At 35.1% G+C, this 144,179-nt stretch overlaps 9 protein-coding genes, 2 long non-coding RNA genes and 9 pseudogenes across 13 annotated transcripts in view; 9 read left to right on the top strand and 11 right to left on the bottom strand.

Moving 5' to 3' along the window:
* The first annotated feature begins 14,448 nt into the window (after positions 1 to 14,448).
* Positions 14,449 to 16,892, top strand: LOC120213058 (annotated as a pseudogene).
* A 933-nt stretch (positions 16,893 to 17,825) lies between these two features.
* On the top strand, positions 17,826 to 19,918 carry LOC120213149 (annotated as a pseudogene).
* Positions 19,919 to 20,144: 226 nt separating this feature from the next.
* On the bottom strand, positions 20,145 to 21,150 carry LOC120175283 (probable rRNA-processing protein EBP2 homolog). The gene is made up of 2 exons (XM_039182218.1): positions 21,065 to 21,150; positions 20,145 to 20,935 (listed from the first exon to the last, which is right to left on the bottom strand). Exon 2 carries the CDS (start codon positions 20,922 to 20,924, stop codon positions 20,145 to 20,147), a length of 780 nt encoding a protein of 259 aa, XP_039038149.1. The 5' UTR covers positions 20,925 to 20,935; positions 21,065 to 21,150.
* A 3,190-nt stretch (positions 21,151 to 24,340) lies between these two features.
* On the bottom strand, positions 24,341 to 25,386 carry LOC120116331. The gene is made up of 3 exons (XR_005515577.1): positions 25,034 to 25,386; positions 24,820 to 24,911; positions 24,341 to 24,397 (listed from the first exon to the last, which is right to left on the bottom strand). It is a non-coding gene; the product is annotated as an uncharacterized LOC120116331 (long non-coding RNA).
* A 2,990-nt stretch (positions 25,387 to 28,376) lies between these two features.
* On the bottom strand, positions 28,377 to 30,886 carry LOC120213239 (annotated as a pseudogene).
* Positions 30,887 to 33,139: 2,253 nt separating this feature from the next.
* LOC120176256 lies at positions 33,140 to 41,171 on the top strand (annotated as a pseudogene).
* A 609-nt stretch (positions 41,172 to 41,780) lies between these two features.
* Positions 41,781 to 42,739, top strand: LOC120177232 (annotated as a pseudogene).
* A 9,085-nt stretch (positions 42,740 to 51,824) lies between these two features.
* On the top strand, positions 51,825 to 54,290 carry LOC120213592. 2 transcript variants are annotated; one of them, XM_039211714.1, is made up of 4 exons: positions 51,825 to 52,169; positions 52,255 to 52,376; positions 53,492 to 53,677; positions 54,089 to 54,290. In XM_039211714.1, exons 1-4 carry the CDS (start codon positions 51,945 to 51,947, stop codon positions 54,198 to 54,200), a joined length of 645 nt encoding a protein of 214 aa, XP_039067645.1. In that variant the 5' UTR covers positions 51,825 to 51,944; the 3' UTR covers positions 54,201 to 54,290. The 2 variants fall into 2 exon arrangements, with proteins under 2 accessions (XP_039067645.1, XP_039067686.1); XM_039211755.1 differs by having other exon boundaries at positions 51,826 to 52,169; positions 53,510 to 53,677.
* A 2,413-nt stretch (positions 54,291 to 56,703) lies between these two features.
* On the top strand, positions 56,704 to 57,190 carry LOC120213763 (oleosin-like). Its single transcript, XM_039211854.1, has one exon. It carries the CDS (start codon positions 56,722 to 56,724, stop codon positions 57,187 to 57,189), a length of 468 nt encoding a protein of 155 aa, XP_039067785.1. The 5' UTR covers positions 56,704 to 56,721; the 3' UTR covers position 57,190.
* A 9,159-nt stretch (positions 57,191 to 66,349) lies between these two features.
* On the bottom strand, positions 66,350 to 67,928 carry LOC120213501 (transcription factor DICHOTOMA-like). The gene is made up of 2 exons (XM_039211639.1): positions 66,706 to 67,928; positions 66,350 to 66,616 (listed from the first exon to the last, which is right to left on the bottom strand). Exons 1-2 carry the CDS (start codon positions 67,693 to 67,695, stop codon positions 66,551 to 66,553), a joined length of 1,056 nt encoding a protein of 351 aa, XP_039067570.1. The 5' UTR covers positions 67,696 to 67,928; the 3' UTR covers positions 66,350 to 66,550.
* An 882-nt stretch (positions 67,929 to 68,810) lies between these two features.
* LOC120213322 (histone deacetylase 15-like) lies at positions 68,811 to 79,728 on the bottom strand. Of its 2 annotated transcripts, none has more exons than XM_039211535.1 (18): positions 79,614 to 79,728; positions 78,665 to 78,931; positions 78,372 to 78,551; positions 78,104 to 78,218; positions 76,688 to 76,764; positions 73,320 to 73,395; positions 73,151 to 73,215; positions 72,914 to 72,969; positions 72,510 to 72,633; positions 72,267 to 72,392; positions 72,091 to 72,141; positions 71,680 to 71,748; positions 71,171 to 71,279; positions 70,356 to 70,435; positions 69,758 to 69,840; positions 69,629 to 69,674; positions 69,181 to 69,352; positions 68,811 to 69,032 (listed from the first exon to the last, which is right to left on the bottom strand). In XM_039211535.1, the coding sequence occupies exons 2-18, from the start codon at positions 78,866 to 78,868 to the stop codon at positions 68,923 to 68,925; spliced, it is 1,743 nt and encodes a 580-aa protein (XP_039067466.1). In that variant the 5' UTR covers positions 78,869 to 78,931; positions 79,614 to 79,728; the 3' UTR covers positions 68,811 to 68,922. The 2 variants fall into 2 exon arrangements, with proteins under 2 accessions (XP_039067466.1, XP_039067508.1); XM_039211577.1 differs by lacking the exon at positions 79,614 to 79,728 and adding an exon at positions 79,408 to 79,535.
* A 3,433-nt stretch (positions 79,729 to 83,161) lies between these two features.
* LOC120116966 lies at positions 83,162 to 84,072 on the bottom strand. The gene is made up of 5 exons (XR_005515611.1): positions 84,037 to 84,072; positions 83,847 to 83,944; positions 83,658 to 83,744; positions 83,391 to 83,563; positions 83,162 to 83,191 (listed from the first exon to the last, which is right to left on the bottom strand). It is a non-coding gene; the product is annotated as an uncharacterized LOC120116966 (long non-coding RNA).
* A 3,458-nt stretch (positions 84,073 to 87,530) lies between these two features.
* LOC120214029 lies at positions 87,531 to 93,168 on the bottom strand (annotated as a pseudogene).
* A 924-nt stretch (positions 93,169 to 94,092) lies between these two features.
* LOC120214134 lies at positions 94,093 to 96,949 on the bottom strand (annotated as a pseudogene).
* Positions 96,950 to 110,359: 13,410 nt separating this feature from the next.
* Positions 110,360 to 115,152, bottom strand: LOC120214330 (annotated as a pseudogene).
* A 5,880-nt stretch (positions 115,153 to 121,032) lies between these two features.
* Positions 121,033 to 127,067, bottom strand: LOC120214231 (annotated as a pseudogene).
* A 3,194-nt stretch (positions 127,068 to 130,261) lies between these two features.
* LOC120214426 (transcription factor MYB62-like) lies at positions 130,262 to 131,600 on the top strand. Its single transcript, XM_039212349.1, has 3 exons — positions 130,262 to 130,541; positions 130,689 to 130,818; positions 130,913 to 131,600. The coding sequence occupies exons 1-3, from the start codon at positions 130,388 to 130,390 to the stop codon at positions 131,487 to 131,489; spliced, it is 861 nt and encodes a 286-aa protein (XP_039068280.1). The 5' UTR covers positions 130,262 to 130,387; the 3' UTR covers positions 131,490 to 131,600.
* Positions 131,601 to 139,836: 8,236 nt separating this feature from the next.
* Positions 139,837 to 140,196, top strand: LOC120178229. The gene has a single exon (XM_039184386.1). The coding sequence runs from the start codon at positions 139,837 to 139,839 to the stop codon at positions 140,194 to 140,196; it is 360 nt and encodes a 119-aa protein (XP_039040317.1).
* Positions 140,197 to 140,389: 193 nt separating this feature from the next.
* On the bottom strand, positions 140,390 to 142,759 carry LOC120117604 (protein ENDOSPERM DEFECTIVE 1-like). The gene is made up of 6 exons (XM_039138096.1): positions 141,750 to 142,759; positions 141,526 to 141,645; positions 141,225 to 141,341; positions 141,042 to 141,131; positions 140,693 to 140,800; positions 140,390 to 140,596 (listed from the first exon to the last, which is right to left on the bottom strand). The coding sequence occupies exons 1-6, from the start codon at positions 142,719 to 142,721 to the stop codon at positions 140,531 to 140,533; spliced, it is 1,473 nt and encodes a 490-aa protein (XP_038994027.1). The 5' UTR covers positions 142,722 to 142,759; the 3' UTR covers positions 140,390 to 140,530.
* Positions 142,760 to 143,241: 482 nt separating this feature from the next.
* The window catches only part of LOC120214521 (AP-3 complex subunit delta-like), a 3,146-nt gene continuing 2,208 nt past the window's right edge, over positions 143,242 to 144,179 (top strand). The window contains exon 1 of the mRNA XM_039212431.1: positions 143,242 to 144,179. This exon is cut by the window's right edge and continues 2,208 nt beyond it. Within this exon, the coding sequence (XP_039068362.1) occupies positions 143,382 to 144,179 (798 nt within the window). The 5' untranslated portion in view covers positions 143,242 to 143,381.

Below are 144,179 nucleotides of genomic sequence, written 5' to 3' on the forward strand. Positions count from 1 at the left end.
CCCAGCGGAGTCGCCAAGCTGTCGCAACCGTCTTTCGGTTGGGCCCCGGAATTGGGCTTCGACTTAGGAAAATGGATTGGAGTTGCCACCGATCATTTATTTAAAAATAAATGGGTTGATCGGATACCCTATTTCTTACCTGATCTGCGTCTTACCAGAAATATGTCGGGCTCGGGAGTCGGTTACGGTCAAGGAAGGATTAGCACCCTTGAACCGCCCTTTCGGTACTACGTAATTTCCAGTTGTCTTAATTAAGAAAAATAACAAGTTAAATTAAAAGGTAAAGTTTCGACCCCAATTACTTACCCTTTATTGATTTGAAAATATCCTTAAAAAATCGAGAAATGTGTTAGATAAACAAGGTAAATAAAACAAATAAGGTAAAAGGGAAAAATAAAATAAATAAAATAAATAAATAAGATAAAGGAAAAAAATAGTAAAGTAATAATTATATATATATTTGAAAAAGGAAAAAAAAATATATATATATATATATATATACATCAAAGTATTAAAAAATAGAAAAGTTACCCTCTCACTTCACCGAAAGTGAGGGGCTTTAGTCAGAAATAAGACAAAAAAAATGGGTCCTCTAGGTTAGTAATATATAATATAATGTTTAATAATAATAATGATAAAGACACAAGATTTTTTTAAAAAATAATATAATAATAATAAATAAAAAAAACGAAAATAATATATATATATATATAAAGTTATAAGATATATTACGTAAATAAAAAAATAATCAAATAAAAATAATTAAGAATATATATATATTAATAATAGGTATATAAATCAACCATTAAAAGTATAAAAAATATATGACTAGATAAAGATAATTACAATATATATAGTAATAATAGACTTATAAGTAGAATATTAAAGAAATATATATATATATATATATATATATATACATATAATAATAATAACATAAATAATAAAAATAAATGAATAAAATATCCATATAATAAATAAAGGGACTAATATAGATTTTTAAAAAGCTCTTCCCCTCCTTTAACCGAAAATCAAACCGGTTTTTCAAAATAAGCCTCGGGGTAGATCTAGGTTCGAAACTTCGAAACCCTACCCATTTTGGTCATCGGCGCAACCCACGTTTTGGGTTATTCGAACCAAATCTCAAGAAAAATAACGTGCACATGCAAAAGAAAGAAAAAAGAAAATGCTACCTTTTATTTCCTTTTCGAATCCTTTACAATAGCTTTGCCTTTGTATCTTCCCGTGCTTTCCTCTATGTTTTGTGTGTAAATCGTATGTTCAAATGGTGAGTTACAATGGCTATTTATAGTGCTTGTAGATCCTATCTTTAGGAATTTAAATAATAGTAGAACTCTATCCTATTTTTTGAATCCTAACAAAGTTTGAATTCTAGTAGGACGAAAATGTGGTTTGACAGTTGGCTCGATCAGGTGCAGCCACGCGGTCCGGCAGTGGCTCAACATGGAATCATGAATATAAAAAAAGGCCTAAGATGCTCACCAAATCAGAACTAGCCAAGTCTATGCGTGATGCTTAAAGTTCCATTTATGGTGCGAAGTTGATGCCATTATCATCCATATGGAAGAAGCGTGGGTAATGATTAATCCACTTTCTTTTCAATGATTTATTATATCCACTCTTTTACCTATATTTCCAACCCCACATCCACGTATCACTTCTCTACCCTTATGGCCACACAAACCTTATTAGGGGAATAATTGAATTGAGCGTGTGTTGATCTATTGGTAAATCGTTTATATAATATTTGTTTATTAAGTTAAATAAATGAGTATGATGAAAATTTTATGTTTATTTAATAATCAAATAAACACAAATAAATATGTGTTTTGTTTATTTATATTCATGAATAAATTTGTTTGAAAACTCGTTTATAAGCATGTTTACTCGATTCTATGTAACATCCTTTTATTTTAAATATTGGTAAAAGTATGGACTAAATTGAACATAAATTTTAGAGTTCAAACTGTGAAGCATAAGGAGCTTAAGAACTAGTAACGTAATTTCATCATTTTTCTTTGGTTTGCAAATAAAATGGTAAAAAGAGAGTGTTAGTTGCCGAGGAGACTCGAACCATATAAATGGACATATTTGCGAATGCCAAACTAACCAAACACGAACACCTTAAAAAATAAACAAACGAACACGAATCGAACTTGAATAATTTCAAAATAAACAAACGAACATGAATCAAATATGAATACCATTAAAATAAACAAACGAACTCAACCATATTCGTTCAACTCGAATTCATAATCTTGGACACCACAAACGGGTAACAATGAGGATAACCATAAAACCCTAGGAGCATGTATATTGCATAGTTGTTCTCAAATAATTTTAACATAGACAGAAAGAGATTGAAAGGGAAATGTCCCAACTCTCCCATAGCATTGAATTCTTCCTATATTTTGTACTGCAGTTCTAAATGCATATAGCCAAACTCAAAGTTGATATTTTTGAAAACTTCGATCCCTTTCACCGACATCAAGTTTTGGACATATGATGTGACAAAATCAGCGACTGTTTCTTACGACTTTTGGAAAATGTTGTTTTGCTTTGCTTCAAAGGAATTAGCTTTGATTTGAACAAAATGCATGCATCTAATGCAGGTGGTCTGCCTGCGATTTCTAGCTAAAAACAGGCAAAAGGAACCGATATTAAAGCTGAATGGACGAGTGTGCAGCTTGTTGGTGAGTGGGTCTAACTCTAAATGGACTCATTGATCAATGTGGAGGAGCAGTGTTCCACTTTTTGCTGAACATTTCCTAAAGAATAAACGGTCCCATAACCAAACACTTTTATAAACATCTGTTGACAATAATACGATGCTCTCTCTATCTCACTGCCCTTTGTTTTCTGCTTTGCCCTTAATGGAAGAACTATGTGATGCCACCATCATTGTACATACGTACATGAGACGAAGGCCCATCTATCTAGGGATGGAGCCACAATTAAACATCGAGAGATCAAATTCTAAATTTTCAAAAATGCAAAAAATTATTAATTATTTAATCTCAAAATTTAAGTGTCAGACTCGATTTATTTAATATATAAATTTATAAAAACCTTTACCATTGTAACCCCTAGACCCGGCCTATGCGTTTCGATTAAGTCTAGTGGATCACATTATGATTATTAAAGACATTTTTCGAAACCGTTATTTCATCAATATAAAATCACATTATAAATAACATGAAATTATAAACAAATTATACTATCAAAATCCAACTCGTAAATATAGTACCAATAAATAATAATTTAATTTAAAACATGTCTTCAAATTCAATATCACAATAAACCGAGCAGTATTAGCAAAAGAGTTATCATTATAAAATCCGATATTTTAAAATAAGATCCATGTCACCAAAATAAAGTCAACTTGCCAGATAAAAACATTACAATTTGATTTACTTCAAGAGATATGTTGATCCTCCAAGTGCTCGAACCAAGGTATCTAACCAACAGTATCTGAAAGGGGAAAACATTTTCAAAAGGTGAGCTAGGCTCAGTGTGTCCCAACATTTCCATAAAATCACAATAGGTACAAATCATAGTCCAGTAATCTCACAAATTCGTAAAAGAGTTTAACATTTTGAAAATCATAGTTTAAACCCTTTTCTGGTACACCATCAGTAGTTCCCAAAAGTATTTTCCATATAGCTTACTTTATGCACATAGCAAAAAGAAAGCCGACTTAAGGATAGGCTATGAAGCTTGTATCCTTAAGCCCAAGTCAATAAGTCCATATAGCTTACCCTAAGCACACAGCAAAGGAAAGCCGACCTAATGAAACATCTTGGGGCCCTCAAGAGTCACATTAGGCCCAGTTAGCTTGATCAGAGCTATTCCATCGTAATTCAATTCCAAAATTCAATTGCACAGTGACATAAATTCCATAAATCCAAAAACATGGTAATCATATACCATTTCAAAACAAAAATTAGATAGCAGCCATATTCCATAAATTGTCACATTAAATTGGTGCATCCATAAAACAATAACCAATGAATTCGGTGTACCACATATTAAAACCAATAAAACAGTTCAATAATAAGTAGGGAACACACCTCGACAATAGGTTCAAATAGCAAATTTACTGATTGCTGGTTTCACCACGCTCTGCTACAATTTTCGAACGGGTGAATACTGGCACACGTGGTTTAACTGATCTAGAAGAGCTGGGTCGAGCTGTCGAACGATCCGGAGAGTCTCTTGTACCTTCAAACAATAATAATCTATCAGTCTCAAATCCTATTTAATTGTTCAAAGCTAGTCTTCTTAAGTATATAAGCATTTTTCGAGTTTGACTAACAATTTGGGGTATTTCGAGTCTGAATTTGGCCAAACAGATTGCGGAAACGGAATCAGGACATTGAAAAATATAAAGTATGACTTTTCGGAAATTCAGATTCTTGGTCAAAGTCAAAGTCAACCACTTTGACCGTCGATTTGGAGACCTTTGGGTTTGAATTTGGCAAAACGAACTGCGGAAATGGATTTGGCACGTCGAAAACTATCAGGATAGGTATACTCGGAAAAGATTTACGGTCGTTTAAAGGTCGGTCAAAGCCATTTTAAGTTTTAGTCAAAGAAAGTCAACGGTCACGGTCAACGGTCAACGGTCAACGGTCAACGGTCGGGTCGGGTCAACGGTCGGGTCAGGTCAACAGTCGGGTCGGGTCAACCCGGTTCAGACCGGTCAAACCGGTTTTCCAGTAGCTCACTCTCCCTGCGGCGGCGCGTGAACAGTGCCACGGTGTCGGAAAATTCCCGAAAAAATTTCTAAAAATTATTTTGAGCGATTTCGAGATACTTACAATGATCGGTTCAAATTTTTTAACGGCGGAGAGCTCGTATTTCAACTCGGCCGAATCTTTGACTGCTCCACCTCCTCACGCGCCGCCGTCGACGGCGAACAAGGTTGACACCGGCGGACTCGCAACGACACAAGGAACACGATGGTGTAGGAGGTGTCGTAAACGGAACAACGATCGGCGGTGAATTTAAGTTTTTCCCGGCGATAGAGCTAAAAAAAACGACGATGCTTTGACTGAAAATTTCCGACGTTTGGCAGCGTTTCACTTCAATTAATTTGAAGGGTTTGTTCCTCGCTTGATGATGAACACAACGGTGTTTTCAAAACGACGATCGGAATTCGGACGGTGCCGGAATCGTGGTCGGAAAAGGCGTTGGGGGAAGATAATTTGGGAGCATTTGGTTTCTGTTTTCAGAAACCAAATGCACGCATATAACACCCACATCTACCTAATTATTTTGGTTAAATTCAGGGCTTAGTCCTTGAATTTTTTTTGACTCTAAAACAAGCTCCAAATTTTAAAATCTTTCAATTTAGTCCCCAATTTTAGCCAATTTTTACAATTAACCTCAAATTTCAATTAACTATTATTTTGTAAAAATTTGGGTTGTTACAATTCTCCCCCTCTACAAGAAATTTTGTCCTCGAAATTTACCTTATAAGAATAGTTGAGGAAACTGAGCTTCCATTGACTCCAATGTCTCCCAAGTAGCTTCTGAGGGGCCTCGATTACTCCATTGAACTTTGACTATTGGAATACGCCTATTCCGAAGAACTCGCTCATCTCTTTCTAAGATATGGATGGGTTCCTCCTCATATGACAAATCAGGTCTCAGCTCTACATTCTCAACCTGAATGATGTGATTTGGATCTGGACGGTATCGCCTCAACATTGATACATGAAAGACATCATGAATACGACTGAGCTCAGAGGGCAACTCAAGCTGGTATGCAACAGGTCCTACCTTCTTCAAGATACGAAATGGTCCAATAAATCTTGGACTTATTTTACCCTTACGCCCGAATCTCAATACTTTCTTCCAGGGTGAAACTTTTAAAAAGACCTGATCTCCAGCCTCAAACTGTATATCTTTCATTCTCTGATCTGCATAAGACTTCTGCCTATCAAATGCCTCTTTCAAACGGTCACGTATCAATCTGACTGTGTCCTCCGTCTCTCGCACTAACTCAGGTCCCAACGTTTTCCTATCACGCAACTCAGTCCAACAGATTGGAGTGCGACATTTACGCCCATAGAGTGCTTCATAGGGTGCCATACGAATGCTGGTCTGATAACTGTTATTGTAAGCAAATTCAGCCAAAGGCAAAAATTTCTCCCAGCTACCATGAAAATCGATTACGCAACCCCGCAACATATCCTCAAGTATCTGAATCACTCTCTCAGATTGACCATCAGTTTGTGGGTGAAAGGATGTGCTATAATCCAATCTTGTTCCCAAAGCCGTATGTAGCGCCTTCCAAAATCTCGAAGTAAATCTCGGATCTCGATCAGAAATAATAGACAATGGAACACCATGCAATCTGACAATCTCTGAAATATACAATCTTGCCAGCTTGTCCAAAGTATAATTTACTCGCACAGGAATGAAGTGAGCTGACTTTGTAAGTCTGTCAACAATCACCCAAACTGAATCTTTTTTCGAAGGAGTCATAGGCAAGCTAGTAACAAAATCCATAGTAATACGCTCCCATTTCCATTCAGGAATCTTAATAGGCTGTAACAAACCTGATGGATGTTGATGTTCTGCCTTAACTTGTTGAAAAGTCAAACACCTCGCTACAAAATTTGAGATGTCCTTCTTCATGCCGATCCAATGATATCTCTCTCTCAAATTCCGATACATCTTATCTCCACCGGGGTGCATAGCATATGGACTACTATGAGCCTCAGTAAGGATAGTCTGTCTCAACTCAGCATCATCAGGCACACAATACCGACCTTTGAAGCATAGAACTTTATCCCGGTCAAGGGCGTAATCTGAGCTTGTCCCCTGCTCTACTTGCTCAAAGATGGGAAGCAAGGAGCTATCAAAGGGCTGCTTAGCCTTGATCTCATCAACCAAGGTTGGCTTAACTTGCAATTCTGCTAACAAAGTGCCATCATCATATAAATTCATCCTGGCCATTAAAGATCTCAACTCCGATACCGTCTTTCGACTCAAAGCATCCGCTACAATGTTAGCTTTACCAGGGTGATAATCAATCACACAATCATAATCCTTCAGAAGCTCTAGCCAGCGCCGTTGTCTCAAATTAAGCTCCTTCTGGGTCAGGAGATACTTTAAGCTCTTATGATCCGTGAAAATATAACACTTCTCTCCATAAAGATAGTGTCTCCAAATCTTCAAGGTAAAAATCACTGCTGCTAACTCCAAATCGTGAGTATGATAATTACACTCATGAGGTCGCAGCTGACGGGATGCATAAGCCACCACTTTACCTTCCTGCATTAAAACACAGCCAAGTCCTGAGTGTGAAGCATCACTATACACTGTAAAATCCTTCCCGGACTCTGGTTGAATCAACACTGGTGCTTGAGTCAAAACCGCCTTTAATTTCTCAAAGCTCTCCTGTTATGTCTCGCCCCAGTCAAACGGCACATTCTTCCTTAACAACTTTGTCAAAGGAGAAGCAATGATCGAGAAGACCTCAACAAAACGTCGATAATAACCAGCCAAGCCCAAGAAACTGCGGATCTCAGATACGTTCTTAGGTCGTTTCCAATTCATAATAGCCTCTATCTTGCTGGGATCGACCTGAACACCTCGCGCAGAAATAATATGCCCCAGAAACGACACTTCTTGAAGCCAAAATTCACACTTGCTTAGTTTGGCATATAGACGATGCTCTCTCAAAGTCCGCAGAACGATCTTCAAATGCTCGTCATGCTCTGCCTCAGTACGAGAATAGATCAGAATATCGTCAATGAAGACCACCACAAATTGATCCAAATATGGTCGGAACACCCGATTCATCAAATCCATGAAAGCTGCAGGAGCGTTCGTTAAACCAAAAGGCATCACTAAGAATTCATAATGACCATATCTAGTGCGAATAGCCGTTTTTACAATATCTGATCCTTTAACTTTCAATTGATAATACCCCGAACGAAGATCAATCTTAGAGAATACAGTAGCTCCTCGCAATTGATCAAATAAATCATCAATCCTGGGTAGTGGGTATTTATTCTTGACTGTCATCTTGTTCAATTTCCGATAGTCAATACATAAATCTTAGCGACCCATCCTTCTTTTTCACGAACAGAACTGGAGCTCCCCATGGTGAAGTACTATGTCGGATAAATCCTCGATCGAATAATTCTTGCAATTGGACTTTCAACTCTTTAAGTTCCCTTGGAGCCATACGATAAGGTGCCATAGAAATAGGTGACGATCCCGGATAAGTCTCAATCTCGAACTCTACCTCTCTATCAGGAGGTAACCCAGGCAACTCCGGAAAAACATCAGGAAACTCGCTAACTGTACGAATCTCCTCGATCGTGGACAATGCACCCTTGGTGTTCAAAATACAAGCAATGAATGTCTCATATCCCTTCCGGATCATACGATCAATTTCCATCGCTGAAACTATATTGGAGAGATAACCACGCCGTTCACCAATTAACACAACAGTCTGACCAACTGAAGTCTTCAGAGTAGCCCGCTTGTATTTGCAATCCAGCTTTACCTTGTGTTTATTCAACCAATCCATTCCAAGAATTAGATCGAACTCCTCTAAAGGAAGCTCCATAAGATCAGTGAGAAAAATTTCTCCCTGAACCTCGAGAGGACAACGCCGGAATACTTTATTCACTAATACCGCTTGTCCTACTGGACTTGTAACTGTAACAGTATTTTTAGTGTTCTCGATCGGAATCTGAAGGTTTCGAGATACTAAGCTCGATACATAGGAGTGAGTGGAACCATTGTCCAATAATGCAAAGTATGGGGTAGAATAAATAGTAAATGTACCTGCAATAACCTCAGGCTCATCTATGTCATCACGACGTCTAGTTGCATAAACCAAAGCTGGCTGTCTAGCCTCAGAAGCTGTTGGCCCTCTATTTTGCTGAGGTCGGGCTCTACTGTCTGTCCTGGACGCTGATCCTCGAGTCTTTCCTTGACTACGATCTCTAATTGGGGTCTGTATTGTAGTCTGCGAACGCACAGGAGTTTGGGTAGTGGTCTGCTCAAACGAAACTAACTGAGGACAATCCCTCCGATAATGACCACTAGATCCACACTGATAGCAAAGACCCATCTTCTTACGACACTCTCCTGAGTGCTGTTTACCACAATACTCACAAAGGGGCCCATTATAATACGACGAGAAACCGCCTCGACTGACAGCTAAATGTGAGGATGTTGCAGGCCTGAAACGTGTATTGCTTCTCTGAGGGGCTGAAGTACGAGTCCTCTTTCCGGACTGTGCTGATGACTCCATCGGGCCTGAAAATTTCTTAGATCGATCTTGATCAACACGCTCTCTACCAGAAGCTAAAACCTCCACCTCTTCCGCATCTTTGGCTCTGCCCACCAGCACATCAAATATCTCATCCTGATGGGTTACAACTTGCCTACGCAGCTCGTATCTGAGTCCAAGGGCAAATTTACGACATCGATCTCTCTCCGTAGGTACCATACTGAATCCATACTTCAGTAATTTCAGGAACTCGATCTCATACTCTGAAACAGTCATGTCACCCTGAACCAAGTCCTGAAACTGCTGTCGTCTCTAGACTAAGTAGCGCTCACCCAAGAATCGGCTCCGAAAGCGCTCCTTGAAGAAATCCCATGTCAAACGATCAGTAGAAACACTACTGGTCACTGACTCCCACCAAGTGTAGGCATTACCATCTAACATTGCTACAGCACCCAGATATCTCTTAGTTGAGTCCAAACCCAACTGATCCATGCGTCTTTCTGTATCCTGTAGCCAATCTTCTGCTTCAGTAGGAATTCCTCCAAGCTGTCCTCCAAAAGTCCTGACCCCATTAGCAATTAGAGTCTGCGAAATAGGAACCTCAGATACAACACCAGCAGCTCTGACTGCTCCCTGTATCAACTGTAGAAACTGTCTACCAAAATTCTCATCCAAAGCAACTCCGGTAGATTCTGACTCAATATCGGTCGCTCCTATGATCGGTGTAGTCATGCCAATACCATCGGTAGGAGGCGAATTCGTTGGGGTCGTAGGAGCAGGATCACCTATCGGAGGTGGGGGATCTACTCGTATCTCATCAATCGGATTTGCAAATCTAGCTACTCGACCTCGTCCACGACTAGTCCACGACCACGTCTAGCACTCATTTTGGTAGATCTCGAGATTACTACAGAAGATAAACTTAAGGTTAGATAAGCACTTGGAGTCTCGAACATAGTTAAAATCTTAATAACTTTGTGACATGGCCTTAGTAACTCGTTTTGTAAAATATTTCAAAATTGTATTTTCAATGTGGACTCATACACAGTCCGAGGTTTAAAAACCAAAAGCTCTGATACCAATAAATGTAACCCCCTAGACCCGGCCTATGCGTTTCGACTAAGTCTAGTGGATCACATTATGATTATTAAAGAAATTTTTCGAAACCGTTATTCCATCAATATAAAATCACATTATAAATAACATGAAATTATAAACAAATTATACCATCAAAATCCAACTCGTAAATATAGTACCAATAAATAATAATTTAATTTAAAACATGTCTTCAAATTCAATATCACAATAAACCGAGCAGTATTAGCAAAAGAGTTATCATTATAAAATCCGATATTTTAAAATAAGATCCATGTCACCAAAATAAAGTCAACTTGCCAGATAAAAACATTACAATTTGATTTACTTCAAGAGATATGTTGATCCTCCAAGTGCTCGAACCAAGGTATCTAACCAACAGTATCTGAAAGGGGAAAACATTTTCAAAAGGTGAGCTAGGCTCAGTGTGTCCCAACATTTCCATAAAATCACAATAGGTACAAATCATAGTCCAGTAATCTCACAAATTCGTAAAAGAGTTTAACTTTTTGAAAATCATAGTTTAAACCCTTTTCTGGTACACCATCAGTAGTTCCCAAAAGTATTTTCCATATAGCTTACTTTATGCACATAGCAAAAAGAAAGCCGACTTAAGGATAGGCTATGAAGCTTGTATCCTTAAGCCCAAGTCAATAAGTCCATATAGCTTACCCTAAGCACACAGCAAAGGAAAGCCGACCTAATGAAACATCTTGGGGCCCTCAAGAGTCACATTAGGCCCAGTTAGCTTGATCAGAGCTATTCCATCGTAATTCAATTCCAAAATTCAATTGCACCGTGACATAAATTCTATAAATCCAAAAACATGGTAATCATATACCATTTCAAAACAAAAATTAGATAGCAGCCATATTCCATAAATTGTCACATTAAATTGGTGCATCCATAAAACAATAACCAATGAATTCGGTGTACCACATATTAAAACCAATAAAACAGTTCAATAATAAGTAGGGAACACACCTCGACAATAGGTTCAAATAGCAAATTTACTGATTGCTGGTTTCACCACGCTCTGTTACAATTTTCGAACGGGTGAATACTGGCACACGTGGTTTAACTGATCTAGAAGAGCTGGGTCGAGCTGTCGAACGATCCGGAGAGTCTCTTGTACCTTCAAACAATAATAATCTATCAGTCCCAAATCCTATTTAATTGTTCAAAGCTAGTCTTCTTAAGTATATAAGCATTTTTCGAGTTTGACTATCAATTTGGGGTATTTCGAGTCTGAATTTGGCCAAACAGATTGCGGAAACGGAATCAGGACATCGAAAAATATAAAGTATGACTTTTCAGAAATTCAGATTCTTGGTCAAAGTCAAAGTCAACCACTTTGACCGTCGATTTGGAGACCTTCGGGTTTGAATTTGGCGAAACGAACTGCGGAAATGGATTTGGCACGTCAAAAACTATCAGGATAGGTATACTCGGAAAAGATTTACGGTCGTTTAAGGGTCGGTCAAAGCCATTTTAAGTTTTAGTCAAAGAAAGGCAACGGTCACGGTCAACGGTCAACGGTCGGGTCGGGTCAATAGTCGGGTCGGGTCAACCCGGTTCAGACCGGTCAAACCGGTTCGAACCGGTCAAACCGGTTCAAAACTGGTCAAACCGGTTTTCCAGCAGCTCACTCTCCCTGCGGCGGCGCGTGCGGCGCGTGAACAGTGCCACGGTGTCGGAAAATTCCCGGAAAAATTTCTAAAAATTATTTTGAGCGATTTTGAGATACTTACAACGATCGGTTCAAATTTTTGAACGGCGGAGAGCTCGTATTTCAACTCGGCCGAATCTTTGACTGCTCCACCTCCTCACGCGCCGCCGTCGACGGCGAACAAGGTTGACACCGGCGGACTCGCAACGACACAAGGAACACGATGGTGTAGGAGGTGTCGTAAACAGAACAACGATCGGCGGTGAATTTAAGTTTTTCCCGGCGATAGAGCTAAAAAAAACGACGATGCTTTGACTGAAAATTCCCGACGTTTGGCAGCGTTTCACTTCAATTAATTTGAAGGGTTTGTTCCTCGCTTGATGATGAACACAACTGTGTTTTCAAAACGACGATCGGAATTCGGACGGCGCCAGAATCGTAGTCGGAAAAGGCGTTGGGGGAAGATAATTTGGGAGCATTTGGTTTCTGTTTTCAGAAACCAAATGCACGCATATAACACCCACATCTACCTAATTATTTTGGTTAAATTCAGGGCTTAGTCCTTGAATTTTCTTTGACTCTAAAACAAGCTCCAAATTTTAAAATCTTTCAATTTAGTCCCCAATTTTAGCCAATTTTTACAATTAACCTCAAATTTCAATTAACTATTATTTTGTAAAAATTTAGGTTGTTACAACCATTAAACCAAAAATTTAAGGGCACGGGACCCCTCACTATTTCTTTAGTTCCTCGCTAAAGGAGTATCCGTTACTTGCATGCATTATAGTGGACAAGTTAGCGTCGAGTAGAGGTGCACAAAAAATTCAAATATCTGATTTTGTGTAAAAAATAACAGAAACCGAAATTGGAAAAAATTGGTTTTTTTAAACCGAATCTGATATTTTAAAACCGGATAGTATAACCGATTTGGGAAAAAAATTGGGTAACCGATTTTTTTACAGGATTAAAAACCAGTTTTTTAAGAAACCGGTTACACCATCCAGTCGATTTTTTAACTAGGTGAAAAAATCGGATTGATTTTTATCCGATCTGAATCGGATTTAAATCCGACTTTGTGCATCCGTAGCGTCGAGTAACATCGATTCTCCTAGGGAGCCTTCAAATTTGAGTGCACATGTTTGAGGTCTTTTACGACCACATTACCAAATTACTATCTATGATGATGTGGCATTAATGCTTGAATTTTTATTGTCAAATGATTAAGAATTTGTAATATATATATATATATATTTTTATAATTACCTTAGACAGATAAAAAAAATATTACAAATGTTATATAATTTATTTTTATATAATTATAAAAAATTGAATTTTATATATAACATGATAATTTCAAAAATCATTATGATATAAGTAGCAGTAATGTAATACTATACATACGATACAATTAACTACATCTCGAGATTCAAATACTTACTATAGTTATCATAATAATCGTGGGATGCGATGAATGAAAAGTGTTCCAATTTCACAATTATTTCAGATTCTCTCAAGGCCGGACCCCATTTAAATGATTACGTTACCAGACAAATTTGTCCCATCTTCATGATCATGTCCAAAATAACACCCTGTTTTCTTTGTAATTACTTTGCTTGGTCAAATAACAGGATCCAAATACTTCACAAATTCAATTATTGTGGTGATGAGATTAATTTCAGCCCAACAAGCAACTGCTGAAGCTTATATAACCCAGTGATGAGCGTGGTCAGAGAAGGAATGAGAAAAGCCCAACAAGCACAGGTAATTATACTGATTCATTAAGAAAATTATTTGATACATAGACCCTCTAAAATCTAATTTATATCTTTTCGTTTATTTTAATTTTAGATATTAAATTCAAAATAATTAAATATTAAACTTTAAATCTTAAATGAGACGTGGCGTTCAAATAAGTACAAAAAAAATTCCTATTCTCTCTACTGTCATTATAAAATTTGTTAACTCTTAATCACGAGAAGTTTTAACATTCTATTAATAACATTACATAGTTCTTAAATGTAATTAAATAATCATAGTGCTTAATGTAAGTTAAATGTTCTCTCTCAAATCTTATTTGTGGAGTAATAATTATTTAACTATTATAGGTAAAGTCAAGGTGGGGGGCAGAAATTATATTTAGGGACTAGAGTTAAATTATTAAAATTGTATTATAAACTTAAACATCTATTATTGGAGAATTTTCGTAATAATTATTCACTAAAAAATCGCATCATAAATGTTTTGAATTAAATCAGACAAAATTTGAATTACCATCTTTAATATTATTAATTTTATAAATATAAAAATATTTAACCTATCAAAGCCTCAAATAATAGTATTTATATATCAAATATATTACGTGCATGGCACTGCGTTTATATTCATCAAAATTGAATTACCATCTTTATAGGAATTTACTTAATAAGGAAACCATGACATTGGCTTCCCCGAGAGGCTCTGCTAAAATGGCTGCAGTCCCGCGGGGACTTGCTTCCGTCGCAACCTCAATTCTGACACTAGCAATGCTCTTGATTTTTGCTTATTGGCTTTTAGTTCCGTATCCAGTCGGTTCCACTGTCCGAGGGTATTTTTATGTTGTTGATAGGAAAATATTTTGCCTGCATCTACTTCCATTAATCAAAGTGCTGATAAGAATGTAGATTACAGTTATAACAATTCATCGTCTGGGTCAAACTTAGAACTGCCCGGAATGAGTTCAAATCATTCTTCTGTTGTTGATAGTGATGAAAATGCTCTAGCATCCCTCAGATCTTCTGTTGATAAAGATTCACTGCCATCTGACACTATTGTAGAACCATCTTCTAGTGGCGAAGATTGGTCTGATTCTAAACATAATGAGATGCTGGAGAAACCTGTAGAGCTTCCAAAACTGTCGTCTAGAGCAACAGAAAAGGTGGTGGACACTTCCAGTTTTGCGTCTAGCAACACATCTGAGAGCAATTCTGTTGGTTCGGGTATTATTCCTTTTACACTTCTTTTGAATTAACATCCAGTTTTAGTTCGACTTTACCTGTGGATGCCTTACGCATTTGCTTGTTAATTATATTTCTCACAATGCTTGTGCTTGATCTCTAAAACGGTAGCTTGCTGTTATAGGGTCTATTTATCAAGAAGAGTACCAAATTTGTTCAAGCCTCATGTCTTGCATTGTTTTAGTCCCCCATATTATAGTATAAGTTTCTTCAAGCACAAGGAAATTCTGATTTTCATTTTGATTGGTTACTCTGTAGGCTGTGACCTATACAATGGGAAGTGGTTCTACGATCCACAGGGAGCATCATATACCAACAACTCATGCCCTGTCATAACACAGATGCAGAATTGCCAAGGTAATGGGAGGCCTGACAAGGAATATGAGAATTGGCGTTGGAAACCCTCTAAATGTGACCTCCCCAGAGTTGATGCCAAGAAGTTTCTGGAGTTGATGAGAGGAAAAACACTTGCTTTCATCGGTGATTCTGTTGCCCGAAATCAGATGGAATCAATGCTGTGTCTTCTCTGGAAGGCAAGTATCTACATTCTTAAAGTCCCAGTTATTTCTCAAGACAAAATTGTCCCACTTTAAAATCTGTGATTGTTGAAACTTTTCACCGTAATTTTTCTATTTCAGAGCCTGCAGTTTGTAGCTCTTGTGATTTTGAATATCATTACCATCAGCAAATATTTTAGTAATTGCACTCGGTACCTTAAAGTGTGCGAAACTAGGTTTTATTTGTATTCATCTTTCTCTTAGGATAGATTGATCTTTTTTATTTCCATTTTTGGAATGTTTTCTCATGGAAAACATTATGCTGTAATTTTAGGTTGAAGTTCCGAAAAACCGAGGAAACCGAAGGATGCAACGATGGTATTTCAGGTCGACATCTGTTATGATTGTCCGGATATGGTCCTCTTGGCTTGTCCAAGAAACTACTGAAAAAAATCGACTTTGCTCCAGAGGGTGTTACCAAGCTACATCTTGATGCTCCTGATAATAAATTCATGGAATTCATTCCAAATATTGATGTAATTGTCATTTCTTCTGGCCACTGGTTTTCCAAACAATCTGTCTATGTCTTGAACAATGAGATTGTGGGAGGACAATTATGGTGGCCAGATCAATCGCGTCCTATGAAGGTCAACAATGTCGAAGCATTTGGAATATCTGTTGAGACGATTCTATCTGCAATTCTTACACAACCTAATTACACCGGCCTGACTATCATGCGTACCTTTTGTCCAGATCATTACGAGGGTGGGGCTTGGAATTCAGGTGGATCGTGTACCGGAAAGGAAAACCCTCTTGCACCTGGCGAAATGGTGGAGAATGGTTTTACAAATATAATGCACGAAAAACAGGTGTCGGGTTTCAAACATGCCGTTAAGAAGGCAACAAATAAGTCCAAGTTGAGGTTCATGGACATTACCCAAATCTTCGGGTATCGTCACAATGGGCATCCTGGCCCGTATAGGAGCCCAGATCCAAATAAGATGACTAAACGCGGTCCAGACGGAAGGCCTCCTCCACAAGATTGCTTGCACTGGTGCATGCCTGGTCCTGTTGATACCTGGAATGACTCGTGCTCGAAATTATAAGAAGAGAATTCGAAGGCGATCAGAACTCGTCATCGTAAATTGGGATAGTATGTGTTTGAATCCGAAAAGTCCCATAAGATTGTGCCTCTGTAACAGAAAATAGTAATGTATTCAGTTCAGTGAGATGTATGAAATGAGTGGAAGGACAACTAGTCCTTCTGTTTATACCTTTGCATGTATTCTTTTTGCCCTTAGAGAAGAGAGTTTGGGATAGAAATTAACTGTTATAACATATTGTAATATTGACAGTTATTTTGGATCTATGTATCAGTGACGAATAAATTATCATTTTCGTTTTTGTTATCTAATTCATCTAATTGTAGTTGGTAAAGGGCATGGATAGCTCTTTAAAATTCATAATAATTTTTTTATTATTATTTAAACTAATACACTGGATTAATAAATAAAATATAGAAAAAATTGATAATCATTTTACATTTGGATATTTTCAAAATATAAAAGTACATAAAAATATATTTGAATAATATTATTTTAACTAAATTGTTAAATAATGTTTTTTAAATTAATGCCAAAAAAATTCACTTTTATTAAATTTCCAAGACGGACGTGAACCATTTTCTTAACCAATTTGAATTTTGTAATTAAATTAATACTAATTATTAATTAATTCACAATATTAAATTATTTCTCTATTTTTTTCAAAATTTCTACTTTATTTATTAATTTATCTTCTCCTTTCCTGCAAAACCCTAAATTCTTGTTCGCTGAACAAATTCTTACCTCATGCCAAAAAGTTTACATTTTTCTTCTCTGCAATTGTTGATGTTTTTTGTTGAATTTTTTGAGCATTTTGAAGCTTGTTTATTATCAGAAATGTTGAAGATTTAGCCCGAAACATTGTGCTTGTAGGAAAAAGTAAGCTCAATTTATGCTCATAAATTGGGTTCTTTTGATCTTTGAGTTTCTAATCTAAGTTTTTATCTTCTTCTTCTTATTATTTTTAACAGTTGTTTTTTCTATTTTTTGTTCCTTGCACTGTTATTGAGCTCAAGTTTTGTTCTCTTTTTGATGCCCCCTTCAAAATTAGCTCTATTGAACCATCTGATCACTCAAATTTTAAAAATAGCTTCAATCTTCAATTGCAGGTTGTAGGGGTTTTAGGGATTCAACCAGTTGGGTTTTTCTGTTCTCTATCTCTCTCTCTCTCTAACTGTAACATTTATGGGTGACAAATAGGGACTTATGCCTGGGGTCACGATGGAAGGAGATGAAGGTCCCAGGGGCTACAACGTGGCACCCCTAAGGGAAAACCCCACCCCATATGTGGGGCCTACGGTCTCACCTCCTCCGGCGTCGGAGATGAAGAAAAAAAGGGGCAGACCAAGAAAGCATGCACCCGGTGGATCTTTGGCGATCACTTTGTCACCGATGCCAATATCGTCTTCGGTTCCTTTGGCGGGAGAGTTTCCAGCGTGGAAACAAGGGAGAGGACGACCGGTTGACTCGGTAAAAAAGTCACATAAGTTTGAGCTTGAAAGCAGCGCAGGTACCTCGAGTCTTGATTGCAATGAATTGAATGGAAAATTTTATGAGCTTTGAATTTATTATGTTATCAATTTATAGGTAGTGAGAAAAGCTAGAAGAAAGTCCATGAGGTTTGAAGAGAGGTAGAATTCATTGATTTGGTTGAAACAGGAGTGGGACCGGTTTAACTGATTCTAGTCCATAAATGGAATCAATCAGACGAGTTTAGGAGGATATGTCTCTTGTCCGGAGTACTATATATACTCTGCCTTTTCCTCAGTAAAACATGGCAGCAAAATGCCAGAATGATGATCAAGGTGCCAATGTCACCTTGCTGTAGAATATTTTAGATTTCTAATAGGAATTTCCAATGTCGGGAAAGATATTGTATTTTTGGGGTGTCTAGTGTCGTTTTAATTTCGGGATTTTGTCTCAAGAGTGTCTCGATTTGAGGAGAGCATGGTTTATAGATCGTGTCCAACTTACAATAGCTTTGCTCAAGTATTAGGGCACTGCATGTGGTTCAACTCGCTTGGTTTGCTGATTCATTTATGTTACTGAGTTGAATTCTTTCTACAGGTGACAAAATCGCATATTTCGCTGGGGCGAATTTCACACCTCAAATAATCACTGTTAATGCTGGTGAGGTATGCCCTAGTAATAATATCGAGTTATTTATTTTCTATATTTGATTTCGAAATTTTAAACAGAACTAACTTCAATATATGTGATATATATTCTCTTTGTCGATGATATTGTTCGGGGTGATTGATAATAATACTTCTGTTATTACTGCTATAGGATGTTACGAAGAAGGTAATGTCTTTCTCTCAGCAAGGAGCTCACGCTATCTGCATCCTTTCTGCAAACGGAACTATTTCGAACGTTAGCCTCCATCAACCTTCTTCATCCGGTGGCACTCTGACATACGAGGTGTGTCCATTCTCCTCTAGCTCTTCCATTTTGCCTCGTTCTTGTTGAGTAATGATCTAGCTTTCTTATTTTCTTGTCCAGGGACGTTTTGAGATTCTTTCCTTGTCTGGTTCATTTATACCTACTAGCAACGGTGTAACGAAGAGTAGATCTGGTGGGATGAGTATTTCTTTGGCAGGTCCAGATGGTCGTGTTCTGGGAGGGGGACTTGCTGGTCTGTTGGTGGCTGCCGGTCCCGTGCAGGTGATTAAATAGTTAAAAACTTCTAATTAGATGATTACACAGTTAAAAACTTCTAATTAGACAAATTATGCTCGAGATTTTGCTTGACAAGTTGGACAATACTAGGACATGTTCAAGGTTTACTATATCCGTCTAATACCTTCTTTATTGATTGTATTTTGAGTGAACAGGTTGTTGTCGGCAGTTTTCTACCAGGTCACCAGTAGGAACAGAACCACAAGAAATAGATAACCGAACCTGCGACATCGATTATGAGCCTTACCACTTTACTGACAACATCTGCAAAGATTTAAGGTGTCCTATGGTGGAGTCATGCCAATTTTCACTTCCCCATTCAATGGATGCAGTTCAGGTACTTCAAACCCTATCCAGGGCTATACAAGTTCGGCCATTGGCAGTAAGTCAACTTCAACTGGAGATGAATCAGAAGGACATAGTCTATCACAGTGAGGTTTCCAGTTTAAGTGACATGTGTGCTCGAAGATGATTGATCAATCATTGTTTGATTTTATTCGGACACAAATAGTTTACGCCGTTCATAACCTATATAATCTCTCTATCTTCTTACCAAGGGCAAACCGGAAAGTAAGTTTAGATGATGAAGGTTTCAACCTCTAGTAGTATTGTCTTGGTAAGGTTTAGGTAGGATTTCTAAACATTACCGGACCCACATCCGGGTCGTAACCGGTTTTCTTTGTGGTGTATGGTTTATTCTAAGTATGCTTTATGAATCAACTAAAATTTCAAAATCATTGTCGACTAGCCGGAGCAATGCCAACGACCTGCGTTAATTAAGTAGTTGATCTCGTATCTTAGTTTACATCATATCAAATCCCAGTATCAAGATAGCAAGTTTTCTGCAACGCCACCATTGTTGAATGCTCGAAGATCGTTCGTTGTTTCCAAAGTGTTCTGTTTCTTCAAACCTTTCCTTCCTCCGAGCCCGAACTTAGAATTCCGGAACTCCATGTTTTTCTTATTCTTAGTATTACCCTTGCCACTACCTTGTTTTGCCTTCCCTCCCGAACGATCGCCTGGAGACACCCCAGGCCGTTTCTTGCTCGACCTCTCAAATGCTTTACCTTCTCTGAAACCCAAATCCGGCATACTATCTTTGCCATCTTTGAAGCCGCTCTGCTGCCTTTGCTTCCTCCACTTTTTAACTTCCTCAATCTCTTGTTTCTTCTGCTTAGCTCTTTCTTTCAACTTCTCAGCTTGAACCTCTTTGGCGATCCTCTTGGCCTCTCTCGCTTTCCTCCTCTCTTCAGCTTCTTCAATATGCTTCTTCTCGAATGCCAGCCTCGTCCCCTCCAATGCCTGCGTGTAGAAAGCGAGCTCTCTCGCTAAGTCATCATTCACATCCACTTCCTTCCCTTGATCGATATCGAGGGAAAGCTTGTATATCCAGTTGACATTATCCGGCCAGACGATGTCTTCAAGTTTCTCGACAAGGCCTTCTCGATTGTATATAGTGGTCTTTGACGGCTCCGCCAATTTCACATCTTCCTGCTCGGATTCGGACTCTTCTACATCACTAAGATCATCCAATACATCCTCAACACCATCTGCCACATTATTCTCATCTTGTAAGAGGCTTAAATCTTTGCTTTGCAACCCCATAGCGTAAAAATCTGCCATAAAAATAAGGGGAAATCATATGAGTGACAGGCAAAGAAAATACTCAGAATTTAGAGCCAAAAATCAACATGAATTTACTAGAAAACAAAGAATAAAAGCAAACTAATTGGAGAAGAAAATACCTTTTGCCTGCTCTCAAAACCTTAGTAAAACCCTAGCAGCTTTGGATTTTTAAATCGTTTCCTTTAACTTTCAGCTGAATAGGCTTTGGTCTAATGGACTGTTGCCTTGATCCAACTCTAATTGATTAAATTTGAAAGCCCAACACAATTGGTTGATTTTCGTAAATCTAACCGTCAGTTCGAGTGTTAAATGTAAATTATACAAAGTATTATAATATTTAAACAAAGAAATAATATATAATAACGTAAAATCTAAACTGAAAAAATCGCAGGAATGAAAAAACAATTCCACTATAATCAACGATAAATTACAACATATTTGTACGAGTACTAGTGCACAACAAACTCTATAATCTATATATAATTATACGAATATGTTATCATCAGGCCGTGGTTGGGGCGCAAACTGCGCGACCGCAAAAAATGGGCCCAAAAAAAATATAGTGGTTTTATAATAAACGCCACTATAGATAGACTTATTGCTACGTTTTTAAAAAAAACGTCACTATTATTGATGTTTTATTAATAAAACGTCATTATAATGGATTTATTGCGCGTTTGTCAAGAAAACGCCACTATTATTGCCTCGAAATCGAATATATCTAAAAAATAGGGATCCCTTTATACGAATTTGTACATGGCCCCGAAAACCCTGCCACGGCCCTGGTTATCATAATTTAATAAAATTGGGCTATACTGATAGTCTTTGCATTCACTGTATATCCTTATTTTCCCCTCAATTTAGTTTTTTTTTACCAAACAGATGTATGAAATTTTAAACTAAACCGAATACAGTTTGGATTATAAACTCCACCAAAATTGTTAAAATTATTATGAGAGATTTAGAAGCCGAAGTCCAGCAGTGTTGTTCACCTTTCCTGTATTAGTTGAAAAAGGAAGTTGTGTTGTGGAATTATGCCCACTTTTATTCGTATTTTTCAAACTTAAATAACGTAAAGGTTAAGGCAGTCCAAAAGTAGTATTTAATACAATAAATAATTAGATTCAGTGGTTGGGTTTTCACCATACAAAAACAAATTGCACATTTATACCTAAATATCAATGATTCTTCCACACCCTTAAAACAATGATGGAAAAGTACTTTAAGTTCACCTTCTTCACTTTACGCAACACGATGATGTTTGGGTGAATTGTATTTTCAACAAATTTTAAATTCTTATATAATTTTAATATTTTTATTTCTTATCAATAATGTAATTTTATATTCTAAAATTTTATACTTTTTAAGATTTCAATATAAAATTTTATATCTTCTAAATATAAAACCTCAGATTTTACAAAATTTTACAAAGGTTAGGGGAGAAACTTTTGCCTTCCAAAATTAGGAATCTTTATAATTATCGTGAGAAATCAAAGGATCAAAATAGTTCTAATGGGTCCTTTGGAATTTCATTTAAAAAATATCACTTTCGTCTAACCGCCCCTTATTTCAAAGAGAGGAGGACACGTCACATTTGATGATTAAAAAAGGCTAATTGAAAGCTAAACATTGGTAATTCTAAAGATTTCTCAGAGGAATACCAAATTATTGTTAGTTGACATAAATATTTTGATTTAAATATTATTTAGATCCCTCTCAATTTTGAATTCGAACAATTTAATCTCTTTTGTGTAAAATTTTACATAAATTTCTAAACATTTATGAAATCTAAATGCAAATGAATTCATTTTCCAACTACAAATTCTATTATTTTTACTTACAATTTACAATAATATTAAAATTACAAGTCAAAACATATAAATATATTTAAAATGTTTAATTTAACAAAATGTATATTGAATTTTCTTAGAATATTTATATTTGGAGTAAGAGAAAGGGTTTAATTGAAAAGGATGATATAAAAATCATAAAAAAAATATTTAAATTTTCATTAAAATTTTCAAAATTACGAAAATATTATAATTTTTTTATTTTGTTAAAAAGAATCCAATCACATTTAGGCATGTGTCATATACGATGGAAAATGTCATATCATCATAAACAATTCTTATTTACTAACTTTCAAATCATTGAATAAATTAGTCTTTTTTTAGAGGAATCAATTTGTTCAATTTTAAAATTTACATAAACTTAAAGAGTTTTTAAATTAAAATATTTATACGTACTAACTATACATTTAAAATTATTTTCTTTTAGGAAAAATCGTTTTAGAAAATAACCTTTTTTTTCTATCGAGACTATTGTTTTTGGGGATTTGGGGGTTTTCTTTCTCAGTTTTTGTTAGGTTGTTTGTGGATGGATTCGAGGTGACTTCGTGTTGTTTGGGTGAGGATCTATGGATTGGAAGAGTCTATTCACTGGAGTGGAGGAGCAAGCTCTAGATTTCTTTCTGCCAGAGTGCTGTGAGGGTTCTACAATGGTGACTCCGCCTACTGCGGTGTTTGATGAGGGCATTTCTAAATGGAAGTACTAGTTAGTATGGCAGTTTATTGGATCAACTCCCAATTTTGGATCCATGTAGAAGCTTGTGGAAACCATGTGGGGGAAAGCTTTGACGATTAAGGTTAGTCTTGTAGGACCTAACCTGTATGTTTTTTCTTTTGCTAATGGAACTAGTAGGAACTGGGTTCTGGAAAATGGCCCTTGGCACATTCAGCATAAGCCATTGGGGCTTAGGAAGTGGAAGCCTAATTTGGCGATACTGGATTTTGAATTGGCAAAGATGTCAGTATGGGTTCAGTTCTTTAACGTTCATTTGGAGTTATTATCGAAGAAGATGCTAAGCTACATAGCAAGTGCTTTAGGCGTCCCTTTGTATATGGACACTATCACTGCTTTTAAGGAGTGTTTGGAGTTTGCCAAAGTATGTTTTGAGGTCGAGGGTGGTGCTCGATTACCTAGATAAATTGTAGTCAGGATGAAAGATGGTAATATTGGTATGGTGAAAGTTGTTATTCTGTGGTTCCCTGCTTGTTGTGCTAAATGTAAAACGTTTGGTCATTTGGGGGAAAATTGTACTGAGGGAGTTACTAAGGAAAGGAATGAGTGGAGGTGAAAGATGACAGTGATGATGTTGTGGTGGCTGTGTCTAATCAGGCACAAGTATTTGCTCAAAATAAGGAGACGAATTATGGTGCTAAGGGTGAGGTTGTTGTTATAGCTAATGCAGTGAAACTATGTCAAGAAATGATTGTGGTTGTTAGTGAGAAGAATAAGGCTGAGAAAGTTGAGACTAGTATGGCTAGTGATTTTCCTCCTCTGAAGTATTTCACTCAGATGAAGAAAGGACGTAGAAATAAGGAAGACAAGGGAAGGGGTATGATGTCAACCATCAGTATGTGCTCAATGCTATATCCATAATCTCCCATCACCTGTTGCATAATTTCAGATTTGATACATGCAGGAAAAGCCCTAAACAGCAAGCACATAGACGGTGGAAAGTTTTTTTTTAAGGTTCAGATGGAAACATAATTGCTCCACTGCAATTAGACAGAAAGATATCATGTAGCATCCAAAATCTCATGTTTTACAAGACAAAATGCATGTTCCCCTTCCTCAGGCATTCATATTCTGGGAAATTGCAAGCCAAAAGAAAACAACCACTATATATTTTTCGAAATAATTCAAATTAAAGGAAACAGGTCAACCACTGACATTACTGCCTCTTTTCTCATCAGCTTATCTGTTTCTAAATCAAAATTTGATTTATGCATATGTCATGGTCATAATTTAAGCATTCTTGAATAATTAGCTAAATTAGGGTGAATGAGAGAAAAAGGATGCACCGTATTACCTTTCCAAGTTCCTCAAGAACAGCTTTAGCAACCTCACCCTTTTGTTCAAAGAGATCATCCAAATTCATTCTAGGAACTAGAGCTCGAACCACTACCCCAAGAAATGAAATGTCAGAAACAGAACGAAAGGGAGGAGAGGTGGGGAGGATAACTTGTTGATGAATATAATATATTTATAGGCTGATATGCAATAGGAAGAGCAAAGAAAGTTACCATCAAACACATAAGCCCGAATCCGTTCTTCAGGATTTTGCAGCTCATAAAATGCATCATCAGCATGTGCCTTAACCACTCTGTATTGAATAGAGCAGAGCAATTGCACAAAGACATTGTCCTAGAAAATTTAACATTTTCATCTTCATGCTCATTGGTTCTTCTGATAAAACGACAAACCTCGGGGATGGAGGGAGAACCCTGTTAGGAACCAAAGGAAGCTTTGGTCCCAAAACTTTTCAAATTCCCTTTAGTACGTGTGTGTGTTTGTGTGTAAATATAATAGATTTAAATATTTTTTTTCAAACTAAAATCATTGATTTCACTATTCATGTGTTTTATTTGTTTAACCTTATGCATATAAATTTAATACTAATCAATAATATTGTTATTTGCTTATGTATTGTACTAACTAATCATGATTCATAAACACTGAAAATAAAATGGGTTGTCATAAATGTTAAATTATGTAAATTCAACAAAAGATAAATTCACTCTTGAAAGGCAACGGATGATTTCGAGCTCAAATATGTTCCAATAAAAAGGTTTGTCATAAATGTTAAATTATGTAAATAGGTTTGTCATAAATAGAAGCTCTCTATTTATAGTTGAGGTCTTCAAGATCTAACGGTCTAGATCAGGGCCGGTCCAATGAGTTTTAATGCCCTGAGCGAGATAATAATTTTATGTCTCTATACTTGTATCCTAATTTTGTGCCTAATTTTTGGAGGAAAAAGCTTGTATCCTACCTAACACAAATATACATAATTCAATTTTATTAGGTAAAGAAAAAACCTAAAAAATATAGAGAAATATATTATTACAATTATTTGTAAATAAATAAGGGGTAATTATATTATCATCTTAAGTAGGGTTGAATATTTTTACTCTAAAGTTGAATTTGACCTCTTACTTAAAAAAGTCGACTTGAACATAACTAAACCTAATTTCCTTTTTTTTTAAAAAAAAACTAACTTTATAAGATTAAATCAAATAGAAATTTATCGAATTCAAATTAAATGTCCATTGCTAAATGCGTTCATCAAGGCAAGAAATAGTAATAGTCCAACTCCAATGCAACATGAATTAATGCCCAATCATAATGTAATTCAACATGGGCCTAAATCCAGCATTCAAGCTGCAAATGGGAGGCCATGAGAGTCCTATCCTATGAAGTCACAGCGCAACAGGCTGAGTTCTCTCTCCATGTATCTGAGTTTTATTTCATGTCCTCCTCAAACATGCTACCCTGAGGTAAGGCCCATCTGGTACATATATTGAGTCGGATCTGGTCTAGATTAAAATATATCGACGACTTAAATTGAATCATACTTTATCAAAAACTCTATCTCTAAGGTATTTGAATTCAAATACAATATTATCTTTAATTAAATATTTATCCCCTTAATTATTAGATAATATTATCCAAGGAACAATCTAGATCTAATGGTTCTGGGCAAGTCTAACATTCTGTACGATTCTCCTACAGAAATCCGCACATACATGTCTCGGTCTAAATCCATGAGCCTTGACAAAATTATCTCCATCGAACATGTAACACCTTCGTCGCTTCTCTCGGACGCCTTGGACTTGAAATTCATTGACTCGTAAGCATTCTCCAATAACTCTGTCAACTCATCATGTCCAACGAGCCAAATTCTTTGCAGATAGAACTCATCTCATGAACATTTGCGCCAATGTTTATGGAGCTAAAAGTTTAGTCCGTCACAAAGACTTATTCCCCCATCTTTTTTTCTCGATCTAAAAATACTAAACAGATGGGGAAGACTGCCTTTTTATATGTAATTTTACTTTGGGGTGAAAGTACCATAAAGGTACCTAAATTATACATGGAATTACATTTTAGTTCCCTGCTTAGAAAAAAAATGGGCAAAGTGATGTCTTTGCGCTACAAATCATTAATTCACGCGAGTAACACGAGATTTCATGCAATAATTTAACGGGAAAAAATCATATAATTGATCTTTTTATGTCAACGGGAGTGTTTTGACTTGTTACCGCAGAGGTTAAGCAATAGATCTGGTGTTGACGGACTATGGTAAGAATTTGGGGTTTTTTATCTTAAAAGTTTAATAAAGTGAAATTTTCTTAAATTTAAGCTAAATCAAGTGATAGATAAAATATGTAATATTTAAATTAAAATTAAATCCGATTCATATCCCTCTCTAATTAAAAAAAAAGTTCATTTTTTCCTTTTTCATTACTGATTAAATCTAAACTAGGGATTAGTTCAAGTAACTAGAGTTAAACCATGAGAGTCATTATTAATTTAGTAAACCTTATTTTCTATAGTTCTTATTTAGAAGATAATCATATAACAAAGTTTTGGCAACAAGAAATCTTGAAGCCATCGCAAAAAATAATACTACTAAACATTGTAATTATCGCACAAAAAAATCTAATCTTATATCAATGTGATAAAGAGAAATAAAGAACACTTTCCCATTGCAAAAGGAGGAGAGAGAAAATTCCAAGGAATGGGAGATGATTCATTGCAGAGATCCCTGGCATGGCTTCATGATGTTCTTCAAGGTAAAATAGGCCATGGATATGATACCAGAGTCCTCGAAGGACTTCGCGTCGTCCATGCCCAAAAGCGATTTATCCGATTCGATTTAATTGTTCCTAACGTTGTCTCGGTACGAAATCTCTTTGTTTACATTATGAAAATTACTTTGATTACACGGTAATCTTTGATTTTATTTTTGAAGGATGTCGATGGGAATTGGCATGTTGGAGCTTTAGCATCATTACTCGACATCCTCGGAGCTGTTACTATTTTCTCTTTTGCGAATCGTGTGATTAGCACCGTCGATTTCAACGTTTCGTATTATTCAACAGCTAAGATTCAGGTTAAGAATCTCCTTTTTATGTGTGTTTTGAAAACTTCGAAGGTGTTTGATTGATGTGTGTTAATTATATAATTGAGTAGGAACATGTGGAGATAGAATCAAAGGTTACTGCAAACAAAGGAAGGCTTATACATGTGGTGGTTGAAGCTAAAAGGAAAGCAAATGGGGAGGTGATTGCTGTAGGAAAACAATGGATGGCTTCGAATAAACTCACTGTTTCTCAAGCGAGTAATATCGGACAACATAAATCGTGTTTGACAAAAGACTTTCATTGAAATGAAATTTTTGTTAATAATAAGGTTTCGATAATAATAAAATAAATGTCGATTTCTTATCGTCTCTTGGACATTCGACAAACATGTACTTTCGAATCTGAACTTTGTTCAAATAAAATACATGTTGATTTCTCACTGTCTCTTGGACAAATCATTTTCTGCTAAAAAAGAAAATCTGCCATTGTCATAATTCCGATGTGGACTTCGTGTGATAATCGTCTTAAAATTCCGATAGTACAGTACAATAATGCACAAAAATCCACAGGACATGGCCCTCTGCAAGAGGATATAATTAAAGCATGCCCCATTTATCTACAATGAGTAGTTAGTGACATCATCATCACCATTTAAAACATTCATACCGTTTGCACCTAGATACGGCTACTGCAGTTACCAAGTTCTTGGACTACTTCTTCCATGGAAGGTCTTTCGATAGGAGAGTCGTGGGTGCAAAGCCACGCAAGTCTCGCTAGTTTAGTCGCTTTGTACGGAAAGAACCTACCGTGGAGGTTAGGGTCAATAAAGTCTTGGAACCTGCAACAGGATTCGTCTCCCAAATGCACCAGGCCGGTATTTTTTGCTTCACCGAAAGGACTTGGAAAACAACTACCCCGAATGCATAAACGTCATTCTTCTCAGTGAAACGGACGGTATTAGCGTATTTGGGAGCTAGGTAACCCATGGCCGCACTGGCCTTGTGCACTCCAAAGACGATGTCGATGGTCAGGATGTTGTGCAAGCCAGAATCTGAAAGCTTTGGATTGAACCGGTGATCTAGGAGCACATTTTTGGCTGAAATGTTTTGGTGAACGAGAGCCGGTTTGTTCACCTTGTACTCGTGCAAGTATGCTATCCCTGATCCAAAACAAAGACAATCAAACAAATCTAGCTTAGCAAATAGGAACCACATTTTAACCTTGCAATAGATTAAGGCCAAAAACTACAGACCAACCTTTGGCTATGCCTTTAACAATGGAAACCCTTGTGGACCAATCCAGGACCATGCCATCACCATCCTTAAGGTCGAGATAGAGGAGCAAATTCCCATTAGGGATGAAATCGTAAACAAGAAAGCACTGTCCCGGGGCCTTCAAAAGCCTCTCAACCTTACCAAATTCTCATGCTTCAGTGACGCCAAAACATTCAATGCCTTCGAACTCTGCATCATCCGATCTGCAACTCATTTTGCTGATCCTTTTAATCACAGCAGCGGATCCATCCCTCAAGAACCCTTTATAGGCCGCGTAAAAGTTACCCTTCTCCAATAAATTTACCTCGGAAAAGTGTATAGTAGCAGTCTCCACCTCTTCTAAATTGAACCGAAAGCTCTTAAGCACATCTTGGGTGAAGCCATTGAAATTCCTGCCATCCAAAGGATCCCAACCATTAGCATACTCAAGGCTAGCGAGCGGTGAGCCGTTCTTCCTTTAAACTCCCTTGGCTTGATCAGCACTAAGGCAGCTGATAGAATCCTCATCGGGTGACCGAGCTTCGGTTTTCTGTGATGATATTATTTAAACGTGAGGAACCCTACAGCCGTTAATGCCACCGTGACAACAATTAGGCCACCGAGAATAGGACCCTTTCGAGATTTCGATGGATTCGAGCACTGAGTTTGTTTACAAGGTAACCTTAGATTTGCTGTCTCTGGTATTTCCCTAGAAAGAACAGTTGACCCATATGCCTCGGGCCTGCTCGGATTAATTTGACCGGTGACATTACAGGGTTTTAGTGATGGAAAACCAGACCCACATAAACCGAGATTGTTTGAAACAGGAATTCATCATCCAGTCTCTTGAGAGCTAGATCAAAATCAAACAAGTAAAAAAGAAGAAAATCAAATGGCTGAAAATCACCCAAAGATGAAAAAAGAACACGAAAAACAGATGATTTACCAAGAGGAACATTTCCAGAAAGTTAATTATTACGAATGTCTAGAACTTCAACCAGAGGAGCATCAGCTAGTTTCATGGGGATTGAACCAAAGAGACTATTGAAACTCAAATCAAGCCTCATTAAAGTGTGCACCAGTAAGTTTATTAGACTGCAAAGCAAGAACATTGAGCTTCTTCAAAGATCCCAAATTTGTTGGTATGCTTCCTGTCAAGTGATTATAACACAGCTGCAACACTACAAGCAACCAAGAAAAGAAAAACATGTTATAAAACATGTAAAAGACAATGCAAAACGAAACATAAATAGCACTAAACTGACCTTTCAAGCTACCCATATCAGCAATCTCAGGAGGAATCTGACCGGAGAGATTATTCATATTCAAATACAGATCAGTGAGCATAGTCAAGTTAGCTATTTCTCGTGGTATCTCTCAGAACAAGGCGTTGTAGGGCAAGTAAAGCCCCGTCAGGTGCTTGAGCTCGGCAATTGCCGGTGAGATTTTTCCGGACAACCCTTTCCCTTGCAAAGAAATGTTAGCTACTTGGCCTCTCTCGTTACACGCTAGGCCTTCGAAATAACCGTCACAAGGCTCGCCTTTCAAAGTCCATGAAGATAGATATTTATCGTCTGGGTCTAAAGCGGCTTTGATATCCATCAAAGCTCTGAGCTCAGTTTTTGCACTGAAACAACATTGGGTAGTGAAGAGAAAGAAGAAAAACAAGAAACAAAGGTTGAAGAAAGCGGAATCCATGGCTTTGGGGGTTTCAGTTTCTCAGATTTTCAGCCAAAACAATTCGTATAAGAAATTAGCTCTGTTTTGCTTTCTCAGTTGTCAAGTTACAGTCTCTGTAGGTCAAGGGGAAGAGACAAACTTGCAGTGATGGTCATGTTTATGCTTCAGTAGAAAAAAAGGGTAATGCTTAAAAAGTGAGTTCAACAATGACAACAACAACGACAAAATAAAATCTAAAAATGAGAGGGAAAGAGATGAATGAGAAGATAAAGAATGTGAACCGTTGGATTTATTTGCCTTTATTGAAGTAATGAAGAACAATATAGACTCTATTACGGTACTAACGATTACCACCTCGCCTAGTATTGAAATTTTAACCATTGATCTGAGTTCCATCAAAGAAAAGGTAATATGATCAAGATGAAAGGTGGCAGAGGCCAGCGGGGGTGAAACGCAGTTGATAAAAATCATCATTCAAATTTCAAGATAATAATAATAATAAAATAAATAAATTTTAGAGGTTGTCCTCACTGTTCACAATTATCAATTCTCATTGTTGGCAGAAGCTTTTATTTAATAATAATATTAGTATTATTTATATTTTCTATTTTGTCTGTGGATGATTCTGGCGTGTGTATCGGAAAGGAATTTATTATATTTAAATTTAATTTAATTAATATGTTTGAGAGATCGTCAATTCGAATGTCTTTAATTCATAGAATTAAAGTTGTAAATAGTTTACCATTGTATGAGCCTATCGAAGGTGAGTTCCAGTTATAAATTGGGAAATCTTTTTTCTGTTGCATGAGCGTTTTTCTTCCACTGAATGAGAGGCGATATACTGTTTTTGTTTATGCTTTATTTAGAAGGAGAAGAAGGACATAATTGGATTTTTAATGCTGATCAGTTTCAAGATGAAGCTGGAGGTATGGGATAGACAACATGCATACGTCCTCGAATTCCTTTCAGTTTATATGCTTGCATTCCATATAATCTCTAACTACATATTGTATCTCCAGAGGGTGATGACTCAGGATGGCATTTCTCCGTGAATCTGACAAACATAATCGGTCATTCTGATGGTGATCATGACCTATCTCGAAATGTGCTTGAGGTGAGCTACTTACTGTTCGTCCTACATTTCCACAACAAATTTTACGTCTCCGATTTAACTCTTGCATACGTTTCTATTTTCTTATATTGATTTGCTCCTTGGGGTTGTTTCATTCATCCGATTTCTGCAAAAAAATCACTCGCAGCTTCAAATCAATGATCAACGCTTTGAGGATGCGGAAGAGATGGAAGAAGTTGCTCATAGCGGTCGTCATCATCAGCCACAGTGAGCTCCCTTGTGCTATTTGCTGGTCAATTCATAAGCAGGAAATTCAAAGCAAGGAAAAGCTTGTTATCATGAGTTCTTAACGTTTCAACTTTTTATATATCCTAGGAAAGGATCTATGGTGGTAGCTTCCGAGATGGTACAGCGTGGTGGTTGATCTTGATCGGAATCAGCTAAGTGTACTCGTTGTCGGTGAAGCAGAAAAAAAGGCTAGGGTTCTGCTAAAACTAAATTTAGTTTACCATAATTCTAGAATTATAATTTTCTCATTATAAAAGATGATTTTTCTTTTTTTGTTTTTTTAAAAAGAAAACAATTAACTTTCAAACCGTTTTAATTCAACTCTTAAGTAGGTCTATTCAAATAATTCAACTTTGAAGCCCCGATTTTATTATATACTCGCACGATGAAATTCTTCATGAACTTACACGTTGCATCTTGATGACTTGTTTATTAAATTTGGACCAATTATAAAATTGCGTGTTTGTTTGGATCACGAGAAAATAGTGCGAGAATTCACTTTAAATATAATATAATAATAGGTCAATTCCCCCCTTAATTTTTTTAAAAAAAGCTGGTAAATTATTAAAATAATATCCATCTTTTTCAGTTGAGCTAAGGACATAGGCAAGGCAAGTCAACCGCTTGAGGAATCTGCATTAGCTCATTTAATCCTGGTGTAAGTTCCCACGCGTAGGCTAATCTACCTGCTAGAACGTTGCTCTCTCTAGGAATATACTTTCATCTTAACCATCCAATCCTCTGCCAGTTGTTTGTCTATGTGGTAGAGCAACGTTAGATGATTGTTATAATTATAAAAATTGGAGGGACATAATTATGTAAATAGATTTCTAAATTTGGATCTAGTTAAGGGCCCAAAACCAGAATTTGAACTTCATTTTAATAATACAAATTTATTGCGTGGGAACTGGGAATGGCTATATAAGACCATTTCCTCTGCCTTTTGTATTTCAAACAGATTACCCAATAATGTCTACCTTCTACGATAAAGTTGCTGTTTTTGTCGGTGATGTCTGGTTGCGGCGGTACGATGGACTTACCGTTTCCACCATCACCGAAGTGACAGCCACTCTTATGGTGGCGACGCCATCATCAAAATCGAACTGCCACTACCACCAGGTCCGCCTGGCTTGCCTATAATCGGAAACCTACCTTTTATCAAACCCGACTTCCTTCAATACGTCACCAAACAATCTCAAATCTACGGCCCCATCATCAAGCTTCGCATGGGAAGCAAAATGTATATAGTCATAAGCTCACCTTCAATCGCCAAAGAGATCCTCAAAGTCCAAGATGCCACCTTTGCCAACCGCGACACTCCAGTGGCAGCCATAAACGGAACCTACGGTGGACTCGACATCGTGTGGAGATCCAACGGACCCGAATTGCACAAGCTGCGTAAGCTCGTTGTTCGTGAAATTATGTGCAACAAAGGGCTTGACGCTTGCTACGAGCTCCGTCGGCGCGAGATTCGTCAGATGGTGAAGTACATACACGGGAAAACCGGGTCCTCCATTAACTGTTGCGGAAGATGGCTATCGGATAGAGTAAAATTGCAACTGATAATTTGAGAAAATAAAGATGAAGATAAAAGAGACACAAAATTTACGTGGAAAACCCCTAAATTATATAAGGTAAAAACCACGGGCAACGGTAGAATAATTTCACTATGAGAAAATAGGAATTACAACCTCTCTCGATCTACCAAGGAGAAAACAATGATAATTCTCTCTTGATAAAAAGGAGAAAATAACTCTCAAGAAACTCTCTAAAATCTCTCTAGTATTGGAAGAAAGCTATAATGCTTTGGGATGATTTTGAAGCTAAATGAGCTAGGATATTTATAGTTGAAACCTAAGGACTAATTTGTAAATACCCTAAAATTTAGTGACTAAATTGAATTATCCCATTTTTTATATTTTTTCAACAAAAGGGGCCATGCACCTTTCGGTGCATTAATTTAGGCACCTTTCGGTGCTAGTTAACAATCTCCCACTTGAAGATTTGATTGGAACAATCATATCTTCACACCATTCTTTCTACCTTGTACCATCATGTTGCTTACGTTTCTGTCAGGCCACAAGAGGATCGACACCAGCTAAATTTATCAGCGTTGATTGCTTTCGTCATGAAATCTGCTATATTGTCTTTGGTATGGATCTTCTGCATATCTACCGTCCCTTCTTCCACCTTTTCACGAATGAAATGGTATTGAACTCGTATGTGCTTTGTCCTTGAATGAAATACTGGATTCCTTGCTAGATGCAAGGCACTTTGACTGTCACAAAACAGAGAGACAAACTCTTGATTGTGCCCAAGCTCCTCCAATAGCATTTTCAACCAAATTGCTTCTTTACTGGCTTGTGTAGCTGCTACATATTCTGCCTCTGTTGTGGACGTAGCCACAACTGACTGTAATTTTGAAACCCAGCTTACAGCTCCACCAGCAACTTTGAACACATATCCTGTAGTAGATTTGCTTTTATCCAAATCCCCTGCATAGTCAGAATCTACATACCCATTAATTAGTAAGTTTGATCCTCCGTAACATAATGCAACATTTTGAGGTCCCTTTGATGTATCTTAGGATCCTCTTTACTGTATTCCAATGCTCTTTGCCTGGATTCGCCATGTATCGACTAACCACTCCCACTGCTTGTGCAATGTCTAGTCTTGTGCATATCATAGCGAACATTAAACTTCTCACTGCTGATGCATACGGTACTCGAGACATCTCCATCCTCTCTTCTTCACTGCTAGGACTCATACTGGAGGATAATTTGAAGTTAATAGAAATAGGGGTAGAAATTGGCTTACAATCTTGCATGTTGAATCGTGACAAGATTTTCTTCAAGTAATTCTTTTGTGAAAGCCAAATCTTCCTATTACTTCTGTCTCGGTGAATTTGCATCCCTAGAATCTTGTTTGCTGATCCCAAGTCCTTCATTTCAAATTCCCTAGCCAGTTGTGCCTTCAATTCTTCAATATGATCTTTGTTGGGTCCTGCAACCAACATGTCATCTACATATAACATCAATATAACAAAATCGTTATCACCAGACCTCTTGAAATAAGCACAAGGGTCTGCATTAAGTCTGTTGTATCCAAGGCACATAATGAAGGAATCAAATCTCTTATACCAACACCTCGGCGCCTGCTTTAGACCGTACAGAGATTTGTTCAACATGCAAATCAAGTTCTTCTTTTTGTCTTCTTCAAAACCTTCAGGTTGGAGCATATAAATCTCTTCTTTAAGATTTCCATGAAGAAAAGCTGTTTTAACATCTAGCTGCTCTAGATGTAAGTCCAATGTAGCACACATTGCCAAAACTACTCGAACTGTTGTTAGTCGAACCACAAGAGAAAATATTTCATTGAAATCAATACCTTCCTTTTGAGCATATCCTTTGACCACCAGTCTTGCACGATACCTCTCAACTTGATCGTCACCATTTCGCTTGATTTTGAAGACCCATTTGTTACCAATTGGCTTCCTTCCTTGTGGTAGTGGCACAAGGTCCCATGTATTATTTTTATGAAGGGCTTCGATTTCTTCTTGCATCGCCATCATCCACAGTGAAGCATCTGAGCTGTTTATTGCCTCCTGGTATGTTGATGGCTCACCGTCCTCTGTTAAAAGGCAGTATGCAATATTACCTTCTATAACATAATCCGAGTGCCAATTGGGACGTCTTCTCACATGATCTGATTGACGAGTTGTTGGAGCTTCAGAACTCTCTGGTACTTGTTCATCATGTGTTGGTTCTGCTTCAGAAGAATCTCCTTCTTCAAACTCTTTTTCCACATGTATCTGAGTAGTCTCTGACTTTTCAGCGCTATCATCGTCTTCTTTTCTTTGTAGTTTATCTTCTACAAAGATAACATCCCTGCTAATTATCACTTTGCGGGCAGTGAGATCCCATAAGCGATACCCCTTTACTCCATCAGCATACCCCAAGAATTTGCATTTCCTGGATTTTGGATCCAACTTTGAAATTTCTTGGGCGTTGTACATCACGTACACAATACTTCCAAATACATGGAGGTTTGAATAATCAACTGGTTTACCAGTCCACATCTCCATTGGTGTCTTCAGCTCTATTGCAGTTGATGGAGCTCGATTCACCAAATAACAGGTGGTATTGACTGCTTCTGCCCAGAATGATTTTTCTAGGACTGCGTCCCTCAACATTGCTCTTGTTCTTTCTAACAAGGTTCTGTTCATCCGCTCTGCCACTCCATTTTGTTGAGGAGTGTTCGCCACTGTGAACTGTCTTTTGATGCCTTCTTTCTTGCAAAAGTCATCAAATTCTTCGCTTGTGTATTCTCCTCCATTATCTGTTCTGAAACACTTGATCTTATTTCCAGAATCAAGTTCCACCCGCGCTTTGAAGTTTTTGAAAGTTGAAAACACGTCTGACTTCTTCTTAATAGGGTGTACCCAACATCTCCTGAAGTAGTCATCAATAAATGAAACAAAGTATTTTGCTCCACCTAGGAACGTTACTGGTGCTTGCCATACGTCAGAGTGAACCAAGTCTAGAACACTTTTGCCTCTAGAATTTGATGTGTTGAATTTCAACCGGTGCTGCTTACATGTTATGCAATGCTCACACAAAGGAAGTGATATATTTGTTAAGCCTAGAAGTAGCTTTTGCTCCACAAGGACTTTTATTCCTTGTTCTGACATGTGTCCAAGTTTCTGATGCCATAGTATTGTCGAATCTGAACTACATGAGGCAACAGAGGCTTCTGCTTCTACCAAAGTCTCTCCCTTCAGCATGTACAAGTTTGCAGCTATTTTTTCGCCTTTCAGTACCATAAGCGCTCCACGGAATACTTTCATGATTCCTTTCCGTGTTTCAATCTTGCTTGCATTATTATCCAACGATCCGTAGGATAATAAATTTTTCTTCAGGCCTTTCACGTACCGCACATCTCGAACAACTTTAATTGTTCCGTCATACATCTTCAATTTGATGGTTCTCACGCCAACGATCTCTAAGGCATGATCATTGCAACTATAAACAGATCCTCCTGAGACAGGTTCATAATGATGGAACCATTCTCTTCTTGAGGTCAAGTGATATGTTGCTCCTGAATCAATGAGCCATATATCTGCAAATCGTTTTCTTCCTTCCACGGTGGTTGACGCTTCACAGCATAAAGCATCTCCATCATCTGAAGTGTTTGCGGTATTGCCTTGTGGATTGGAGTTTTTATTTAGACTCCAACAATCCTTCTTCAGATGACCCTTCTTCCACATTGTAACACTTAAATTCTTCTTGCTCCTCGACTTCGATCTACCATGTTTGTGACTGTTGCTTTGGCCACGTTCTGTTGATCTCCCTCTCATCGTTGTCATCGTTTCAACGCTCTGCTTGTTGCAGATTTACTTGTCTGTCTTCCTGTTCTTGCGCCGATTTTTCTTGTAGAACAGCACTGCACGTCATCGAAGACTAGACTGGTGACATTACTGTTTGTCAAGTTGATGATGAGTTGATCATACGAATCCGGTAAACTTTGAAGTAGAAGTTCAGCACGTTCTTGTTCTCCTATTTTACAGCTTAAAGATGTAAGTTGAGAAAATAAAGTGTTTAGTGTATTTAAGTGCTCCGTCACTGAAGTAGATTCTGGCATACGGAGAGTGTACAATTTTCTCTTAAGGAAAATTTTATTGTGCAACGATGTGGCCTCGTACAGTTTGGTGAGATGATCCCATATCTCCTTAGCTGTCTTTTTCTCCTCGATGCTTGACATACTTCATCTGCTATGCTAGATGAAAGTTTGCCATAGCATTTCCGTCCATTTCGATCCATTTGCTGTCATCTGCAAAATGTGGCCTTCGTACAGTTGGTGAGATGATCCCATCTCCTTAGCTGTCTTTTTCTCCTCGATGCTTGACATATTCATCTGCTATGCTAGATGAAAGTTTGCCATAGCATTTCCGTCCATTTCGATCCATTTGCTGTCATCTGCAAAATCCATAGCATTTCCGTCCATTTCGATCCATTTGCTGTCATCTGCAAAATCCATCGGCCTTTCACTGATAGCCGCTAGACACCCGTCTTTCCTTAGGATGGCCTTCATCTTTTAATTTCCACAATGAGAAATTTCTCCCATTGAACTTTTCAATATCAAATTTCGTTGCCATAGCTTCTTTTACGGATAGCTCCCACTATTTCACTATCGTGAATAGTTCTCTGGAACCTTCAAAGAATGGGTAATAACTTCTTACTTTCTTATGTTGGAGGATCCACCTTTTGGTGGCAACCACAAAGACAATAAGCAGATATTACACACTCTAATCTGGCTCTGATACCAATTATTGCGGAAGATGGCTATCGGATAGAGCAAAATTGCAACTGATAATTTGAGAAAATAAAGATGAAGATAAAAGAGACACAAAATTTACTTGGAAAACCCCTAAATTATATAGGGTAAAAACCACAGGCAATGGTAGAAAAATATCACTATGAGAAAATAGGAATTACAACCTCTCTCGATCTACCAAGGAGAAAACAATGATAATTCTCTCTTGATAAAAAGGAGAAAATAACTCTCAAGAAACTCTCTAAAATCTCTCTAGTATTGGAAGAAAGCTAGAATGCTTTGGGATGATTTTGAAGCTAAATGAGCTAGGATATTTATAGTTGAAACCTAAGGATTAATTTGTAAATACCCTAAAATTTAGTGACTAAATTAAATTATCTCATTTTTTATATTTTCAACAAAAGGGGCCATGCACCTTTCGGTGCTAGTCAACATTAACCTTAGTGAGCAAATTTTCTTGGCCACGCTGAGTGTCACCTTTAGCATGCTGTGGGGTGGTTCGTTGAACGGAGAAGCAGCAAAGCGTGGGGTTGAATTCAAGGAACGATTAGAGGAGTTTGTGGGATTAGTCGGAGCACCAAAATGTTTCTGATATATTCCCACTTCTTAGGCCATTCGATTTACAAGGGATTGAATCCAAAACCAAGAAGCTTTTGTCGTGGTTTTATGAGTTTTTAGAGTCCGTAATAGAACAGAGAACGAAGGTCGGAGAGGCAAACCAGAATGAGGAAAACAAGGATTTTCTGCAACAATTATTGGAGCTGAACCAAAGAGGAGATACCAAAGCCTTGTTATCCATGATGGAAGTCAAAGCTTTGCTTCTGGTAATCTAATTTTACCATAAATTTTGATCAAGTTTAGCCATTAAAATATAAAATAATCATTAAATTATTATTATTAAATAATATTAAATTTTATTAAATTATTATAAATTGATCATTAAATTTATAAAACTTCTACTCTTGATATAATATTATAGTGACCACTTTTTAATATTTTGATAAATTTAATCATTATTTTATGAATTTAAAAGTTTAGTGATCAAAATGATCATTTGAACAAAAGTTTGTAATCTACGGGACAATTTGCCCAATTATGGTTGACCATTTAGATATCCGTGTCAATTTCACAAGGCATCCTGAATTTAATATTATTCAATGACGATTTTTAAAATATTTTAATTATGCTCAAATTAAAATATTAATATTTGACAAATTCTAAATTTAATATAATTTTACATAAAAAATAAAGAGGAGAAAATTTTAGGGGAAAGAAAAATAATAGTAGTAATCTTAGTAGGTCCAAAACTCATAATTTAATCAACCTAAAATAATTCTATATAGGATGAACTCTGTTATGGGGAAGGGGGAAGGGGAGGGAGGGTTTTTTCCTCTTCTAAATTTTTGCTTTTTAAATATATATATAATTTTTAATTTTTAAATAAAATTATAAAATTATAAGAGATGATACGTGTCCTTTAACGGCAAAATTTTCGAGATAATGTTCTCGAATTTTTTATTTAATGATATAACATACTCCCAATATTAATTGCTCAAATAGGGCGAATTGCACAGTGTTGGCTGTAGGTCGTCATGCCTTCCGGGCGACCTACGGCGTGGCAGCTTCCCAGCATAGGTCGCCATGCACTCCGGGCGACCTTGTAGGTCGCCATGCACTCCTCCTGCTCCTCGCGTGATTCCTCTTGCCCTCGGATGCCCTCGCATAGCTCGCTCGAATGGCCTCGGTCGGATGCCCTCGGTCGGATGCCCTCTGTCGGATGGCTTCGGATGCCCAACGTGTTGGAACGTGCATGACACATGCAATCTCTCTCATAGCTCGCCGGGAAGACATGGCGACCTAGTAGGTCGCCCGGATGGCATGGCGACCTACGACCAACACTGTAGATTTCACCCTATTTGAGCAATTAATCTGAGGAGTGCATTATCTCGTGAATTAATTTATTCGAGAACGTTATCTCGAGAGTTTAGCCGTCCTTTAACGGTCAAATTTAACGGCAATTATAGTCCGGGCACTTAAAATAATTATGGATGTAATGTTAGGCATATGTTTTTAAAGAAATTTTTTTTATGTATTAATACGTTTTGGAGACAAAATTTAATCACTATTTTTTGTATTAAGTCTTTAATCATTAACGTGTTTGATGAGTGCAAACATGATTTTGAACGTTTCTTTTATCCCGTCACTATTTTTGAGTACAGGATATGATAGTCGGTGGTTCGGACACAACATTTACGACAATGGAGTGGGCAATGACTGAATTACTACGGCACCCGGATAAACTGAAAAGAGTTGTCGATGAATTAGACGCTGTAGTCGGCGACCAAAACAAAGGGATTCAGAGCTGTGGGAAAATCCTCTTGGATTCGAGCCAGAGAGATTCATGAGAGAATCAGAGAAAAGGAATTATCTGGGAAACAGTTTCCATCTTTTCCCGTTTGGGTCGGGGAGGAGAATTTGCGTCGGGATTCCTCTGGCTGAAAAACTGGCAATGCATATTTTGGCTACGCTGCTGCATTCTTTTGAATGGGAGTTGCCGGACGGTGAGAAACCGGACATCAAAGACAAGCTCGCTTTGGTCTTGTCCAAGGTGGAACCACTCGTCGTGGCTCCAATTGCACGTTTATTCAACTCACAGCAATACGAATAAATAGTTGGTCCATGTACTCTCTTTTATTAATAAATTAGATCCCCAATAAATATATGTATCTTAAATTTGAGAAGTACTTTGGGCTTGTCTCACGTTCAGAATTTCAAAAGGCAATCAGGTTTAATTCTATAGTGAAGTACGTGTCTCTAAATTATTATCAAAAGATAGTTTGATTATTAAATTTTAAAAATTTATAAATAAAATTATCTAAATAATTAAGTTAATTTTTTAAAGTTAGATGATCAAAATAATTATTTGATCATAATTTAAACAACTTTGATATACTTTACTTAAAGAACAATTAACCTAATTTGTGCATATGGGAGGCAAAACAAGCTTAGCTTCAAGAACAATGTGAAAAAACAAACTTCGATCATAACCCTAGTAGCCATAGAATCGTATTCTTTGGATAAACAACAATGGCAAGCTCCCATGAAGCCTACCAAGCCTGGTTACAAATCAGCCTTTGTTAAAAAATATGTGAAAAACGTGGAGATTGGCAATGACCTAGTTATTATCTTGCTAAATATATATATTTAGCAAAATTTTCAAGCAATAATTGAATGCACAAATGCATGCATCTTCATATATATAATTTCCCCCAAAAAAATGGAAGAAGGGAATGGTGTAACAGGACAATTATTTAATTGTATATGGGGGCGATGGAGTGAAATTGAAATGATTGTAGCCGAATTGATTGCATGCCTAGCTAATAGCTATTGATATATGTGTGAATTAATTCGGTACTTAATATTTTCCACCTTACTGCCTGCCTTCTTTAATTATTTACCGGCCTTACCAAGCTGTACCTAATGAATGCACAAATGCATGCATCTTCATATATATAATTCCTGTATAGCACTTAATACTTTGGGAGACGAAAATCAAATTTTCAACTTCCAATTTTAATGTATACATCTATTTATAATTTGACGTCGGGTCGAATAGTATGACTTAATATTCGAGTTTTATGAATAAACAAGAAAGAATTATGATGATTTTATCATTATTTGAGGGTTCAGTCTGACATAATTGTGGATTTTATCAAAGAGCGGGCTCTATCTTCTTCTCACATCCGACGACGTATACGTCCAGGATTTTTGCGGCCAGGTCTGCGGGTTCAACTACTTCACATTCCCGTCGATAGTGGGGTACACGCTCCTGTAGGCATGGGTTGGTAACTCCACCAAGCTTTGCCCGGGAACCTGCGCTTACCCTTTCGCCGTGCCCACGTACATGCCTGGTTTAAAGCAGTTAAAGTCACCCAACGGTGACGTGGGAGTCGACGGGATGATTAGCGTCATAGGACACGAGGTTGCCGAGCTGGCAACCAACCCATTGGTGAACGCTCGGTATGCCGGACAAGACCCAGTGGCTCCGGTAGAATTAGCGGACCTGTGCGAGGCATTTACGGAACCGGTGGTGGTGGGTCGTACACAGGGCAGTTATTGAACGATAGAGATGATGCCACGTATAATATGAATGGGATCAGACGGAGGTTCTTGGTTCAGTGGGTCTGAAACCATATCGTGTGTTACTGTACTGGGCCTAATGCGGTTGATAAGTAAATTTTATAATTTCTTTGTCATTTTTTGGAAACTTGTGTTTTCATCTGTCTTGGCATGAGGGATGGTAAACGGGTATAGTTTCGTGGATTTCGCACCGCACCTGTTTCAATTGGGCAGGGATGAGTATAATTTTAGCGGGTAGTGGGCGGGTATGAAATTAGAAATTGATACCCGTCGCGGGTAGTGGGCGGGTAATGGGTTTGAGTCATTACCCACCTCGCATTCGCCTGCCCCGCATCCGCCCGCCCAGCTAAATATCTATTAAATTTTGGACTATTATAAATTTAAGTGTAATTTTAGAGACTAATTTATAAATTCTAATATTGTATAAGATATAACATGTAACTTAACCAAATATTAGGGATATTTAGTCTTAATATGATCTCTTCTTTAGTCTTAATCTTGTTACTGCGCCGATCTTTCCTGGTCTCCACTCTTCAGGTAGGTTTCTTCTTCTTCTTTAATCTTTAGTCTCTGTGCCTCAAATCTACAAAAACTCAACTTTGATTCCTATATTTTGCTTGTTTCTCGAGCAGAAAAAATAAAGGAAAAAAGGCGTTTTCTTTCTGTTCCATTTTTTGCTTTGTTTTCGCTGGTTTTTCATATATCAAGAACCATTAATTACTTGCTCTCCAGATGGCTATGTTTATGCTTTGTAATTCTTCTCTTCATATCTGGCCTATTTCTAATAGCACTTCACACTGGTATAGGAAAATAAACCTAGTATTTGTGTAAACTCCTATCTTTTCTACCTTGACCAGGGGCCTTCCTAGTTAAAGCTTGTCTGGAACTTTATCTCCATTGATTGGGAACCTTAGTGAGCTGCATGCAGTGTAAGTTAATTGCCTTTGTTGATTAAGTTGCATATAAATTTAGTTAATCTTTTCATGTACTTTTGGGCTTTCCTTTTTTTGTGACTCAAATTTCCTGCATTTTTGTTAAGTAATCACTTGTTTGTTCTTTTTTCATGAGCAGGTTGCTTCAGAATAATGCTATTTCGGGTCTGATTCCGGCTACGATTGGAAAGTTAGAGAAGCTGCAGACTCTTGATTTCTCCAACAATACTTTAAGTGGCGAAATACCGACTTACTTCGGAGACTTGAAAAACCTCAACTATTTGTAAGTGTCCATCTTTTTTATTGCTTTTTCATCATATTCATCTCCTTGTCGAGTTTCTTTCTAGTAGCTCTGTTTCTTATATGTATTTTCCCTTGTTCTTGCTGGACGTATCAAACGGTTAAACAATAATAGCCTTACTGGACCCTGCCCGGATTCTGTCACAAATTGGAGGTCTTACTCTTGTGTATGTATCTGGACTCGTTTATCTTTTATTTTGATGTCTTGGAATTTGCAAATGCTATTTGTAATGCCTTAAGTTTACCTTGTTAATGTTCTTTATGTTGTTTCACTCGCCCGTCGTCTATAAAAAAACGTTTTTATAGGGACCTGTCTTACAATTTTAAAGCTCTAGCTACTTTACTTTTGTTAGTGTTAATTAGAGTATTTTGGCATCATTTGATGATTTGGTCTGAATTTGGTTAGGATGTTTGTCGAATCTATACTATTTTGTTTGGTATGAAGTAAGAAGAGCTAAGTGACTAGCTCAAATGTTGAACGTGGAAGTATAAAAGAACCAGTACGATCATAAAATTTGAAAGGGAAAAACCAAGGATAATTATATGTTTTAACTTACTATATATATATTTTTAAAAAGCCTTATTTCTAAAAATAGTTACTTATTTTTCCGTTTGTTTTATTATATTTCTTAATGGGCAAGTTTTTTTTTTTATGTTTGTTGCTTATGTATAACTTAAGTTTATTTTCAGGCGGGTCTAGACGTGTACGTCGCTAGTGGATAGTGGGGATGGATTTGAGAATGTACCCGCGTGGGCGGGTGTGGATTTGAAAATTTGTACCCATCATGGGTGGTGGGCAGGTGGTAGATTGAAAAATATTAGGTGTGTATGGGGATGGGGGAGAGGGTATCCGCACCCGACCTGCCCGTTTGCCATCCCTACTTGACAGTTTATCTCGTCTGTTTATGACAGTTTTTGCGTTTGCCTATGGGGGAATTTATAGGAGTGAGTGTGAATATAAAAAATTATATTAAAAATTTAAGGGTGATGTTATAAAATTTTATGGGGTGTAAAATCAAATAATCTATATGAAATATAAAGAAAATACTTAATATATAAGAGAATTTAAAATTTCTATGGGATGCGACCGTACCCCAACACCCCCTCTGTCCATCATTGTTTCTGTTGATTAATGGATTAGTTAAGGTAGCTAAGGTTGTTAAATACGTACTTTTGTAGTAATAAGTTTGATTTTTCCAATATACTATTTTTCCAATAGGTTGTATTCCTGCTTCAACTTCCACCAACTTCTCAAGTTAGCCCCTTTGATTCATTGAAGCAAGGTCCGCCCATTTACATATATGGGATATGACAAGTCAAAGGATTCTAATTTTTGGTGGCCGACACATAAATCTCATTTAGTTTAGTCTATGTATAGTATTTGTGCCTTAATGATATTTTTTTCGAAGAGAAAACAAAATTTTCTTTTGGTTCTTGAGAAAATGATAGAAAAAATTACAAATGAATATTTTGACAGTATCTTTAATCATTTTTCATGATGAATTTTTGTAAAAAGACTTCGTAGATCTCTCATAATTTCAAATTTAACAAATTAATCTTTATTATAAAATATTTTATAGAACTCATTTTAAAAAGTAACAAATGATTTGTCCATCTTTGGGGACACGAATGATTGAAGCAACAATGCAACCAATTAAAAATGGTAGGCTCAACCAAATTGAATGTAGAGTTATGATGTGTTACTCGAAATAGGGTGTGATTAGATAATTCATATTCATATGTAGAATATATGTATTTTAAGAAAAAATAAAGAGTTAAAACGACATAAACTAAGTATTGACGTAAACCAAGTTTTTTGATCTTTTCATAGATTCACCTCTCTTTTCTTCCAATACAGAGTGAATCTAGCATAGCTATATATAAAAATATCGAAGGAAACTCATCAAATGATTTCGGTGATAATAAAGAATGTTATTCTTCCTAAAAGTCTTAGATTTAAATAAATGTATCCACACAGTATGAGTGCATTATTAATAAATGAAAATGATTCCGAGCCTATATTATTTTTTGGGTTAAGAATAATGGGGTATGAAGGTCCCTGCTATTCTGGTAGTGAATAGCCCAACATGGTAACCGTAGCTAGGCCATCACGTTGTTAGGGTTCGGCAAATCAGAGAAGCCCAGTGTTGTGTATACTGAACTCCCGTGGGCTGAATTTTACCATTGAAGTTGTGGGTAAGCCTGTGATGCTAGTGCGAAACTCGTATGCCATCCGCCACAGATTTTTCGAATCGAATAAAAATTGATATAATTTTTTATTATCTTGTCCGTAGTTTGTTTTATAATTTATGTCAATTATTATGGAAGTCAATATAAAAGAAATTTTTTAAAATGACGTCACGACTCAACCACTTCTCCAATTTTCCAAGTCCAAGTCCACCTGCCCAGGGATGAGTAAGATAATCGAATCTTAAATTAAATCAATAAAATACAAATCTCACACGACGAGAGCATGACAGAATACTTGAATGAATAGCCAAGCCACAGACCCATTCATTTATCCATTTTTTTAATCAGCCTGCATGGAAGTTAAGGTACGTTACAAATTCTTATACTATATATAAAATAATTTAACGCATTCTCCATTTACAAATCATTTACAGATTTCATAATAAATAATAAGGAAATAGATATAAATTTTTTCATTATTAAATATTATAATTCAATTTTTTCATCCGTTTTGATGGAAAAAATTAAGAGAAAAAAAGTATATGTAATTTAATTAAATTAAGGGTTCTGAGTTTGTACAACAATATATATAACGGTAGATTAAACTAAGATTAAACGTCATGGGTCGTGCATGTTTATTGTTTATGCCGCCGAATGATCAAACACTCACCCACTCTACCTTTTTTAAGGTAGTTTTTCACATATTTTAATTGAGCTGCCTAAGTGAAACAATTACCATATTTTAATCTCCCATTTAGGATACGTTTGGTTCATGGAATGTAACGTTACCTCCGGTAATAAGATTACCGAAATGAAATATTACCTTACACATTACTGGGAATGTTACATTACCTTACACATTATTGGGAATGTTACATTATTGTGTTTGGTTTGTTTGACAAGAATGTATGATTACAGTGAAAGGAATAAAAGATTACTGAAATGCATATTTTACTAAATTATCCTTATGATATTTTTTTAACAAGTTGAATTCCAAATATTCAAATGAAAATATTTATATAAAATTTCATAGAAAATATATTATTGTATTATTTTCAATTTATATATATTTTTTATTAAATTTTAAATTTATAAAATTTATATTTTTTTACAAAATTTAAAAGATAAATGTGTAGATTAAAAGAGTAAATATATCATATATTCTTTTAATTAATATTTAAAAATTTATGATAATAAATAAATAAATAAATAAAATTCCTGGTTGGGAATAGTTTGAAATAAAGTTATTATAATAAATTTATGATAATATACTATAGCTTTTGAAATAAAAGTAAGGGTATTTTTGAAATAAATCTTTTAGGACAAGGACATTTTAGTCCAAGTTGAAGGGAAACAAAAAATATCTAAGCTCACCATGAGATTAGGATTCCCGATTATATTTGAAAAAAAGCTACTGTTGGTAATATTTTATTACCCCCTATTAGGAATATTGTTTATCCAAACATGAAAATCACAAGTAGGAAAAAAATATTCCCACCAGTAATGTTAAAATCCTCCATCCAAACGCCCTCTTAAGGTAACCCACCCCATCAAACGTTACAAAGAACAAATATAAAAGAGATATTTAGCTTTTGGTATGGGAGCTTTATTTAAATGCTTCAATTTGACACTAAAACGTTTATTTATCTTTATTAGGTACTTAAATTTAGTTTTAATATTTAATATGAGACCTAAACTTTCTTTTGATCCAATTAGATAGATAGATGAATTTGTCTTATTTGTTCAAATTACTACTTGGTATTGCCTTTTCTTTTTATTCCAGTTTGCTACTCATTGTTGCTTAACCAATTTGAATTAAGAAACTAAATTTGGATACCATTTTGAATAAAACATCAAATTGAAGTACCAAACGATATATGTGGGAAAAGTACACTAATAGTCACGTAACTATGTAAAAATGACCTATTTTTATCACTGACCTTTCAAATGTTACTAAATGGCTAATAAATTTATCAAACAATTACAAATTGATCATTAAAATTTACTGAATTATTGTAAAATCATATTTAAACTTATCGAACAATTATAAATTTTCCCTTGAATTCATTGAAATTTGTTGATATTATAACATTGTAAGATATTATTTTGTAATGATTTAAAAAATTAAATGATCATTTTATAATATTTAATAGATAGTTGATAAAAATATTTTTTTTTTATATAATTTAGGCTTCAATATACAAAAGGTGTCCAACCTATGCCCGTTTTTTTAGTTTACTGCCGAACATTTATTTTGCTCCAATTTGGTGCCTAACATTTCATTCCATTACTCAAAATGGGTCAAGCCGTGACGAACCGTTAGTTTTATCCGTTAAGAGACACGTATCACAATCTCATGATTTTTGATTTTTTTAAATATATTAAAAATATTATTATATTTATAACAAAACTCTTATTTATTTTAAATTAAAAAAAAACCTCAAAATCCCCAAATCCTAACACTAACACCTTGTTGCCACCCTTTCCGGCCATGACCACCGCCGCCAACGTAGTCCTTGTCGTCATCCTAGTTATAAGTCGTCGTCAATTGGCTGTCGAAATCGCTTGGGATTATGATTTTCATCCTAGGGTATAAAACGTCGATTCGTTGTCGATCGACCATTGATCAGTCACAATTTCATGGGACTTTTGGTCGCCGAGGTGAGGTGAGGTGAGGTCAGGTGGAGCTTTGTCGATGGCAAAGAGCGACGATTGGGGTGGGTTTAGGGATTAAATGAAAGTTTTCAAAGTTTTGGGATTATTTTGAAATTTATGTTTTTTTTAAATATATAATTTTATTTTTTTAATTTTATATAAAAGTTTTAAAATTATCAGTGTGACACGTGTTACTTAACGAATAAAATTAACAGTTCGACACAGCTTAACCCATTCTGAGTAACAAAATAAAATGTTAGACACGAAACTGAAAAAACAGACATAGATTAGATAACTTTATATATTTAAATCTATAATTTAATAACATTTAATGTACTTTATCTGATATATATATATATATATATATATAGGCTAAATTGACGGGATAATGTTGTGAGAAAAAAAAATTCACGAGATAATGCGTTCCAACAATTAATTGTTGAGATAGGGTGTTTGCTACAGTTCGAATGTAGGTCGCCAGGTGATCTGGGCGACCAAGGAGGTCGCCATGTTGTCCCTGCGTCCCACCAAGAAGGTCGCCATGTATGCTGGGCGCCATGCAGTGAAAGTTGAAATGTAGTGTTATCTCTTCCTAGTCAAACACTAGTTGTTTGGGTTAAATGCAAATTTGGTCCTCATAACTTTGCACTCTCATATGCATGTTTTAATATTTAGGGGATAATAACATTTTCGGTCCCCTATGCTTTGTAATGTCTTTGTTTAATCATTTAGTGACATTTTTAATGTTTTGTTTCAGGCATGTATATTTTAATAATTATATTTTAGTCACTAGTTGTTTATTCTGTCAAGTTTGTGTATGCTTCATTTTGATCATAATATTTTTAGTTATTTCATTTTAATCATTGATTTCATGTGTTTTATATATTTTCCTTAATCTTTGAAATTGGCCATGAAATTTGTAAACATGTTTTTAAAACATGAAATTTCCTAACCCAAAGGTTGATGGCGACTCTATCCAATTTAATTTCAAAACATCATTTTTTTCAAGATTAAAATCATAAATGTTTTTAAAACAATAAATAATTGTTTCACCTAAAAATGGTTATGACATATACATAACAATATAACAGGTAAAATATGACAAAATTGGTTTCATTATGACAAAACCCTAAACCAAAGATCCCAATAATCAATTTTAAAATAAATACATACTAAAATAGGATAAACAAGAAACATATATGACTAAATTATAATAAACATAAATACTAAACAGTGGCTAAAATAACATGTTTACAAATTTCATGGCCAATTTCAAAAATTAAGGAAAATATATAAAACAAATGAAATCAGTGATTAAAATGAAATAACTAAAAATATTATGATCAAAATGAAGCATACACAAACTTGACAGAATGAACAACTAGTGACTAAAATATAATTATTAAAATATACATGATTGAAACAAAACATTAAAAATGTCACTAAATGATTAAACAAAGACATTACAAAGCATAGGGGACCGAAAATGCTATTATCCCCTAAATATTAAAACATGCATACGAGAGTGCAATGTTATGAGGATCAAATTTGCATTTAACCCAAACAATTAGTGTTTGACTAGGAAGAGATAACACTACATTTCAACTTTCACTGCATGGCGCCAGCATACATGGCGACCTTCTTGGTGGGACGCAGGGACGGCATGGCGACCTCCTTGGTCGTCCAGATCACCTGGCGACCTACATTCGAACTGTAGCAAACACCCTATCTCAGCAATTAATTGTTAGAACGCATTATCTCATGAATTTTTTTTCTCACAACATTATCCCGTCAATTTAACCTCTCTCTCTATATATATATATATAGGCAAAATCAACGAGATAATGCGTTGAATTTTTTTTTTCACGAGATAGTGCCCTCGCCAGATTAATTGCTCAGATGGGGTAATCTCTACAGTCCCCATATAGGTCGCCAGGTGCTCCGGGCGACGTCCTGGGGTAGGTCGCCATGCACGCCCAGCGACCTACCAGGTCGCCATGCACGCCCAGCGACCTAGGTAGGTCGCCATGCAATCTCCAAAGGTCGCCATGCAGTCCATGCTTGGCAAATATATAATTTTAAATATATATATGAGGCATGGAGCATCTTATCGGGCCTTTATCTACATATTTTTTTGTAGTGTTGCGCTGCATCTTTTTTTTTCCAGCTTTTTAGCCCTGCTGAGATTCCCTTCCTCTTTGCCACCCTTAAAGTAACAAAACAAAAGGTTCCTTTGCCAATGGCTATTAATGTCTAATGGCCAATGGTAGCTAATAAAAAACAACGCGAGAAAAACTCTCTCGATGGAAAACCCTAACAATATAGCCAATGAGTGCTTTCTATCGGGAAGCATGGTGACAAACCACCCGACGATACAGACCAAGCCCGATTAAGGAAGCAACAATAAGAAGAAACGAACCCGAGACTGCGAAGTTCAACCCAAAACTTGCTGGGGAGGGGGGGACAGAAAACTGAAGAATTGCTAGGAAAAGACCTAGTTATTTTGACACCTAATGCACCTGATGATATTTTCATGGAGGATTCTGAAGTAGGAAGAGTTGGAAAAGTGAACGAGATCATAACCCTAAACAAACTAGAAATTCATGAGGGAGAGAGAACTTACGCCGACATAGTGGGTGGAGCAAGAAAAAGTGCGCAATCGAGATTAGGAATGCTTGAAGATGATGATATCGTTCTTCTGGAGGACTAGGTGGTAATTGATCAAAATCCAATTTTCTAAACGTATGCACGAAACCATTTATCAAAGTATGCAAAACTCAGTCATAGTAAAACTCTTAGGGAAAACTACAGGTTATAAGACCTTGATGACGATGATCCAGATGCATGGACTGCATGGCGACCTTTGGGGATTACATGGCGACCTACCCCATCAAATAAGGACGTCGCCCAGAGCACCTGGCGACCTATATGGGGACTGTAGAGATCACTCCATCTGAGCAATTAATCTGGCGAGGGCACTATCTCGTGAAAAAAAAAATTTCAACGCATTATCTCGTTGATTTTGCATATATATATATATATATATATACCAAAAAGCCCGCAGAAAGCCAGCAACATTTTTGCTTAATCAAATCCCAATGTTTGTCAAAAAAGGACCCGAAGCTCAAAATCCCATAGAGTCTTAGCTTTTTGACACACAAATCCATCTCAGGAAAGGTGTTGATTCTCTCTCTCTCTAAGATCCTAGAGAGAGAGAAAACGCCATGGATGTGAGGAAAATAGTAGTTGTGGTCGAAGACATAGAAGTATCGAGAACAGCTCTTCGATGGAGTCTACACAATTTGCTCCGATACGGCGACTTGCTGACTCTCCTCCACGTCTTCTCGGCCACGAAATCAATGAGCAAAAAGAAAGCGAGGATGCTTCGATTGAAAGGCTATCAGTTGGCTCTCTCCTTCAAGGAGATATGCAACTCCAATTTCTTTAACGTGAGTGAGTCAACTCAGTTCCCTGTAATCACCGATTACGAGACTTTTTATTCTTTTATGATATTGGGAGAATTTTGTTAAACAGACAAATATTGAGATGATTGTGACGGAAGGGGACCAGGAAGGCAGGAAGATCGTAGCCATGGTGCGAGAGATTGGTGCCTCTTCTCTCGTCGTCGGCCTTCATCGTCAGAGCTTTCTTTACAAGTGAGTGAACTCGGCTTCTTATGTTAATTATTGTTTAATCATTGCTTTTAGAGGTTACAATTCCTGGGTAGTGTTTTTTTTTAATAGGACCTGCTGGGGTTAAATGGAGGTTTATAGGAAGGTTCAAAACTGTCATCAGGTATTAGGTTGGTAATTTTCAAGTGAGGCTATTGATAATGTTGATAATTTTTTAGAAATATCGACAAGATGACCGTTATAGTGATAAAATTATTGCCTTGTTAAAATTATAAATTACAGTCTAAATTTTATATAATTTATCTCTTAAATTTGTAAGGATAAAACAAGGATGAAATCAAGAAAGAAGTCATTTAGGAGATAACAGTTCCTCCTAATTTTTAATAATATTTTAGGTCTTTTTTAATCTAAATATTTAAGAGAACTGGATTCTTTTATTATAAAATAAATTAATCTCTTCTATCTAATGTTTGACTTATTTCCGTCTCTAGATATAACTAATTCTTAGCCTTGATCCCTCTTAGTGATTGATTCTACTAAAGGAAAATGCTTGAGAAATGAAAAGGAGGGTCAAAAGAGACAGGCCCTGGGGATGCACTTTAGGGTGAAAAGATTGAGGCACTGTTCATTAAACTCGGGTTGGACAAGCATGTGGTTGTGTCAATGGCGAAGAAACAGACAAAAGAAAATTTTGGGTCCATCTTGTTTGCTATATATATATATATATATATATATATATATATATATATATATTGACAGTAACTGTTGGGATGATATTAGGATACCTTGATCCTCTTGTCTGTTAGCAATGGATGAAAAGTTCCCTGAACCATAAAGCATGGGGTGGTTCTGAAATCATGGGCTAGCAGCTCTTATATTGAACATAGACCACAGACTCATTAGCTTACTAATTTTTTATATAGAATATTGTCTGCAAGTTTTATTTTTTTTATTGTATTTGTGCTCTACAAACTTTGATTTTTTCTAGTGCAGATGGAATATTTTATTCTTACAACATATTAAAAAGAATTCATTTTGATTTTACCCTCAATTTTCTATTGCTAATTATATTTTATCCCAAATCCAAAGTTTGCAATTAGTTTATGAATTTCATGAAACAAAAGACTGACTCAAATCAGTGTTTTGATTGGCAATAGGTTGGCATTGGCCCACTACGACAACATAGCAAACAGCTTGAGCTGCAGAGTACTTGCCATCAAACAACCAGAATTGACACCACTTAGGGGCAAGACCAGAGAAATGTTACCCCCACTTGACGGTTCAACTACCTTGGACTTTTCCCAAATTGAAATTTCGGGTTTGCAGTAAGATTTTAAACTCACCATTTGTTTTTCTTTTCTTTTCTTTTCAAAGTTAACCCCATTTTTCTTCCATTGTTTCTTTGGACAATGAAACAAGTTTTTCTACCAACACGGGTTGTTTCATTTGGTTGAGACTCATTGACATCTTGACAAGCATTCAGATTTGTCTTGTCAACAGTCCGGTAATCTAAAAGGGATAATGTCGGGTAGGAATGGGTACGAGTGTAGCGAGTCAATTTTTTTTGTCCCGACGTTTGGTGATGTTCCATCCGTCCTTAATCTGTTTTAAATTTTGAGATAAAAATCCATCTTGTCCCGATCCAACACAAATAATATTGTTAATAGTCGGGTGATATGTTAGTCCTCTTTGAGATCTGTGACTTGCTCTGATCCAAGGCGCCTCATTTGTTGTAGGGTACCGGACATTCCTACAAAAATCCCATATCGAATCTGTCCAAGCCCTTCTGCAATTATTTGGAGGACAAGAAGGTCGAGGAAAAAAAAGAGTTATTCAAATGGAGATTGACGTTCAAACTCAGATCATTATTGTATCTAAAATGCACATAGTTTGTGATCTAATTCTCTACAATTTGGCTTTTTCTTACATAATATTAAACCACCCCAAAAAAAAAGGGAGATGAACAGTGGAAATTGACACCATACAGAATTGTTGTATACTTTGATCAATGGAATAATGATTTTTTTAATAATCAATTAAGTTAGATCAAATATTTTATTATTTAATTTATAATATCATGATTCTAACTTTTTAATAATACTTGAAGGAGCAGTAAAAGAGTGATTTAAATCATGTTATTATCATTGTTTTCTATCCAACAATTACTACATTAATACCGTGGTCCTAATCTAAAATAAAGAGAGAAACATATGTATACATATCGTTATATCACCAATTATGTTTAGAAAACAGCTCAAGGTTTCAGTTTTCACACGATAAACTAACCCAATTAAATAAAGAAAATAAAGTGCACGAAATCATAAACTTCAGTAAATATTTAGGTATGTCATACAATCGAAGCTTAGGTACTTGAGGCTTCTCAAGAGGAAGCAATATAAACTGTCTATTGCATCTAGTGATATAAAAATAAAATAAAATTTATGTTTCAGATTTGAGTTTTATGAAGGAAATAAATTATATTAAAATTATAGCTATAGCCCTTTTAGAATTACAAAATTTTTACTTAATGTAATGGTGATAGTGACTTTTGGCTCCTCGAGAATGGTAAAAATTCATATTTAGTCACTCAAAAATTATATCAAAAGCCTAATTGAAATTAAGAAAATTAACCGAAATCTCTTTATTTATGTTACAATCGTACATACAATTTTTAAATTTGAAGGTGTGATTTGAGCCGAGGCTCGCCACCTTTCATTAGCTCAGACAGATGGAACCGTCAGCCTTTTGTAAGTGTTCCAACTTCCAAGGCTTGATTGAGGCAGCTCAGCCACCACCCCGAACCAAATGTCGAACTCATACCCGAGCCCAGAGTCAGCTATGTAGAAGAAGCACGAGCCCTTTTCATTAGAAATTATTGCAGAAGCAATCATTTTTCATCCATGACAAGTGGATGCACAAGTGAGCATGAGCAATGCCGCCGATGAGTTCATTCAGTACCTTTTCAAGTCTCCAGCTCCTACGAAGACAGACGTTTTGGAATCGTCGCTATCCTCGATTCTCTGCCATGCCTATAGACTTTCTACCTGTCCAAACGACTTTGGTGAAACCTAAGGAACTATTTTGCAGCAAAGAAGATTACATTGATAAGTGGCGACACTGTATGCCACACAAACTTATCCTATGTATCAAGTCATGAATCCAGGGAGGTCTCAAATTAAAGTATAAGTCAACTGATATAGAGAGATTGATGGATTTGGCAACTTCTGCAACTATAGCTAATAGCTCAACTGCTTCTGCTAAAAAGCAAAAGTGGAACACGAGGTGAATCTAAAAAATGGTTTAAGTTACTGTGATTAACTTATCAATTTTCATTATTTGTTTCTCAGTGTTGTCTGCATGATACAAGAAAATCATGTATTGATTGATGTACGTAGTTCGGAATTTCCAAATGTTAGCCTTGGGAAAAGATATAGGTAAGCTATAAATTTTGTCACTCAACTTTAATCATATTTCTATTTTTATTATTAAATTTTTAATTTAATTACCAAAACTAAAAAAAGTTCATGTTTATCACTATACTGTTAAATAATTAATAATGAAAAACTTTGATTTTGGGGTTTCTTTGATTTTTCAACGACATAGTATCTTCTTTCAACTCTCAATAGTGAGAAGGTGGAGAAGGAGTAAACAAACTATATATATCATGATTCCATGTTAATTGAATGACGAAAATTATAGATCAATGTCTTTCTCATTTGAGTTTTGAGTTGAAGTTTTAAAAAATTTAAAAAATCTAAATTGATAGTGTTATAAAGAACGATGAGACGTATGCATAACTATCGTATGTGATTAAAAAAACATTGAAAAACAACAATTCTAACACTGATATGATATAATGATGAAATTTTAAAAGCTTAATCTTTGTGAGAAAAAGAAGAAATCAAATAAAAAAATTTGATGGGGTCAACAAATGGCGTCCACTTCCATAAAATGCAATCTATGTCAACATAAAACCGGCTGCATCATCATATTGTTTTTAATTTAACGTTCGACTAATCAAATATGAAACAATTCAAAGTTTCAATGATGAAGTTATAAAATTCTTAAAGCTTAGTATTCAAAGCAGAAATGTTATCAAATATAGTGATGAGATTTTTAAAATAGTCCTCAACATCTTTCAAAATAGAAAAGGTCATTAGTCTCATACCCTAGGACTGCAAAAGATCCAAGCCTTCTCCACGTGTGTCCCTTGCATGTCTTCAGAAATTGTAATTTCACGACACTTGTCACCAAACGCTAATCTCTCTCGTCACCTTTATCGCTTTAACGTTAACCCTTTACCAATTCCCCTGTTTTCTCAAGTCTTTTCCCCTTACCCTAAACCCCTTGAGCTCTAACTCTCTTAACCATGGCTGAGCGCAGTCCGCGTCAACGGAGATCACCTAGACCGAACCCCACCGCCACAACTTTCCTACAAAGAATCCAAGCTCATGCACCCAACTCCGCCCAACTTCCCTTGTTTGTTACCGCCTCGATTCTCCTAATCTTCACCGGCGTCACCGTGACCGTCGCCAGTCTCGGGTTCATCTTGTTGATGCCATTGATCCTCATTTCGAGCCCTATATGGTTCCCCGTAGGCTCCGTGTTGTTGATCGTTTCAGCCGGCTTCTTCTCGGCGTGCGGCTTCGGGGTTTTGTCGGTGGCGGGGTTGTGTTGGATGTTCCGGTACTTCAGAGGCATGCACCCGCCGGGGTCCGACAGGGTCGACTACGCCCGGAGCCGGATTTACGATACGGCTAGCCATGTCAAGGATTATGCTATTGAATACGGTGGTTACTTGCAGAGCAAGGTAAAGGATGCTGCTCCCGGTGCATGACCAATGGGTAACTTTGGAACGGAGTTGGGCTGCCTGCTTTTCCTTTGTTTATAAAATAATTTCAAAGAGATTTTAAGATAATTTAGATTTTGGTTAAGTTATTATGTTTCTTCTTTTTAATTTGTTTTTTTAGATATTTATAATATTTTAATTTAATATTTGATGTTTTAGTTGAGTTAATTAGATATTTTAATGTTATTTTCATTTATTTAGGACAATTTTATTACTATTGTTATTTTAATGTACTTAAATTTTTATTAAAAAATTATAAAATTCAACTTCCTATCTGAATTTATAATTATTCCGATCGGTGACGTAATCAAAGCCTTATCTGAGCGAGGTAACCAGGCAAGGGACTGACACGCAGCGAATGAACAGGCAACTCGTCGAGTTGATTCCCTTTGCTCTCGTAATGAATCACGCCCGAAAAATCAAACGGCTGACACTTATTTCCAATCAGGTTTGACCTCTGCCGTAACCCGCCTACACGGTAATCGTCCTCCGCGTCCTTCCAGTTTCCGCCGCATTGCTTGTTCCTCTGCATCATCGTGATCGCCTTGTTACATATCGTTGTCAGAAGCTGCTTTAGGCTTTAGCTTTAACTTCCTGGAAAGTCGACTGCCGCATATGGCCATGAATGAAATAAGGAATCCGAGAGTTAGCCGCGGTTTGTGTGAAGCAGAGTCGTGTGCCGATGAATTATACCTTACACGTTTTTCATGTTACACGTTTAAGTGCATCATTGTAACTTTAATTACACACTTAGTAACAACCATTAAAAATATTATTAAATATTAAAAAAATATAAAATTATTATTTTTTAAAAGAAACTCTAATTTTTTTTAAATTACATAAATACACCAAAATACCTAGATACACCGTTGGTGATCATCTTCGACCATCATTCCCATCACGTATATGTCGTCGTTCATGAGCTTCGCCGGCTAAGATGGAGTTTATGACTGTTGGAGATGAACTATATTCGTTGGAAGCATATATTTTTCTCAATTTATGCTTTTCTGCACATAGTTTTGAAAAACTATTGTAGCAGGGGTTTAGAAACCAGGCAGGGTGATTTAGATACCAGACAGGGGTTGTAAAAGAAACCAGGTAAAGGGTTTCGAAATCAATCAGGGAAGTTTCTAAACCGGACAATTTTTTTAAATTTTAAGCATACTTCTCTAGAGGTTTCGAAACATTATACCAAAAATTGAATATTTTGACTTATTTTGAGTTTCTAAAAATACTTTAATGTGCATATCAAGTCAAAAACACATAGAAAATATTTTTCAAGTTTTGTAGACTTTGAATTATTTTTGACAAATTTCAAAAGTATTTTTATATTTATTTGTTATACTAAAATATTATAATTCAAACTCAACACTTTTCTTTCTTTTAGGTTGTGAGTTCAATATCTAATAGGAGCAAAAATTATCCTTCCTCCTTCTCTAAGCGAAAATTATTCAAAGAAAAAATGTTTGAAATTAAACATTTTATTTTCATTACAATTCTTTATAGATTTATTCTGATTAATGTATATTATTTAAATTTATTATCATCTATGTTTATACATATTCTAATTGCCATTACGTTATACTTATATCATAAAAAATATATAAGGTTAGGACCACCAAATTATCATCATGACGTCCTGTAAGCACCTCACCATACACATCCAAGAATTCCTAGTGTTTGATGTCGACCTAGGACGGAATTTAAGAAGAGGTGGGATCGAATCCTTTAAATAATATCGAATTTTTACGTTATCAATAGAATAAATAAAATTTAATCATTATAATATATTTTTATAACATTTAATTTAAATTAATTAATAAATTAAATATCAATAAATGTGAATGATTTTTATGGTATCATTGTTAAATCAACTTGAAAGTACTGATGTTTGGTGACCTAAAAATCAAGGTAAATAATGTGTAGTTTATGTTAATCATAATTATATATGGTAGGTTACCTTCCATTTTATTTTAGTTTTATGTAATTAGTGGAGTAAGTATATTTAGTAGGTTAGGTCATGACTTTTAAACCTATTAGAGTACTTTTTATTTTACTTAGAATTTTCTTTTCTCCTTTGTAATATTAAGATTAGATTTAAAATTTATAAAAAATATTTTTATATAATTAGTGGGTTAACCAAGTTGATGATTGAAAGTCAAGTATGATTTTAACTTCTCTCCTCTAACTACAATACATCAACATCAATTCGGTCATTATCACCTAATTAATCGACAGAAATATATATAATTTAAGAAAAATAAATATGAACTTAAATTCATTTTTTACAAGATTAAAGAATTACGAAGCTTTTATCAACCTAGAAAAAACCCCAGACATAGATCTCAGCACTGTTCCTAGAAAGATGGGAAAGTTGCTCTCTCAGATTCATAACATGAACAGTTTGTGTCGTTTGCTCTCCAATCAGCTGGCCAGTGTAGGCTGTACCCAACAGTTAGTTCACCAAAGACAAACAGTGTTATGTCTAAGATTTTTTTATTGGATTTTGCAATCCTGTGTTTGGGGAGTCCTTTAAGGTCTTAGCCCTAATTATTTCAACCTCCAAATCCAGGGTTTCAGAAAAAAGTCAAAAGAGAGGGACTATGCTGTACAATTTCCCATTCTTATTATGTTTCACACCTATCTATGTATCTATTGATGCGTTGTGTTGTGTTGTGTGTGTAGTCACACAAAGGTAAAGTGTTAATACCACTACAACTATATATGGCAAAAGCTGCGCATAAAGCTTTGATGTTAACGTGGTCAACGGATGGCCTATAATCACACTGCCTATGTCTTTAGCAGGTTCAACTTTAGTTGTATATATAAATACTGACTTATAATCGAATTATTTGATCTGATTAAAAATATTTATGACGCAATCCATTTAATAAAAGAAATTCAGGGGCAAATGGAGATCTGTGATGGATGTGTCTACATTCAATGCTTACATAACTATACTTTTTCTTTTTCTTTTTTTCGAATGGTAAAAAGATAAACAATGGAACTATCTTAGCTAAACATTGTCATGCATGACACAACTTGACTCATCTTCATGCAGCAACAAAACAACTTCCGCAGGAGGCGTCCGGAGAGCTTCAACACCGAACGGTAAATTCCGCGTCAACTTAGGCATATACCTTCCGCAACCTCATTACATTTTCTTTTTCTTTTTTTCGAGTAAAAAGATAAACAATGGAACTATCTTAGCTAAACATTGTCATGCATGACACAACTTGACTCATCTTCATGCAGCAACAAAACAACTTCCGCAGGAGGCGTCCGGAGAGCTTCAACACCGAACGATAAATTCCGCGTCAACTTAGGCATATACCTTCCGCAACCTCATTACATTTTCTTTTTCTTTTTTTCGAATGGTAAAAAGATAAACAATGGAACTATCTTAGCTAAACATTGTCATGCACGACACAACTTGACTCATCTTCATGCAGCAACAAAACAACTTCCGCAGGAGGCGTCCGGAGAGCTTCAACACCGAACGGTAAATTCCGCGTCAACTTAGGCATATACCTTCCGCAACCTCATTACATTCTTGAGGAACATAGTTAAACCTCAACCTTCAATCTATTCCGAGCAACTCAATGATGCATGAGACCATGGGAGAAACACCATTCATTGCCGCTACTTGCTCAAGTAGGCGCTTAACCCCCTTACTGTTCGTATCCTCCAATCCTTTCAAGGGCAAAACTAGGATGAAATTATGGAATGGGCCAAGTTGCTTATCTTTGAAACTAACACGGTTCTAAAAAATAACTAAACCACAAAAAAATAGAGGATTGAGATTTAATTTCACTGATTTTAAAACTATCATGTCCTAAAAAGTAATTAAACCAGAAAAGTTAGGGGAAAACTTAATTCTATTTAATTTTAAAATTGATAATGTCTTAAAAAATAATTAAACAAAAAAAATTTGGTAGGAGTCGAGAATTAATTTAAATGGTTTCAAAATTTTCAAGGACTTAAAATACAATTAAACCATAAAAGTTGAGATGAACCATGTATTCCTTCCGCCCCCATGTGGTTCCGCCACTAAATCCTTCGTATACGATTTATGCTATTATTTTTTTTATTAGAAGTGAGAGTTAATATTAAAGAATACTCTTAATAATATATATATCATTAAGTAATTAACTTTATATATAGATAATAAGATTTTCTCTTTTATTCATAATTTTTTTGTTTTAAAGTTTTTTTATATAGATTTGTGTGTTTATATCTTTATTTCTTATTGTTTTGTAGTTGTTTATTCGTCGTTATTTTATAACACGACTTGAGATCAAAGTTTCAGTTGACGTTAATAATAAATTAGGTTCTTGAATGGCTTAATCAGTCCAAGAAAAAAATGGTAAAGTTGTTGTGTTTACTTTTACAACATGATTCGATCCAAAAGAGTATTATAGTTGATCGCAGTGAAGCTAGCCCCTAACATGGTAAAAGCCTATTTAAAATGCATAAAATCATGAGTTAATATATGGTAAAATAACATTTTCACTATTTTCTAAAATTATAAAATTTTGATTTAGTCCTTCAAAATTTATAAAATTACATTTCAACACCAATAAAAAATTGCGATTCAATGTTGACCCAAATTTTTTTCTTACTTCCCCCTTATAACTGACATTTACATACCAAAGCTCAAACATTTTTGTTCATACTATTCATATTGGATGATTTCAAGCTGAGTCAATTTATTCTTATATATATATATATATATATATATATATATATATATATATATATATATGGGATATGATCATGTTATACAATGTAAAATTCTTTTAATTTTATATAGATTTAGTACTGTTAGAAGAGTGTAAATAGATGGATGAAATTAACAGTATTAAATGAGAAAATATTTACTAGAAAAAAATAAGAATCAATCTCAATCATCTATTTAACTCATCCAACGATCATAAATCTGTACAAAACTAATGAATTTTATATTGTGTATTATCTCTCTCAAATACTGGGATGGTAAAAGGTCTCTACGGAAAAGAGCATGAAAAGATGAAAGTAGTTGAGAAGAGAAAAACAAAATGCAGAAGCAGCAGCTGTCCTCTCTAGCAAAATGGGCAAGCAAAAGCTCCTAGTTGAGCCTAAGAAGCTTAGACAACTAGAAAGCAATAAACTATCATAAATAAAAATTTTACAGCCTTACAGACATAGCTACCTGTTGCGTTACTACTTCCTTGTCTTTTTTGTGTAGTAGTTGTAAATAATCTATAAAATTTATATCTGCAACACCCTACCTCTTGTCTCCGTCCTTATCAAATTCAACAGCTATTAAATATTTAAAATTTATGTTCTTCTTCTCTGTCGGTATAAACCCATCTTTCTTCCAGCTGCTGCAACCTGGGTGCCCTTTCTTATGTTTGGGGCTGTTTTTAAGGTAGATGTTGTGGAGTTTTAACATTATTGTTATTGTTTGTTTGTTTTTGCACGCATGCTCTATACTTATGTAAGAAAATCAGTGTATCGTCGTTAACAAACAATATTGCCTGTAATTTTGTCCCATTTCCTGAATGATGATGATGGCGGCAGTTTGGTTTAAAAAAAAGATGATGGTGATATGATCTATTTCATGTTCTAGTTTAAAACTGGGGTAGCTGCAAGAAAAAAACTACGGAAATGGCAGATAAAGTGGCTTTGTCAAGGTAATCAACACTTTCACAAATTAAGACTTTTTCTTTGATTAAAATACTCAATAGATCCTTATTTTTTCAAAATTAAACAATTTAATATTTCTTAGTGTTTGATTCTACTTCGCTCAGTCCCCTGATTATCAAACATGGGTTGATTACCAATCTAACATCAGTTTCACTGGGTAAAACCTTTGTCACCGCCTTCCTCCCAAGCCAACTTTTCCATCTCTAACATGAATTTGCTATATGGTACAGAGTGTTGAGTCAACATGAAGTGACATATACAAAGGGTAATTGTGGCCAGGATTCAAATGCCACGATGGGTGTGTAGAAAAACCAGGAGATTTAGTCAAGACATAGGATAAAATGAGAGAGAACCCTTAGCGATGTTTTTAGGTCAGTGTGCTATGGTAGTGTGTTCAAGATGTCTTGTCTCTTTTGTCTTTCATTTTCAAGTGTAATTCGGTACTTGATTTTATGTTTATCTTTCATTTGACCGACAACCTTTTGACATTTGACTAATTTTACTTATATTAACAAAATTATATCTGCTGTGCGAAAAAGAAAATGAGAGAGAACCTTTTGCAAAACATAATGAGAATGCGTTAATTGATGTTGCACAAGGTAGTTTGGTTGAAGACAAGACCAAAAACACATGGCATAGCTAAATGTTTGGTGTGGATGATTCCCGAGTTCACATATTTTACTATGTTTAGGGTAACGAGTTAATTATGTCTCAATGCAGCTGCACATTGGTGCTAATTAGAGTTTTATGACTAATTGTTTTTGCTGTGACATTCATCTCTTTAGGTGTGTGTTTTGGTATGAACAAGGTGTGCTTGTAGTTGAACTTCTTATGTTAATGTTTTAATAATGTTTTAGTTAATTCCATTCTTCTAAGGTATTAATAAAAGTTGATATAGATTAATTCAAGTGATTGAATATTAACTATATTATTTATAATGCTATGAGTAAGTTAATGTCATAATTAATCGTATATGAATTCATTTTAAAAAATGACATTAATATTTTATTTTTAAATAATAATTAATATTGTTATAATGATTTTTTTAAATTAGGTTCGAGATGAATTGTGTGAATTCTATGAAGGAAAGAGTCGAGATCAGGTTATAGGATAAAAATCCCAACTTAACCCGAGATATTTACTATAAATTTTCTATATATATTTAAAGATAATTACTATAATGCTTTTATATATATATATATTCATATCCTGTTGAATAAAAAATAAACAAGTTCAGGGCAGGTGGAACATTACCAAATGTTGGGACAGGTCAGAGTGAGATGGAAGCTTATAATTTTTAAATTAGAATCAGGACGACTAAAAAATCGACATGTCTTATGCTTATCTCTACCATTATGGTTAAATAAATTAAAAAAATTATATAAAAAATGTATCCCTATGACAAAATCTAGTATTCATTATAACTATAAGATTTGAATGTCTCACCAGTGATCCCAATGTCCTTTGAATGGTCTGAGTAGTAACTCGTCCTATATAAATTGTTCTTCGCCACTAACAATTGCCATACGGAGTTTTAGTATATATTTTCTTCTTCCATTGATGATGGAACTTGAAAGCTTTTAACCCCCGCCCATCAAATCCCATGGACTTTTAGGGTTTCACAAGTAGTGCTCCCTGATGATCCATAGTTTCAATCCCACGTTCTAGGTTTTGGGGTCTCTCTCTGGGGTTGCTGCTGATGGATCTCTCACAACACCCAGAATAATTTAGGTTAATCTTGATCCAAAATCAACCTTCGAAAAAGATGGCACCACAAAAACTTAGGGTTGAGAGAATTGGTAAACCGTAGTTTTAGGCTTTGACGGCTTTAGGGTTTCCTCTTCATATCTCTGTGAACTAGGGTTTGGCAGCATTGGGGGAAAGTCATTTTTTCTGCTTGAGAGAGAGAGAACTTAGTGGGAGTGGTCCAGAGAGAAAAGGGTGGGACTTTGAGGACAAGGGCAGATGCTTTAATGGAGGGGTTTAACTGCGTTCACTTAAAAGGAGAGATGCAAGTAAAGAAAGGGTCAAAAGAGTTTGGCGTCAAAGTACTGTATCCTGTTTTTCCTTTTCTGTTTCCAGTCAGACACTTATTTACTTCACATGCCTACATCCACCACTCAATCAATCCTATTATCCCATTTCGTGTCTCTTCTCACTTCCTCAGCTACATAGGGCATATGTTGCAAACCAGACAATTCGGTTTTTGCTCATTTAATTTAATCCATTAAATACTCGTATCTCTCTATAAGAGTTAACATTCGATTTAGTTTAGTAGAGGATGTGTTGATTTCCATACTTGTGGTGTGAACCTAAACTTTCTTTACTGAAGTGCCTTGAGACTTGCTAGGATACAATATTGCAGTGCCTAGTCTTATGAGATTTGTTGATATATGATTGGGATGGGTGGATAGTCGCAGTTCATCTCGTTTGATACAACACGAAGAGCCGTTAAATAAGTTGGTTGGATTATGATCCGGAGATAGGAGAGTTAAGTTTTTTTATTTTGAGATATCATGTGATGGATGAGGATAAATTAATTATGAATAAGTAGAATGATGAGATTGAATTAGGTAGTTTGACGTCATGATGAGATAGGTTCTCTTATCTTATTATGAGGTGATGTGATAGTTAAAACTAATCTGTTATAATATCGTTTAATTAAAAAAAAATATAAAAAAATTATATAAATTATGTGATATTCATTATCATTTCTCAACAGAAATGTGAATTCAATTAATCTACACCTTTTCTATATTATATAAAAAACAAACCTAATATATTTATAACTATAACATGTTACTCTCGCGTTATGCGTGAATAAAAATATTAGATAAAGACTATCACATTTCTTAGCTTAAGCAGACAAAAATGGCTGGTTAGATGCTAAATGTAGCTGAAAACTGCCTGCAAGTTAGAAGAAACATTGAAATATTCCATAGCTTACAGGTGGAAAACTTCCAAGAACCAAGAACACAAGCCATCAATATAGGTAATTAACTTGGTTAAATTTATGTGAATGAATGTTGATATGGGATGGCAGAAAAACCAACATGCAATGGTAAGATACAATTAATCTCAAACATTGTGCTAACATATTGAAACCTACATGAACTATTGTCATTGAAAGGGTAGTTTGTTGTCATGTCATGCAATTGTTTATGCTCCACCATATGAAATGTGTAAATCATATTCTATCATAAATGAAATAAACCCTATCATTTCTACTCTCTATATTGTCTTGCTTGTGCACCTTTTAAGGTATATATCTAGTAGTGTGAAATACTAATAAATCAAAATGATTGGTATACTGAAACACATCCTCATCCTCCTAGGTTTCTAAGATAACAGAGGAAAATTTACACAAATGGTTGAAAAGAATAACAATAGCATGAAAACGTGTCGAGATACGATCATATTAACATTAATGCATCGAATTGTTTTAAACCGTCCACTTAATTGTTCTAATTAGGATACTGTATATGAAGTAAACAAGGGAAATCATAACATCATTGACAATTAAAAGATCAGCTCACAGCAAAATCCCAAAAATGAAAAGCTTGTTCATACCGTGCATATTACATACCATAGAGAAGTAAGCACAATATATAGTGCATGATGCCTCTAAACATTATCCAATGCCCCCTCGAAAACCACGTTTTCATAGATTGTTATTGTTGTAGGTCTCCCATGGTTTGCCAAATGACAGAAAGCCTGTGAGTTGATGCTGCAAACAAACATATATATTAAGGTCCTTTCGTTATAGTTAGGTTTTGTTGCTACGAAAATAAAGAAACTTTGCTAAGGGGACTTTACCTCATGGTCAATTCCAGAGTTTTGTAGACAATTGAGCATCGAATTGGGGCTCCATTTATTAATAAGTGCCGAAGATTCATCAATCATATCTTCGTGAATGCTTAAGTGCTTGATGTCTCGAGAGCCGAGTTCTTCAACCTCGGCTACGGCGTCCTGTTGAGTGTTGCCGGATTCTTCACCGGCACTTTCAAGGGAACCCCGTTGATTTTGAGTCCACGTCTTCTTTGCTTTTGTTCTCTCCTTTGCCCTCGCCCTCGCCCTCGCCTTGTACCTCAAATCTCTTGCAAGAGGATTGAAAGTGGTTTTAGTTTGTTGTTTAACCCTTTTCTCTATTGCATTAGGTTCCGCCGTGGATACAAGCTCACCCTCCGACGTTGAAGACGGGCTCTTCACGGCAGCCGCGACGCTGTTGTTCGTCTTCGAAACAGGGGTTCCCGCTAGCTTCTTTATTTCTTCCCTCGCCCGTATCAGCAACCATTCGACTGTTCTGCTAGCCTTGTCGTAGCCCAACATGTCTTGCAGGCCGAAGAACTCCCTTGCAACATCCAGCGACAGCCTCATTCTCCGGTCTCTCGGTCCGTTCGCCGTGTTAATCTTGCTGTGTCGATCTCCCTTGGAAGACGACGATCTCTTCCTGGGTGTCTGCTCCTGCACCACCACTTGAGTCACATCGTGGCTCTTTTTGGTACTGCAGTCTATGCCCGAGTAGTACTCCTCGTTCTTGCAGGAACCAGGCACGTTAATGATGGTGCCGGCCGAGACAGAATCAGCCTCCATCAAGGTCTGGTTATGAAGTAACAGATCACGGTCGTGTTGGAGGAAAACATCATGGGCTTGCGGTACTTGTAACTCACATTGGTTGTAATAAGGAGAGGGGAAATTGAAGAAGGGAAGTGAGGGATCTGTTGCGACGTGTGCGTGGAGAAGACATGAATGGTCGCTATGAGCCATTGGGTCACTACAGCAGCCATTGCTGTGTGAAGGATACATTTTGAAGAGAAACTGGAAACAATCAAACAACCCTAAACCCTAAAGAGCTAGATGGTGGTGGGACGACGACGATGAAACTTGAGAATGACAAACATGAATTATTATGCACCTTTTTCATCTCTAAATAAAAGAAATCTAATCATGGTGTTTCCTTTGAAGAAAAATCCATGATTTGCAAGCTAAAACTCGGTGTTTATTCGTGCTTCGATTATTGTTTTTGGTTTTGCCCCACCTTATAGAGCTACTTAACAAAGCAAGGACGACTACAGCATGGGAAAGACAGCAGAGATGATGAACACTATGCTATAATACAAGAACTGTCACTGTCGTAAGAGAGAGACGAAACCAAGGAATTGAATTACACTTGTGAGGAGATTAAAGTACTCCTGAGAACGGAATTTATTGTAGACGTACGTAATACAACCTTCTTTGTTTTAATCTTTTATTATTATGTTAAATTCTAAATTTCATCCTTCTACTTTTAAAAAAGACTATAGGGTATACTTTACTAAAACTAAGAGCTCGTTGAATTGGGTACTAATGTTAAACTTTGTGGAAATTGAGACGTTAGCCTCTCTACTTCGATTTATTAAAATTTGATCCTCATACTTCATAAAAAATAAGATGTTATTGTTCATAAACCCATAAACTTAAATGATTAATTTTTACAATGTTGTTGCATATTAATGGTTGAAGTTGAAGGAACAAAATATGCAGTTTTGGTAAATTAAGTAAAATGATCAACTTATTATCTTTCATAAACTCCAAGGATAAAATTGAAAATTAGACCATTACTAATTATTGTCATCACCAGATGTTGATCTAATTATTCATAAACTTTGAACCATTATTGTATTAATTGTTGAAGTTGAAGGATCAAATATGAGATCCCGGTTTATGTTCTTACGAACAGTTGGAACATATCAATTTTTATAAAATACATAGAACATAACATGAATTAATTAATTTATGACGAATTTTCGGATGCATAAATGATTTAGATTACCAAGGTTAGATATCCATACAAAATAGAAGTTAATCATTGGAATCATAAAACAATTTTAAAAGCTAACAGTAAGCATACACTTTCGACTGTGCCATAAAGTCCAGTGAAACGCTCGTCAAAGATCATATTGAAATTAAATAAAACAGAATTAGAGCATCTGTTATGATATCCGAGATGATAATGGACACAATTACACCATGGAAAAGAGGGATCGGATGCTTTCATTTTGGATGAAACTGTCCTCCTGTAAGGATATGGTACAGCAGTCGTTTTCTACCCCACCTCCACCATATCGGCGGCTCCAACACCCGTCTCTTTTTAACTCGTTTTCCTGAAAACAAAACGAGCAAATTCAAGGAAAATAATAAGAAACCACACAGTAAGTTTGAGTTCCCGACAACGCAAAAGAAACCCTATATCAACAACAAACTATATATCAACGGTTAGACTCCGAGAGAAGCTTGAAAACAGTTCCTTACTTTTGTTGTCGACAGAATACATCCCATACTGAGACTGCAGTTCTTCAAAGCTTGAACTTAGATTCGGCCAGTAATTCATCTGAATCTTCAGGACTTCCAGCACAGTATGCAGGCCGGCTTTAGAAGGAACCAAGTTCTCTAGTTCACACTCATGACTTTCACCCAAAAGTACCTATTCCATATGAAGCAAAAAGGAGCATGTCAGAATATATTGCATTATACGACATGGGTTTTAGCTCTATAAAAATGAATATGGCAGAACCGAATTAATGCAATATACATGTGTCCAACTATGTATACACACAAAGTGTACAAACGCATATACAAACCGACTACATGTCCTGCTGACCAAAGGATTTACTACATGGCTTTGTAATTTTACATTTAGTTCGCTCTTACAAGATTAATGACGCATCTTAAGTTGATCTATATTATTGTGTCTATTTACCTTAATCACCGAAGTAGCAGAAGATGATATTGAACGGAGGTTGTAGCTGCCATAATGAAAAAGTTGATGAGAAGCTTTAATTAAACGATAATCTTGACCGTACCAAACAGCAGAGAATAAACCACAAACCCGCCCTCGAGTATAACAAGCAACTTTCCACCAGAGAGGGTACTCAACATGTGTGTCATCTGTGCATAACCAGCAGGAGTCACCTACAATGACAAAGCGACTGTTATTATGCAACACAAGGAACATAAAGGACAAACTCAATTTTATAAAATTAACATTCTAAAATACTCATGAAATGAACCAAAACATGCATTTACTCCGTTTGATGAATTAATAATATTTAGGAAATAGCAAAACCGGGACACATATGCATGAGCAGATGTGGCCTCTAAATACAGCAACACAATTGTTTCCATAATAGTATACCACTAGTAATTCAAGCAGGTTAAAGCACTAGAACAGGATATCTACTGAAACAAATGTGATTACCTCGTTAAGGTATGAACCTTTCATTCTTCCTCTACGTTGTTTACGAAATTTTCTTATTTTGAGGTTATTGTTGATGGTGAGGATTTGAGGTAATAACAATTTTCTAAAAGGCTCTCTTGATTTTTTCCTTTTGTCAGTAAAGTTCTAGATCTTTTTTGGCCTTTAAGTTCTATATATTAAATCAGAACAAAATGAAAACACATTTTATGCGTTATGGAAGCAAACTTACATCACAGCATCCTAAAGGATCACCACGAGCAGCATCAAATCCAGCTGATATGATAGTAAAGTCAGGAGCAAACTTGGAAGCTGCAATTAGGGGTTTGAAAAAACATTAATCGGATTAGAGCAGTAAGTCAGATTATCAACGGATGCAGTTGTATGATTAATAGGTGATGGTCAAGAACACAATATACCAATATAGAAATAGGATACTAAGAATAGTTTATAAAAAGGGATTAAAGACACAAATGCAAAAAAAAAAGGAAACCTCTCAGCTAACAGCATGCAAAAAGAGATTACATGCACATTCCTCATATTCAAGCAATAAGAAATAGGATAAAGTACACTATAGGTCACTGAACAACGCTCAAATGATCATTTTCGTCACTAAGCTTTCAAAATTACAAAATGGTAATTAAATTTATTTAACTATTACAAAATGATCACTACGACGTTATGTAAGTGTAAAAGTATCTAAGATGAATGCCAATGATACAAACAGGATTAAATACTATAGCAAAAAAAGTATCCAAAAAAATTTTTAATTGAAATTTTGAATAGGGTAGGCTTGGGTTTGGTCATGTCAGGTTTAGGCTATTTTGGGTTCAAAACATTTTGAATTTGAGACCCTTTAATTTGAAATAAGTTCAAGCCATTTTCAGATTTATATAAGATTCCAAGTATTCAGCTGGTTTTGAGTTTGGGTTTTCAAGTTTCTAGCAGTTTAGAGGTCCAAGCAGTTTCGAGTGTTCATCTTATCCCATATTCATCTTGCAAATGATAGTTGAAATGCAAAGGTATCTCAGAATAAGAAATAACAACCTATAGGAAGCACAACATGTTGAAATGCAAAAACATAATCATTATCTCCAACTCCGCCACGACTCCATGGGATATTCACACAATATCCCTCTGCACCCTTGCTACCAACCTAACAAAATTAAATCGGAATAAAAGGAGCATCATTTACCAAAGATACATAAATGAATGGCTAAAATGCTCAATTTAAGATCTAACTTTATGGCTGATTCTCATTTAAGGAAATAACATAAGCATCAGATGCAGATGAAAAAAACAATAGAGCCTAAATAGAAATGGAATTGTATAATTATCTAATATTACAAATATTTACTCTAAAAATCACATCGACCAGCTCCCAAGAGTCCCAAGGGCATAATAAGTATCAAGATTATAATATTAACCCATCTTTATTACTGTCAATATCTCCCTTCTCTGGATTATTTCAAGGGGAGATATTAGATTCCAAATAAATATATAGCAAAGAAAAACTTATAAACTGCTGAATTTTATTTAACTAAATAATCAAGTACCTCTAAAGCTGCCCCGGTACCAGGATAGAACTTTCCTCCTTCATGTCTATGTAGGGATATGTACAATACCTACAAAGTACAAGATATTGTTAGGATACACCCCCAAAAAAGGTGCAAGATACGCATACGAGACCATAACAAAAAGAAGAAAAGCAAGGATTTGGCTGGTTAGTGCAGCCTCATATATGCCTTTTAGTTCTTACCATAAAACTCGGGTCAAAATAACAAATTTCGTTTTAAATCCTAGTAGCCCGAGGTTCAGCAGTTTTTAATTGCTGAATTCCAATTAAAAAAAAACAATATAGCCAATACAATCCTACCTCCTCCAGCAAATGATATTATCAAAAATCAATTGCGTTAAAGAGTTAATCCATGTGTCGCAAGCATAACTTTACGATCAAGAAAGCTCACCGATTTATTTTGGTCGAATATCTCTTGCGTACCATTTCCATGATGAACATCCTGAAATAATAAAAGAGAACCATTAACTCAAAATTTTGATGCCCCTACACTCGATTTCCCTTAAATTCAAAATAATCCAAATCTCCCTCTACAAAGAAGTCAAGTATCAAGAGAATTGAACTTACCCAATCAACGATTAGCACCTTCTTTGCCCCTGCAGCCTGTGCTGCTAATGCAGCAACTGCTGCATTGTTGTGGAGGCAGAATCCCATCACTTGTCTAACACCAGCATGATGGCCAGGAGGTCGAACCTGACTCAGAAGTAAAATGAAGATAAAGGCAGATGAGCAGTCATTGCATTGTGAGTTCGGTATAGGTTGGCAACATGCATTGAACATATTAAACAGAATATTATAACTCATACATACCAGAGCAAACCCATTTTTTACGTGTCCAGAAACTATCACTGAAGCAAGATCAGCACATAAACCAGCTGCAAGTCTAGCAGCTTGTGCTGAATGCTTATTTGCATATGTGTCAGGAGTAAAATAACTGCCAGCAAAAAGTAACCCAACAATAAAGGTTGTGTTTCATTTTAGCATCACTCAAGAGAATTGAAATAAAGCCTACTAGAGTTTAACAAACAACACATACACTGACACCCTCCCACACACACATTCCTAGTCAAGCACATGCTCTCAAGCCACCCATAAAAGAAGGATAATAGAAGAAAGAACAAAAAGAGCTCTTTCTTTATCCCCCAAAGACGGTATGAGTGCATCAAAGTTCTACATGTGAATACATTTGGAGCAGGAAAGGACAGATGATATACCTAGAAAACATTTGGGCGGTAAGGTCAACAGCTGCAATATGCTCCGATGAATGGACCTAAGGATTCCAAAACATAAAAACAAATAAGCCTTAAAGACAGCCCTTTTAGTCAATATGTAAACAAATAAAAAGACAACGGAAAGAAGCAAATTAAACAAAATAACTACTTATACCAGGCTAAAGTAAAATGATAGAACTGATGGAGCCATATCACTCCAAAATAAAGAATGGCCCTTACCATTTGAAGCTCCTCTGGAGTGATTTCTCTAGCAGGAATTGGGCAGCACTTTCCAGGAAATATACCTGTACATGTTAAAAATTGCCATTTAATTATGACAGAAAAATCAAAAGCCTGAAAATATGAGTTTCATACCCAAAAAAACAAAAGAAACATAAGACCAAAATACCAGCAGCAGCAAGGCTAGCAGCAATAGCTAGAAGACGATTTGGTCTTTCTGGATGTGGATGTGACTTCATTTCAATCTACACTACCAAGCAAGCAAATACCAAAGACGAGCGCAGAAAGAGTTACACACAAATCCCACATAAGTAACAAAATATGAGCAGCAACCAGACTCATCATACAGTTGATCTGGCAGAAACAAGAAATTAATTATTTTAGTTCTGTCAATAAAGTGAATCTTTCTTGGTCATGTATGTACTATCGGTAATTCAAGTAGTGAGAGAAGCTCCAGCTTCTCTCTAAAAAATAGGCGTTTTCAAAAAATTTATTTCTTTAGGATGCTTCTTTAAGTTTATTTTCTGGGTATCAACTCCAGTCCAGTGGCAATGGTATTGACTGGGAATTATAGTAAGGTTTTAGGACGGATGGCTCAAAGCTCAGGGAAGGAAGGCGAGATAGTAACTTTGTTCGTGCAAAACATTCCACCTAGATATCATTCAAGTAGGTTGAGTCAACTATTCGGGAGGCATGGAGATGTGATTAGTTCTTATATAGCAAGGAAAAATGATAGAACAGGAAAGCGCTTTGGGTTTGTTAGATTTTCCAATAGAGATGACACAATTAGAGCAGTCCAAAGATTAAATGGATTCTGGTTATTTGGATATCGATTATCAGTCAATGAAGCTCGGTATGCAGCTAAGAATCAAAACTGGAAACTGAATTATCCATCAACTTCCAATGCTACAATCAGGGTAGATCAAGGAAAAAGTGTTAGTGGAGATAGTCCGGAGGAACTAGCAGGAAGGAGGACTAGGCTAATACAGGGGGATGTAGATGAGGAAGTTGTTCGAAAGCTCCACAAGTGCTTCGTAGGAACGATGGCGTCGTTTTGCTCTTTGAGTCAGGTAGAAGACAGATTACAAGCAGGAGGTCTAGGAGCAATTAAGACCAAGTTCCTGGGAGGGAGAGATTTCTTATTGCAAATAGATGATGAAGAGTCATACAGAATCTTGAAGGAGCAGAACTGGTAGTTTTTAAATGAAGTTTTTCAGGAAGTTCAACCTTGGTCAAAATCATACAGAGCGTCGGAAAGAGTAACATGGATTAAACTGTTTGGAATGCCGCTTCACTGCTGGAACCATAGTACCTTTAAGATGATAGCACAACATTGGGGTGAATGCTTAGCGCTGGGAGAAAACGCACTTCAAGATTTGGGCTGCGAGGAGATGTCTATTTTGATAGCAACTAGTAGGAAAGAATTAATTGATGAAGTGGTAGTCTTGGAAGCAGGGAGAGATATATTTAGAATTAGAGTAGTGGAATTTCCCTCAATTAGAAGTGATTCATTGTTTCGTAAGCGGGAAGAAAAGGTGCGGTTGTAGTCGTTTCTGAATCATCGGAAGGAAGAAGCGTGGACTCATCGGAGGAGAAGAATTCCGAGAGGTGTTCTGAGGAAGAAGACAGTCAATTATGTTGCATGGGGAACAAAACTAGAGGCAGCAACTTGTCGGGTGAGGACGAGGAGGAAAGGAACATAGGGGAGGAAATGTTTATGGGTCTGAGGAATATTGTGCAAATCGAGGAAATGGTGGAACACAAGGAAGTGTTGGATCATGCGGAGAGAGAGGCAGAAGATGACAACAGGAATATTTGTGAGACTGCACGTGCTAATGAGGGAATGAAGGATAATTTAATAGATTTCCCCATTTTGGATGGTCGATTAGAGTCAAAGGTGGTAGAGGATGTGTTTAATATGGGCATTTCAAATAATTGTGCTATCAAAAGATCAAAGGGTGAGGAAGCCCAATAGGAGGGGGTTGTGGTTGACCGGGTGGACGGAAAACCCAAATTGGGGCTAGTATGTGAGGATTTAGACCAGAGCCGTTGCTTGTCATCAGAATTGAGGGATATTTTTTCTCGCACAATTCCAGGCAGAACCAGAGAGAAAAGGAGGGGAAGAACTATAAATATAGCTCTCCCCAAATAATTCAAGAGGAATATTCGGCTCCCCAAAGGAAGACTAGACACTGCCAAGGCAAGAATAATCAGAAGAAGGTGCAACGCGGGGAAGAATTGACTGAACTTGAAGGCAGATACCTATTTGATTTTGACTTTCAAGCAAGGTGGCAGAGATAAAAGAAGGAAGCGAAAGAAACCGTATAGATCGGGAATGAATTGGGTACATTGTCTAAAGGCTCAGAAGTGGTTTTGATTTCTGAAAATTATAGCAATGGAAGAAGTGGAAGGTGTACGTTTCCTATCTATTGAATTTTAGTTGTTTTCAAAGGAAGTAGGTCGAGATGAGGATCTTATCTTCTATCATACGAGGGATGGGCTCAAATGTTTTATTTTCTTGAACTGAGGAGGATTGTTGGATGTATAAGTGTGAGATGGTGTTGATTCAAGAATCAAAATGAAGTGAATAGTTTCAGGTGATTCGCATATGATTATTGATAATGGAGTTGGAGGTTCGGATGGTCTCCGACGAAAAGACGAGCATTAAGTGGTAGAAAGGGGATAGAGTGATTTTGAAGCTTGCTTTTTTGTACTCTTATCGTGTGGAAGTTCATGGCTTTTGTGTTAGAATTTGGCTTCTATGGAATGAGTCAGTTGATATTTGACTTCCTTTATAGTTGTATTGTTTTGTGTTGTATTTCGGGCCAAGTTTAGGCTTTAAGTTTTTAATGGTGTTGTTAGATTGGTTAACTGGTCAGCCAAATTAGAGGTGGTTGTTGTAGCTAAGATGGATTAGGCTGAGTTAGTGTTGTTGTTTTCGGTTGTTTTTGGTTTTCTGTTTATGTTGAGGGAGGCCCTTTGGATGTATCTTATGTAATTTCTTATGTTTAATGAAATCTTAAGGCACTCTTTTCCTCCTTCCGCTGATTAAAGAGCTTCACTACAAGCTCCTTTAATCAAGAAGGGGTTTTTTAACGAGGCCTTCAATTCCTATCATAAAATAAATAAAGTGAATCTTTCTTTTCATGATTTGAGGTTACAAAATTTTTTATAATTGCAATAATACTTAATCAAATACACCATCCAATGGTACTCCCCAAGCGTAAATACAAAAAGAAATGGAAGAAAGGAAAGAAATAATTGTAAGCCGGTAGTAAACAAACAAAGATTGACAAAAAATGCGAGTAGAAAAGTATCAATACCAGTCAAAACTTTAAAGAAAGAAATAGAAGCAGTTCAACAGAAAGCTTTGCAAGCAAAGAGATAGATTACATATGACTTACAAAACTTCCCCTACAATTGATACTTATATTCAAATTCTATACATTAATCTTATCATGGATGGGTGTCAAACCACCATAAAAATATCATTCAAGTGGAGGATTTTAGGGATGCATATAGAACATGGTGCAATACCTCCGAGTGCAGCAACATTCTCTCATCAAACCCAACTGCCGTGGAACAGTTCGAAGCTGAATCCTCTGACCAAAAATCTGCATCAAGAAGCATAGACAGATTAGGGTCGCAAAAATCCCATGCCTATCAAGGGAAATATTATAAGTTTCAGATTGCAGAGGAGTGGAACAATTCAATAGAAATGTGAACTATAGAGCTCAAAATTAAAGGATGCGTGGAGCTGGAAATCTCAGATACTAAATTTCAAACTTTTATCAGGAAACATCAGCCTACCACCTTGTAAGTACAAACAAAACATGATTTACATTTGACAAAGAAGTATCTATGACCAGGATCATATAGGAATGGTAAAATTGTGATAGGACTTACTTGATTCTTGAAAATATTACTTAATATGATTTGAATGTCAGAAAGAAATTCAGGATTCAGGTCAAAAACAGAATATAGAAGTAAAAGTCAACATAAATAACCTAAATTACTGAAAATTAGAACATTTCTACTACTTAAAAGTGTGATAACTAGAGACAAGTTAGCAATAACGCATAGTGATGGCTTCACATTAAAAGAAAATACTTAAATGGATTAGTAAATGTTAAATAAGCAAATAAAAAAGTAGAAAATAACTTATCAATCCCATTTAGTAGAGAGATTCAGATGCCAGTATATGATTACGATTGAAATGGAACCCTATATAGTTACATCATCTAAATACAGTTAATTAAAAAGTAAACTTTAGGCAATCATTCCAATTCTCCAGAACTTGATCAAAATCTTAAATCTATTATTTTTATTTAAAAAATCCAATAAAGATGCTCAACACTCTGCGACAATCCCACCCTGTTTTTGAACTTGATAACCATAATTTTGACCGTCAACATTATGTGCATCAATAAGAGCTTGAACAGCATTAAAAAGCAACATTATAAGGAAATAATAAGAGGAACTATCACTGATAAAGAGTTGACAAGGTAGTGTCATTCAATAACAAACGGTTATTATTGAGTAATGGTTAATAGCTTCCCTTCTCTGCAAATCAAGGTTAACGGCCAAGCAAAGCACTGAACCTTGCAATGAGCCATATGGAGCACTTTAAGAAAAATAAACAAGTTCACCATGTAATAGATATAATTAAATATATTTTTGCTGTACAATATTGTATGCTATAATTGCACAACCTCAACAACCTTTTCAATGCTTTAGCATATGATTACAACTGATTGACCAAAATGAAAATAGATTCAAGAACTCAACACTAAAGGTACTGGACTGGGAATTGTATATCAAGTTCAGAATATTTTGGTTAGCAGTTTGAAAAAAAAGACTGGAAAAGAAAAGAAAACATCAAAAAGTAGGGAGTCCTCTTCAAAGGGAAACACATGAAAATATTATTGAATAGGCTCAGCAGAATGTAGTTACCTTTGCCTCTCGGTCTGGCTTCTGATTCAACCTGAATAAGTTCTACCTCTGGTGAAAAAGGAGATGCATAAAACCCATGCTTGAGGATGCCAGATTCTTTATGTTCCCCACAAATCTGCACAGATGAAATTGCTAAATCATCCAGAGCCAAAAATCTTTAACAAATGTGAAGAGAATTGAAGATTCCAGAAATCACGACAGAAGGTTTACAAACAAAGCATACTAAAAGGGGTGTGGATTAGTATCAAGAAGAATGAAAAAAACTTACATCACAGTGGAAAACATCATCAAGATTGACCATAGTGCAGTTTGTACAAAACCACTTCAAAATCTCTATGTGCTTTTGTACAGGCTCCCAGTCACTGTCATCCTCCTCATCATCATCAAATGCATTATGGTTGTTGAACATATCCTGCAAAGTCAATTCTTTTGGCAGCCTCACCTTTTTCTGCAGACAAACCTCAGAGCTAATTCAACACTTGAGAAGCAACATAACAAGAACCAACATCCACAGCAATTATATCAATGAAATTAAAGGAATTCCTTAAGAGTGCTGCTTACAGAAGCATTGTCAAGCTGTGTGTCTTCATATACATTGGCAGTCAAATCTCGATCAGATGCTCCTATATCCCCTTTGGCATCAGAGCCATTATGACAAGAAGCTGCTGCATGCTCATCAGATCCCAAATGTTTTCTTTTAAACCCTTGGTTGCTCTCAGTCCCCCCATTTGTCACACAACTCACTTGAACTGTTTCAGAAACCATATTGATTTCAGAGTTCAATAGAGATTTCTGCCAGAATCATACCTTTATTTAAACTCCAATCATCTGCCAATGAAATTTAGTTTAAAAAACTCAATTAATACATATTACAAGGAAGAGCAGAAATAAGAAAATTGAAAACAAAAATTAAAATATGAGAGAAAATAACAAAACTTTTCAAATTTGAAAAATAAACAGTAGAGAAAAAAAAACACAAATTTCAAAGACATCAAGCAGAGAAAAGCAAACAATTAACTCAGGATTTCACATTATTTCAAACAACATAAAAATTGAGCAGAACCAAGCTATACTACACATCACATTATACCTACAAATACCAATTAAAATAAGAGCAAAAATGATAAACACTGAGCTAACTAAAACCCAACTACCAAGGCTTTAAACTAATTACAAAACTAGTCAAAATTATGTTTTTTTTCACTCAACAAGTTGAGCAAAGAAACTGAGATTTAAAACAATTAAAAAAGGCTCAGCTACAAATAAATTTCGAAGGAATAATGTACTAAAGAATAAAAACCCACATAGTAATTCATAATAGAAAATAAAACGAAGAATTGGAATTCTAAGGCTTCATCAAAACTACAAGAGTGGCTCTAGCGAGATTACTTTTTTACAAAAATCTAGCTTGCATAAGTACATACAGCTCGTTTTTATTTTTTAATAAAAACACACTATAGGAGGAACACAAAGAGAAGAATTAAAAAAACATTATTCTGTTCCTTTTTACCTGGCTAGGGCAAACTGTGAAGGATCTCGCAATGTAAATTTGGTGTTTTTGAGAGAGGGAGAGGGCGGCGATTAAAATACTATTGCTTCTGTATTTAGGATAAACTACGTTTGTGTCACTTAATTTTTTCTTTATTTATGTTCTAATCAATCAACTTTAAAAACATTCAATTCCATCGTTCAACTTTCACTCATTTCATTCTTTTTAGGGAATTATAAATTTAGAGGGACTGGTGTTTTGTCTTAATATTTTAGGTTCATTTTTTAAGTGACCTTAATAATTATAAATATTTTAATTAATTAAATTTTGTAAATATATACATTATTTCATTAAAAAAATTAAAATATAAATTTTTAAAAAATTATCAATAATACAATTTTAAATAATTAATAACTGAAAAAATGAAAGATGACCATTAAAAATCAAAGTATGATAACACTATTGAAACAAAAGAGTATATAAGATACATAGTAATTTTATATTAGACTACAACATTACCGTCTCCCTACCATCACTTGATTCATTTGAGACGAAATTGTTTTAATTTAATCAAAGTTAATTTCAAGTTTAAGTCCTTAAAATTGTAACAATATTAAGTCTATGATAACAAAACTTCATTGTGTTTATGGTCCGACTCCTATCCAATTCAATGATATTAATCTCTATTAAATCTTTAAATCGTTAAACAATTATGATTCATATTAAAAGTCAATAATCTATAAAATAAATGATTAAAAGCTATTAATTAACAGCTCTCTTTTAGATAGCGGGTTCATAATTAACAGTCTTTTCCAGTAACACACCGGAATATATAGGATACAGGACCCACAAAACAGCAAAAGAAATATATGGATACAGGACCCCAAAATACAGCAAAATTGTACCCCAATATTGGTATACAAAATATTTACTCTCCTGAAAGAGTTTTTGAGGCTATATAGATAGATAAAACCTATGCAGTAACTACTGTATTTTCTTGATACTACACGAGGCATATAGATTTGCTCATTTCCTTTGCATCCTGCAAAATAAATGGAAAATCATGAAATTCTGTAGAAATGCTTGAACGATGAAATACATTTCTCCGATAGCTTTCTTCGGATACCTGAAAGATGAAATATGTTTCTCGACCATAGCTTTCTGTTCGGTGTTGTAGGTGTACCATCTTTCTTTAGCTGCAACTGAATCCCCAACCTCAATATCTGTATATTAGCAGAAAAAAATGGAATTGCAGTTCAGTTGACATGCGGATAAAACTCGAATTTTCAATAATCAAGTATATGACAAACCTTGAAGCAGAACATCTGCTTCGCCAGAGTAGATGCTCAATCTCCAGAATTTGTGAAATTTGTTACGGTCATCCTGAAATATTGGCTCTGATCGAACAGCATCTAATCGACAGTCCTCTTTGAGCATCACTTGTGAAGTAAATCATGTCAGCAGTCAAAATATGCAAATAGGGATTCATTTGTGCAACTATTAAGGGCAAAATAACAACAAGAACTAAGGCAATGCTCAAGTAGTATAAATTATGGTAAACAAAAACTAATATTTCTTAATTGCAGTAGAAAAGCTATAAATTTTGAAGTTCGGCCCCTATGGCAGCCCAATGTGGCATCACGAATCCTCTGGACAGTCCGGATCAGGTTTGGGGTGCTACATTTTCTATCAGAGATCCAAAAGAACAATAAAAATATTAGCAAGAAGTTCAAGCTAACATCAATTAAGAAATGTGATTTGGTTATTTGTGTAATAAAGTAATACTAAACAAGCTAATAGCTATGACCCACATTGAATCCATCTGTGAACAATATGATGTGCTCTATGACAATAACATTGAAGGATAAGACTCCAGCAATTGCTAAAATTGCATCTCATGATAAGTGCTTCACATGAAAGGATGCTTAGACAAGCATGGATTGACAAACACTAAGCAAAGAACTTCGCAACGTCACCCAGAAAGAACGAAATTAATTTCCACTCTTTCTGGCTCTCAGTCTTTAAGAAAGAAACAACATTAGTCTATTCTTCCTCGATAATTGGCTCTTTTCATTTCTTCAAAGAAAAATGTCTTGAAAGCAAAAGCAAAATCTAAAGTGCTTACAAAAAGTCAGAGCATACCCTCCTATCCATTGTCTCGGACACTTCCAATGTACTTGGAAGAGTTTGGGCAACTTACGACTTTATTCTCGAAATCAGGGCTTCATTCTCTGAAATGGAAAGAATAGCACCATTTTCATGATAATAGCTTTGGCTATCTCATCCTGTAACTTCTTCTTCATCTCTTTTTCCATGTTTCTCTCCCGTGCAAAGAATTACGATCAGACAAGCAGAGAGAACATTAACACTAGCATTTGCTTGAGCTAAGTTGTCATATCGATGCCATTACCCTCTCCCTTCGAGTAAGAAGTTTTTCTTTTGCTTTCTTTTCTTTTGAAGCAAAAGAAAAGAAGTGTTACTTTTCATCAATACATTTAACATAAGAATCCAAAAAGAAGAACGTGACCAGAGTTTATCGAAGAACTTTATGACTTACGTGATGCCAAGGTCTTCGTCACATAGAAAATTTAAGAGCCTGAGTTTTTTAGAGGAATTTAATTTCTTATATCTACCATCATCGACATCTAAGCAATCCAACAGTAACTGCTTTATCAGAGTTTGAGAACCACTGATGTATTCTCCAAGAACTTGAGCCAACGAATCCTGTCTAAGGCAATGATACCTGCAGAAAGATTTAATTCAGATGATCAATATACCAATTAAAAGAAGGAACTGAATGTTTATGACCATGCAATTTAAGCATGCATACTCTTTTCCCAAATCCTTTTGAATCATGGAAAGCAGTTGAATATGAAACTGCACAGTCAAAGGATAATGTATTTTGTTTGTGTTTGCTTTTTCCGATAAATAACTCGCTAAGTAACTGCTGAGATTGTCCTTTCTTCATATTGAGAACCTAAAATCAACCAATAAATCAGATAAAAACCTCGGAAATAAGCATAATTTAACCAATTAGGATTTATGCTAAACAAACAGATAAAAAGTTTACCTCTCCAAAAGCTTCACAAATTCTAAAAATTACAAGGCATGGCCGACATCCTCAGAAGGCAAGTCAATGCCATTAATACAGTTTAGTAATGTGCCTTGAGGCAGTATGATATCGTCAACAGAAGCCTCATTTTTTATTTCTACATTTGTCATCTTAGGATTTGGAAACTTACTAATTGGCTAGTTCATTGCTATGGGGTCTGCATTGTTTAGCATTTCATCTTCTCGATGATTACACTTCTTAGGGACCTTCATGTCAATTAGTTGGATGGCAGTATTCATGTCAGAAATCACTTCTCCTTCGGACAAAGCCTCATTGGAAATTTTACACTTTCTGGGATTAATCTTTGGGTTGAGAAATCAGCAGCATCATTGCCTTCGGGGACGATTTTCTCACTATTCCTGCTTCTCAGTCTTTTCAACTTGGTATTTCTAGTTGCAGCCCTTTTATCATCGGCTTGTATTGAACCGTTTGACCCTTTATAACTACTTTCCTTTTCGCTATTGCCAGTTTTTTCTATTCCAGATTCCTGTTAGAAAATGTTAGTGAACACTCGTTCATTTTATAAAGTTCTTAACCAGTAAATGAACCTATATCTATAAGTAGAATCCCCTAATTAAACAGAATTTGTATTCATCCTCAATGATCATTCTCTCAGAAAACAAATACATCTAAACATACCCAAGGATTTAAATGGCAATAAAACAGACGAAAAATTCCAATCAAACCTTATCTGCAGCTTTTTGCTTTTTTGGACAATACAGCCGCATCGTTGGTCTCTTGGGAACCTGATCTTTCAGATTCCCTAAGATGCAGCATATCTGAGACTGAGGTAAACCCATTCGCCTTCTCTGCAGTACGAGGATGCCAGTAGGCTGATGAGTGATGACCTCGCTTCTTCCTACAAGATCAAAATTTTCCCATTTTAATTACCCAAATAAATATAAATAATAAGCAAATATTTGCAATCAATTTTACATAAACACATGGCTCACATGCAGAAACTACAGTTGCAAATTCCTCTACATCTCGGACAAGTCCAATCACTTAACAAATCCATCTCCTCAGCCTTTTCTCCATATCTGATAGAAATTTTAAAAAAAAACAATGGAATTTGTAAGATCCAGCAAGTCTGAGAATGTTTCCAAAAAGTAAATAGCTTAATGGGAAATGGCAGAAAAAACCTGTTCAAGAGGCATTTGTGACAAAAATGGATGATACATTGCTTATCGTTGATCTTTCTCTTGCATGGTGATGCAAAATCCGTGGTTTTTTGTCTACACTGCAATCATTTTACTCCAAATGTTAAACACATTAATTTTTTTTCAATTAAACAAAAAATATGGTTTAAAAAAATCAAGCTAAACAAAGTACCTGGTGACAAGTCTTGCTATTATGAGAATCATAGATTCAGTTGTGAATGAGTCGAACTCGGGCGAACTATTGCGGCGACGTTTAGGACTGAGAATTGGAGCAGTTGAGCAATCCGACTCAGTTGCCCGAGTTGTCTTAGTGCTGTTGGTGTTGCTGCTCTTCTTCGTATCTCTTCTTAGATGAAGGAGAAATGCCCATTTTTAAAATCAAAAAATGGAACGGATAAAAATCGGTTAATATACTAGTTATTTACTAACAGGTTGGTTTAAGTGACACAGTCAGTCACTAAAATTAAATGTGCGACACATATTGATCCGAATTAATCATGACAAAGTCTTGATGTAACACTAGATCACAATCACTATCCAGTTGTTTTTTATTTAACACCCGAAAATGCAATAATTCAAAGTTGAATGGTTAAATTAATATCTATATAAGTTTAAAGACCAAAACAGGAATATAGTAAAAGTTGAGTGATGAAAAGAGTAGTTTACCCAAAAATGAAATTCACGAGGGAAAAGCGTCCACATGCCACTGTACAAGCTTTGAATATTTCTTCCGCTGAATCATCAAAATGGATAATAAATACAAATTGTAGCACTCGGAACCAATTTGCGTAAATGATAAACTTGTCGAACGATTTTTTCAGAAAGGTGAAAAAGTGATATTTTAAAAAATCACATTAATTTTTAATTTACCTATTTCATTGATTTTTAATTTAAAATAAATGCGATTTAAAAATCTCTCGTTTCGAAAAATTTTGGATTTCTTTACGATCGAAAAAATACGGTTCAAAGAGTCGCCACTAATCTTTGATTAGGGTGTGATTGGACACCCAAAAACGTTTTGTCATTTTAAATAAAAATTAATTTTAATTAAAACAACAAATTGAGGTCCGCGTTACCAAAAAATGAATTCGGGAGTCGGTTACGTATGGGGAAGGATTAGCACCCCACAACGCCCTAAATCGGTACCTAAACGATTAATTAACGTATTTGCATTGAATTTTACAAATTCGAACTTTATTTGATTTTTGATCCCATAAAATAATGACGTAAATTTAAAAACATTCAAAAACACTCGAACAAATTAAATTAAAATTACCAAGTCGTTTTAGAAAGATAAAGAATGTTCGATTATTTACAAATATCGAGACCAGATCTTAAAGATATAACAACCTTTTCTCGATATATTTAAATAAACGAACATTTCTTTTTCTCTCGTTCCCAAATTTTAGGTGACGAATCAATTTTTTTGGTTTCACTTTCGGGATACACTTTTATTTTAAAATCATTAAAGCGGACCTCAAATCAGTTATGACTGCCCACTTCAACAATTTTAAATTAAAAGGATATTACCCTTAATCTAATTATGTGATATCGAGTTATGCAAATGAGGCTATCATGTGAATTATGCAAAAATATGTCATCCAAAATTAATTAAACAAAATTAAAAAATAACATACAATGTGATATACAAAAATTATGTACGTATATTTTAATTACAAATTATAAACTATGCCTATTAACATACAATTTACAAATATGACTCAAATATAAAAACAAAGACATAACATGCTAAACTAAAATTTTAAAAAGTATATATACATAAATGTAGTGACTAAAATTAAATGTACATAAAATTAAATTTATAAATCAGGAATGAATCAGTGACCTAAACACGAAATACTAAATCAATGACCTAAATATAAATACACATAAATAACAGGGTCTGATATAAGATTTATCCTATTCAACTCAGCTAAAAAAATTACATAAATAATGCCTATACATTCGGAAAAAAAGATCAGAAAATTAAAACAAATAAAGAAACTTCTTTAAAAGAATGCACCTAAATTTCGAGGACCCCAGAATAATTACCCTAAATAATACAGTGACTAAAAGGTTAATTAACCCAAACTATTACAATGACTAATCCTAATTTAACCAAAAACTTTACTATTTAACTAAATAAAAATAATAATAAGTAATTTGTTAAACAGAAGTGCGCCTAAATTGGGGACTAGGACCTAATTTATCCTAAATTATAACATATAACCTAAGTTAATTTGCTAGACCCCAGCTGTTCACTCTTTCTTCTTCATCTCTCACTGCCTCTCTTCTTCGACAAAACCAGGACCCCTCTCATTCTTCAAACTATTCGTTTACTAAAAACACGCATAAAAAAATAAGATAATCCCTTTTCTCGCTGCACAGATTTCTTCAATCCTCGGTGACGAAGGTTTCGTCTAAGCATTGTGGATATTTTACAAGAAATGCGATTGTCTTAGGTAAATACTAATCTCTTCCAATTTTTTTAATTCCAAATGAGAAAAAACTATAGCTAAAAAAGGATTAAAGATTGAAAATGGAATACCTTCTTCTTGCGTATTGCTTCTCGAAAAATTGAAGGTCGAATCCCTTGTCCCAATCTGATTTTATGGTGTCGACGCGAATGGTTTCCGAATGATGATTAATGCTCCTGAGATTTGCGTTTTATATTTGCTGAAAAATGGATGTGATATGAAGAAGGAATTGCTTTGGTTCTTTGAAAAGACCAATGAATTTTGTTCCTTTGATCTCCAAAAAAAAAGTTAAATCCAACAATGTTCTTTTTCCAGTTTCCTATTTTCTGTCAAAAGTAAAACCAACAAAAAAAAATGGAGAGCCCCCCTTTGTTACTCTCAGTTCCCTGCTGATATCTCCCCCGTGTCTGGTGGTTAATTCCAATAAAAAACTTCCATTTTTCCGTTTTTTCCCTTGATCATGGACCCCGTTATTCACCACTTCACTTTATGCTTATTAACTCCTCATAACCATCTTTATTTTCCAAGGGATTCTCACGTGAAATGGAAGTTACTCTGCTGGATCTTTGGACTTGAACTAGGCCTCCAACTGGTTTGGGTTGCAAGTGATTTCCCATAAACCGGACAAAACGAGTGTCTACAAAACTTATTTTATGTTTTTTGTTACAATAAGCTATATTTTATGTTAATTATTATTATTTATAGAAATCATATCATTTTATGTTACTTTCTTGTTTGGTAATCTAATTAAGATTTTTCCAATCTATTTATTATTGAATGAAAATTAAAAACTCGGTTACTAGCATTTATAAACCTAATATAGTTTAGTTTTTTCAGTTGCCCACGGTGGTGGAGAAAGACGATCGCTTGGCCCCCAGACCCATCTTGCCACTATTGAATATTGATCGGAACGCTTGTCTCGTTTTCTGCTGTGTTTCGGTCCTCCTTTACAAGCACTAGAATTTTCCTTGACCAATCTGGTCATTCGGACAAGAAGAAAGCCGATCTCTTCAAACAACCTTCAAGGCCTGTTCCTCCGCTGCTTCGGTCGTTCACAAGCTACCCACTGCCATTGGAGACTTGCTGATGACCAGGATCCCCTTCCATTGACTAGGGGAGGCCTTCTATACTGTAAGGCTCTCGATATCGAATCCGCTGACTAGGCCTATACTGGAACTCTCTCGACATCTAATAAAAAACACCATGAGATTGTTTGATAGAAGAGTAAAATTATCTAATTGCAACTGAGTTTGAGTTTTAAAAAGGTTTAAAAAATTACAATTAACAAAAGGAAAAAAATAAAAACAAAACACAAGGTCAACATAAAAAAGGGATGTAATTAATCTAGGGTTCTAGCTAGACATCATGGTGAGCTGATCACTTTGTAGGCTTGGTAGCGAAAAACCTGACATCAACATCCGGATCCTCGCTCAGCTCAACTAACATGGTTGGATCGTCTTCTCCACCACCTGACAGTTATGATATAAACACTCAAATTCTGCCACATGACAATTATTAAAACGAAAATAATGTACTTACAGATTGATCGACAATAGGGATAAGCGACTGCAGCACCTTGGCCACGTTAAATTTGATGTTTGGTACCCTGTGATAGTTTTGGTCTCATAACTAAAATCTGAAGAATTAGGATTAATAGTTTCAAATCAAAGTTATATCAGCATTACCTATCTTTTGAAGCATTAATAACCACGGGGAGAAGGTTTGAACAAGTAATTTCTGCGCCCATAACAGGGGCAAGTAGTGAAATCGCATGTAGAATGGTCATCCGATATAAATAATGTGGGTTGTTTATCATGTCCAAAACCTGTCAACAAAACCCAGCATCATCTTCAGGTATCTCCCTTTCTCTTGCTCGTATAGACTTGTTAAAAAGAGAAGGTTCGCATAAGCAGACTGACCTGTGGACTATGTGCTGTAATGCCCACTCTGGACCAAATTCTTCTGCCAGGCGCTTCACATTATTAGCAGCAGCATCACGGATGGAATAAACCTATAAAATTAGCAAATTTTCTTTTGTAATGATATTACAATATTAATTCGAGTTAATATTGGTTATCTCTACTATCTTGGTCAGAGAAATTAGCAAATTTTCTTTGTAATGATATTACAATATTAAGTTCCGAGTTAATATTGGTAATCTACTATCTTGTCAGAGAGTAGAGACACTGAAAGAGAAATAGAATCGTAAAGAAACAAGCTCATAAACTCGGCTTTGCACCTTATCTTTTAACCATTGCATGCAGAGTGCACCAAGTTTGTCATCAAAAAGCCAACACCCAACTGGCTTGCCAATAAAGGTATGTATTCTATTATTGCAAGCCGAACCCTCCAGTGCCTATCTTCCGCAAGTTCCACAATTGCAGGCAATAAGGACTGGGAAAGCAAATCAATTCCAATTACCTGCAATGATGGGCATATTAACAATATGAGGTATTTGAATATATGAGAGAGATTTTCACCAACTTGCCCCCAGTAAGTAGCACTTCCAACTACCCCGCAAAAACAAATGATTAAAATATCAAGCCAAGAAATAACGAAACTGTTGGCTAGTGCCAGTCAAATATTATTATAATCAATGACACGATGTCACACCGGTTTGGCTCAGGTGGTAAGGTTGGTTGAAGATCCTAGGTTTTGCAGCCTCGGTGCTCTCACTTATACCAAGAATATTAATTCATAACACACCATTAGCAGGAACTTGGTATCAACTAGATATCCAAAACTTTATTTAGGAGGGTGACGGGCAATGAAGAAAATTTCCATCAAAATCATTTTAGATTGATAAATTGACAATTATGCAAGCAGGAAGATACATACACACAAGTTATGGCCTTATTTAGCTAATTGATCTGAAAGGATGTTATTTTGATACATTTTAAAATGTTTAAATGTTGACAATCTAATCCCTCAATAATCACTATGGTCATATAAGTAACTTCTAAGTTATCACGACCAGATAGAAGAGTACCACACGGTATTTTCTCTAGCTTGGCTGTTAATAGTAACAGGTTTCCTTTCACTTCTCAGTCAAACGTAGAAAATATAAGAACCATTCAACCCAAACCAGTGCCAAGCTAACAGTTCGAAAAAATCTGATGAAACTGTTATTAATAAAATCTTAATTGTGTCCCACCTGGTTGACTTGATCAAGCTTGCTAATGATATTCAGCGGACATCTGGAAATTCATCTTTCAAAAGAGAAAGAAATATAGGAAGCAATTGCTCTATGGTTGCATCCTAGAACCATCAAATGAGATAACATTATTGCACGTATAGAGTGAAAACATACCAGAAAACATCATGAAACCTACAGTATGTCCAAAAATGAATTTCATAGAGGTGGATTATCTGAGCACAAAAAAAGGACAGTGTTTTTACCTTCCCTAAATGGGCGCCATTCCATAACTGAAGCTAAAGCAGAACGAACATGCTGGGATGAATCTGTTGATAGTTCCTACAGAAGGTGACACTAACTAAATCAGAACAAAGCAAAAATGGAAAAACTAGACCACTAACTAAGCATTTTTACCTTGACACAAGGAAGAATGTTCTGAATTGCTAATTCTGAATTCAGAATTCGGCAAAACTTGGTTACTTTCCAGCAGCAGCTATCCTTACTTCAGCTTCATTATCACGAAGTAGGCGAACATACGCAGGTACTAGGTCCGACCTAAACATGTAAGCCTTGCAATATAATTTCATGATAGTTGATATGCACATTTAAAAAACAAAGTTCATTAAAACTAATTTAAATAATCAGTTGTGTAAGGCCAAAGCATGATAACTAACCTATGCCGATTCTATAGATTCTAATTGAATAGAGAGCAAACATGTAAATTCATCAATAGAAATCAAGGTGAATGGAAGAAGGAAAACGCAGAAAGCAGGCGTAACAGAAGATGTCAGGACCAGGGTTTCAAAACACGTTCCGAAAAAAGCGATTTCGTCCACGATATAACGGTTTCGCCGCCGTCCGAGTTACCCGCTACACCGCAATAGCATCCGATAGCCCGCGACGGCCACAATCACGGTAAACCCGAAATGACGAAAACGCGACCGCGATTTGAAACCTAGTCAGGACAGCAGAAAATTAACAGTTCATGCCACATGATTATAGATGTTACCTAGTGGGCTCAGGACCAACAGCTTCACATAGGTATACAACTGATTGGCAACCAGTATCGGACACGCCAAGACTTGTCCTGGAAACAATAGTAATACCATTAAAAATAACTCAAAACTATAAACCATATTTAAGAATGGGAAAAGGGAGAGAATGTTGGGGGGATAATTAAAAGAACAATAATGTCCATCGCATATCCTTCGATAAGCAAGAAAAAAATGCTTTAAAATTAACTAGAAAACATGAAATTTTTTTGCATCAAACACCTATACAAGATAGGTTCACCAAATGAACAAATAAACCAAAACTTAAGCTTAGAGGTTACTCAATGTCTAGCAGAGTGAATCAAACATTTTGTGAAAAATTATTCATAATACATGGTCTACCTGTGAGAAACTAACTATTATGGGAGAATGTGAGCATGCAATCTTGGGGTTCACAACTTTCCAAGAGCTGCACAACCTCAACAGCTAGTAATCGCACAGAATCTTGATCTGCAGGGACAAGAAATTGGAGCAAATAAGGATTTCAAACTCTGTTACAAATTATGAACTAAATATGAAGAATAAAAGGCATAAATATTAACAAATGGTCGGAGAGATAAGGGAGCCATTTATTCTTTCATTTATAAAATAAGGTTAAAATTCCATAAAGTGCATTATCAGCCTTAGTTATGCTTTATACATGAAACACTAGATAATTTCCACAGATCCTTTGGTATATCTTTTTGAAAAGATTGGAACAGGGAAAAATGGGATCTAGGTAAGAACAGTTCAAATCTGTTGACCATTTTTGGGGAGTAGCTGTCCAATGTCCATGACTCTTGCTCATAAGCATATTTCTGAATGTCAGAATAAAAGGAAAAAGATAAAAAGGACGAAGTTGAAAATTTCCAAAAGCAACGAAATTTTCAATACGAAAAGAAAGGCTAGAATCAGAAAGACACACCATACAACCTTTTCCAATTCCGCCTTCATGTTTCACTTTAACCATCCCTCTAAAAGGAAGAACACAAGGTGTTCACATACTACGACTCCCTTCATGATTTGAAACCAGGAATTTTTAACTCAAATCACTTATCCTGCTTTGTCCCTTTAAAGTACTTAGAGCATATATCAGCAAAGATAAAGGATGAAGTTGAAAATTCCCAAACCCAATTCTGCATCTTCAAGTTTGAACTTAAATCCATCCCCTCTAAAAGGAAGAAAACCATAAGGTACTAACACTCCCCTTATGATTTCTAACCAGGACTGTTTAACTCAAATCACTTATCCTGCTCTTTTATCCCTTTTAAAGTACTTTAAAGCATATATTCGACAAAGAATTATCAGCAAAACAAGTGGTCATAGTGAAGCGAGAAAGATAAACTAGGCAATCTACATACCATCCCGTGTCAAATCATTGAACATAGACATAATGTCCACCTTTAAATGAGGTGCCTCTACAGTAGCAGCAAATTTTCCAAGATTTGTTGCAGCAGATCTCCTAACCATGGGCATGTCATCTTGGCAAAGCTGACTGTATATTGTTCTTAATTCAGTTTTCAGAGCCTCTGGAGCACTTGGGTATGTAATATGAAACAATCCACAAGAGGAAACTCGAGCTGTAAACCACTCACCAGCAGCCAGTCTCTGCATGTTGTGGACAACCCAGTTATTAGTGAGGTAAAATTATATCAAGGTTAGTGCATTTACCGCTAAAAACAATTTTTAGTACATATTAAGTATAGCATCGTTAAATGGTCACTAGGCTTAGAAATGATCATATTATTTCTCAATTATATAAACACTTTGCTTCAGATTAGAAAAGAAAAAGCATATAAAGCAGAAACCAACCTTCAACATTGGAATAAAGAACTCAACCAAGTCCTGCTCCCTCATCTGGGCACCAATTCTACACAACGACTCGACAGCCTTATCCCTCACACACGTTTCCTCAACAATGCACAGAGTCTCCAACGGAGGCAGCAAAACATTAGCATATTCCACGCCTCCAACATAAGGAATGAAAACTCCCAATTCTTCTGCCATAGCAAGGAGAACTTCATCATCGTCATCGTTGTTCTCACTAAGAAACGGGATCAATTCCTTCCGAGTCCTTTCTTCCCCAAGTGCACGTGCAATCGTAGAGAGCTTACGGATCGAGTTCAAACGAAGCTGAATGTCTTCATTCTTTAACTCATCGATCAACACCGCAATCGGATATAAAGGCTCATCAATCATTGCCATGTTAACTCAAAAGATCTTACACCTGTAAAAATACAAATAAACTCAAATAATCATCCGATTCTAATTCAGACCTCGAAATTTTGAAAATAGAAAACAAAAATAGAAATCACAGTTAAATCTGAACAAGTATTTAACCTTTCCTCCTCCTTGTTAGGGAGAAGAGTATAGGAATTAACCAAACCCTAAGCTATAACAGATATGGATTAAAAGAGACGGTAATAAATGCTAATAAAAAGTGATCTAATCTATAAACAATTCGAAAAAGACGTGCAAAATATTTGTAACTTGAATCGACTAAAGCCGAAGACCGGCAGAGAGGAGATCTATAATTCTGAGATAACATTTCCTTACAGTTAAAAAGAAAAATGGTACCTTTGGAGGTTAGAGTTGAGGATTTGCTCGAAGCTGGATCTGATATGTATAAGCGGGTAAAGAGAGCGACAAAGCGATTGATCTGTAAACAATCAGGGCTTTCTGTGTTTTATATCTATGTAATTATCTTCACATACGAGAGATATTTTTGACCATAACTTTTTGTTTAAATTGTAACATGTCCTCGTATCATTTAAAAAAAAAATTTAATCACTAACTTTCTCCCTTTTTGTTCTTTTTTGCAAAATTGAGTCTTATACTTTTTTATTTGAAAATTGTGTTTTCTTTCTTAACTTTATTTAATTTTATTGTTGATTGCTACATTTAGTAATTATAAAAACATAAAAAAAAAATTGAATAAAATATTACTATTTAAATAATACGATTTTTACATTTATAATTTCTTAAAGATTATAAACGTAGAAGACTAAAAATATTTTATCTTTTTATAGACAAATCAGAGAGGAAGCCCAAAATTTTCAAATCAAATAGTATCAAAACCAAATTTTGCAAGAAGTATAGGAATAAACTTTAAATTAGAAAATAATATAGGGAGCTTTACTATATTAAACCCTTGTTACTCCACGGGATTTTTTAATTTAGAACGGTTTATTTGTCAAAACGGACTCCGACCTCTTTGAGCATTAAAAATTGGAGAAGATACATTCTTTTGAGGAGAGGATAGTCAATGAAAAGCTTTATCCATTTTTTTTAGGATTGTTGGCTAAACTTGATTTGATTAATATTATATTTTCTTATTTAAAAATTAAAATCACGATTATAATTATAATCATAATTAGAATTAATTAATACAATTAATAAATTCATATAATCATGACCAAAATCAATCGTCGTAAAGTACAAACAGATTAACAATTGAAATTACATAATATCTATGCATCTTGAGTTGATTTCGAACGAAATTATGATCTTAAAGTCAAGTTAAAGGATATGGTCAAACTTAAGGATAAGATTTTAAGAATGAATGTATGGTTTGACTAAATAATAAAAAAATATTTAAATCTATATATACAGTCTATTTACATTGTTCGATAAAAAGCTTGTTGAGGCCCAGATGTTGATCTCTAATCCTCTATTCAGACGAATCTAAACAGTCTAGACCAAAGGCCGATGAGCTCTCTTGCTGCTGCTGGTACCGTTAGGCTCACTGGGTTCCTTAAAGTTGGCTTTCTCACTCAAATCTAAAAAAGAGTCGACGACGTTTTGCAGCCGTGAATGTTGCCAGTGACAATGCACTTGCATTCTCGTATGTTTTCGACTCTCCTAAAGGCAGCAATGCATCAGCAGTAAACGAATAGGCTGCAGGCCATGATATCTGCTTCTTGAAGTCGTTAGAGGTTGCATCCGGAGGAGGGACGGTGGGGGTGACACCGACATTGTTAAGCAGGCCATCCCAACTATTTGGTATCGTAACCGATCTGAGATAAAGTACAGCTTCACTGAGGGACTTATAACCCAGGACTTTGTGTTCTTCATCATCCATGTTCAATAAGTCTTGAGGCTCTGCTGGACTATATGGTCGGTTCCGATTTCCCAACTATCGGCATTGACGAGAAGGTAGGATTTTCGGTCAATTTTGTGTTGTAGATCCTCTGCAGCCTCGTGTACTTCCAATAGCATGTCATTAGGGCCTAACTTCTCCATCTTTTTAACTTTGTTCCCGAGCTCACGCAATACACGAGCACCTGCAGCACCTACCCTCTGAAGTTCATGATAAAATACTTGTCTCCGTTCTAGTGGAGCCTATATGGAAATTATTCAGATTCGAAATTAAGGACGACAGCATCCCATATCTTGCGTAAACAAAAAGACAAGCGGCAGTAGCAATCGTATAGCACATTTCGAGAGAAAACGATAACCCAGGATACTAGTGCCATACGCTATAGAACAACAAAGCATGCAGAAAGCAAGGACCATGAATATATCTACCTGTATTTCTGAATGTATACAACCATGTAACACCATGACCATGAATGCACAATGTCTCAACGCTCCAGTTAGTTTGGCATAATTCTTCCAGGGATAACGAAGGGATAACGAAGTGACCTGTAAGGACCATGGGGAGGCTCCCAGATGGCAAAACCCAACTTCGCATAGGAAAACAAAGGACAAAGGAAGAGAATGAAGATTAGAATACCATCATTTCATAAATTTAGTGGAAGATGTAACATAAACACGACATAATTACCAGAGCTTCCTTTTGACTCGAAGCTTCTACAGCTGATCTATAGCCACTGTAAACAGGATTATCGGAAGTTTCGAAAGTAAGAATTTTCGAAGGGACCCTTTCATATTCGACACAGTTAAGGTACTCTTTAACACATCCTAATCAAAAGTGGAAGGAGACAAGCATAAACACGGCATTAGTTTCGAATATTGATGAGATAAATGAATTAGCAGACATTAGGTGCACACTAACATTCTAAGGAATTCGCCACACTTGAGAATTTTTTGGCAACCAATTTGTGTCGATCCTCACCAGCCCAGATTGGGTAAATGCATTCATTAATACTAAAAAACACCGGCACCGAGTGCGATCAACAAAAACCGTGTCACGGCTGTATGGATGAAGCCCCCCTGTCCTATACCCAGATACTATTATGAAACAATACGTCAAAATAATACTCGGAATCCATACTCATAAGGCTTCATCGTCGGGTATAGTTTTGCATAAGTTGAAAAGAATCCTGGCAACCGAGGGCATACAAAGAGAAAACATATCAGCAACTCTTAAAGAGACTAGTAAAAAATAATATACTACTTGAGATAAGAAATCAAGACCACAAAACCGTACCTATAATAAAGATGCTAATGACAACAACTTCTTCATATTTTCCAGCCAACTCCGACAATTCTGCCATAGCAAGAGCAAGCCCTCCAGCCGATAATGTCCCCAACCCACGGTTAAATCCTTTGCTAAGAGTTGCTCCTGCAGGAAAAAAAGGGCACCAAAGGATGTAAAGAGAACAGAACGTATTTTTCTTTGTGCTATTCAGGATAATTATAAACAGGAAACGAAATAATGACAAAAAAGAAAAATAACAAAAGAACTACAGATAATCAAATAAAGCTACAACATTGTGGCACCCCATAAGATTCAGAAAACAAACATATATGACCCTCCATGGACCAGATTTCTTCCAAGAGCCTACCGACACTCGTATTTGGACATGGATATGAAAATATGACCCTCCAAACACAGCCAAAAAAACGAACACGTTATAACAATAAAAAACGAAGCAAAAACATGATTCTGCTTTCAGTTTTAAGAATTAAAAACAAATGAATAAAAGCTAAAGTTCGATCAAACATCTAAAGTGGACCCCAAAGAGGAAATAAGACTCTTAAATAAAATGCAATCAAACACATGCAGCAAGATGAACAGTTGAATTAATAAATTATCTGAATGACCAAATAAGAAAACTATTAAAAAAAACAAATTACCTATACTGAACACAAATACTACGACAACGGTGAGAATAGCCCAACAGAGTACTACTGAGATCCTTCATGGGTTCTTTCAAGAAAATAAGTAAGGAAATAACCGCCAAGGCAAGACCATCTTGGCAGAGAAATACTTTCTGGGATCGGATTTTCCCATCTGTCATGCCTGACCTGCAACATGTCGAACTTCCTTTAACAACCCGTTCACTATTTCGTTTATGAATCTATAAGAAAACCACCCCCATCGTCGTTCTTCTCCTTCTTCGTTGGTTAATCCCAACACTGAATACCCTTTTGTTTTATCCCTTTTCTCTAGAAGATAGTGTCTAAACGAGCCCAGCTTTGCAGCCATTGAGTACCAGAAACTTCTTATGTGAATCACTGTAGGATAAAATCACCCACCCAGCGTCGGTCCAATAAATTTTAATACCGAGCGAGATAATAATTTTATACCCCTATATTTGTACCGTATAATAGACAAAACATAAATAATTTTTTTTATAAAAAATGTAATAGAAATTATAGTCAAACAATATCAATACTAATACAAACCAAAATCTACAAGACTACAAATATCACTTAAAACAATATCTTCGTTATGACATGTTAAATTTTGATGTTAAAGAAGGCTGTCCTGTTCTTAATGTTATCACCCACATGCTTTATTAGTGTCTCCAAACTTCATGAGAATTAAAGGAACAAGTTAAATTTAACAAGTAATTTCTTCGGTACTCTAATTGGTTTAGTACTTTAGTCATGGAATTTTATTTACATTAGAAACAAATAAAGTGTAGGGACCAACAATTCTCGCAAACAACATGTAACCATCGAACGAAGAGCAACCAATACAGTTCATATTTACTTCTAGTTCAAACCAAAACGAAGAAACTATTCAGATAGCTTTAGTATAAAAATAATCTGGCATTTAACTTAGAAATGCATAAACACCAAATGCCATTCAGCAAATCAATAGAACCCACAAAACAATGTATTTGATGCCATTAGGAGGAAATTACCAATGGCAAAGCATTATGAGCAAATTCGAATAGCTCCCTATCAACTTAATTGATTCACCACCATTAACATCTTAAATGATACATTTGCCGATATTTTCTAATAAAACATTAACGGTTTGAGCATAATTTTTCCTCTTCAACACTCAACCTCTCTTTAAACGATGAAATCACCATAATTTCATCAGAATTTACGAATAATTTGTTCTTTTCTACCCCAAGACAGAAACATCGCGCTACTTAACAAAATATACTTGCATCAAATAACAGTAGCACTTATCCCGAGTAAATAATTCCTGAATCGAACATCAAGATATCGGAACACGCACATCATAGCGTAATCCCCAACAAATGAGCATGCCCAATACATTATAATGCAGTGTACTTCAGTAAGTCTACGGTTTGAAGGAGTAGAAAAAAGATAAACAATACCCCAAGCAACAGTGCATTCCTCACTGGTGGCGCTGGCTTGGTTTGCTTGGCATTCAATACCTGAAAACCCAATTTCACGTAACCAATTAGAATTTACCAAAATCAAAAGAAAAATAATCATAAATCGAATGAAAGAATAAAAGAACTTGAAAAATAAACTCAAGATAGAAAGACCCATAGAGATCCATGATGTGATTCTTGCAAATCGCACAATTATCCACAACAATATATGCATCAATCAAACAAATCAACATTAAAAAAGTAAATTGATTTTAAAATAGAAAAAAAAGCAAAAAAAGGAAGTAAATTAGGGTTAGGGATTGGTACCCCAAGCCCAGAAGACAACAGCGCTCCACTTTTTAATCTCAAAGCGTTTGGGCTTCTTAATGGAGGAGGAAGCGTGAAATTATGTCCTAGAAAACTGCCCCTTAACATGTTGCCCTGGGCCGTCGCCCATGTGGCACATGTATTGGGTCGGCCCTGCCCCATCCCTCCTTCGATAATATCTGTTTTCAATAGTAAGAGACGAGGCCAAGAACGTTGGTTTTGATGGAAGGAACGACGCCGTTGATAAGTTTGGTAAGTGATCTAAGAAACTACGAATATAAGTACCCACTACGGGGGCCCGTAGAGGCGGCCTGACCGAATCTCGTTCAAATTCTATTTCAACCGTCCATCGTAGGAGCCGAAAGACACCATGATTATACTTGGCCAAAAAAAGCGGAAATTGCATTTTATACTCTGACAATGGCCAACGTTTTCAATTTGGTCCCTAATTTTATGTTGATACATATATAAAATTATTAATTTATATTCAAATTGAATTATTTTAATATCAATATTTAATTATACATTAATAAAAATAATATTATATGCATTTGATTAAAACGAATATGATATTTTTATGTTAAATGTATTTAAGATTTCGATATAATAACTAAACGTATTAGTATATGAGTACAACTCCAAGTTATTTAATAATATATATACATATATATTAAAATTTTATTTAAGATTTTGATATAATAATATACGAGTATAACAAGGGTTGGTTCATGTGGTAAGCAACTTGCTTTCGCTTAAACAAAGTCTCGAGTTTGTGTCATTGTGTATGTAGAAAATCTCTGTTGGGAGACTTATCCACCAAAGTCAAGTATGCGACGTGGGCCGGTTCGAATTAGTCAAAGGCGAAACCTTGAAACCTGAAGGCAACCAAATATATATATATATATTAAAATTTTAATACTAATAATCGGAGGAGTATACACATAAATAAAATTATTATACTCCTCTTTAATAATTAAAATTTATTACGATATAAATAAAATTATATCAATAATAAATTTTAATTAATGTTTAAGCTTGATTGTTACTTAATGTGGAAAACTTATATATCAATTAAAATTAAAACTATAAACTATAAATAATATTGATTTGATATTTTTCTATAAAAAAAACTAAATAGATATTGCTAAAGTAAAAGTGTCTACAAAATTAACTACGTTTTTGAAGAAAAATGCTAGAGCAACGCTCATCTCTTATAAAAATGGAGGGACTAATTCGCATCGTTAAACTCATGTTCGAGATCGAGAAACTGAAGTAAGGTTGCCAGATCCAACGCGATGCGGCCTCGATCTACCTTTACGGCTTTGCTTTCGAGAGCTTGATTTACTAGCTTCATGACGAATCGATTACGACATTCGGAGCCCATTTTCATCGGTGCTTGAATGGTTTAAATTCAAAGTCGCCGACGTTGATTTGCGATCTCACGGAAGTTTGCTTGTAGATCAGAGAAGGTTGAAAGGGAAAAGGAATGAAGTGGAAGAGTGAAGAAAAACAGAACGGAAATCCGTGAACGAGATCTACCATCGTTTAGTAAATTTTTTCTTTTTCATTATAACCTGAAAAAAATTATTAAAATCATTTTTATTATAGAAATATATGAGAGTTAGACAATAACTTAAGCTAGCAAAGTCGTTGGGTGTGACGAAATTAATTGTGGAGATGAATATGAAGTGGGTAGTTGACACTGTAAACGGCGTGTTAATGAAGGAGTATCCGAGAAATATTTTAGTCAAAGATGTGAAAAACTCTTAAAAAAAAGGCCGATTGAACAGGTAAAATACATTTGACGAGAAGACAATAAATATGCAGTCTGATTGATAAATAATTAAATATGGCGCTCAAACAAATAGATGACAACGTTATTTTGGCAAATTCTCCAAATAAGTAAATATCAGCATACCACTGCTTCTGACCATAGGAGATGACATGTTAAAACTACAGTTTGTAAATAACCTCTTCGTTCTAAATATATATATATATATATATATATATATATATATATATATATATATATAACTTTTTAAATTTAATTAACAAATTAGATAAAATATACAAATGATCATTTGACTATAGCGTGTTACTTTGTTGAGTTTCTCGACTATTAAAAGTTATAAAATGATCATCTGATTTTTCATATATTCTCCGTCATTTTCTGTTAAAAATTGAAGACTATCTGAGCTGAATGTTAACCTACTAACTGGATTTAATTAAAATTATATACTAATGATGTCTATTGGCCAACATCATTACTTTTAAACATTGGCTTGATGTAGGGATTGATATAGAGGAGTGGATGGGCAGTCGCACCTTAAAAATTTCAAATTCTTATATATTTAAGAAATTTTCTTTATATTTTCTATTAAAATCCTTTAAAATTTTATAAGTTCTCTTATGCTTAAATTTTTATAATTACGTACCCTAACATGAAATTTTAGGTTTATCATTGGCTCAACGACATAATATTTCGAGTATTGACTCAACGACATAATATTTCATGTTATTATTTTATAACTTTTAATAGTTAAAAAACTCAACAAAACAACATCATATAATCAAAATATGATTTTATAATTTTTAATAGTAGAACTATTGAATAAAAGATCACTCTATTAAGGGATCATGTGTACTTTACCCTAATAAATTTTAAAAATATAAATAAATTATTTATTAAAGTTTATTTTTTAAAAATATTATTACTAATACTCAATCTATCATGAATTAATTTTAATTAATTAATTCAAATTATATATTATAAATACCTATTATAAAACCAACCTTTCAACCCAATTTCTGATCTCATTTATATAATTATCCAAATCTACAAAAAGAGAGCAAAAGATTCGGAACCCAAATCTCTCTTTATCTACAAAGCGGAAAGCGATTCAGGCCGCCACGTCAACTCCGAAATATCCGCTGCTGTATCGAATAACCCTCCCAACGCCACAAAATCACCGCTTTTACTATGGCTATTATTATTATTATTATCATCATCGACGCTATTGATATCCGACTCACCGCCGACTCCGAGCTCGAACGATTCGTAACTCGGGAACGGAAACGCATACCCCGTCGTTTCCACAAATCCAGAAGCTCCAGGCCCTCCACCTACTTCCACATCAGCGGTCCCAGATTTCCGCTCCTCTTCAACACACGAAAAATCCAACGGTAAATCCAGCTCATCTCCCGAATCTTGTAAAAGAAACCCTAGATCCGACAGGGACTCACCGGAATCCGATTGCGTCACCGGAGTCGGATCTGGAGTGGGGACCAGGATCTCTTCTTCGAAGCTTTTGATAACCAAGTCCAGTCCGTGAATCTCTGGGTCAGGTTCAATGACCGGATCGGAATCGTCCAGGATTCTAAGTAACTCCTCCGGGATACGCTTTGCCTCCGGCGACTGAATGTCCCCGACATCAGGGTCCGGCTCCACGTAAGTAACGACAGGTGAGCATGAGCCTGTATTTCCAGAGTCGACTCGAGCGAGCTTTGAATTAGGGACCAAGCTAGCCTCCGACTCAAAATCCTCATACTCTACCCGGGCTCTCTTGTTGCCGTTGTTATCCTCTACCGCCATTATTACAGAAACAACCTCACTATTGAATCTAGTTTGGTTTATTGAGACCGTTTGGGTAGCGTGAAAATTAAAAAGAAGACACCAAAAAGCGAGGGAAGTGTAAAGTACGTGTGAGAGAGAAAATGCGGGAAAATATTTTGAGTGGGAAGAAAAAGGATATGGAATGGGTATTATATAGTAGTTTCAAACATGGGGATATTTTGATTTTATCTTTTTTTAACAAATCTTTTAAAATATAAAATTAGAAAAAGAAAAAACAAATCTTTAAATTGAATTGAAAGATAAAGAGAGGCGCGTGCAGAGCGCAGGCGAAAAAGGTAAGGGTTGCCTTTCTTTATCCGTCTCTTCTTCTTCTCTCAGTTGCTGTTTTTTCCTTTTTCAAAATTTATTTTTTTTCTGTTAATTTAACTAAATTTAAATATAAGACTTTTATGTTTGAAGTCCGTTGCGTGGGCCCTAACCGAATAAGGAGGAGAGTGGGCTTCGCTTGTTTTTCTTGCAGTTATTTATTTATTTCATTTGATGACCATTTTAAGGCGTTTTTACGAGAGAAAATAAACATCCTAAATTAAAATATTTATAGAATTAGTATCTAATTTTAAATAAAAAATAAAATAAATAAATATCTTTTTATCAACACCATAATATAACGGCCTGGTAAACTAATTTCTCCAAGTTTAGGGTATTTTATAATCACACGTCGTACGTGAAAGTAGAAGGTACATGATAAGGTCACATAACGGGTGATATGAATTAGGATAGCTGGTAGTTTATTTCGGAACGAATCGAATAGAATTAAGTTTAAATGTCAGTCATGTCCCATTGTTGTGGTTCGTGGTGGGATTCACGTTAGGGGCAGGTGAGGTTATCAAATGACTAATTTAAATATTTTATTTTAAGAATATAACTATGATTTCAATCAATATAAATAATTAAAATTAATCAATATTCTATACAAATCAATAAATTTAATAAATAAAATGATAAATTTTGTATAATATTTTTTCTTTCATTTTAATACAGCTTCGAATTGATCGATTTGGGTCATATCAATAAAATACGTGTCTTACAAAAGCGTCTTTTGAAAAAAAAAACATCTTATAAAAAGTGATTTTATTTTATGTAAGAGAAAAAAATACCAATTCAGAAGAATAATGAAAATAGATATTAAAATAAAAAAATATTTGGATAAAAAACTCATAATATACTGATACCTAAATTATAAAAATGTGAATTTATATTGCATAAAAGTTATTCTATGAATCATTCTCATATTTTTATAAATAATTCTTATCAATAAGATTCATTCATTTGAAATATTTGTATCTCATCATTTGTATGGATGAATCATTATTATTATTTATACAATTTTTTATATATTATTATTATTATTATTTAATTTTTTCATTTAAAAGTGGATAAAAATAATGAGATAATAGGTTTTAATGAGTAGGACCATAAATGACAAGATAAAAATAGATCATAAAATAATTTCTTCATATAGTGTAACTTGAATTAATAAACACAAAAATAAAAATTTATGAATGATAAGACTCAAACATAAACACATTTCAATTATGTAAAAAGGCTAACTCATAACTCGATTTTTTTTTTCATTATTTTTTTTCATTTTTAAATAAATGTTAATGGTTGAACTAATCAAATCATCGATTTTCAATTTATTTAATTGATTTTGTTTATTTTTAATTTATTCATTTGGTTTGGTTTGATTGTGATAAAAATAACCTTGACACACAAGAAAAAAATATATTTAAATATTTATTTCTTATATAAACACATTACGATTATGATTATGCTAATCTAATTGGTTATATTTATAACATACAATAATTTAAAGTCTTTAATTTTGTTTTAAAATAATATTTTATTTCATTAAATCAATTAATAATCGATAAAAAAATATTTAAAATAAATTGTGCTAAAGTTCGAACATGTGAACATAATGAGAGCGACATGTTAATTAACAATGGATGTGAGGATTAACGTGTCGACGACACCGCTAGCAAACGGATTGATGTACATCGTTATTCTGTACATCTTTTGAATCATGAATTAAAGTTTACCGACCACCATTTTGTTCTAACATAAGAATTGACAAAACAATCATAAATATTCAATTATTCACACATATATATAGAGAAATTTTAGATCTAATCTAAATCATATCTACAGGAGAAGGAGACTCTAGATAAAAAGAGTGTTTTTGTTGAGTCTAAAATCTATAACGTAAAAAAATACGAAAGAATAAATAAACAGCACCAACCGACCAAATTTCATAAAATCCAAGTTAAATAAGATTGTGTACAAAATACTACTAGTTATTTAAGAAATCTAATAACATGTATAAATTAAATCAAAGTTTAAGTATAAGATAATATTTTATCAAAGTTTATGTATAATTCTAAATTTACCTTACAAATAATATTATTGATCCCTCCCATTGATCAACCGCTCATCGTATATAATTTTATGTTATTGACAATCTATTTTTGTTTTAGTAGTCCCTTTAACACCATGTTTTGATCTTTTTTTTCTGTTATATAAAAAGGTAAGTTATCGACACAAATCTAACTATTTCAGTGGTTAAAAGAAATTTGTTATTTTTAGAGGATTTATGTTCAAGCCTTAGGAACTGAAAATGTGTTTGAGCTTTCATTGTTAAATTGTTATTTTTATGATTTCGACAATTAGACATTCATCCTATAATAGTAACGATTTAACTATAAAAACGGAGTTTCTATCAATTGAGTTAAATTCACGTGGCAATTTTCGGACTGCTTAGTAATGTAAAATTTAAAAGAAATGAGATTTCTTAAAATATGAAGTAATTCAAAGTTGAATTGAATAATTAAAATACGTATTATTTCCTTCACACACTCTCTCTCCTTGAAGCACAATGGAAGCCTCGTGAATGGTTTAGATGGAGATGGTGTTAGAAACGACTAAGACTTCCAACAACTTAATGTATTCACACCTTTCTTGTGTTCTTCCTTCACTTTCAAGGAATCAATTTCCCTTTCCCCTTTGCCAATTCTAAAATCCCATAAATAACTCATGTCCTTCTATTAGAGTTGCTTGAGGTGGACGGTGGTTGGTGAATCGAATTTTTTTCCTTCATTGTAATTTAAATATTATTTAATTTCTCTCAAATATATAATCTCTTTGTAAGAAATTAAATTAGTTATTTTTTATATAAGTTTTAGTGTTCGTTCATTCATATGTATATGTGTACGTAAAGTTTTTAGAGTTTGTGCGGGTTTAATGAGTTAAGAGTAACACGTTTAAAAGTGTTAGAGGTGGCAAACGGATCATTCAGGTTATTTCGGTTTGAGATTTGATTCGGATAGTATTCAGGTATGATCGGGTTATTTTGGGTTCAATTTTAATTCGGGTAATAGATAAGTCAGGTTGGGCCGAATATCGGATCGGTTAATTTTCGGGTAGGGTCAATATCACACCGATTAATTTTTGGATCGGATCAATATCGTATTGAACAGTCTCAGTTTGGGCCATTATTTATATTTTCGGGTCAATTTGGGTTGAGTTAATTATTAGTCCAATCAAGTATATATAAAATTATTGATATAGTCTTATAATAAAAAATATATTTTTGTTTGTCAATTTTATTATTTAAGTTCATTTTCAACTTTCAACACTCGATGTTTTAAATAACACTATCATTTATGGATGACAATTTGACCCAAACCTATAAGGCATTAGATTTTGTGACTTGAATGTCATATTGATCTAACCTAAAAAGTTTGTGGGGGCAACCTATTTGACGAAGAATTAAATTATAAAATATAAATTTTATTCTCAATTAAAATGTTTAATTAGATGTTAGATGTTTAATTATAAATATAATAGTTATTGAATTTTAAAAAATAATATAATAATTATATTTGAATAAATATTGATATAAATAATTTTTAAATAATTTAAAAGTTATTGGATCAAATACAAAGAGGATCTTTTAAATGAAAAAAATGTTATATTGAACCATTCAACTATTACTAAATGTGATAGACTAATGGTTAATAGTAGTATAATACAAAATGAGAATAAAATGTGCATCATTTTACTATTTTACTATTTATCAAAATAATAATAATAATAATAAATTATTCATTTATTTTGACTTGATTATCGGGTTAAAATTGGGTTGAAGTTCGGTTCGGATCGGATATGGGTAAATTAAATTTGGGTTGCTTTCGGTTCAGGTTGATTTTGGTTCGGGTTGCTTTCGGTTCGGATTGGATATGGGTAAATTAAATTAGGATTGATTTTGGTTCGGGTTGCTTTCATTTCAACCAAAATTCGGGTTGGTTACAGTTTGATTCGGTTTATTTTGGGTTTCAGATCAATTTTGAGTCATCATATTTGGATCTATATCTAGTCTTGGATCAGGTAAATCAGTTCGGATAATCGGGTATGAATCAACTTTGCCAGGTCTAAAAATGTCTTGTATGTTTTTTATAGAGTAAATTATGCATTTAGTACATAAATTATTAGTTTTAGTCCATTTTAGTATCTAAACTTTCAATTTTTTCAAAATCATACATAACGTTTAGTTTTTGTTTCATTTTAGTACCAATCGTTAAAAAATTTAATACCTAAACTATCATTTAAAAAAAAAAACTTAAGTATGTTTTATGTACTAAATGTGTTTTGGTACCTAAACTTTCAATTTTTTCAACACTTAAGTTTTGGTACTAAAAATTAAACAAAATCTAAGCTTTAGGTATTATTTTGAATTTTTTTGAAAGTTTAAAGTACTAAAATAGATCAAAACTGATAGTTTAGGTACTAAATGCATAATTTACCTTTTTTATATTTTTCTTTTATCTGTTTGTGAAAAAATAAATCACGTGTAATGCATTCGACAAATAGTGATGGAAGGGTTTGGGTTATAACTTATATACTTGCTATTTCATATTGGGTTTGGGTTTTGAATTTTTTTTATTGGTTCATGTTTTATATTCGTTAGGCTCATTCAAGCATTTTGTCAAACAGTTTACGCACAACAAATGCCCAATCGAAACACTATTAGCTATGACGAAAGGAAAACAGACCAGGCAAGAAAAGAGGAATATGTATTGTCAACATTATCCTAACAAGAAGTTTGCACCCTTTACAAGTTTTGAAGCTTGGAACTTTAAGAGCTCCCTAAATCTCTATGTAACAGTTCCTATAGGAAAACAAACAAATATCTTACTTGAGCTGTGCAGATGTTACTAGCAGCTTTGTCCCTAAGAATATGTTGCTCCCTGGTTTGCATAACCATATGAAAAGCAGGCTTCCGTGATGAATCAACACTGACACCGATAACTTGCCCAGGCAGCAACCTCTTGTACTCTTGGGAAGTAGCTAAAAACACAGCATGAGGACCACCGTACCCCATCGGCACTCCGAACCTCTGTGTTGAGCCAACAACTATGTCTGCTCCAAGTTCACCTTGGGACTTCAGCATTGTCAATGCCAACAAATCAGTTGCCATGACAACCTTAACACCCTGGGCATGAGCGTCTTAATAAACTCCCCATAGTCCAACAAATCAGAGAGGAATGGATATAAACTTGAAGAAAATAGCCCTAATTTTTTTCGGGTTTTCGGATAATCCGAAAATGATTTTTTACCGATCCGTATCCGATCCGATAATCCGAAAAAAAATTCGGATACCCGATCCGAACTATCCGAAAATTGAAAAACGGATCGGATATCCGAATTTTCGGATCGGATCAACGGATCGGATAGGTCGGATCGGGTTTTGCACACCCCTAATTAGCATGTGTGTCTAAACATTGGTTTAAATATAATTATGATTTTACAAGTGGGATTATGAAATCAACGTATATTTTTAATTATATTTTAATATCAGGCCATATTTCAGATCCACAAATAATGAATCATTTAATAGTGTTGTGGTAAATTCATGCTTATATACTATGAAGATATACGAAAGCTCGTATACCCTATCCACATGTACACTATAATCAAACGTGGATGTATGAGCATGTAACTATGGCGTGAAGACAAAAATATTTGATTGTCTAAATGAACTCGTTATCGCACCATTGATCTTACGTATTCATTCGATAGGAGTAGATCATTATAGCTTTTAAAAGTCATGTTTGTAAGTTATGATTTTTCATATAAAAATTTGAATTGACATCGCGTTTGGTTTCGTCACATAAACTCCTCGTTATGCATCAATTTCATAAGAAAAACCAGTTCAAAATCCATCACGATAATTTCATTTCTCTTTAGATCCACAAATGACATTGCATTTGATTTCGTTTCATTGACTTCTAGATGCGGATATGAGAGGGTCTCATTCCCTAGAAGCTTTACCTTGCAATAATTTTTATGCTTTTCCGTTTCTAACCAAAAAAATATTGCTTTTAGTTTTTTAAAGATAATTTTTCTTTTGCATGAACCAAATTATCTTAATAACTAAAGAGATTATTGTTATCTTTAAAAGTATCGGACTTTAGCATAAGAGATTGCAGAGGATATTCTAGGCTTTTAGCATGAACCAAACGATTTGAATTTGATTTAAATTACAAATAAAGAAACATGTGATAAAAGAATAACCTTAAAAGACGGACATGCTTTATAAAGATATTTTTTTTATTTCATCAATAAATAATGTAGGATGATAATCATACTTCATCGATTACACTTTTGAGTTTGAAAGACACAACCGACAGAATTTATTTACTTGACGTAATACAAAAAACATACTAATTTTTATTTCTTTTAAATTTTAATAATAAAACTAAATCAGGATTGTTCTATTTTTTAGTAATAAAACAAATATCAGTTCATCCACTTGTGGGCTGTGGCAGAGGTGAAGAAAATCGGTTTCTATTTTTTATGCTTATTCTACATAATATGTGGAATTCAAACCTCTTCCTTTTGGCAGCGGTAGTCAAGATCAGCTGCTGATCGGTTCCTCCTCCTCCTCTGGCACTTCGTTCAAGTCCAAAACGCCGCTCTCCGCAATGCCTTCCCTTCTATTATTGTTGTTATTGTTATCGATAACTTCCTTGGCGACGTCTGCCATAACGGTTTTCTCAGCCTCAACCGCTGCAGCCCTCCACCCTTTTCCTTCGGCTCCGCTGCCTTCGTTGAAATATTTAACCACCGCCTTCATCCTTCTCAATATGGCGAAAAACTCCTCCACCTCTTCCTCACCGGCGGCGGCTTCTTCCTCTTCCTCTTTTGTTGCCTTCTTCTTCCTCCTCTTTGCCTCCATTATCACTCCCGCTTTCCGTTCCTTTTCACTCCTTTTTCTCTTATCCTTCTCCATAACTAATTTCACAACTAATTCCTAATGCATCCACAAATAAACTCCAAGTAATCTCAACCAAACAGAAATATTCTTTTTCTCTTAAAATGAGAAATTGCTTTGATTGATTTTTAGGGTGGGGTGGGTGATTGATTTCTTGTACTATAATTTGTCTAAAAGGAAGCGGCCAAAGGTGAAAAAAAGAGAGGAAAAAGAACATGACTAACAACATAAACAAAGTCATACTTTAATATTGTTTTGTTATGTTCAAAAATATAAATTATATAATTAATGTATACATCAATAAATAATTAATCTTTATAGTAATTTATTATTTTTTATTTAAATAAAAACATGAAAAATAGATATAAAAATACCAGTCAATGATAATTTTTTTAATTTAGATGACAAAATATTAAATAATAACGATACTCGGAAGAATTTTTCTTATATTCTCTCGAGAGATAAATTCTCTCCCCTACTTAAGTAAGATAAAAAAAAGCCCTTATTTCTTTCGAATCATCATTATCTAACGTCTATATGTTTAAATAAAAAATACGAGTGATTATCTATAAACATCTTTATATTCACCTTCAACTATCGTTGGTTCAGAAAAATAAACCACCACTAATTGATGCAGTTTAATGATTTTAAGACCGATTCTCCATTAAAATATTTATTTGTTAAAAAAATATTTGGTTGAATGTCGTTTTCATCATTTTGATAGCTCATACGATGACGTCGTTATAATTACGTAATCACGCGTCATGGAGTAGGTATAATGGGATGCTTGAAAACCACGAAGAGGCTATACCACGCGCCGTGTCGGTAAACGCGTTGGATGTGTGGACCGTGAGAGGTGGGAATAATATCGATGGCCCCGGAAGAATAATGCGCGATTGCGCGGTACGCGAGGAGTAAGGGGATGGTAAACACGCGGGACTGCAAAGGAAAGAGCAGTTTGCACGATGAGTCGTGAAACCATTCATACGACAAGGTCAATGTTTTTGGGTTATGAAAATTTGGAGAGTATAAGGTGTAGTGTAATGTAGCGTAAGCTCATGGAAATTGAATAGTAATGCCACATACTGAAATTGAAAGAGATTGATGGAGGCATATGCATAGGTCAACAATATTTGAATTATAATTCTTTCAAGTACAAGAAAACATAAACAACTAATGTGTCAAAGTTATAAGAAATTCCATGCTCCCCTCCATTACTTCATTGGTAGTCTTCTGCCGGGAGAAAAGTTAGCATCCCCGGACGATCTCGTGCCTTCACACTGTGCATGAGGAAGAGGATATTGCTACATAATTTTCAGATCCCTAAAGACACTGTAGTGTTTAACTCCATACAAACATAACAATTTAAGGTCCCTTCAAACCATCAGCAAAGGGCAATCCACATACAAGAGCAAGATGGTCGCTACCCCAACCCCACCTCTGCAAAGTTGTAAATTATCGATTAAATATACCGTGAATCGCGGTAAGATAGAGAAAAGAGCTTCATAATATGCTTCGTTAATCAATTTATTACTTCCCAAAACAGGGTTACCTCACTAGGAAGACTTGTATTTCTTCTCAATACATCAACGGGTAATGTGTCGAGAACTCTCACAGGAACAAGTTCCCCCGTATGCCTGAACGAATCGCTTTTAAGTCAGTAACTAGAAGTTTAAAAATATATATACACTATTTTACAATACAACAATTCTACCATATATAATCTACAGTTCCCATAAACTTGGAGTGGTACGATGTTGCCAAGGGCTCTCCACGACTATCTCTTGTTCAACGGCTCCATTAGAAAAATGTATAACCAAAAAGAAAGTTCGGATACACTAACGTAAAGACCAGCCATTTACTTCCAATGCCCAAAACTATACCAGAGAGAAAATAAGATCAAAGAAAACTTACAGGAGACCCGAGATATGCACCGCAAAGGTTCAATTTGTGTTTCAGATGAGTGACTCATTTATTGCCGGTTGCGAGCTCTAATTCTTCATCACTCCATGATGACATTAACTGCCTGGAGTCAGGCATCCAAACACGGTGCCTGATGTACGAAATCCGGTTAAAGCAAATAAAAGTATACCTCTATAAACTTGGTGTATAATAACCAGTACTTATAAAGAAGGTAGTTCAAAGCAGGAAAAGGGAGAAAAATCAGGACTACTCACGGCCACGAATTTTGTTTAAGATAGAAATTCTAATTTAACCTCAATGGATACAAGATATATCCAATGGATATAAAAATCATAATAAAAGAAAAACCTGTATATATCCTTGTTTTGAGCTCTAATTTCTCTTCTCCGTGATGGATATTCAAGCTGTCCAGAAATCCATTGGCGATCATGGAGTTGGGTATTGAGCTGCAAAATGAAAATCAAATAACAATTAACGATGCATATAGCCAGACAACAAAATAAATGTCACTGAGTGAAAAAAATCAAGAATACTTCAAGGACAAGTACTTGAAACACCCAAAAAACCAAAACTCACCTCTGATGATGGCCGAAACTGATACATAGCAATCTGGAGACAAGATGGAAACAAATTCAAGATAAAAATGGGGCAGCAGAAAGAAGATAACAAACTGCATACTGAATCTGTACGTATTCATGTAGTAGTTAGGTTGCATGATCCCACCTGAGGAATGCTGTTAAAATCTCCTACAAGTATAACAGGGATGTTGCCCCATTCCTGTGATAGCTTGTGAGTCTTCTCAAGAAACAGCCGGACCTATATCATAGCATGTTATGTTTCCAAGCATCAATGGATTCAATAAATTGAAGACAACGGAATTCTAAACTAGAAGGATCCACCACCCTCCATATTTTGTAAGGAATAAAAAACCGGCGAGAAAAATTTTAACTTAGGAGGATTTGGAATTAATCCTGTGGGGTAAAAAATATAAAACATCATTGAGCACTCGGTACCTGACCCAGCTTTATGTCTCCACGGTTTATGTTGAACAACACATGTATATTTTCGACCAATAATCTCCGGCTTCGCCTTTTTCTTATCCTGTATATTCAGTTTTGTAGAAGAAGTTTTAAAAAACGAAACAAATTCATCCAACTAATTATCGATGAAAATTTTCCTTTCAGTCACAAACCATACACAAAATTTTTCATGTAAATGCTCCTAGGCTTCATACAAAAGGTTCTAGGGTACAGTCCTTGAACAAAAAGGCTTCCACTTGATACATTTGCATTTTATTTAAACCAATACATTTAAGTGATAACAACTTTCCTTATTTGAGATTTTTTTTGAACCAACATAAGAAGGTAAACTTGTTTATTTAAAAAATTACAGGTATATCAATAAAAAATCTGAGACCTAATGTTACTAAACACAAAGCGATTCCTACTGAAATCTATACAAAGTGGGATGTCGCAAAAAGTTTAAACTCACTTTGACGGATTTGCATGCAAATTAGACTTGGTTGATGTCGTTTTGTCTGTATAGTGAAAATTATTAAACATAAAGGCAAGGAACCATATAAATTTACTACTAAAATAAGTACAAACAATAGTAATGGACAAGTAATAATTGGGGGGGGGGAGCAATAGCACATTATGTTGAGAGTTCAATTGGTACAAATAAAGACATGATAAATGTACAAGATCGAAGACCTAATATCTTTCGCTAGAAAATAATAAAGCAATAAGATGTTATGGATCATAGAATCAGGAAACCGATTAACTGCAACTGATAAATTTCCAAGCATCCTTTGGGAATCACCAAAATGAGGAAATGCCTCGAAGCAAATAGAAAATCACATAATTTAACAAAAGCTCAAGAAATCAACCACTTTAAAAATAGGAATAAAACAAGTAAGGTTTAAGTAATTGGATAAACAGCACCATACTAAATCCCATAACAAGAGGGTGAGATAAGCCATACAACAATAAATCATCCTCAAAATACCTTCAAAACAAAAATTGTGCAACATTGTCGCGGAGGTCAAAATCCTGGAACTCTATATTTTCTTCATGCAAAAAGGTAAATTTGCATTCGGAATTAACATTTTAAAAGTTGGATATAGCAAAGATGAAAAATGACAACTAGAAAAATGGAACAATTCTAATAAAAGACGAGCTCACAAGCATTGAATCAAATTTTGGAAGGGCCAACTCCATGTAAAAAGAAAATTACAATCATTATTAACTGCTTGCTACATGTCTCCCATTTGTAATAGGCAAATGAGTTGAAAGCAGTCTGTCGTATAAAATAAAATAATAGCAATAATAGTAGTCTGAGTTTATCTTCAATGTGTATGAGAATAAGCATCTAGGCGTGATTTCACTAACACAGGAAATAAATGCTGCATATGAAAAAAACAACAATTCTACCCAATCAAACTTATACCAGTATAAAAGACTTCAAAAATCATCAAGGGAGCTTGATAAGATTACTTTTTGTTGTTCCAGAATAGTGCACAACCATCACATGCATCACCTGTGCGTCCCTGGAGTCCTTTGTAATTACAATTCTGTGTTAATAAAATAATTTGAAAGCAGAGCATCTAGACTTGGGGAAAGCACAGGGAAAAATTTATTATACCTTGCAAACACCTTTAAAGCCATCTTTACGTAGCAGATTGTCCAAATCCTTAAAGCTGTCAACCTCCTATGGCAGTAACAGTGGACTCATAGTTGTAAAAAGCGCGCCTCAGGCGCAAAAGCGCAGAGGCTCACTGAACGGGGCTTTTTCAACACTGAAGCGAGGGTTGTCTTGCATTATAATCCAGTTCATCGAATTGGTGAATTATATGATTACAATCCTATAAGACAAAGGGAGGGTTGTCTTGCATTATAATCCAGTTCATCGAGCTAATGTATAATATTTTTTTTCATTCATATTAAAAGACTCTTAAACACACCTGAAAACACAGGATGCCCGCATTGTAATGATTGACCTCCTTACATATTAGCTCTTTACGCCTATCCCACTCCAAGAACTTTTGTGGTACATTTAAATACAAGTCAGGATGCTTTGTCACATTTTCCACACCAAGTATATTATATGAAACAATGACAACTATATCTGCAGAACAAAAGTTAAAAGATTTATGCAGAGATAAGACAACTTTAAAAATATATGGAAATCCATCCTCCCTTCGTGCCCAAAATTACTCTCATTCAAATATTTGATACTCAAAAAAACATGGAGTAGTAGTAATCAATGACTATGTTCTTCAGCTTTCAAAGTTCAACCAGAAGATAACCATTGAACTGTGGATTTGACTGCTTGCAGAAGATAAAGGAAAACACGTTTGAACGCAAAGAGAAAACATATGATTTTACTTTCACATATAGTAATCATGTTAGAAATGCCATTACAAATTAGTCATTTGATATGTTTTGATCAATTTGTATTTCGCTTCTATCTTTCCTTCCATAGGTTTACTATGGAGTTAGCCAGCTCAAATAACACGCATAGCTACAACATGCCAATTAATTAGCAAAAGCAACAAATAAAAGTGCTTAAATATAAATCAAAACCAATGTATAAATTTCTCAATCAAGAGATTCAGCATAAATTTTAACAGATATTAACACCAAGAGAAAAAAAATTTTTGGCTAATGAGAAACCCATTGGCGAGAAGCTCCTGAGCTGCTTAAACTGCTTCTCTTCTTCCTCTTTCTATGCACCCTAGACGATGAAGATGAAGACGAGAATGGACGGAGGGCTTGGAAACGGTTCAAATCCGGCGGGTTCCGTATCGGTTCGGCTTGTAAAGCTAGGGTTTTGGTTTTAGTTCAGTTTCAGAGAAAACCCTTTTCGGCCTCTTGGTTTGTCTGTTATGGTCAAATTCTTCAAAGTAAATATGCTTCCGCTTAACGGTGGCGCTTGACGTCTCCACCGGTATCAGCCGGGACTCGTCTTTGCTCATCTTTTTTTTTTCTTTTTTTCTTTGGATGAGCCGAAGCATTAACCGACTAGTGTTTTGTTACAGTGAACCAAGTAGGCTGGGCTTTTAATTATGAAACAAGATAATGATATTAGACTAGACCAAATGGGATGGGCTGAAAGCCTTAACTATCTGACCTAAGACCACATATACATTATATTTGGGTCTGACTATATTCGGCAATAGCATAGGTTCCGTTTAAATTCAATGATCGATTCAGATTAGATTTAAATAAGATATATATATATATATATATATTTTAAATTTATAACTTATTAAAATAATTTAATGATTAAAGAAAATATTATTTTTTTTTGTTAACATTCAAGATTTAAGCAGCTACGTATGTAAAGATATTTATACATTGTTAATGTCTAAAAAAAGATTATGAACGTATACTTCATAATCACAAAGACTACTCAAAAAATCCTACGAGCATTTGAAAATTAGTGAAGCATTTCGTATCAGAACCAAATCATAATAAACATTAAAACTAATTAGGATCTAATCATGCTAAATCATCAAGAATAAAATATTAATGTGGTACTCGAATTAATTGATCAATCAAAATCTTTGAAACTTTCTTTAGTTGTGATCTTCCAAGAAAACAAGTTTTCTCTTGCCATAAAAGCTATTTCTTAGGGACCACTATCTCTTTATATAAAAATAATATTAGGTATATCTATTAAGTATTTATAATTTTATCTCTCATTAAATTATAAATACAACTTAGAAATGGCCATCCAGCTCAGTTGGTAGAGCACAAGGTTCTTAACCTTGAGGTCGTGGGATCGAGTCCCACGGAGGGCATTTCATAATTCGGAGGTCTCTTACGGAAGCTGCTCTCAACCTGGTGTTGGGGGTAGCCTACTATTTTACCTTCTTTTTACCCCATACATATGGGAAAAAAGAGACAGTCATTAAATTATAAATACAACTTATGATATCTACACTTTAATTTCATGACACTTTAATACATATAACACAAATAACATAACTAATCACTTAATTTTATATTATATTTTATAATAACATTATAAAATATACATATATGTCTACAATTATAGATTTTAATCTATCATTTCGCTCGAGTGAACTTTCAGTCCTCTAGAACCGTATCTTGCAGACGACTTTTATTTTTCAATATTATTTACGCTTGATTAAAGTATTATTATATTTTTTGTAGTAGCTCTTACGTTATTATCATTTGCGACTTTTTATTCATATCAACAATTAGTATTCAAACATTACAATATACAAACATTACAGTCTTAAAGAATAAAATTGAATCTTGAGAAAATGACAACTTATCCTGAATATCAACTGTTGTTGAAAAGACAGTTGAATCATGCATGTGAAGAAGGAATCGAATCGCCGGCAGCTTGGAGACAAGACAAATACAAAAATCCCCTACCAACCGTACTATCCTTCGCCCAAGGCCAAGGCTCCTCGGAACTCTAACAAAAGCAATGTCTCTAAAAGCAAACCACATCCACCCGGCTGAACCTTTCCATTTCCTCGAACAAGGGCAAAGGTTACATCACAAGATCAAGCCGTCCCTTTAATCCATGTTGAGGAAGGGAGAAACAATCAAACGGTTGGGGTTTAACAAGGGGGGTGAAGCTAGCTCGGTGTGGTGGTGCATACGCGAAAGCTGCTTTAGGAGACTCCTTTTATATAAATAATACTATGGTTCTTGCTTGTCTTGTTGCATGAAAACAAAAGGCAATCAAAATCTTTTGTTTCGCAGTGTGTCGAATGAGAATAATAGGGTACGGCTGAATCTCTTGGAAGATTTCACCAAATCTCAAAACGACGACAGAAGCTACATTGCCATGCGTACGTAAACACCTACTTTAGTATTGTGATGATGAATTGACTCTTGACCACTTAAATAAACTTAGGATTACAAATATCATATAAAAGTATTCTTCTTCTTAACATTATTCTTAATTTTAAGAAAGAGTCATTGCCATGCATGGATGTCTTCATCCATTTCATATTTAATTAGAGGGAAAGGAGAAAAATCCAATAGAAATGGAACAAAATATTAATAAATAAATCGACAATATATTTGGCTTATATATATATATATATTCGAGTAATCTGATTCACTGTCCAATTAGCAGGAAAAAGGTTGAATGAGGATAAAAGGTATTCAAACATATAAAGATTAGCAGGAAAGAAAAAGAAGGGTTGAATATTGGTTAAGACGTGTGGTTATTCAAATAGATATCTGAATAACTGTGTAATGAAAAAGCATAAGATTTCTTATAAATAAAATTTAAAAGTCACTTGCGATAAGAGGTCGGAAACCCTGAAATAAACTTCATTTTGTTCCTAAACCCTTACTCAAACGACTAGTACCACTGTGTAGGGCTGTTATCTGGGTATTTAAGGAAACAGCCAGAGAAGGAAGGAGCGTGCCATTACCTCGTTCGATGAGAGTTGAATGAGGGAAGGAGCTCCTTTCGGTCCAATACAGGGGGCAGAGAGGTGGATAGAGCTGCCATCTCATGCATTCGGTTCTGCTCAACGTTTTTATCAAGCTCTGAGGTTCAGTTGCTTACAACATTGATGGCGGAAATGTTGAATTCAGCCCGATGCATGGCGTGGGAGCAACCCTATCCCCAATCTTTGCCCACTTATTGGACTGAAGGGAGCTCCTGCTTTTCATCACTTCACAATAACATCTCGTTTATCCATCTTTTTTTTCTCTCGAAATCATCTGCTCTTTCTTTATTTTTCGATTCATGGTTGCTTATTTTCTGAGTTTTAACTCTCTTTTTTTCTTCAGGTTTTATCCAATAAAAACGAAGATCATCTGCAGACGTCTGTTAGATCGAGACATCAAGTAGTAAGGAGTTCAATATTCTGGAAACCATCTTTTCATTTGAACACTGTAACAGTAGTGTTTAAGATTTGAAAAGTGGAGACCATGATTCCATGTTTCAGTTCTTTCGGTGTTTTCAACTTATTTCTTTACAAGTAATCAATCCATTATTCGATCTATTAGGCAGGCATTGGTGTTCACTTATTTCATCTTTATAAGTATTTAATATACAAATTATAATTATAGTTTTATTTATACAATATTGTAATAATTGTAATTGTATTCATAAAATTAAATTCCAACACTTGTTTGTAAAAACACTCAAAGAATAACTTGCACTATTCTTGAAACTCAAGTTTCAATATATAGCCCCAACCCTAATTGAGAAATGAAATACATTGTCTAACGTGTTAAAAATGAACAAATTGATATTGTATAAGCCAGTTCATGGCCAGTTGATGCATGAAAGCCCTTACGCCCCATATAACAATCAAAGCAAAATGGGAAGAGAAATCAGTCATGGATGGATATGCCTGTTCCAGCCTGGCGGTATCGGGAAAATGGATCGATTACCTCTATGGATTATGGTGAACATGAAGAAAAACTGTCTACTCAGTTCAAAATTTTCAGCAAACCGATCAAGATTTTTTAAAGTTTGGAGTCATCATCTTCCCAGTCGTTGACGGCCTCATCTTTATCTTCCCAGTCGTGGTCGGCCTCATCTTCATCTTCGTCGTCAACAAACTCACTATCATCTTCATAGTCATCAAACTCATTTTTGTAACCGTCATCACTGTCGGATGCTATACATGAAGCTTCATCCCCATTCCGCAAACAAGTATTCTGACAAATTATTCCTTACAAACAAACATTGTCCCCCAACAGTATGAAAATGATTTCAAGAATAGTAAACTCACTTGGGAGAGTTCCGAGACAGGATCAAACTGCCCGTGCTCGCCTGGACCCCTGTTGTTATCATCCTCAACAATCAACATCTTCAGAAGCACCCTATAAAATCAGCATTATTTCTCCAGTTTAAGCAATATGTGACAGAAAATACGGACAAGAATGACTTTACAGGTATGACTTGGACCAGGAGAGTTCATATATGTAGATGTGTCCTGCATGAAAAGATATCTAATATCAAGACATAGATTTTTTGTATCCAAGAACGGTTTCAAGTCCATGCCACTTACTAAGATTAATTGTGTTAAGCATATAGATGTATCTAGAATGGAAGAGTTCAAAAATTGACTGTACGTAGGAAAAAGAGCACTTACAATTTCCTTTTTCATTTGCTCTATGGTTTTCTCCTTATGCTAATGGGTCTGCGGTAATTTTTTCCACGATAGTAAACGAGAGCATATCCTTTGGGGACTCGTTCTATTGCCACCAGTATCCCACCACTTTCGTACTCCAATAATCTTGCTCTATCTTCGACAAATGCAAGGGTCTTTTGTTTGGGTATTAGCTTCACAAGTTCTCCATGCTTCCAATGCAGATGCATATTTTCAATAACCTAAACAAATTGTTTCCCCGGAGCAGATATAAACATGGAAAAGTTCATACCATACAGCAATTACCTAGAAGCACTAAACAAGAAACTAATTACTTTCAAAGATAAATAGCAATTTGAGGACCAAAAATAGCAGCCCGATTTAGATCTTTTAAAAAGAAGAGAACTTATTTGACATGCAAGATAGAGAACAGCAATAGCCTTCCCAAGAAGGTAGCCACGCTTATACAGCAAAAGAGCTTCTATGGTTATTTTTTCCAGTGGTTTAAAATGACAACAAAACTAGTGAATAGTCAAAATTAAACATTCTTTTCGGCATAGATTTATACTTACAACAGCCAATTTATGTTCAACGCGTTTCACATGTCTAGCATGCTTAGAAAGTTAAGCTTCTTCAATCATCTTTTCACGTTCTTCAGCAGATATATCTCTTCCCCAGCGAGCTTGAGCTTCATAAAATCCAGACAAAGTACCTGCCGGTGCCTGTACTTTATCTTCACCTGATTGAGCTGGCTCAACTGCCCTGACCCGCAGTTTCTCATCAGCATCTTGAATCTGTTTTGTCAAATCTTGTCTTTCTGCCAGAGCAGCAGCAACACTTGGTGGAAGGAAAGCTTTTCCACGGTATATGACAATAAAATACTTGTTTCTAAGCAGCAACACACCTCCAGTTAGGTTCTGCAAAATTGTCAGTATGGATGAGCAGTATATTCCAATCTCTTTCGGAAGTGCAGTGTACATCTTAAATGATGAAGAATCCAAATAAACACATGGAAAATGTCATACAGGGGGGCAAACGGATGATTATTTCTTGGATAAAAGTTACAATGCTCCTTTAAGCAGCACGTCTTCCATGTTCAAGTCTCACTTTATATCCACTAGGATCTTTTTCTACCGGAATGAGATCATTACACTTCTATGTTATTTCATCGAACTAAATAATAATTGCCACTGTGCCACCCTGCACGCATGTTCACAAATTAATTTAAGTTTGGGATTTGATCTTAATTGAACCGGGCAGGGTATGAAAGGGACCAGTCAAAAGTGTTCACCTCAGCACAAATCAGGTAGAGCTGTTTAGTAGCCTAAAGATAGCCAACAATTGGTAAAAAAATGAAACAGCTAATAATTTACTTTTAATATGGGGATTGACTAGCTTTGTCCTTAAATTGGCAAAGAAGCAGATACTTCAACTCTGATATAAAAAATGGAATCTTGCTGAAAATGATTTAAAGAGTAAAAGGTTCAGCTTTGCATCCTACTAGGGGTTCTTGGTATAAGAACATGCTAAATACGAGATATCTAAAGCCTTTAAGTAGTAAAAGAAAATACCTTTAGCTCCTCAGCCATAAGCTTGTATTTTGCCTGAAAATAGTTATTTGGATAAGCTTGCAATACCAGAGATAGTTAAACTACACTAAAATGATCGATTTGAATTATTAATTTTTTAAAATTACAAAATAGTCATTAAAAATTTCACATTTCAACATTTATTCTTATCAAATAATGTAATCGCGTTCACAATACTTTAATTTTGAATATTATATTCATTGCTTCTGAATTTAAGAGATACAACTTATCATACATGACCTTAGCTACCATTTGTGTTTGAATTATGCAATCCTAAAAGCAATACAAGTACTACCAAACAGCCAAATCTATGAAGCAGTGATGCCTAATCTATGAGGATTATTATGCCGCGTATGATGTACATGATCTTTTGTCCGTAAGCATTTCTGGTAAGCGGAACTAGATCGGTAGAACGGTAATATTAACGTGCTTGGAAGGTAAATTGCTTCAACTTCGAGAAGATCTCCTACTTAGGAAGGCGATGAGTTCAAAAACTCCCGACCAAGCTCTTTGACCTTGTTCAGTAGAAGCATCTGCTCGGTTTCGAGCTGTACCATGTATTCTTCTTGCATGTCTTGAAGAGATTCAAGTTCGCTCAATAGAGCCGAAATCCCTTCAAGGTTGCTATCCTCTACTAAAGATTGAAGCTTGATCATCATTTGTTTCATCTGTACAAACCCACATCAAATAAGATATGTCAGAGTTCGACATTGTACGATTGTGTAGGGCCATGGAAATCGACATAAACAAATTTTCACCTGGCTTGACATTTGATGAGCTTTCGTTAAGGATGATTCAGGGTCTACACTTGGTCTTTTCTCTAGTTCTGGAACTTTTCTCATAACCTGAACGTGAATCTCTCCCCTTTTGACCCTTGAAGCGGTATCCACTTATCGGCCATCTCGTTCGGGGCAATCTCTGATATTCTACAACATAATCACCAATGCTCGATGTTGGTAGCAAGGCATTGTGATCTTTGACGTGCAACAATAAAGGACTGCCATCATCTGGGAATTCCAACGTTTGATGCCACTTAGGGTTCAACGTTTTGTACATAACCTGAAGGGCCCCAATCCATGGAACCGTTATAAACTATTGAAGCATAGAATATAGAATAAACATGCATCATTCATTCAAGTCTCAATACCTTTGTTCGTCTCTTCAAGTTTCCATATTGCACCCTCGCGTACGGATCATTTGTCCCTCTTAGATCGGCAGCTACTAGGTCTCTTGCTTCGATAAGCACAAGTTCAACCCAACCATTGCCATGATATGCAGAACCCTTGTGGAAATACGAAACATGTATCAGCATAGATGAACTTGAGATACAAGATCATCAACCAGTTTGCATAAAAAATTACCCTCGATCCTTCATAATCGTCAATCCGAACTGCTTCTATCTGGATCCTTAGTTCTCCGGAATTCACTTTTTCAAGAGGTATCCAAACATCCTTGGTGACCCTTCTACCAGTCCCTCAAGACTTATACGAGCGCTGCCAATGCTGTCATCTCCAAAGACCTCTTCGGTGTAGCATTTTATTCTTCAGATATTCACCATCTCCGATTTCTTCGAACTCAAACTTCTGGTTCCAGTTCGGATTAAAGAATATGCTGTCTTTGTTTTCTGAAGAACCTGAAAAAGAAATCATAGCAAAAAAAGATGGTTAGCATAATGAATTCTAGGGCAACAATGTGTAATATCAGACTTGCAACCTCGACTTCATCATACCTTTCCGTATTTCAATTTAACATACGGGTTACACTTTCCGCTCTTGTCTTTTGTCATAAGATCCTTCCCTTCCACGACAGTTACACTAATTCTCCTTCCAGTTCTTGAAAGGAAATTCGATGACCCGCTCAGCGATGGTTGTGAGCTAACACGTAAGTTGTTGAAGCTAAGAGAACCATCAGAAAATTGCCATTCTTTTACCACAAGCTTCACTGCCAACTGTTAAATTATATAGATAAGATAACAATTTTAGTCCGTTAGCATAAAATTCAATATTTGAATTCTCTACTAAAGGCACATTATGTCACACCTCCCCTGCATTGACCCCTTCAAATGGAAGAACCATTTCAACGTCTTTGCCGCAAAATTCAGAATGTTTAGCTATTACACCCGAGCCTGGCCCTATTGCCCAAAACATTGTGGAATCATCTGTAATGTATTTCATCTGCTCAATGGACACAAAAATGGGAAATCAACTACCGGAGCCATTAAAGATAATGATAATAAAGAATATTTTGAAAAAGAGAAGGTTGTCCGATGAATATATATTATGGTCAATAATCAATAGCGTGTTACTCTTTATATAAACCTTTTATTAACATGGAATTATGCGACTAAGCTACGTATGTAAAAGATAACATATCAAAGCAAAACAAGCACCTAACATCTTTAATGGTAAGTAGTTTTATTTCCCAGAGCTGTCCCGAGGGTCAGAATATATTGCATGCATTTCTTTTACACCGTATAGAAACCACTTAAAGTCATATATCAATCTTTGGCTTTTAAATTTTTGATAAAATAAGCATCAACTTTACAGTACCTTAATCTCACAACTTGCAAGATAGTCGCACGTCACACCGCCTGGAGTATGCTCGTATAGATGGAATCGAACAGTTCCAGTATTATCATGTAAAACCATGTTAAACGTTGAATCCCATTGAGGACAGGAGCCTGACCTTACACTCGTTCTTCTGGTTAACTCTCCTAACTCAACTTCGACAAATGTCTGCATAACTTTATCGTCAATGTGCTCTTGGAAACCATCTACACCGGAACTTGGTTGCTTTCTCATGGGGGTTCCTCTCAAGCTACTCCTAGAAAGTTTAGTTGCGGAAAGGATTGCCACGTAAACAATACCGCCAACAGCCTTCTTCCTTAAATCTACAGCCGGTAAAGAGAAACATTGACGGCGAGGTTCGACCATTGTCTTAGCTAAGGTATCAGTCAAAAGTTTAACCTGCATTACGAGAAAAATGAAAAAAAAAAAAAAAGATTAGCCCAACACTGGAAAGTAAGAGTTAAAATTCTTGAGATGACCTGTTGGATTTCTAAGTTAGTCCTCGCTAGTTGGAAAAAAAAAAACGAAAACAAAGAGAAAAGTATGAAAGAAACATACCAACCAAGAAGAAACACCAGGCAGCTCTGTTGCAGGTAGTGATTGGCTTCCTCCACTGCCGAAGGCAACTGTTATCCTAACTTCAGGAGTGGATATAAACGAGTACAAAATCGCTTTCCCATCCAGAATTGGCATCAAGAGAAGCTGCAGTATGTAAGTAAGGTAAATATCAATATATCATAATTAATAAAGCAAAAAGATTTGTAAAAGAACTTGTCAATTCTCCACATTCAAAGGCTTCAAAAAGTAGATTTGCAAACCAATCTATCATATAGATCAAGTTTCTAGATAGAACTTCGTTGTCTGATATAAAGAAAGGAAAGAATGGATACATGGAAGAAGCTTTTCAACATACATCACCCTTGATGTGAAGGCTATTGATAACAATCTTAGCAGTTCCGAAGAATGGCTTGGCCACTTTGGCAAGCAACATAATACTGAGGTCAGTTGTGTCCCAATCAAAACATAAGCGCATAACTCGCTGACAAAATGAGTAGATGCTTTGTGATGATCTCAAATATATTTCATTGATTGGACAACAGAAAATAAACCAGTAGAAGTGAAAAGGAAAGGAAGATGACCTTGAATAATAAGTTGTATTGAAAAGAAAACCAGAATCCAAACCTGATCACCATAAGTTGACCAGCAAGTCCCATGAAGACCCAACCAAGGTGGAGATGAACCAAGTGAAAACTCCAGCAACTCTACTCTTTCCTACATGAATAATAGTTTCATTGGTGAACATGTATGTATCGAAAGATTACCATCAATCAAAAGGATCAAACTGTTAATTTGAACTTTTTCTTGAAAACCAAATGCAAATTATATCACTTACAATAAGTCTTGATTTGTCGTGTTTCAAGCGTTTCTGCATGCAAGAAGATTCACTTAGTCATTTGATTGAAATAAAAAATAAGTTAATTTTTTTTGTATATTTCTCTTTTTAAGAAGAAATAATTAAAACCCATATAATCTCAAAGCACCACAACTGAATATTTCTTCAAATATAGTATCTATTACAACGTATTCATCATTGTCCCGCAAGAGGTTAATATTTCATTAAAAGCCAAAGAACCACCAAATATTGCAATAAGATAGGAAAACAGGCTACTATGATGCTGGCTCCAGCAAACTGAGATGGGATGGAAATCTTATTTTGCTCATCATTGGGCTCCCCTTCCAAGTGGAGAATAGAGGGTAGAAAGAACAATAAACAAGCACTAAACTCGTTTATCAATATAGATATTTGGATGCAAACTTAAGCATTTTTCAAAGTTCATATAAACAAACATATATTTGTGTCATTGGACCAGACAATGCCCGGTATGATAATCTAGAAGAAATTGTCATTCAAAGATCCCACAAGTTTTCAACTAGATAAAATGCTTAAAACCGGAGCTAGTAATAAGACTAAATTCATGAAATTCTCTCTAAGATCCCACAGTCCTTACCTCAACAATAGATTGGAACCTTAATGAAAGCTTTGGATTCATGTAGTTGGACCAAATCTCCATTAAAAGCTTGTTTAGCCACTCACAGTGCTCCAATGGTGTCAATGGCTGTTTAAAAGTGCCAAATGCTTGATAATGATAAAACTCGCATATCTTCGAAGTAAAAAGTCAAAGAAAGTGTAGGACCGAAGTACTTAGTGTAACTCGCTTCCACTTCTTATTCAAGTCTTCAACAGCTATTCGATGTTGATAATTACCATACTGCAATGGAGGAGAAATACCTTAATGTCATCATAATAAAACTTTAAAATTAATTGCCATAACACCCTCAGTCAAAGGGCGGAGGGTACAATTATTTTCTTTCAAAACATTTAGATATCACAAAAGAGTTTTGTGATCGAAAACCTAGCTGCTATTGTTAGCAAGTTAAGTCTAAAGTGAGGCCGAAAAAAAATGACAAGGATGAAACTCAAGACCGATTAAAGTGATTAGGTTTCGACATTCGAGTAACTGGTAACAGAAGCATAGACTGCTTACAACATTACCTAGGAATCCAATTTTTGACACAAGAAATCTACACCTTGGAAGAGAACAAAAATAGCAAGGAAAAGAGAATGGTTGAGAAACCATCCTGATGATGAGGGAAAACAGCAATTGAACCTACATAGTCATTCTAAATCTTTTAATTCAACCCTCATAGCTAGCTGAATCTCAAAGCACCTATTAGCTACAAGGGCTATACCTAGCTAGCTCCAAATCCAACTAAAAAACGGATATGCATACGATTTAATTCAATACAGCGAGTTTCCCTTTCAAAAATGAACTTCATCTGTACTCTTGTCTTGAAGTAACAATGATATTTAACATGGTAAAAGGAGCAATAGTAATCGTGGAGTATCAAGTACCAGAATCATGTGTGACTATGTTACTTCCACTAAGAACATTGGCTGGCTATTTGAGAACAAATCAAAATCAAGTTGCAAAATTGAGCCAAATAGAAAGTAATTATCTGAACACTGAAAACAAAAAAGCCAGCAGGTCACAGGGGGAACTTAAAATCCAATAGTATCACCTAATCAACAGAATATGTACATGTTTTGGACCTAAAATGGAGTAACAGTATGACTAAGGAGTATTAAAATATTTCTAATAACATATAAGCTCTCTCCTCACTGCATTTAATAGCATATAGAAAATATAAAATGGGAACAAGTAACAGAGATTCAAATCAGTGACATAACGAGCTTGTAATGAAAAGACAAGTACAGAATCGTTCCCTAAACAATTCCCTATGTGTACATTAAAACTGTTCATATTCCGTAAGCATAAAACACATCGAAAAGGAAGGAGCTTACCTGGATAGAAACCCAAACGGCAAGAACAAGAGGAACCTAATTGGACAAGGAGAAAAACCATTTCTCCAAAGCCCAGAAGATCAAAATCAAAGGGATCAGAAAAGGAAGATAAGGCTTCTTCTCCACCATGACATTGTTGAAAAAGTCCACAACTCCATCAACATTCACCAAGCTTTTTTTTTCTTCTTCTACCATTTCAGCTAACACCAACCAGAATAATAATCTTCAAGTCTTCCTCCTCCAAAGAAAACAAAAAAAAAACATTTACCTCAAAAGTCTTAGCCCAAACTCACAAAATCCATACTTTTTCAACATCTCCCCACCATAGAAAAGGAGCCAAAAGGACAATAACTATCTTCTTTGATACTACTAATAATAAGAAGGCGGATTAGATTATCTTCTTTGATACTACTAATAATAAGTTTAATAATTATCATTCAAAACCAAAATTTGAAATTTAACCAACAAGAACGTTAATATTTTAAATCAAAGTATTAATTATCAAACATACATAACTAATAATCGTATCAAATTGAGCAAAGGTCAATGACATCAAAGGGAATAATAAAAGGTGGGAATCAAGACACCAATGAGCATATATTGGTTGCCTAATAAGCCTTGGCCATTTTTGTTTGTTTTGATGTTAGAAAATGAGATCACATAATGGATGTCTATGTTAAAACGATTTTTTGTACTATTGAATTTTTGGATGTTATAAAATAGTTATTAAATTTATTAAATTATTATAGAATAATCATTATACTTTATCAATTTAGTATAAAATGATTATAAAACTTATTGAATTATTATTTTAAATTCTTTTATCGATTTATTAAATAATTATTAAATTTTATTAAATTAGTACAAAATGATCATTAAATTTATTGAACCATTATGAAATGATCATTAAATTTTAACAAAGTAGTAAGAAAATGGTCATTAAATTTATCAAATTGTCATAAAATAATCCTTAAATTTATCAAAATTTATCGCTATTTTATAACATGTAATGATCCTTTTGTAATAGTTTGATAAATTTAAAGATTATTTTATAATTTTAAAAAGTTTAATGACAAAAAAATACTTCAATATAGATTAGTGACCATTGTGTACTCTACCCTTGTTTATTTTATACATAATGAGATGAAGTTGCCTCATTTTAATAAAAACACAAATCCGGAATAGTTGAGTGTAAATTTTTCATTTTTTTGAGATCTACATTTATTGAGTTATGTGACACAAACCCACCACTTTTATATACACAAATAATTATGCACATTAAAAGAAGAAAAACTTAAGGACAGCCAGCAAGGACCACAACCTTGTAAACGTCTCCACGTGAACACAGTGACAACCATGGCCAGAACTCTTGCTTGCCTGGTTCATAGATTTAGCATCACAGCAGCAGCAATGTCTACTATTAAATTAGTTTGGTTCAAATTTATGTTTGATTCAACCAACTACTAGTTTATTTGTAGCACAAACTAAGCAACTTCGGTGGATAAAGAAATAGTTGCTATTTCTAGAAGTTTCGTGGTCGAACACCAGCAAAAAACTGTTAGTGTATTTGAGCGTTTACTGTTAAATAGTTGATAATCTCTAAAATAAATACTTAATAAAAAAAATAGTTGATTTGCAGACAACAAAACGATAGATGTTGTAATAGGGGGTGGGGTAGTTTGTGGGCTTCGTAAGGAACGAGAGGCTATAAAGGAAATGGGTCAGATGGGGCATCTACTGACCCATGTGCTTTGGATGGGACCTCGGTTGCTGTGTATTTGGGATTAACTCAGATGGCCGGCAGAGATGAGTATATATGGAAATTTGAATATTAATAGTTATTCGATCTGATTTTTTTTTGAATTCGTGTAATATTAATTTTGAATATGAAAATTATTATTCGTTGTAGATTTGAATAGGCTTCTCCTTTCTAAGGGAATTTGAATATGGTTTTTTAAATTTTAATTTCATTGTTGTTAATAATGAGTTATCGTAATAAAATATGAAATTCAACACAAAACGGAATAGATATTCGAAAGCTTGAAAGAAAAAAAATAGACTTAGAAAATTCTTCAAGATAATTTGGGTAATAAATAAATAATTTTTTTAAACCACAAATACAAAGACTAATAACAGTTTCAAAGGAAAACTAAGACAATTTGACGTTAATGATCCAATCATAGGCACTGGCGTTAATCACGCGTGATCGATCTCCTTCGCTGTCGTAGCACATTCATAGATAGTCTTTGGTCGTTAATCCTCGATAGATTCCCATTGCTCTTAAACTATATTCATCATCCTAATTATCGCCATTCACTTCCCACTCCTGTTCTACTATTCGTATTATGTGTTAGAAATTTAATTAAATTTTAATTTATCGAGGATCTTCTAACTATATAGTGAATCAAAATTCTCAACAATTATGTATTGTATTTTCAAAATGATAGTGCTGTTGAATATTTATTAATTTGTATTCTTATTTATCATATAACGAATTTCGAAAAGTATTTTAAAGAATAAAACACCATCTAAAAATTGTATAAAATATGAATATTTACAGTAACTTATCAGATAAAACTGATCCGAGTTTTGTTGAGTTATGTGCATGATATGATTTATAAACTTTGGTTATGAATTTGACACTGCATCAACTTGCCGTTTTCAAGTGAATTTCTTAGCTTTAATTATCATGAGTGGTGCCTTACATTATACTCAATTTAGTCACCCTTGATTCATGTCCATATCCATATGTCTTCGTCACAATGATAATGAAGGACTTGCTTTACATACCATGAATTCCACTCTTATGGATATATAATAAACCACAACTGTACATAAACAAGACGAATTCAATTTTCGCACGTAAATTAGAAATTCCTAATTAATCATACCATAATTGTTTTAGTTCCGAGGTAGGTTATTAAAAATAACATCATTGATCTCTGTTTAAAGTAGAGAGAATCACATAGGAACTATAATTTGAATTATTTGAATTCAAAGTACGAAGGTATAATATAATATTTGGATTCAAGACGAATTAAAACGAGTTTTATAAAGAAGATAGTTAAAATTAAGATAGAGTTAGAGTTAAAATAAAAGGTCTATGAATCGATTCAATCCAAATAGTTACTACAATATTCTACTATACCCTAATTAATCTAATTTCGTGCTCATCCTAATTTTATCTTGATTTGTGTTTGGCAGACAAGAAAAAGAGGGAAAATCTAACCTTTCCTTTGCCTTTGTTGGTTACAGGCTTAAAAAATAAAAATGCCGGCTCTTATGGCCAACAGCAATTTATCCACGTTTTCTCTCTACACCAGTCGCATCCAATACTTTGTTCAGTCAAGCACGTTTCATGCTCAGCATATTTGAAGCATCCAGTGATATAAATTATAAAATAAAATATAACCTCATTCCACCTAACAGCATCACATTTTCATTTTCAACTAGAAAATAGGTCATTTGCAGCGATTTGTTAACTGTGTGTGTATAATTAAGTTGTTGATTAAGTACAGTAAATTAGGTGAAGCTTAGAAATTTGTTAGTTAGTTAGTGTGTGTGTATATATACAAAGCATTGGCCTTGGCTATTACTTAAGATAGAGGAATATGTCACCTCTTAGAAAAAAAAGTACAAGTTCCAGTGAAGATGAAGCTGAGCAGCTCAGGAGAGGACCTTGGACTCTAGAGGAGGATTCGCTTCTCATTCAGTACGTTGCTCGCCACGGCGAAGGCCGGTGGAACTTGCTGGCAAAACATGCAGGTAACTGAATCAGTTTCATTAGTCTATTTGATGTTTCTTAAGTAAGGTTTAGAGTTTGAGCTTTATAAATAGAAAAAACAGGATCCGACCCGGTTGGACTGTAAGAGCTCTCTTCATTCTTTTTTTTTTTACCGTTTTGTTGGTTAGGCTTAAGGAGAACCGGCAAGAGTTGCAGGCTGAGATGGCTAAATTATCTGAAACCGGATGTTAAGCGTGGAAACCTTACACCCCAAGAACAGTTTCTGATCTTTGAACTCCATTCTAAATGGGGCAACAGGTATATTTATAATTTTCCTATAGTTTTATATTCAGACAGAAGTTACCATTTGATCGGGGACAAGACATAAACGTGTATATGTTGTGATTTCTAGGTGGTCGAAGATTGCTCAACATCTACCAGGGAGAACGGACAATGAGATCAAGAATTACTGGAGAACCCGCGTGCAGAAACATGCTCGGCATCTCAAGATCGATGCGAACAGCGCCACGTTCCGGAATGTCATCCGATGCTATTGGATGCCGAGTTTGCTTCAAACGATGGATGTTCAAGCAAAAACCGAAACCTCTCAGCGTCAAGTGTCGATGAGGCCTGAGCAGATTTCGGATTCAGGTCGGAATCGGTGCGGAATTTCATGTGTTTCTTTGTCAGAATCAATGGATGACATCTCGAATGTATCTGGATTTTCAGAGTACCAAACAACTCCTATTAGCGTCTATGGTAACAATGAATGCAACACGCTGGCATCAAAGGATTGCCATAGTAGTGATAATACTAGTTTCTATGACATGGAAACCATCAACCTGGCAGCCACGTCAGCACTAGAAGAGGGATTTCCCGACCCGGTTGGCGGGTGTCACTTGGCGGATAACGATTGGGTTAACGATGGTTTTGCAGATCATGGCCTATGGAGCATGGGGGGACTATGGGAACTCAGGAACTTCCATTGAGGGGAAACCTTGCCATTTTCCTTCTTATGTTTAAATGACAGTTTTGGTCTCTCTATTATGTTCAGATTTGGTATTTAATCACTATACTCTAATTTGACATAACTCAATCTTTTACTTTTAAGTAATGACAGATTATGATATAAAGAGTAAATCCAAAATTGAAATATGATTTAGAGCCCAAAATTTTTGTTTAATCATTTCATTCGAACAGTTCTCATAGGTTAATTTTTGGAGTTTATTTGGTTATATAAATTTGTATAAGGTTCGATTTTTAGACACTACATCCCTAAATTATATACTTTTTGTCATCAATCTCCAACTGAGGATAATTCCAATTTAATATGATTCACCAATTCTCTGTGTCCAATGTTTGAAAATTTGAATATGATTCACCAATTCTCTGTGTCTAATGAAAGGGGAAATTGTATACTTTTTGTCATCAATCTATTCTTTAGTAGAATTAAATGATTCTTACTCCACTGCCATATTCAGACAAAGTGGAATAATTCCAATTTAAGAAGAAACATGGCTGTCTTGTTTGTCATCATAAAAGCTCCAATTCTTTCACAATCAACCTTGAATTTAGTCGGTTAACTAATGTTGACAAATATCAGTATTTTTATATAACAAGCAAACTTGAGTTTAAAGCGTGTTTCTGCAAAATAATAATAAAAATATTATTTTTCATATTTTTGTAAGAAAAATAAATTACTCCAAACTGAAAAAATAAATGAAAAAAACATAATGAGTCATTTTATCATTTTTTTTTATGTTTGTGAAAGTATAAGGATAAAATCATATATTTCTTATTTTTAATATTTCTAAATTATATCAAGCAATGGGTGAAATGTAAAACACTTTTCTTAATTATGCTACATGTTTATACACAAACGTACGAAACCCAGGACTTTAGGTAGGAGGGTTAGGATAAGATTGTAAAATTTTACATGGGGCCAAAGTTAAAATTTCAAATTTAAAAGGGCTTAAATTAAATAATTGATTTAGGGGAAAAACTAAAAAATACACGTTTTTTATTTAACCAAAGGGTTATGTCGTAACGTCCATTTTTAATTTAAAAGCGTTTTTACGTTTTAAAACAAAAACTCAATTACGACATATTTCTTTGAAAATATTTACTTTAAACTAATTCGATTAATTTGCTTAAATTGATTTTGGAGTTGTCATAAATCAGTCTACGTTTACCAAAAAATTGATTTAAAGAGTTCGAGAATCGATTACGCATGAATAATAAATATCACCACCACAATGTCAAAAAATTGGTACCTAATCGCTTAACATTGTCGTGGCAGTGTAACTATGATTTTGAATATAAAATTTGAGATTTTATGAGTTTCATGGGTTCTCAATGTTTGATCCTTAAAAATGAAACCAAATGGCTTTTAGTACCCTTTCACAGGTGAGCAACTTCTATGCAATATGAATCGAGCACTCAGGGGAAGGACTCTGATTCCCTATTGCTCCCATGGCCAACTTCACTAACATTAGGTAACTTGTTCCGTTGTCCGGCACCTAACCCAGGTCCTGCTCTATGCTCTATTGGCGTCCCGTATTCACTTTGAAGATCATCATCGGGCTTAATATTATTTTTGGCATTGCTTGTCATTAAATTTATTAAATTAAATTAAAATGAAGAATAACGGATTAAATGTATAATTCTATTAATTTTTTATTTTTGTGATATTTTCTTTGTTAAATGTATAGAAGGCTGCTGCTCCGCGTTGGATTATCCTCGAAACGGACGGAGCAGTCTGTTGCACTCCTCTTGTCTCGATTGGAGGCCTCGCTAGGGACGGGAACAGGTCGAGCCAGGTCCCTTTTTTTTTTTTTGTCGTCCCAACTCCGATTCGAAAATATATACCTTATACCCTACCCGTCTCGCCTCGATGAATTTTAATTTTTCTCTCGCCCCGATCCTGTCTGATTTATAGGTTAAAATCCTAAAACTGACCCGATTCGAATATATTTATATTTTAAAATAATTAAAATAATATATTTTATAACAATATATTTATACCTATTTATTATATTTTAAATGGTTAAACTAATATATTTTATTATATTTTTTATACTTTTAATAATTAAAGAATATAGTTTAATAATATAAAATAAAACTCTTAATATATATATATATATACAAGGATACATTACAGAGTCAGGTCAAGTCGGTTTTTTTACCTTAAATCTAGTCTCATCATGTCCTAAAGTTATATTCTATATAACCTACCTTGTCTAGTTCTCTAAAATTTTAAAAAGAAAAATCTCACCCCTATAAAATCGGGTCGGGACTCGTCGGGTTCGAGTGTTTTGATCATCCCACGGTCTCGCTTGAAACAACAATGGAAACTGGCTCTTTGGCATGATTAATATAATTAATAGATTATTGATCAAATTAAAAATAATTTATAGTTAAATGGTCATTATTGTAGTTATAATTGATTTAGATAATTAAGTGACATGAGTTTTTTTTAACTATTGTCTCTATTTTTCTTTATATACTTTGATAGTTTAATGCGTTGTAATTCTAATTCATTCTATTATTTTATTAATAAAATTTATGTAACCCCTTCGGACCGATGCAGATAGCCCGATCCGATCCAGGGTGTCACATTAGGGCCACCGGAGCGACCCACTGTAAAAATGGCGCAAAATTTAAAACTTTTATTAAAATATATAACTTATAAAATGATTTATCAATATGAAGAAATAAAAAAGATTTCCATACTCGTATATAAATCAAAATACAATTACATGCCCCTTAATCACATATATCATACTCTGAAAACAACGCCGGAAGAACTCCTTTACTGTTGTCGATAACTGCACTGGTACAACTCTTTTAACCTGCAATGTTGAGTAATAGAGTGAGCTTCGGAAAGCTCAGTAATACAGAATTACCAGATGATGCTATATGACATGCAGATAAATGGGAAGCCATAATTTCCTTATTGAATCATACGTATACCAGTGGACAGAATAATCTGGGGTTCCCTTAGAAGTTCATCGAGTAGAAGCCATAAATCTTAGTTCATAAGAAACCTTTCAAAGTATGACATTTTCAGGAGATCGAATAGGATGTCTAGTGTTCCAACAGTATAATAAAATCATAATAGGTACACTTATCAAATGATAGTTCAGTAAATCTCATAAAATCATAATGAAATTTAACTTTTGAAACTTGTAGTTTAAACCATTCTCTTGTACACCATCCGCAGTTTCTAGAACTGCGTCCATAGGGCTTACCTTAAGCACACAGCGAAAAGGAAGCCAACCTAAGGATAGGCTTTGGGGCCTGTATCCTTAAGTCTGTAAGTCCATAGGGCTTACCCTAAGCACACAGCAAAAGGGAGCCAACCTAATGGAACATCTTAGGGCCCGTGAGCCTACCCAAGAGTCACATTAGGTCCGTCAAAGTTTTCCAGCTTGATCAGAGCTGTACTTTATAAATCCGTATAAAAAATACAATTGCACAGTGACATAAATTCCATAAATCCATATACATGGTAATCAAATACCAGTTCAAACCAAAAAACAGATAGTCGTCTTAATCCATAAAACATCACAATAAATTGGTGCATCAATAAAACAGGAGCCATAGAATTCAGTGTACCACATTTTAAAACAAATAAAACAGTTCAGTAATAAATAGGGAACACACTAGAGAATCCAAGTATTTTCAGAGGCCATTGTAGTTATCATTATGGATAACATGAAACTTATGAAATTTGATCGAATTTCAGGAACAAGGTCCTATTGAGGAGAATCGATTACTAACCGATCTAGCCAGACATTTAAAGTTGATACTTTAGAATCCCACTATATTTTCGTGTGCATTAGGAAAACGTTCAGGAACCTTTATACATAATTTCTAAATTTAGATTTACTGCGAGTGATTCCATTACCCAAACAATCAGGGGTACTCAGGAATATACTTTGAATTCATAGGATTTCAGCCCAATTGAACCAAATAAAGTATTCAGAATCTTTTCCTTCTGCGTTACTTGCGTTTTCAAACATGACCGAAGTGATTTTAGATGAAAATATAAAATCGAAGATTCAAGTCATTTACAATCTATGACTATCCATCGTATTACCAAACAATTCGAGTTACACAACTCCCAAACTGATACATGTCAACAAGTCAATTCATTATCCTTCCAGTGTATTCACTCTTTAATACCATAATGCAGATTAATAGATCATCCCCATAATCATCGCTAAATAGATTTTCCAACAGTCTTTATTTTATTTCCATGTTTCAACGATATCAGGAAATACATACGTACTTGATTCATGGTTCATAACACATAAGGACAATTCATCATGTAAGTTCAACAATGTTTCCAAACTCATTCAATCACCTAATTAATCCTCAGTCATTGAGGTTACTTATTTCGTTTAGTAAGCAAGTCTATCCCGGTTACTTTAGAGTTTTCCATAATAATTCAGACGTTTCTGAATTTCAAATACATGTTGTACTTCCTTTCAGTTCAATTTAGTCATATAATAAATTCATTATGGTATTCGTGGTTGATTTGTCGAACAAACGTCCAATTCTTAGTACTGAATGCGATCTAAAGTTGAGTTGAGCTGAATACTTCCAAAATTTATCATCGAGCCAAACTTGAGAAGACGAACACGCATTACAGTAATATTTATGCCATTCAGGTATTGACATAGCTTTAGGGTTGATCTACTCACTTAAATTACGTTCCATTACTTTTAAAGGTAGTCCAATACCTATGTTTATTTGAATTTCTTAATTAATCCAAGACATTTACTTAGTATAGGTCATAAGGGTATTTTGGTATTCAATTTTATTCCAATCATTACAGAGCTCAAGGATATCCCATCATTCTTGAGCTTGGTGGTATTCTTGGGTCATTTCCATTATAGGGGTATTTGGTTATTTTACAGATTCAGTGTATTTTAATCATTTTCTTCTGTCCGATCTTACTATTAAATTCAATCTTATCATTTATTTCAGTCCTTTCGAACAATTCTGATAGCAGAATACCCCCGATAAATTATTCTTCAGGTATTTACTCATTACTCGGATATTTTCGGGTCAAGTGCCTTCTCAGATTTTACAAACGGAATATCATGAATTTTTCTGTACAAAGACACGATCTTAACAATTAAATTTGTACTTAATTGAGTTAAATACAAATACTCAAAGTACTTTCTCATTCAGGGTCAGCTCAAACTATTTTACCTCTCAAGGGTTTTTTTGTATTTTCTTAACCATATAATTTCGATATTAGTTCTTAACAAAAATAATTATAATTTAGAGATCCTATGATTAATTGTTTTCCCGAACATTCTCTGATCTTGAAATGATTCCCTTAACATACTCCTAGATTCTTGCTCAAATCCTTATGGTTAAAAACCGATTATCTATATTTTCCAAGCAAAACTAGCATTTCTTATGCACATCAATAGTTTCATCAGATCAAAAATCTCTTATCCAACTTCCATAGTCAAATCTTGTCTTTTTATAACATAAGGGTATTTTCGTAATTGTTTTACGTTACCGGAGTATTCTCATAATTTCCCATCCAAGTACCTTTAACATTTGACCTTTGATGAAATAAATTATAAGATACAAATCTAGATTGATTTCTTTATTACCAAACACAGAACTTGAAATTTAATTCTAACAATTCCTCAATTTCTTATAAAAGTCCTCTGAACCATAATCAGTTACCAAATCTCTATTGTATTCGGATCGAGTGTAAAAATTAATTAACTACTCAAATGAGACCAACATTATCTTATTCATGCATTTACCAATATTCACATGTTCCATAAAGCATAAAGAGGTAGTAAATTATTACCTCGATTTCTGTGCCATACTGATCGACCATTAAATTCCATTCGAACACCCTCGATCTTTAATTCAACTTCCAATATTTTCCGCATGATCCAGGCCATCCAAATTACTAACTCGTATCTAAATAATTTTCCTTGCCATAAAGATAGCTTATTAGAATTGAAATAATAATTTGAAAACTCAATTAGTATAATAAAATACTTGTGGGGCTACTTTAATAATTAATCACTAAAATTTTGCACTATTGGGCCATAAACTAAAACTAATGGAAATTATGAGACAAAGCCAAGTTTTTACCAAACCTTGAGAACTCATGATGCGATTTTCCACTTTATATTTTTAAATATCCTCTCACGTGATTTTTCCTATTGGAATCATAACCCCACTTTCCCAACATTTCAATCTCATTTCTTTAACATTTCATAAACATTCCACATCTTTAAATTGTAGTTGTGAAGCTGTATTCCATCTTCGAGAATGAGAACTCGGAATTTCAATTGCAGCAGTTTTTTTATAACTGTCACCTCAACATTCTAAGCAGTTTTGCAGAGACCTCCATGAGAGAAACCTTCCATGTCGACGACAAAGTTATCGGATTTATCATCGGCTGTGTACTGTAACCCGTTAATATGATCTGAAACTGATATCTTTTGTGTGGATATCTCGTTGGAAGATGTTAAATCCAGCTTTGGATTTTTTCCCGCCATGTTCAACATTTTCTCAGTAAAACGAAGTAAAAGGGAAACAAAACAATGAAGGAAGCGGTGGAATCAGGACTGTATAGAGCATCCAACAATTGCGTGTTCAAATGGCACTCAAGAAATCTTCATGATTTCTTCCAGCACGAATTAACTATTCTTAAAATCAAAGAAAGTCTCGTGATTTACAAAGAAACAAGATTCTGGAAAATGAAAGAAAAAGGTGACACAAACGAACAAAGGCTAAAGCTTTAATGGAAGTGGAGAACCTTAGATAAAATGCTTTGTCAAACTCAAATGGTGGTGGATAGAGAGTTAAACGAATAAAACTAGGTTATTTATAAAATGCTGGAACGGAACCTTTCTTTTTGTATCTAACAAGTGAAATAATTGTGTAGATCCCATGGACTCACATGTCGACTGTCGGCTTAGAATCATGCTAGATTTTTCAAGAAATGACAATTTGCCTTCAATCATAGAAAGTGTCGGTTTGAGTTTGATTTCCCATTATTCTCATTATCCATGAGTTTGATTTCCCATTATTCTCATTATCCATTTTAAAACTTAACTGTTCTTTAAAATATCTCAATTTGTGGACCTCCTTTATTTTGACTAAAATAATATTTATCAGTTAGATCTAAATCAACTAAAAATCAATTTTCGATTCTCTAGAATCATCTTAATTTTATAATAATCAAGTAAGGACAAATTATACTTAAAGTCTCCGAATTTCATAATATTTCTGATGAACCTAATTAATTTAAATCCTCAATTTCTTTCAAAATACTAATTAAATTCATCACTTTAATATTTTTAAAATTTATCCTCTGGGTGTTACAATTTAATTATCGTTATTTAAAAAAATTAAACCATAAAATTATTCTGATAATTTCATAAATCACGATACTTTAGACAATAGATCAATTTCAACAAGTAAACTGAATTAAAGCAATTCCAAATGGTCAATTATACGTTGAGAAAGGTTTTAACTTTTCCTTTTTCTCGCAAAAGAGAGCAATTTTCTTCATGCATTACGCTCTCAAAATTTCCCTTAAATTCTCAACTATTCCCTTGATTTTCGCTGTGTCTTAATTCTTTTTCCAAGGTTAAATTTTCCTTTTTGTTAAACAATTCTTTCTCGGATTTTCCCACTGTGTGTTCTCTCTCTCTCTCCCCCTTATCAAAATTTATCATTCGTTTCCCAGATTTTTTTAACCTTTTCCCCCGTCTCTCCCTCTGCTTGTTTTGCAGGAAATATGAAAGATTTATGTTTCTGTTTGATCTATTAACTCTCCAGACCAAACTCCAGGTCTTTTGTTCTTTATGTTCCTCGAAATTCAAAAAAAATCCAGTCATTGTCCTTTCTCTGACTTGTTTTTCAGTTCAACGAGTCTTTGTCGATGTTCAAGACTTCAAATTTCTTCCCCTTCACAATTGCATTCCTTTTCCCACCTTTTCACAGTCTTGAACTCTTCCAAATCTCCAAAACCCTGTTTTTTCTGAAGTGAAAAACCAAAAATATGTGCTCGGAAACAAGTCCACGGGTATCATTTTCGCATGATCTAATCAAACTAACGACCGAACCGAATAAATCTCGAGGGGACACAACGCTGTTAAAGCCATGTCCGGATTTCGAGTTCGACATTTGCAGCTTCGAGCAACAATATTCATCGGCAGATGAACTGTTTGCAAATGGAATGATACTTCCAAAAGTAGTAAAAAACGTGAAGTCGCAGTGGTTGTTTCTATTCCTCCACGGCCTAAATTGTCGACGACGGTAAAGGATTCAAGGAAAGAAATGGAGGAAAAGCCACAGTCCAAGTCGTTTTTGGGTTTCAAGAGAAGTAGCGGCCTCGACTTTTACAAAGACAAGAGCTTGGTTTGCTCTATACCGCTTCTTTCCCGAAGCAATTCGACCGGATTGGTCGCCAATCCGAAACGTTTGTCGATAAAAGACGGTAACAAGCATAGGAATTCAATGGTTTATCAGTTTCCTCAAAAGCCTCCTTTGAAGCATAGGAATTATGCATACGGCAATGGTGTTGGAATCAGTCCGGTTTTGAACGTGCCACCGCCTTACATCTCGACAGGAGCGGCAATTCTCTTCGGTTTAGGTTCTTTGTTACATAACGGGAAAGTTAAGAAGAGCAGGAAATGAAATTTTCCCACCATTTTTTCCCATTATTGATGTACATATTTATATGTTGATGCATATCTTGAGTTTTGAAAGTTCATTAATCAAAATAATAATTTGAACACAATTCATAACAATTTCTTTCCATAGGTAGGGTATTGGAGTTTTTGAGAGGCATAATACCCGAAAAAAAGAAAACAGTTAAAAGATGCTAAAAGATGAATCATTTGTGAATTTTATTACGAAAAGTGAAGACTTTCACATCCAAAAATTACAAAAAGAAGAAAAGAATTCTTCGAGTCGGTCTTGATTGTGTAGCGACTGAAATAATGCCTGGTTTTTATTCTTGTTGTTGGAGTTAATTGGTGCAGGAAACCACTGCATGCAACTGAATAAGCTGACCTCTTAAACTGCATTCTTCAACCTAAAAAAATGTAGCAATCCCTGTAAGTAAATGTTTGGACTTTTCGTTTTTCTTAAAGTATTTATGTCCGACATTAGAGACATTTTGAAGGCAAACCTGGTAGGTGTTTGTCTTGTGTAATAAATCTCCACATTCTTCAATAACAGATCTTTCTCTTATTGCCACTCTAGCTAATTCTGAAACTAAACTTTCCATTTCGTCAGCCTGCATTATTATAAAAAATACCAAAATGCATCAATCTTCGTCACTCTCCTATTCCTTTTTAAGCTTCACTCCATAAAGTTTTCCATAACAAGCCGGGGTGAGTCAAGTCGAGTTGAATGGAAAAAGTTCGAGTTTATAAATATTATTTTATTTAGTCCAAACTTATTTGAAATGTTTGATCACCACTAATAACAAGAAGGAAAATGTTTGATCTTGTTGGTATGATGAAGATCAAGCTTACCTTTGGTATAAAGCTTTGAACATGGCAAACTATCATTTCCATCAGTTTCATTGCAGAAGTCATTGCCTCCCCTATCTCTCTTGCATCTGCCTGCAAATAATCACAAACAAGAACACAATAAGAGATCCCTTCATCCGAATAAACAATGAATGAGAAACGAAGATGAAAGTGGAAAAAGTTTACCTTGACATTCCCACTGATCGGAAGTTGAACCGAAATGTTCGACAATGATTGAATAGTCTCGAACAATGAATTCAAATAATCCCCTTGGAAATCAGACCATTCTTCCAGATATGGCATCTGAAAAGAGGCCAAACAAGAACATGAAGACCAATCTCAATCATACATCCTAAAGTATCTATGTTTGAAACATATTGAATGTGAGTATGTGTTAGATAGATCGATAAATCCAAATATCAATATGAATTATGGAGATATAACCCTATACCGAACGATGGCACTTATTAAAGGTTTAAGGTCTTACTTGAGCTTCAAGAATTCTTGATAAGGTATTCATTCTTTGCAGAAGTTGAAGCTCCATGCGTTTCATTCTCACAAAATCATACAACTCTGATATCTTCACCTCAAGAGAATAAAGCATTCTCTAATAAAATAAAGGCACACAAGAATGGTTATTAGTTGAATCAGATGCATATGTTGATGACAATCCATTGAAAAAAATGATTAATAATAAAGCATAGGGCTAACCTCAGCCTCTCTTTTCTGAATTTGAGTGGAGGCTTCTGCCTTGGCATTGGCATATCTCCATTGCAAGTAACAATTGTAAAGCAGTTTCAGGGAATGTAAATCTTCTTGATGACGAGAAACTTTCTTCGACGCCCTTGTTGCATCGGTCCCGGGCTTTGAATGGGAAGGGACAGGAGGTAGTGAAAATGGGGTTATCTTAGCAGATTTTCCCTTCATTAGTCCATTATGATGATGAAACAGAGAAATATCTGAAGTCGATAATGGTGAATTCAGAGAGCGGGAGAAAAGGAAAGGAGGGAGTTTCGACGAGTCTCTGTCGGTATTCGCGTTTAGATCCGCTTGCAATCGAGTAGACTCGGAGTGTAACTTATCTGCATCAGGCATGGAAGAAACCAAATCTATACGGGACATAGCAGGGGATTCCAGAGAGGAAAACAAAGCATTGGGTTTTGATGATAAGGCGATCCCACTCGAATGCAGCAGCTTAGCGGCGGCTGAGACCTTGGCTGTCGATGAAATGTTTGCGCCTCGTTGGTTTAGTCTCATCGTTGTTGATGGTGGTAACGAAGCAGTTCTTTCAATAGTGGGCGTATCAGGCCTCAAAGGAGTACTTGTGTTTCTCCCTAACAATTTGCTACCATCGATAAAGGTTCTCGAATGACGATGCTTCTTTTTCGACGGCAATTCAGAGGGTCGCGGAGTCTCGCAAGGCGCGGGCAAGTTCTCGTCCGCCTCCGTATCCGTTTGATGTCTCTGCCGTTGCGATGAGACTGAACGGTGCTGTTTGTGAAGTATAGATTTCGAGGGGTCACCTGAAGAGTGGGAGGATGACACCGGAGACATGAACCTGGAGCTGACTTCTCTCACCCTGGGCCGCCGCGGTGGAGGCTGGGGAACCGCGGGAGGTGCCTCCTCATTACTTGTATGAGCAACTACTTCGTTCGCTTCTACTTCGTTCGCTTCCACCGTCATTACAAGAATAATATGTTGAAATTCGATCAATCTTGCAGTGATAAAGCTATCGATATATGATCACTAAACTAAAACAACAATTGACTGCAATTGGAAAAGCGAGAGTGTTTGGTGAAGAAGCAAAATAGCCGTTGGGAGCAACGTTCGAGTTTTTAAAAAATGAATCGCGTCATCCAACAGGCACGTGATTTGTAGCACTCTTAACGGGTCTCTGGTGAGTGATGGCCCAGCCCACACAACTACTAAAACATACGACCCATTAGCATTTAACTAAATAAAGTTGAAAGTATCTTGTGCGCTGCGCGTGCGCGGATGTATACGTATATTTGTATGTATGCATGCGTGTATGTACATACATATACACACGTACAAATAAATTTAATCTTTATTATTTATATATTTTATTAATTAAGTCTCAATATTAATTAAATTTAATAAATTTATTAAATTAATATTAAAAATATATTAATATAATTTAGTGGCTATACAGGTAGTTTACCCAGAGAGAAAAGAAAGGGAAACGCCCTTCCTTTGGTTCTCCGACTCAAAGGTTTGCAGAGAATTTCAATTCCCACGTTGAATCCTCCCAAATTCCAATGAAATAACATTTCATCAAAAATAATTCCAAAACCAAATCCCCTTTCCCCTTCATAATTCGCAATGTCCGGTTCATCACTCATGGATTCCCTGTTTCAACGCAGTTTAGAGGACCTAATCAAAGGCCTAAGACAACAGCTGATCGGCGAACAAGCGTTCATCTCCAAAGCCCTCGAAGAAATCTGCAAGGAAATCAAATCCACTGACCTCTCCACCAAAGCCACTGCTCTCCTCAAACTCTCCCATCTCTCCAATCTCCACTTCCACGGCATGTCGTTCGCTGCTTTCCATGCCTTGGAAGTCCTCTCCTCCCCTCGTTTCTCCCACAAAAAGATTGCTTACCACGCAATCTCACTTTCCTTCCACGACTCCACCCCTGTCCTTCTCCTCATAACTAATCATCTGCGCAAGGATCTTAACAGTACCAATGAGTTTGAAGTAAGTCTATCTCTTCAGTGTTTGTCTAGAATTGCTAACGTTGATCTCGCTAGAGATTTGACCCCGGAGGTTTTCACTTTACTGTCTAGTAATAAGCTTTATGTTCGGAAAAGGGCTGTAGCTGTAGTTTTAAGGGTTTTCGAGAAATACCCAGATTCTGTTAGGGTGTGTTTTAAGCGTTTAGTTGAGAATTTAGAGAATTCCGATCCTCAGATTTTGTCTGCAGTTGTTGGGGTGTTTTCTGAGCTAGCTTGTAAAGATCCCAGATCGTATCTTCCTCTGGCACCCGAGTTTTATAAGATTCTGGTTGATTCGAGAAACAATTGGATTTCGATTAAGGTATTGAAGATTTTCTCTAAGTTGGCTCCTCTAGAACCGAGGTTAGCAAAACGTGTTGTTGAGCCGATTTGTGATCTTTTGAGG

Source organism: Hibiscus syriacus, unplaced genomic scaffold (assembly GCF_006381635.1).
Source record: "Hibiscus syriacus cultivar Baekdansim isolate YM2019G1 unplaced genomic scaffold, ASM638163v2 tig00000002_pilon, whole genome shotgun sequence".
NCBI lineage: Eukaryota > Viridiplantae > Streptophyta > Magnoliopsida > Malvales > Malvaceae > Hibiscus > Hibiscus syriacus.

Coding starts and splice junctions, on each gene's coding strand:
- LOC120175283 (XM_039182218.1), bottom strand. CDS start 20,924: ATGGGGTTGCAAAGCAAAGATTTAAGCCTCTTACAAGATGAGAATAAT.
- LOC120213592 (XM_039211714.1), top strand. CDS start 51,945: ATGGATGTGAGGAAAATAGTAGTTGTGGTCGAAGACATAGAAGTATCG. Junction 52,377..53,491: donor CGTCAGAGCTTTCTTTACAA/GTGAGTGAACTC, acceptor GACTCAAATCAG/TGTTTTGATTGGCAATAGGT. Junction 53,678..54,088: donor ATTGAAATTTCGGGTTTGCA/GTAAGATTTTAA, acceptor CATTTGTTGTAG/GGTACCGGACATTCCTACAA.
- LOC120213763 (XM_039211854.1), top strand. CDS start 56,722: ATGGCTGAGCGCAGTCCGCGTCAACGGAGATCACCTAGACCGAACCCC.
- LOC120213501 (XM_039211639.1), bottom strand. CDS start 67,695: ATGTATCCTTCACACAGCAATGGCTGCTGTAGTGACCCAATGGCTCAT. Junction 66,617..66,705: donor ACTCTGGAATTGACCATGAG/GTAAAGTCCCCT, acceptor GTTTGTTTGCAG/CATCAACTCACAGGCTTTCT.
- LOC120213322 (XM_039211535.1), bottom strand. CDS start 78,868: ATGGTTTCTGAAACAGTTCAAGTGAGTTGTGTGACAAATGGGGGGACT. Junction 73,396..76,687: donor GAATGTTGCTGCACTCGGAG/GTATTGCACCAT, acceptor TTGGTAGTGTAG/ATTGAAATGAAGTCACATCC. Junction 73,216..73,319: donor TGCTAGCCTTGCTGCTGCTG/GTATTTTGGTCT, acceptor TAACATGTACAG/GTATATTTCCTGGAAAGTGC.
- LOC120214426 (XM_039212349.1), top strand. CDS start 130,388: ATGTCACCTCTTAGAAAAAAAAGTACAAGTTCCAGTGAAGATGAAGCT. Junction 130,542..130,688: donor CTTGCTGGCAAAACATGCAG/GTAACTGAATCA, acceptor TTTGTTGGTTAG/GCTTAAGGAGAACCGGCAAG. Junction 130,819..130,912: donor CATTCTAAATGGGGCAACAG/GTATATTTATAA, acceptor TGTGATTTCTAG/GTGGTCGAAGATTGCTCAAC.
- LOC120178229 (XM_039184386.1), top strand. CDS start 139,837: ATGGAGGAAAAGCCACAGTCCAAGTCGTTTTTGGGTTTCAAGAGAAGT.
- LOC120117604 (XM_039138096.1), bottom strand. CDS start 142,721: ATGACGGTGGAAGCGAACGAAGTAGAAGCGAACGAAGTAGTTGCTCAT. Junction 141,132..141,224: donor CGATCAGTGGGAATGTCAAG/GTAAACTTTTTC, acceptor GATTATTTGCAG/GCAGATGCAAGAGAGATAGG. Junction 140,801..141,041: donor TTCAAAGCTTTATACCAAAG/GTAAGCTTGATC, acceptor ATAATAATGCAG/GCTGACGAAATGGAAAGTTT.